Source organism: Leucoraja erinacea, chromosome 12 (genome assembly GCF_028641065.1).
Source record: "Leucoraja erinacea ecotype New England chromosome 12, Leri_hhj_1, whole genome shotgun sequence".
Classification (NCBI taxonomy): Eukaryota; Metazoa; Chordata; class Chondrichthyes; order Rajiformes; family Rajidae; genus Leucoraja; species Leucoraja erinaceus.
The window spans coordinates 12785899-12906607 of NC_073388.1; the positions used below are offsets into that span (position 1 = coordinate 12785899).

Consider the following 120709-nt stretch of genomic DNA (forward strand, 5'->3'; position numbering starts at 1 on the left):
GAACGAAACAAAACTAAACTGAACTTATTTTACCAGTGAAACAAATCAGGTGCAAACTCTCTGCTCTCATCCCTTTCCTTTCATTTCTGAACCTCCTCATTTTTAAACTTACATTTCCAGTTATTTGACCCAAACATCATTGTGAATAATTTGGCAAGATCAACTTTTTCAATCACCTTAAAATCTTGAAAGCTACCAAATGAGTGTAGTTGAAGATGTGCTCAATTAGACCAGTTGATTAAAGCCCCTGTCCCACGATGCTAGTTTACCCAAGAGCTCTCGCGAGTTAAAAAAAAATCAAACTCGTGGTATTGTACAAACTCCTACGACCTTCCACGAGTATGTTCACAAGCTCCTACGTGTAAAAAGTAACAATTTTTTCTTCACGAGTATTTTTTTACTCGTGGACATTTTTCACAGTGTTGAAGAAACTTCACGAGTAAAAAAAATACTCGTGATGAAAAAAAGTCAAGTCAAGTCAAGTTTATTCATCACATACACATACGAGATGTGCAGTGAAATGAAAAGTGGCAATGCTCGCGGACTTTGTTCAAAAAGACAAACAGACAAACAACCAAACAAACTACAAACAGAATGTAACAGAATGTAACAGAATGTAACAAAAATTGTTACTTTTTACTCGTAGGAACTCGTAGGAGCTCATGAACATACTCGTGGAAGGTCGTAGGAATTCGTAGAATACAACGAGTTTGATTTTTTTTAACTCGGGAGAGCTCTTGGGTAACCTCGCATCGTGAGACAGGGGCTTAACTCATTTTCTGTTTCAGTGTACCTAATCTAAAGTTAAGTTTAGTTTAGTTTAGTTTAATTTATTATTGTCACAGATACAGTGGAAAACTTTTTATACATCATACGGCGTGGAAACAGGCCCATCGTCCCAACTTACCACAATAACCAACATGTCTCATCTGCACTAGTCTCACCTGACTGCATTTGGCCCTCCAATCTGTCCTATCCATGTATCTGGCCAATTGTTTCCTAAACATTGCGATACTCCCTGCCTCAATTGCCTTTCTATTGCATGCCATCCAGTCAAAGAAAAGACTATAGTCAGATATAACAGAGATGGTTGAAAGCTTCAAGTTCTTAGGAGTAAATATCACCAGCAACTTGTCCCGGACAACCCATATTGAAGCATGGCTAAGGAAACACACCGACACTTTGACTTTCTTAGAAAGTTGAGGAAGTTTTGCATGTCTCCAGCAACTCACCAACCTTTATAGATGCACTATAGAAATCATTTTATTGGGATGCATCACAATCCTGATTTGTAGTGCTTTCTGTGTGATGTTTGCATGATCACCCTGGGAATGTGGGGTATCCTCCAGGTGCTCCAGTTTCCCCCCACATCCCAAAGGCGTGAGGTTTATTAGCCGCTTTATATTGTCCCCAAACATTGTTAAATGTTAATGTTAATAGAAGTTGTGTCAGGCAATATTTTTTTACATAGAGGGTGGTGAGTGCTGCCAGGGCTGACGGTGAAGGTAAATACTATAGTGGCATTTAGGAGACTCTTGGATGGGCACATGGATATGTAGGGAAAGGAGGAATATAGATTGTGTGCAGACAGGTAAGAGTTGGCCTTGGCATCTTGTTCAGCAGCGACTGTGGGCCAAAGGGCCTGTTCCTATGCTGTACTGTTCTAAGTTCTAAGAAAATATACCATTCTAATATATGACCCCTGACTTTAAGCTGTAAGCTGAAACTGTTCCGAGTTAAGCCCCTGACCCACGATGCGAGTTCCCCCAAGAACTCTCCCGAGTTAAAAAAAAAATCAAACTCGTGGTACATCATCACGAATATTTTTTTACTCCTGGAAATTTTTCACACTTCACGGGTTTCCGCGTTTCCCGAGTACCTGCCGTCGGCATTATGAGCCGCTACGAGACATCCACGAGCTCCAACGTATCCGCTGAATACATTCTACGTACTTACCACGAGTTTGATTTTTTTTTAAACTCGGGATAGCTCTTGGGTAAATTCGCATCGTGGGACAGGGCCTTTAAGAGATAAGTAGTGAAAGCCAAAAAGGCAAATGTGAAAGTGAACCAATGTCAGTAAACAAATTGCTGGATTCATCTGAGCCTGCAGCTATAAAGTATTTTCCCTTCTCCAATGCTAATGGACAGGCCCTGCATCTTAAGCATGATCTGTTATTGTTGCACTTTGTACTCGAGGAATGCTCAAGGACGAGATTTGCGCAAACGAGCAACAGTTCCCGGCTTCAGTGCGTAATCCTTTCTGACGTTGTACCATCTATGGAAGAAGTTGGGACACATAAGTACGGCATATTAAATATCACGACCGCTTGCTACTCCGGATGCTTGAAATACCAGCATCAGAGCTGACTTACGGTTCACAACTCTTTGACAGGAACCAGAGCGGTTACCTCTAACACAAAGGAAAGTTGTTGCCACACATAAAGGAGAAGGAGGGCTCTGTCTATGAATATGAAGGGAAGAGTTGCAGGGGATGTAAGTGACAAGGGTTGGGATGAGGTGGGGTGAATGTGTACAAGGTAACTTTGAGCTCAATTGCCCAGTGGGAAAGGAGTTTGTTTGTGTTCCACCCGACATGATTCCAGCTCCACCGGCCCAGCCCATTGCCACCAGCCTATAGGTTAAAATTACCTTCTATGGTTTCCCATATCACAGAGTCATTCTTGGCATCCGTAATTGAGCAGATTCCAAATGTCTGTCAAAAAAGACATAGCCAAAATATATATATATTTAACCATCCAACACATCAGTAGCAAACGGCCACAATGCATTTATTTATACGTTGTTTCAGCATTATTTTAAGGGGTGGGAGATTGCAACCTTCATGCCCTGTTTCGACGAATGCAAACAACCCGGCGTGCACAATCAAATAAGATCAAATAGAACAAGTTGTCCTGCAACTTTAGGCAGTGCACGTCATACGCCAGAAGAAGAAAAAGCATTCTTTTTTCATTCACCGACTATTCCACATGTAAATGTTTTCAGATTCAGATTCAGATTCAGATTCAATTTTAATTGTCATTGTCAGTGTACAGTACAGAGACAACAAAATGCATTTAGCATCTCCATTGAAGAGCGACATAGCAAACGATTTTGTCACAGATCATTGCCATCTCAGATAAAGATTCGGTGTAACCTGATGCTTCAGTTCAGTCGCATGTCACAAGTTACACGTCTGTTGAAATAATCCACAAAGCGCTGCAGTTTCTGACTGGTTTGATCAAATGAAGACAAATTCAAACCCACAATCCATTTTCACCACTGATAATAGACACAAAATGCCGGAGTAACTCAGCAGGTCAGGCAGCATCTCTCGAGAAAAGGAATAGGTGACGTTTCGGGTCGAGACCCTTCTTCAGATCGATCACTGATGACTTTGTTGAAGATGCTGCCAATGGATTGCACTCTTTAAATGCAAACATTGCTCACCAAGACATGATCCTTTGTAGGTACACAAAAATGCTGGAGAAACTCAGCGGGTGCAGCAGCATCTATGGAGCGAAGGAAATAGGTAACGTTTAGGGCCGAAACCCTTCTTCAGACTGATCGGGGGTGGGGGGGCGGGGAGAAGAAAGGAAAAAGGAGGAGGAGGAGCCCGAGAGCTGGGGGATGGGAGGAGACAGCCCGAGGGCTGAGGAAAGGGAGGAGACAGCAAGGGCTAACAAAATTGGGAGAATTCAATGTTCATGCCCGCAGGATGCAGACTCCCCAAGCGGAATATGAGGTGCTGTTCCTCCAATTTCCGGTGTTGCTCGCTCTGGCCTTTGTAAGTTAATTTGGAACAATGAAAGTGATCAAGTTCAATGGGCAGGCCTGATGATATTCCCATCTAAAACCCTCACCTCGGCACATTACACAAGAAAAACATCACTAAGATGCATAGACACAAGGCTTACTGTTATAACCATATAACCATATAACAATTACAGCACGGAAACAGGCCATCTCGGCCCTTCTAGTCCATGCCGAACACGTATTCTCCCCTAGTCCCATCTACCTGCACTATTAGAAACATAGAAACATAGAATTAGGTGTAGGAGTAGGCCATTCGGCCCTTCGAGCCTGCACCGCCATTCAATATGATCATGGCTGATCATCCAACTCAGTATCCCGTACCTGCCTTCTCTCCATACCCTCTGATCCCCTCAGCCACAAGGGCCACATCTAACTCCCTCTTAAATATAGCCAATGAACTGGCCTCAACTGCCCTCTGTGGCAGAGAGTTCCAGCGATTCACCACTCTGTGTGAAAAAAGTTTTTCTCATCTCGGTTTTAAAGGATTTCCCCCTTATCCTTAAGCTGTGACCCCTTGTCCTGGACTTCCCCAACATCGGGAACAATCTTCCTGCATCTAGCCTGTCCAACCCCTTAAGAATTTTGTAAGTTTCTATAAGATCCCCTCTCAATCTCCTAAATTCTAGAGAGTATAAACCAAGTCTATCCAGTCTTTCTTTATAAGACAGTCCTGACTTCCCGGGAATCAGTCTGGTAAACCTTCTCTATACTCCCTCTATGGCAATAATGTCCTTCCTCAGATTTGGAGACCAAAACTGTACGCAATACTACAGGTGTGGTCTCACCAAGACCCTGTACAACTGCAATAGAACCTCCCTGCTCCTATACTCAAATCCTTTTGCTATGAAAGCTAACATACCATTCGCTTTGTTCACTGCCTGCTGCACCTGCATGCCTACTTTCAATGACTGGTGTACCATGACACCCAGGTCTCGCTGCATCTCCCCTTTTCCTAATCTGCCACCATTTAGATAATAGTCTGCTTTCCTGTTTTTGCCACCAAAATGGATAACCTCACATTTATCCACATTATACTGCATCTGCCAAACATTTGCCCACTCACCCAGCCTATCCAAGTCACCTTGCAGTCTCCTAGCATCCTCCTCACAGCTATCACTGCCCCCCAGTTTAGTGTCATCTGCAAACTTGGAGATATTGCCTTCAATTCGCTCATCCAGATCATTAATATATATTGTAAATATTGTTCCTATTATTACTGGTGATCAAGCCTGTGACCGTACAAGTTTATGTTTTAAGGAAATAACCTACATGATGGATGATTTTAACCAGATAGGTATTACAGAAATTAAAAAGAACAATATGATTGTTCTTATATTGCAAGAAACAGTGGAACCAATTTATCTCTCTGAGCATCTTCTGTCTGCATTCGTATAAACAAAGTTTAGTGCTGGCTAAGGCACAAAATGGGGTAACTCAGCGGGAACACGGATAGGCGACATTTTGGATTGGGACACTTCCCGACTGAAACATCACCTATCCAAGTTTTTCAGGGATGCTGCCTGACTCGTTGAGTTACTCCAGCATTTTGTGCATTCCTTGGTAAACCAGCATCTGCAGTTCCTTGTTTTTCATAGTCATAGAGACATACAGCATGTAAACTGGCCCTTGGACCCAACTTGCCCATGCTGACCAACATGCCCCATCTACATTAGTCTCCCCTGCCTGTATTTGTCCCATATCCTTCACAATCCATCATTTCCATTTACCTGTCTAAATGTTTCTTAAAAGTTGCGATTGTACCTGCCTCAGCTACCCCCTCCAGCAGCTACCTACCACCCTGTGTGTATAAAAGTTACCCCTCAGGTTCCTATTAAATCTTTTCTCCTCACCTCCTCTAATTGTCTAATTCCCTTCTCTGGGCGTTTACCCAATCTATTCCTACCAATTGTTGCCAGCAATTGAGCATCAGATCAATGTTATTTCCATTAACATCAAACTATCAGTTCACAACAATGTGAATCTGTGCAATCTTTCCCCTCACTCGCCCATCCTGACTGAAATCAGCTTGTTCAACATTATACTCAGGGTTTGAGCACCCATCTTTGGGATATGAGAGGAACCAGGAGCACCCAGAGGAACTTGCATGGTCATAGAAGGAACATACGATCTCTACACGGGTGGCAATGAAGGTCAGGATTAGAAACATAGAACATAGAAAACATAGAAAAATAGATGCAGGAGTAGGCCATTCAGCCCTTCGAGCCAATATGTTCATGGCTGATCATCGAAAATCAGTACCCTATTCCTGATTTTTCCCCATATCCCTTGATTCCTTTTGCCCTAAGAGCTAAATCTAACTCTCTCTTGAAAACATCCAGTGAATTGGCCTCCACTGCCTTCTGTAGCAGAGAATTCCACAGATTCACAACTCTCTGGGTGAAGAAGCTTTTCCTCATCTCAGTCCTATATGGCCGACCCCTTATTCTTAAACTGTGTCCCCTGGTTCTGGACTCCCCCGCAACATCTGAAACATTTTTCCTGCATCTAGCCTGTCCAATCCTTTAAGAATTATGTTTCTATAAGATCCACTATCATCCTTCTAAATTCCAGTGAGTACAAGCCCAGTCGACCCATTCTTTCATCATATGTCAGTCCCGCCATCCTGGCAATTAACCTGGTGAACCTACGCTGCACTTCCTCAATAGCAATAATGTCCTTCCTCAAATGAGTTGACCAAAATTGCACAGAATACTCCAGGTGCGGTCTCACCATGGCCCTGTACAACTACAGTAGGACCTTCTTGTTCCTAAACTCAAATTATCTTGCCATGAAGGCCAACATGCCATTAGCTTTCTTCACTGCCTGCTGTATCTGCATGCTTACTTTCAGTGACTGATATACAAGCACATCCAGGTCCAGGGGCGGAAATCCCGGGGAGGCCAGGGGGGTGTCCCCCCTCTGTTTTGAGAGGTGGGGGACGATCCCCCCCATTTTTTGTAATCCGGATTTTAAAACCCGGTGAAATCTCCGCTTTCCGCAAGACACTGGGAGTGGGACTGCTGATCGAGAGCGATGATTGGACGAGAGAGACGTCTGTCAGCAAGCAATGGGGGTGGGACATGATGATTCAGCGTGATGATTGGAGGAGGGAGGTGTCAGTCAAAGGTGGAAGTAGGGGGGTGGGACTGAGGATAGAGCGCGGTGATTGGAGGAGGGAGGCGTGGCACAGACCTGCGCCTCAGCCGCAGACAGGATCGATCCCGGCCCTCCTGCGCTGTCCCGTCCCCACCCGAGTGCCCCCCTCCCCCCCCCACGCCCGGGAGTGGCCACAGACGTTGGGAGTCAGACGGGAGCTGTGCCCCAGGCCCACAGCCAGCGAAGAGAAGCAGCGCTAAACCCAGCTCAACTTTGCCTGTCCCGCCAGGTTAACCTACAGCCCTGCCTGGACTTGCGGAAATATGGCCCAGGTTTACAGCCAGCGCGGAGAAGCAGCGCTGGTGTCCCATCAGTCCAGGCAGGGCTGTAGATTAACCCAGCGAGACAGGCAGAGTTGAGCTGCATTTGGCGCTGGATTGAGCCTCCGAAGCCTCGCGTGTGCGTGTGCGTGTGTGAGTGTGCGCATGCGCGCGCGGCCACCAAGAAATTGTGTCCCCCCTGTCCCCCGGTCCCCTCCGTATTTTGATAGCGATTTCCGTGCCTGCCCAGGTCTTGTTGCACCTCCCCAGTTCATAATCTGTCACCATTCAGATAATAATCTGCCTTCCTGTTCTTGCCACCAAAGTGGATAACTTCACATTTATCCATGTTATACTGCATCTGCCATGCATCTGCCCACTCACCCAAACTATCCAAGTCACCCTGCAGCCTCATAGCATTCTCCTCGCAGCTCACATTGCCATCCCGCAAACTTGGAGATTGAAGTCAAGTACACTGGGCAGCGGGACAGCAGTTTTACAAGCTGCAACATGTATGGTCAATTATTACAATGACACACTGTATTAATTAGTTTTTAATAAAGCTTCATATGTTTTTCAAAAAAAGCTTTAGTGTTCATTAGTTGTAATAAATATGGTGCTCTACAATAATCTTCATAACGAGTAACATTCAAGGTAATTAACAGCTCAGATTAAAAATGATTGGAATAGTTCAACATTTGCTTCAGCACTAAACATTATACAATCAATATTGTTCATGTGGGAACAAAGAAACAGCAATTGTTTTCAAATAAAAAATTATAAACATCTTCTATGACATTGAGAAATGGGTACCATTTAAAAAAAATCAAATTGCAAGACACGTCAAAAGGAATGTACCAAAGTGATAGGTTTGTGAACTGTACCACCTCAGTCGCACTGGTGATTAACTGCGTAATTCATATAAAGTCGGGCAAAGAACTATAGATCTGAGGAAATAAGTAGCTAATTTAATGGCAAGACAAGTAATGGTGCCATTTTTAAACGACCGTTTCCTTTCTCCGTTGTGTTTCCAGGCCAACATGTCTGCAGTCAACATTAGATAATGCATTCAAGAGAATCATCAACCTATCTTTGCTCTTCCTTGATCCTCATGCTCACACACTGGATAACAAGCCAGTAACATTGGCTCTCCGTAGTCTCAGGAGAAGCCATTTATAATATCCAGCCACCAGGGCGGCACGGTGGCACAGCAGTAAGTTGCTGCCTTACAGTGCCAGAGTCCCAGGTTCAATCCTGACTACGAGTACTGTCCGTGTAGAGTTTGTATGTTCTCCCGGTGACCTGCGTGGGTTTTCTCCAGGTGCTCCGAATTCCTCCCACTCTCCAAAGACATGTAGGTTTTTAGGCTAGTTGGCTTGGTAAAATTGTAAATTGTCCCTGGGTGTGTAGGATAGTGTTAGTGTGCGGGGAATGCTGGTCAGTGCCGACCTGGTGGACCGAAGGGCCCATGACCGCGATGTATCTCTAAAGTCCTCTAGGGGCGCTGCACTGGCAGCAGCCTCTACCTACAGCCTGTCTGTTAGTTCTATCTTTTTATTATTTTTAGTTAGTCTAACGTCTTGTGTTGGGGGAAACTTTCACTTTTCTATGTGGGGGAGGGGGGCAGGGTAAGGGGGAAACCGTCTCCCAGTCTCTTCCTGGCGGGGACGCGACTATTTCTCTGAGTCACGTCCTCGCCCCCCACCTCGCGGCCTACCAGCTGGCCCGGAGCGGCCTTTCCTGCCGGGGACTGGGAACCGGACCAGGGCTGCTACAGCGGCAGCGCAGCGCTGGAGTCACCGCGGAGCGGGCGATGCCTACCTGGGTCGCCGTTTGGAGCTCCGGAGCATTGGGCCGTTGCTCCAACATCGTGGAGCTCTGGTGCGGAGAGCTTCCAATGCGGGCGGCGCTGAACGGCATCGTGGAGTCCTGGGGCGCCTTGCAGAGGGTCTCCAGCAGCAGTCTCCACCCGGCGCGGCCTGAGGACTTTGGAAGCCGCCGACTCCGGTAGGAGGGGGCCAACTCTGTGTCCACGCCGCTGAGGACGTCCCGCAGCCCCGACGTCGGACTTACAACACCCCAGCGAGCGGTCCTGGACATCGGGCCGCCCGTAGCGGCAATTGCGGAGGGCATGGGGAGGCCCTGACCACGGGGAACAGTGGAGGAAGAGACTGACTTTGGTGCCTTCCCACACAGTGGGAAACTTTGATTCTGCTGTGTGGGGATGTTTTATGTCAAACCCTATAGTGTGTTGTGTCCTGTTGATTTTTATTGTATGGCTGTATGGAAATTCATTTCACTGTGCAATCAGGCACATGTGACAATTAAATCTATCTTGAATCTTGAATCTTGAAGTAAACTAAAACTGAACTAGAGACGAGGTAATCCGCAACATATCAATAAATATACATGGCACATCCTAGTGGTCGTGGCGATGACTATACTTTATTAAACACAGAGCCATCAGGACCAAATGGTCAACTAAGCATTCCACAAATGAAAAGACCTGCGCATCTAGGATTTTTGTTTCCTCTTTGTTGTGCAGATGTATTCCCTCAAGGTGGATATCTATGGGGTGGCATGATGGCATGTAAAACTGCTATCTCACAGCTCAAGGCACTTGAGTTCAATCCTGACTTTTACTGCTGTCTATGTGGAGATTGCATGTTCCTGCTGTGACCATGCAAATTCCACTGGATGCTCCTGGTTCCTCTCATATCCCAAAGACGTGCAGGTTGTTGGGTTAGTTCACAAGTTATAGGAGTAGAAGTAGGTCATTCTGCCCATCGAGTCCACTCCGCCATTCAATCATGGCTGAACACTGCCTCCTAATCCCAATTTTCCTGTCTTCTCCCCGTAACCTTGACACCCTTTCAGATCAAGCATTTGTCTATCCCAGCCTTAAAAATGTCAACTGACGGCCTCCCCGGTTACCTCTGTGGCAATGAGTTCCACAGGTTAACTACCCTCTGTCTCAAGATGTTCTTCCTCACCTCTTTTTTAAAAGAGTGCCCTTTAACTCTGTGGCCATGACCTCTGGTCCTCGACTCTCCCACCAGTGCAAACATCCTTTCCACATCCACTCTATCCATGTCTTCCACTATTCCTTAAGCTTCAATCAGGTACCCCCTCAACCTTCTAAACTCCAGCGAGTAGAGGCCAGTGCTGTCAAACGCTCATCATATGCTAACCCACTCATTAATTCCTGGAATCATTCTTGTAAACCTTCTCTGGACCTTCTCCAGAGCCAACACTTCTTTCCTCAGATATGAGGCCCAAATGTGCTCATAGTACTGCAAATACAAGCACCTTATGGTGCATCAGCATTACATCTCTGTTTTTGTATTCTAGTCCGATTAGTTGGCCACTGACAATTGCCTTCATTATATAGCTGAGTGCAGAGTTTGTGGGGAGAGAATGTGAATGAGGGGAGAATACAATAGGATTTGAGTACAACTGATTGGAGTAAATGGATCTTCATGGTCAGTATACAGACTCAATGGGCCGATGAGCCTGCTTCTCAGCGACATTACTGCATGATGGCCTCAATTCTCAATATGTGCAGCATGTAAACTATGGGTCCAGTTGTTCAATCAACTGAAAACCTGCAACTTCTCAATAATCTTCCCAATCCCTGTTCAGTCAGTGCAACGCCAATTTGTAAAAGCAAGTTGAATTGATTGTAAAAAGAGAGAGTAGAAAGAGACAGTCTGAAGAAGAGACTCATCCCGAATCGTCACCTATCCATGTTCTCCAGCAGTGCTGCCTGGCCTGCTCGAAGGGCCAAATGGCCTTCTCCTGCACCTATTGTCTATTGTCTATTGTCTATTGTCTGCTGAGTTACGCCAACACATTGTATCTTGAATTGATTGGCCAATTCTGAAGTTTGGACCTGTTTGGTTGGAGTATCAGAAAAGACAATCTTGAACATTGGCTTGATAATATAGAGAACATTTGTAAAAAAACTGGATATGTTGGAGCCAGAGGAAAGCAAAGATATGAGAAACATTGGCATGATATAAATTCAGGTCGATGTTTTCAACATTAGCATGTAAAAGCTAAAAATGAGCCTCTACCCACTATTTTAAAAAGGGTTTAAACAGTCAGCTTCCCCATTAAAAAATAATTTCTGGAGGAATATCCTCCATAGACATAGGAGATTGCTAATGGTTGAAAGAATAGGTTCCAGGCCAGAGTAATAGTGTCAATGCTCAACATGCAAAAGTACCACCCAAGTCATCTTATTTGCAGGAAGTGGATATATCAGTAGCAAAGTATGAAGAGCTGACCTGGTTTATCAAAGTGTAATGAAAACATCTGTATTATGTTAAATGTTACATTTTCAGACATAAGATTCATCTGTGAAAATCATCTTTTCAAAGTCTTCTAATTGTGTACTGCTGTACCGTTTGCTGTGCCATTCTTGCCTGGTCCTAATCAGTTCGCTCTCCACTGTCGAAGTGTCTCTGAGGCAGTGTTTTGCCTCATTGTGGAGGAAATAGTCCTTGACAGTGCTTTGAACAGAGGGGGGTAACACAATATGAATGGTACGTCTTTTATTACTAGTGCTATTGCTACATTGCTGAGGTTGACTCGAGGAGTCCAATATTCCCTGGTCATTCAGTGAAGGAGAGTCTCTAGAAAGGCTTCTGTTTAAAATGTCCTCTGGCATAATTCTTTGCTTAGTTGCTTTGGACGTTTCAAAGATTTGTCTTCTTGCCACAGATTGGAGAACCAAGGGCGAATTCTGTCCATAAAATACAGATTGTGGGATGTGGACCTTGATAGTCTGCCCTGATTGTCTTGCATTCTCTGTTCTAGTAGGCAGAGCAGTGTGATGGTAAGTATTTTCTTGTCCAGCTTTAGTAACTTCAAGGTTCTGCTTCTCTTGATCGCCCTTGTGCTGTACAGAGACGATCTTTCCTGGTGCCATGTAGAAGGTTATTTTAGTGCGTTTAATATTGCTGCAAGTTAGCTCCTCGGGTAATGTGACAAATTGCGTTGCATTAGGAACAGTCAAGCTATTTCTTTCTTGGTGACTTTCTCCGTTTAACGTCTCTGTGTTAATTTGGACAAGATTCGTCTCGGCCTGATCTTGCCCAAGATTTGTCACGCTGGTAAAGCATCCAATATCATTCTCATAACTTTCAACCGCCAAAGACTTTTGACTTCTGACCTCTATTGATAGTTGGGCTGAGTTGACGCTCACGTTCTCACACTCCATGACCTTCTCCACTTCGTTGTACCAATGCAAGTCATCAATGCAACAAGCCGCTGAAAGTGGCAATTCCTCAGGCAATTGACCAGATAGCCTGTTGGACATACAAGATGAGGATGCCTGGTTTCTTCCAGAATTCCCCAAAGTACAGAGTAACGAGTCATTGCGACCAAACATCGAAGAGTCAGAATAAGAGAAGGCACTATCTATTGAACTAAGTGACGACTCTGAAGGTGATGTTGTCGGAGAAGATAGGCTAGACAAACTTGACCTTGTTGACAAGTTCAGCCTGTGGGAGTTTGGCTGTTTCGTCTTGGTGTTAATCCGAGGAGACCTCCAAAATGCGTGTTTCGTTTTATTAGAAGCGGGTGCTTTTCCATCATCTAATAGCTTCTGGCTTTCGATCTGAAGCATTTTCAACTGTTGTAAGTAGTCAATGTGGCCATGGGTCATGGTGGCATCACAGCTGGATTGGCGAGTCACTGGTTCATGGGACAAAGCAAGGTGGTGTGGCAGGCAAACACTGGGCTCCGACGAACAGCGGTCTCGGGCCGAGTCCATTCGCTCAATAGCCGCAAGGGAAGATACTGAGGAGCAAGAGTACAAGGACTCATTCTCCGATTGCTCGCAGATGTCTCCGCTATCACTTTTCTCCAGCAGTTTCTTCGATGAAACTTCTTCACTGAAGAATCTTTGCTGCCTCCAAATGCTGTTGGCATCTTCAGCAGCTAACCGCTTGGAATCCTTCAAGGTGATGAAGATGGAGTTCCTTTGCCGCTCCTTTTGCAGTTGTTTATTTAGATCGGACAGCACAGAATCAGTATCATCAGACGAATACTGGGGCTGCAGCGAGTCCACATCTGTAAAAGTAACATTGAAAGAAAGATGATAATGCTGCCCTTTGTAATCACTGAGCTTTGATAAACACTATTCACTTTAAACAAATGTAAGCTGATTGCTGCTTGGGCTTTTACAGCTCCCTGTTCTTCAGCGTTTTATGGATGCGATTTTCACCTGATATACATTGTTTTAATCTTAAGAACACGTCTAGCAACGTCCATGAAATAGTAATGAACAAAACACCACAAACCTAGAGAGTCCTCGGAATTACTATGCTGGACATCCTGTGATCCCCCAAAGAGAGAACTCAGCCCACAGCCAAAGATTTGGTGAGTGTTTTCAATCATGAACTGTACAAGAATGGCCACCTGAAAGAAAGTAGACGCACGTTGATGCATCATAAATGCAACTTACATTTATCTAATACATTTGATATAACAAGACACCCTGTTCTGTTTCACATAGGAAAGATGCAAAGAATCAAAGTGAATCAAAAAGTGGTAGCAATAATTTCTTCACAATAAGAGCACAGCGTGGAACAATCTGGGGTTTAATTTACCCCTAGGGGATATATTTCGCCGACCCAGGGGTTAAATTTGTTGATTCTGGATTTGTACATATTTTTTCTCATTGACTGGCTGTGTTTGGTTCTGGTATACCGGTATCTGTTCATCATTAGTTGTTCATAAATAAGTGAAATAACATTGTTATGTGCTATTAAAGTTGCCAGGGGTAAACGGGACGAAAAAGGCTGGGAACCCCTGGTTTAGAAGTATGCCACTTTGAGCAACGTTTTATGGAAAATATTAACATTTTGGACTGAGTTAACAAACGGTAACTCTCAAACCATATCCCGACCCGAAACATCACCCATCCTTTTTCTACACGGTTGCTGCCTGACCCGCTGAGTTACTCCAGTAATTTGTGTCTATCTCTGGTATAAACCAGCATCTGCAGTTCCTGCCTACACATTATCTATTTCATAGTTGTGATTAAGTTGCACCTTAACTAATAAAAGTATAATATAGTTTACAACCACTATGTTACTGTCTTAAGTAAATTATATTATTATAAAGCAGTAGTTTCTCTTTCTTTGAAAACCAATTGACAATAAATTAAACTCAACTAAACTAAACTCAACTAAACTTAACTAAATGATAGTTGAGTTAATCAAAGAAATACCAAAAATGGGTAAAGAAACTGAAGGACCTCGTGCTAAGAACCATGCCAATGACACAACATGTGTGAATGAGGGAAGCCTTGCATGACTTAAAAGCTTTTGTTGAAAGGAAAAATAATCAATATCCCTAACCTAGATCTCTGGCTGTCAAAATTATGAAACCCTTGTTTGTGAATCAATTAATTTTCTGGGAGATTCAAACTGAGGTCGGGCATGCAAGTACTTTCCAGATTTAGCCTTTCTCATGTATCAGTCTTGAGCCTAAGAGTAGCATGTTGTCCTATTCGGTAGAAGCAGTGAAAAAGCATGAACTTTTGTGTGTTGGTGTTAGAGAGTTAATATTCAGGAATTAATGATAGAAGGGTTATAGAAGAATGTTTTAACATTCAGAGCCAGAGGATAATTTTCTCCTGTTTAAGTGTCAGGTTACCTTACTTGGCGACATTCGCAACTCACTAGTGAGTTGAAAATGCCATCCCGTCAGACACTATGGAATGATACCTAATTCTAGCAGTGTAGAAAATCCTCCTTGGTTGCTTGTACCAAATGTGCTCAATAGCAGTGTCTGCATGTTGCATTCCACAACTCACGTCCGCACGGTGGCGCAGCAGTAGAGTTGCTGCCTTACAGTGCCAGAGACCTGGGTTCAATCCTCACTGCGGGTGCTGTCTGTAAGGAGCTTGTACGTTCTCCCTGTAACCTGTGTGGGTTTTCTCTGGGAGCTCTGATTTCCTCCCACACTCCAAAGACGTGCAGGTTTGTAGGCTAATTGACTAGGTAAATTTGTAAATTGGCCTTAGTCTGTGTAGGATAGTGTTAGTGTGCGGGGGTCGCTGGTCGGCGCGGACTCGGTGGGCCAAAGGCCCTTTTTCTTTGCGGTATCTCTAAACTAAACTGAACTAAACTGGAATTCAGTTCCAGTACACTGAAAAGAATTTCAGATGTAGAATGCTATAGGCAGCGGCTAGTGTAACACAAATAACATTGATGAACCTGAGGCACAGTTACCTGTTGTTATCTTGGCTGAGTATGAAAAGTTCACAAATATAGAATCATTAAGTAGTGAATCCATGATCCCAATACTCAAGGGTAGCATTGGCAAGAATTTATAAATCTGATCTGATTAACCACTCGTGCTCCCATCAAAATGCCTTCAGAATGGAACTGCAACACTGTGGAATCGTGCTATACACAGTCCTCTGAATATGTGTCCAATAACTTGGATTGAACATTATCAGGCACTTGGAAACAAATCCAATTTCTAAATTTGTTAGACTTTATCAAATAATAAATTGCAAATATTTCACGATTAAAATCTACAACTGCAATGGACAGGGCAAGTACAAACTAAACATTTGAGTTTCATAATAACATCAATGAGTAGTCATTTCCTTTCTACTATTTGCCAAGAATGTGATTTATAATGAGTTTAGAATTTGTCTGTCTTTCCCTTCCCTCCCTTGTCGTTTTGATTCTCTATTCAGACAAGGGGAAATCATGGCGAGATCAGTGAGATAAAGCAGCCAATTCATAATCCAACAATGTGCTACTACAGCTCATAATCTGGGCAATGGCTGAGCCTGATATCAGTGCATTGTGCAATAGCATTAGACAGACTTGATGACCCCAGTTCATTTGCCAGTTTTTTGTTGATAAACTTTATTATAGATGTCGGGAGGACCATAGGTATAAGGAATCCCAAATGAAGATTCTTCTGCAGTTGTACAGGGATCTGGTGAGACCACATCTGGAGTATTGTGTACAGTTTTGGTCTCCTAATTTGAGGAAGGGCATCCTTGTGATTGAGGCAGTGCAGCGTAGGTTCATGAGATTGATCCCTGGGATGGCGGGACTGTCATATGAGGAAAGATTGAAAAGACTAGGCTTGTATTCACTGGAGTTTAGAAGGATGAGGGGTTATCTTATAGAAACATATAAAATTATAAAAGGACTGGACAAGCTAGATGCAGGAAAAATGTTCCCAATGTTGGGCGAGTCCAGAACCAGGGGCCACAGTCTTAGAATAAATGGGGAGGTCATTTAAGACTGAGGTGAGAAAAAATCTTTTCCACCCAGAGAGTTGTGAATTTATGGAATTCCCTGCCACAGAGGGCAGTGGAGGCCAAATCACGATGGATTTAAGAGAGAGTTAGATAGAGCTCTAGGGGCTAGTGGAGTCAAGGGATATGGGGAGAAGGCAGGCACGGGTTATTGATAGGGGACGATCAGCCATGATCACGATGAATGGCGGTGCTGGCTCGAAGGGCCGAATGGCCTCCTCCTCCACCTATTTTCTATGTTTCTATGTTTCTATGAAACACCCCCCCCCAAAAAAGTCATTACCTTTTGAGAAAATGATTGTTGCCATTAGGGGCGATTTTCAATATCGGACCTCAACAACAACACCAACAATAATAATCTGTTTTAGCGCTGTGGCCATTAATGTAGCAAAATGTCCAAATTACTTCACATAAGTACAAATAAACAAAAGTTGAATAAAGAGATATTGTCGCAGAAGACAACAAGCATTGGTCAATGGGGTTGGTTTTATTCAGCATCTAACTAAAGGAAAGAAGGGTAGAGAGGCTAAACAATAGGAACAAGCTTTAAATCTATATGCCTTAGCAGCTGGAAAACAACAAGGAATGGTGGAACTTTCAAAATCAGGGGTCTGCAACAGTGGAAGAGAGTGACCATGTCAGAGGATTGCAGGGTTGTCATAAGGTCATAAGTGATAGGAGTAGAATTAGGTCATTTGGCACATCAAGTCTACTCCACCATTCAATCATGGTTGATCTATCTCTCCCTCCTAACCCCATTCTCTTGCCTTCTCCCCATAACCTCTGACATCTGTACTAATCAAGAATCCATCTATCTCTGCCTTAAAAACATCCACTGACTTGGGCCTCCACAGCCTACTGTGGCAAAGAATTCCACAGATTCACCACCCTCTGACCAAAAATTTTTTGCCTCATCTCCTTCTTAAAAGAACATCCTTTAATTCTGAGGCTATGACCTCTAGTCCTAGACTTTCCCACTAGTGGAAACATCCTCTCCACATCCACTCTATCTGGGCCTTTCACTATTCTGTATGTTTCAATGAGGTCTCCCCTCATTCTTCTAAACTCCAGCGAGTACAGGCCCAGTGCTGACAAACGCTCATCATAGGTTAACCTACTTATTCCTGGGTAGTGTGGTGGTGGAACTGGCAGTGCTGTCATACATCTCCAACAGCATGGCTCTATCCTGACCTTGGATGCTCTTAGACTTCAGACTTTAGACTTGACTTTGGACTTTAGAGATACAGCACGGAAACAGGCCCTGCAGGACCACCGAGTCCCCACTGGCCAACCATCGCTACACTAGCATTGGTTACGGAGATTCGGCACGTCGAAGATTACGGAGATTCGGAATGTTGAAGAGGATTCTCCTAAACATCTACAGGTGCATGGTAGAGAGCATTCTGACTGATTGCATTGTGGCCTGATTCGGCAACTTGAACGTCCAGGATCGAAAAGGACTACAAAAAGTCGTGACCATTGCCCAGTCCATCACCGGCTTTGACCTCCCCACCGTCGAAGGGATCCATCGTAGTCGCTGCCTCAAAAAGGCAGCCAAAAACATCAAGGGCCCACACCATCCTGGCCACGCACTCATCTCACCATTGCCATCGGGAAGAAGGTACAGGAGCCTGAAAACTGTAACGTCCAGGTTCAGGAACAGCTTCTTCCCCACAGACATCAGGCTAACACAACAATGAATACGCTCTGAGCTTTGAACTGCAAGAGACTAAATTATTATTGTACTATATTTGTTATTTATTGAACTTTTTTTTCTCTTACCCCGTTATGTACAATGTTTACATAGTCACATGTTCTGTTGTGCTGCAGCAAGTAAGAATTTCATTGTCCCATCCGGGACATAGGACAATAAAACACTCTTGACTCTTGACTTGACTTGATCCTACACACTGGGGGCAATTTAGCGATAGAGTTGCTGCCTTACAGCACTTGCAGCGCCGGAGGCCCAACCACGGGTGCTGTCTGCACGGAATTTGTATGTTCTGCCCGTGACCGCGTGGGTTTTCTCCGAGATCTTTGGTTTCCTCCCACGCTCGAAGGACGTAGGTTAATTGGCTCGATGTATGTGTAATAGTGTGTGTAGGATAGTGTTAACATGTGGGGATCGCTGGTCGGCGTGAAGGGTCTGTTTCCGCGCTGTATCTCTAAACTAAGCTAAGCTAAATTAAACCAATTAACCTATAAACCTCTATGTCTTTGGAATGTGGAAGGAAACCGGAGCGCTCGGGGAAAACCCAACGGTCACAGGGAAAATGTGCAAACTCCGTAGAGACAGCACCCGTAGTCAGGATCGAACCCGGGACCCGGTGCTGTAAGGCAGCAACTCTACCGCCATGCCACTGTGCCTCTCTATTGATGCTGTCCATGTACATATGGTTAATGAGATCCTGGAAATGACTCCTCGTGTAGCTGTGTGATCAAGGAATTGATGGGCAAATGAGAGAGATGGGGGAATGGGATTGAAGTTCAGGGAATGGTATTCTTCCTGATGGTTGATGGTGATTGCAATGTGGAGTCCCATTCGAAGGTCCTTAGATGATGTTACATTTCAAGTGTGAACAGAGAATGAGTTCCAAATGGAACTCAACGTTGCAAACCGTTTCAATAAGTAATGCAGGGAAAGTCAACTGAAGAGGTCAGATGAAAGTTGCTCACAACCCTTTCAATTTAGATTGTGCTCCCAATGGATGTGCAATGTAGAATAAAACTTTTAAACCACACAGAACATATCTCCCTGCTAACTTTACCAGCTGTTGCAAGTCCAAAGTTAATTTCTTACCTTACTTGTGCATTTGCTCTCTTCCTCTGCGCTCATGGGACTAGGAAGCCACAACATGTTTGGAGCGATGCAAAGTGCCAGGTTAAAAGCTGTCATCTGGTTCTCTTCTGAGTTTTTTTCAATGCGATGTAAAACCCCAAACAAGTGACGAAGGAGAAGAACGTTTGCTTCAGGAAGCTCCTCGATCAGACTGAAACGCATCAAAAACTCCTGTTACCTTTAGAGTTCGAACTGAAACTTTAACTCCTTGTCTCTACCCAAAGACATTTGAGGGCGACACTGTGGCGCAGCAGTAGAGTTGCTGCTTTACAGAGACCCAGGTTCCATCCCAACTACGGGTGCTGTCTGTACGGAGTTTGTACGTTCTCTCCGTGACCTGCGTGGGTTTTTTCTGAGATCTTCGGTTTCATCCCACGCTCCAAAGACGTTCAGGTTTGTAGGTTCATTGGCTTGGTATGAATGTGAAATTGTCCATGGTGTGTGTCGGATAGTGTTAATGTGTGAGGATTGCTGACGGAACGGACTCAGTGGGCCGAATGGCCTGTTTCCGTGCTGTATTACCAAACTATAGTAAACGAAGACCCGGCCTGACCTACTGTCTCTTTCCAGCATTTTCTGTTTTTATTGCAGATTTCCACCAAATGCAGTTATTTTCCAACAATGCTAGTATGTAATGACTGTGCATTGGCACAGCAGTGGTGTTACCGCCTTGCAGCGGCAGGGTTCGATCCTGACTATGGATTCTGTCTGTACAGAATTTGCACATTCTCCCTCTGACCACGTGGGTTTTCACTGGGTCCTCCGTTACATAGAAACATAGAAAATAGATGCAGGAGTTGGCCATACGGCCCTTCGAGCCTGCACCGCCATTCAATATGATCATGGCTGATCATCCAACTCAGTATCCTGTACCTGCCTTCTCTCCATACCCCCTGATCTCTTTAACCACAAGGGCCACATCTAACTCCCTCTTAAATATAGCCAATGAACTGGCCTCAACTACCCTCTGTGGCAGAGAATTCCACAGATTCACCACTCTCTGTGTGAAAAAATGTTTTTCTCATCTCAGTCCTAAAGGATTTCCCCTTTATCCTTAAACTGTGACCCCTTGTCCTGGACTTCCCCAACATCAGGAACAATCTTCCTGCATCTAGCCTGTCCAACCCCTTAAGAATTTTGTAAGTTTCTATAAGATATCCCCTCAATCTCCTAAATTCTAGCGAGTACAAGCCGAGTCTATCCAGTCTTTCTTCATATGAAAGTCCGTTTCCTCCCACACTCCAAAGGCGTACAGGTTTGTAGGTTCATTGGCTTCAGTAAAATTGTAAATTGTCACTAGTGTGTAGGATAGTGTGTAGGATCACTGGTCAGCACGGACTGAGTGGGCTAAGGGGCCTTTCACTGTACAGTATCTCTAAAGTCTCATATGGCTCCAGTAACTCACAAATCTCATTGTTATCAACTTTCATCCTATTCATTACCAAGCCCACAGCGCAAACCATCTCCTGAATGAAGGCTTTTATTTTGCAGCAACACTCCAAAATCTGTGTGCTCCATCACATAAAAAAATAAATGTATGTGCATGGGAACATCACCCACGGTTTTTCTTCCAAGTCACACACTATTCTCATAAGGAAACAGCACAATGGTGGAAACATAGAAACATAGAAAACATAGAAATTAGGTGCAGGAGTAGGCCATTCGGCCCTTCGAGCCTGCACCGCCATTCAATATGATCATGGCTGATCATCCAACTCAGTATCCTGTACGCAGGTGCCTTCTCTCCATACCCCCTGATCCCCTTAGCCACAAGGGCCACATCTATCATTTCGTGTTAATCACAGAAAGCTGTTTGGTAAAATGAGTCAAAGAGGGGTGCCTGAATACATTGTTAGAATTCTGGCCTACTGGTATGCCCACCAGACTATGCAAATAAAATGGGGCAATAGGGTCTCAGCCCCATTTGGGGTTAGCAATGGTGTTAGACAAGGGGGAATTTTGTCCCCAGTCCTTTTTAATCTATATATTGATGATCTGTCTAAACAATTGAAAGCCTGTAACACTGGGTGAGTGATTGGTAATATTTTAGTGAACCATATTATGTATGCAGATGATCTTGTGATCTTTAGTCCATCTAGCGCTGGTCTCCAGCAGCTCCTTACTATATGTTCTGTGTATGGTATGGAACATGACATTAAATATAATACTAATAAGAGTGCTGTTATGGTCTGTAGAACCAAAGAGAATAAATGCCTAAAATATCCTGATTTTAATTTCTCTGACAACAATCTTAGTGTATGTAATAAGATAAAATATCTAGGGCATATTATTACAGAACAAATGACAGATGATGAGGATATTTATAGGCAACGACGCATGCTGTATGTACAGGCGAATATCCTCTTGCGTAAATTTGGTGCGTGTGCAGATGTGGTGAAGATGTCGCTATTTAGAGCATACTGCACACCACTCTACACTGCGCACCTGTGGTCGAACTATTTAAAGACAAGTATGCAGAGACTAAAGGTGGCATATAACGATGCCATGAGAACACTGCTAAGGCAACCTAGATGGTGTAGTGCCAGTAATATGTTTGTGGCTGCAGGAGTCAGTACTTTAGAAGCTATCCTAAGACACCACATGTATAAATTCATTTGCAGGATAAATGACTCTAAAAATGTGCTTATTGTGGCCTTGACAAACATAAGGGTTAGCACTACACGCTACGAATCCCAGCTGTGGAGACACTGGTATCGTTGTCTCGTTGTAGGACATTGATCATCTTTTAATCTGGATTTTTAACTTAAGTATTGTGGGTTTTAAAAAATATATAAATTATGATGTTTTTATAAGTGATATACCATGATTTTATATATATTTATGATATTTAATATGCAATGCATCCGTAATAAAGTTTATTATTATTATTATTATTATCTCCCTCTTAAATATAGCCAATGAACTGGCCCAAACTACCTTCTGTGGCGGAGAATTCCACAGATTCACCACTCTTTGTGTGAAAAATGTTTTTCTCATCTCGGTCCTAAAAGATTTCCCCCTTATCCTTCAACTGTGACCCCTTGTTCTGGACATCACCAGTGGTTGAGGAAGATAGTGTACTACCACGTAACCAGAGCACCAAAAGGTGTCTAACGAAATCTACAACTAATACATTCCATAAATGAATTAAGGTTTGCAAAGTGGCTGAAATAGCTGAATTTATTTGCATTTGATTCACCAAAGATGATGCGCTGATATATTAATGGTGGAACATTAATGCTTTTCTCACCTCTTTACGGACAGTATCTTTCGCTCTTTATTGTCATTTTCTATTCGTTCCATCCACTTTTCGTACATTTCGGACGACAGAACACTTCCCGGGATATTACGAAGAAAATCCTACCCAAGGGAAAATGCAATCAAGTTCTTCTTAATTTTTCATCATTAACATTTTCATCGGAATATAGATCTAACACCCAGCAAAAAAAAATTGTAATCTGATTTTTGCTGATCTTAATAAAAGGTGAAAAACAGCAAAGGTGTCAAAATGAAACAGCCCTCACAAGCACAGAATGGTACGAATATTAAGGAAGAAAGTGAACAGAAATCTATAGTTTTTCTCTACAAAGCTCCCACTTCATCATTGAATCGTGATTGAAGAGGGTACAATTGTGTACATTGAAAAGTGTGCAATTAGTTGTGCACTATTATACCTGATTTAATTTTGAACATAAAACTAGGTTATGGACATAGAACAATACAGCACAGAAATTGCCCATTTGGCCTACAACGTCTGCACATACAAATTAAACTAATGTCCTCTGCCGGCACATGATCCACAGCACTTATGAGCGTATAATATATAAACCTGTGTAACTTATGATCCAATGGTATGAACATTGAATTATCCGATTTTATGTAACTAACCAACTACAACCCTTTCCCCTTCCACTTCCAGCTATATCTCTTCCTCCTCCTTCACATTTCAAGGATTTCAAAGGTTTCAAAGGTCTTTAATTGTCACATGTACCAATTAAGGTACAGTGATATGTGAATTACCATACAGCCATACGAAAAAAAAAGCAACAAGACGCACAACTACATAAAAGTTAACATAAACATCCACCACAGCAGATTCCCCACGTTCCTCACTGTGATGGAAGGCAAAAAAGTCCAATCTTCTTCCTCTTTATTCTCCTGCGGTCGGGGCAGTTGAACCATCCATCAGGCTCCTGCAGCCGGTGGTCGAAGCCCTTGCGTCGGGGTGGTCGAAGCCCTTGCGTCGGGGCGATCGAAACTCCCGCATTGGGGTGGTCGAAACTCCCGCGGCTTGGAGTTCCTGTTGCCGATCTCTGACCAGAGACCACGGGCTCCATGATGTTAAGTCCGCAGGCACGCTCAGTTGGGGCTCCGAGGTCGATCTCTGGCAAATGTTAAAGTTCCGTGGGCTCCATTGGTGGAGCTCTCAAAATCGGTCTCCAGCAAAGACCGCCTACTCCTCAATGTTACCGGCCCGTCCCACAGGTGACTTTTTAGGACTGCAGTCACCACATGGTCGTCACATGTTTGCGGGTGGTTGTCGGGGAGTCGCCTTCATGGTCGTGAGGCGTTTCCACATTCTGGGAACTAGTCGCGGCCTCCTTATGGTCGCCGCAAATTTTTCACCATTGAAAAATTAGCGGCAACTAGAATGAAGCCGCCATGAAGAGTAGCGAGAATTCCCGTGTCGTAGGTGGGTCGCCAGGAGGTCCTACTGGGATGCCAGGAGGTCGAAGGTTCTCATATGTTCGTGTAGGTTTAGCCGGTGCTGACCAGTGAATTTCATGGGCTCATTAGGGGGAAAAAAGGTGAGCAGTAGTTTTCAGAACCAAGAATAACCGACTGGTAATGTTAATGTCCACCGAGCTTCACACCTGTGTATCTCTGGCTTCTTAAAGGTTGTCTCCATTCCTTCCCATCCTTCTCCCCCCTTCTCCCTCTCCCCCCTCCCCTCCTTTAAAGGATTTACCATACACTGTGCTTTAACTGTCTTAATTACAGCGCCAAACTTCCTGTTCATCGCGGTGTGTGTCTGTATCACCTTGGCTTTGCACCGTGTGAATTTCAGACAGCGCTACCCCCGCTTGCCCTGTCCCCCACCTGTGATGTGTTTGTGTGTGTGTGTGTGTTCCACATCGACAGTCGCCATTCCAGTTGCCGGTTTTTCAGGAGACTGCCGGCAACTTGACAGTGGCCGGCAGTCGCCTGAAAAATCGCCTAAGTGGGACAGGCCCATGAGGCCGCAGTGCGGACGGAGATATAATACGGAAAAAAAATCACATCTCCGTCGAGGTAAAAGATTAGAAAACGTTTCCCCCAACTCGCCCCACCTCCAACCCCACACATAAAACAAGCTCAACAACACTAAAAACATACATTTAACACATACAATTAAAACGCAAAGAGGAAAGGACAGACAGACTGTTGGCGAGGCAGCCATTTCTGGAGCCACCCGGTGGTCATTTCTCGCCTCTTCGCTCTTTATTTCCTTATCTCAGAGCATTTTGCTTCTTTCCATCTCTGGCCTTTGTCCATCCATCTGCCAATCCAACACCCCTCACCCACCTATCACTCGACAGGCTTTGTCCCGCCCACACCTATCTTCCTGCTTTCTCCCACCTACTACTATCAGTCTGTATCCCAAGCCCATGTTCTCCAGAGATGCAGCCTGACCAGTTGAATTACTCCATCACTTTGTGCCTTTTTTCATGATCCATATCCTTCCCTTCACTGCACATCCATTTAATCTCTCAAACGCCATTATAATGTCTGTTTCCATCATCATCCCTGGAAATACGCACCATAAATCCACCATTCCCCGTGCAAACAATACAGCCTGCTCATCTGCCCCAAACTATCCTCTCCTAATTTAAAGCCATGCCCTTCAGTACTACACATCTCTCCCTGGGAAAAAGACTCTACCTACATCTCCCATAATCTTTAACATCTTCGGCAGGTTTGCCCACATATTTAGAGAAGATGTTTGATAGCATTGGCCAAAGACATAGAACATTTTAAAATCTTCCTTTCCTTAATTTTAGTTTTCATGTAAATATATTTTTATCTATATCCATATTCATATGTATTTATATCCATATTGAAGATCTAATGCAAAAAAATGTACTTTTGACTGAAAAGGTACAAAGTCTCGTACCGTGATGACAGCAGCTGCCACAAAGACCGATTCCCTGTCCATGTGCACCTCATTTCCAGAATTCAGTTTCTCTTTTAGTTCCTTGCAGGTCTTGGCATTAGCTGAGCGTCTGAAAATGCCTTTGGTGGAAGGGCCTTCATGGTACAATAGAACAAGCATATCCTGTGGAAAAAATAGCACCCGTCTATTAAAACATTAATTCACAATCAGCCAAGTTATTTTCACAGAGAGCAAATTCTTCTAGAGGCTTGAATAGATTTGTAAAGCCTGTGAACTGAACTGAATTTAGAGACTTTGGAGAGAGAGACTTTAGAGACATAAAACACGGAAACAGGTCCTTTAGCTCACCGAGTCCACGCCGATCAGCAATCTCTGTATACTGCACTCTAGGGACAATTTACAATTTCACCAAAGCCAATGAACCTACAATGAACCTACAAACCTGCATGTCTTGGAGTGTAGGAGGAAATCGGAGCACCCGGAGATAAAACACTTGGTCACAGTGAGAAGGTACAAACTCCGTACAGACAGCACCCATAGTGAGGATTGATCCCGGGTCTCTGGCGGTGAGGCAGCAATTGGGCCACTGTACCCCCAGTGAATTGCAGCATTAACTTTATTTCAAACAAGGTGATTTACTTTATTCTAATAAAGAGCAAAACTTTAAACATATATTTTAAGTAAAGCATTACCTGAGCCCAAGGAGAAGGCTAAATTTAACCTTAATATTAAGAACTCAAGAGATAGAAGAATGAGCAGGTCACTTGGCCCTTTGGCCCAGCTCCACCAATGAGTTCAGAAGAATGAGGGGGGGACGTTTCTTGAAATCTACCGATTAGTGAAAGGCCTGGATAGAGTGGATGTGGGGAGGATGTTTCCTCTCGTGGGAGAGTCTAGGGCCAGATTAAAAGGATGTTCCTTTAGAAAGGAAATGAGGAGGAATTTCATTAGTCAGAGGGTGGTGAATCTGTGGAATTCATTGCCATAGATGGCAGTGAAGCCACATCATTGGAATTCTCTGCCACAGAAGGCCAATTCACTGGATGTTTTCAAGAAAGAGTTAGATATAACTCTTAGGGCTAACAGAATCAAGGGATATGGAGAGCAAGCAGAAATGGGGTACTGATTTTGGATGATCAGCCATGATCATATTGAATGGTGGCGATGGCTCGAAGGGCCAAATGGCCTACTCCTGCACCTATTTTACAGCGGAGATTGATAGGTTCTTGATTAGTAAGGATGTCAAAGGTTATGGGGAGAAGGCAGAAGAGTGGGATTGAGAGGAATAAATAGATCAGCCATGATTGAATGGCAGAGCAGACTCGATGGGTCGGATGGCCTAATTCTGCTGCTATATTTTATGGACATGAGCCTATTTTATCCTGTACAATCCCTGTATACCTTGATTCCTATAATATACAAACATCTCTTGTTCTTAATATTAAATCTTGACTTGGATTCCTAACTCAGTTGACGGCATAAACCTAGTTTTAATGAAGCGTGGGAGGAAGTAGCAACAATAAAATAACAAAGGACAGGAGAAACATAGAAACATAGAAACATGGAAAATAGGTGTAGGAGTAGGCCATTCGGCCCTTCGAGCCTGCACCGCGATTCAATATGATCATGGCTGATCATCCAATTCAGTATCCTGTACCTGCCTTCTCTCCATACCCCCTGATCCCTTTAGCCACAAGGGCCACATCTACCTCCCTCTTAAATATAGCCAATGAACTGGCCTCAACTACATTCTGTGGCAGAGAATTCCACAGATTCACCACTCTCTGTGTGAAAAATGTTTTTCTCATCTCAGTCCTAAAAGATTTCCCCTTTATCCTTAAACTGCTGTGATCCCTTGTTCTGGACTTCCCCAACATCAGGGACAATCTTCCTGCATCAAGCCTGTCGATTAAGAATTTCACTGTGAAATGTTTGGATCAATGACCACTTAAGAATTTTGTACGTTTCTATAAGATCCCCCCTCAAATAAAAGAGAGAAGCAAACAGAACATATAACATAGAACCAAGAACACAGAACACAGAACGTAGATCGTGGAACACAGAACTCGTAAGGTAGATCATGGAACACGGAACATGGAACGTAGATCATGGAACACGGAACATGGAACACACGGAACATGGAACACGGAACATGGAACATGGAACATAGAACATGGAACATAGAACATGGAACATAGAACAGTACAGTGCAAGAACGGGCCCCTTTGGCCCACAATGTCTCCTGCTGAACATGATGCCAAGACCTGTACATAACCTACATCCTGCCATTCCCTCGACATCCATATGCCCAATCTAAAGTATTTTAAATGGCACTAATGTTTCTGCCTCATCCACCACCACTGGCAACACATTCCAGGCACTCACCACACTCTGTGTAAAACAAGAACACCAACCAAGAGTAAAACATACATATATATTCTCTGACATAGTGTCAAATCCCAGAGAATGTGCTATCAATTTTAGTAATTGATGAATGTCTTTGGGTGAGTAGCTGGAACCAGTTGCACTGCTCACCATGATTGGCTTTGGCAGGGTACCATTCTTGCAGATGGATGGCAGGGAGAGTCCAAACAGCTTTCTTGGTGTGATTGGGGACTCAGAGGTGGGACCACTGTCTGACTGGTTGCTGGAACTGCGTCGGAGAGCCCAATCTATTATTGACTTCTTTTTCCTAAGAGTTTTTGGAGTGGATTCTGGAACAAAGCAAGGAAACACAAAATGGAATGTCATTGATCCAAACATTTCACAGTGAATTTATTTAAAATGAAACAGCAATATGAAACAATAGTGTGAATTGGCACAAAGGAAGCTTAAAAAATGTTTTGTTTATTGTCACGTGTGCTGAGGTACAGTGAAAAGCTTTTTTGTTGCGTGCTAAGCGTGGAAAGACAATGCATGATTACAATCGGGCCATCCACAGTGTGCAGATACATGATAACGAGAATAACAAGATAGTGTCCAGTAAAGTCCAATTAAAGATAGTCTGACGGTCTCCAATGCGATGGATAGTAGCTCAGGACAGCTCTCTATGTTGTTTAAGAAGGAACTGCAGATGCTGGAGAATTGAAGGTACACAAAAAAGCTGGAGAAACTCAGCGGGTGCAGCAGCATCTATGGAGCGACGGAAATAGGCAACGTTTCGGGCCGAAACCCTTCTTCAGACTCTCTATGTTGTTGTGTTCAGTTTCCTGCTAACAGTTGGGTAGAAACTGTCTCTTTACTAGTTCATTATTGTCTTCTTATTCTTCTTGCCTGCACATAATGTAATGCATACTCGCTTAGATTATTTAACACAGATTAGAAGTCGAAAGAAGGATCCCGAACTGAAACATTGCCTATCCATGTCCTCCAGAGATGCTGCCTGACTCACTGAGTTACTCCAGCACTTTGTGCATTACGCAAGATTCTTGTGTCTACTTTAACACAGATACAATACGGTAGTGCAAAGGTTTAGCTGCTGATTCTTCACTTCTAGTTGCTGGGCATAAAGCCACATTGGTTACAGATACACACCAGCGCCCCTTCAAAAGTGGTTGTGCTTAAATAGTTCCACACCTCCTGCTCACTATTGATGCAGAAACTGATGTACTCCAGGTACAGGTGCATGTATGGGGCTCAGAAGGCATAGGGCTCTTATGTATAGGGCTCAGAACTTTACCACTGCACCACTGTGCAATCCTGTTCTAGAAACCACCACTAGACTACCAATGTTGATACTGGTTTATGAATTATTTGTTATTTCTGACTTAATTTGGGAAACAAGCTAGAAATGCTAAACTATGCCAACATAGGCTGCAATGCAATGGGAATGTGGGCAGCAATTGGTGGGATGCTGTGATGTTGCAAAAGTTGAACTTCTTTGCAGACAGCTACAGAGGACCCATGGGACACCAGCAGGCCACTTCAATTAAAAATGTTACAATGGCTAAACAACCTCGTCAACTACAGCAACAGGAAGAAGTTATCTCCAAACACGCATGTTCTGTTCCAGCATTAAAATAGCAATCTTATCTCAAAGGATTTTCTTAATTACATAATTGTTTGACTTAAACCTCTGTATAACAGAATGACCTCTGCTCCAAGACCAGACAGAACAGAAGGTTCCAGTTTTGATTCCCTAATCTTTGCTAACTTGGATGGGACTGTACTTGGAATGCACACAACTGATCTCCGGGGTAGGGTGGGAAAAAACAAGCAAACTCACCAAGTCTGGTACACTTACATACTTTCTAAAATAAACTACCTACAGTTTGACTCAGGCAACATTCCATGATTATGGGAAATGCTAAACTGGGCTGAGAATTCGAAAGGAGGAATTGATTTCCTTTTAATTCCTTTTCAACTTTTTTTCTCCTCCTTGGCCCCAGGGGAACAAAACCATTTGTGGTAGTTAACTGTTGCACTGCCTGAGAATGGTGACTCCGCGCTCTTGTGTTCTTCAGCAACCACTGGGTTTCTTCCCAGCTGTTATCCGGCAACTACTGCAGCAACCTCCAGATTCATGGACAGTTTCTTCCCAGCTGTTATCAGGCAACTGGTACAGGGACATCCAGATTCATGGACAGTTTCTTCCCAGCTGTTATTAGACAACTATGTAAACCATCCTCTCACCAACTAGAGAGCGGTCCTGACCTACCATCTACCTCATTGGCGACCCTCTGACTATCTTTAATCAGACTTTACTGGACTTTATCTTGCACTAAATGTTATTCCCTTTATCCTGTATCTGTACACTGCGGATGGCGTGATTGTAATCGGGTAGGGCCTTTCCGCTGACGAGATAGCACGCAACTAAAAAGCTTTGCACTGTACTTACATACACGTGACAACTAAACTAAACTAAACTAAACTAAAAATTGTCCCAAGCAATTACAGATGTTGATTCCAATCTTTAAAACTGAAACGAGAATCATCTCATCAATTGACTGTTCCTCCTCTAAGGTTTTCTGCAATGATTGACAACATGCCTTTCAAACACTTAGGCCAAATCTGACCTTGATCCATTCATAGTTAATAAATATTGTTTACTATTTAACTCCAGCCAAAAAAAAAAAGAATTGTAGCAATTAAACTGCTTGTCTGGGAGTCTAGTCTACGTTAGTTTAAAGTAGACACAGCAATGCTTCCTTTAAGATTCTGGTAAAATTGGAAGCCGACAGAAAATGGGCTTGTAACCAAAATAGTACATCTATAATGATGACAAGGAACATGCTGATGAGAACCAAAGCTGTCTTCTCCGATATTTTACCATTGCAATGAGAATTGTATCTGTGTTCAGCTTGTAGAAAGGGGCCAATGAGGGTTCCTAGCAATCTAGTACACACTAAGACAAAACATGTTATTTATTGTTCATTTAAGAAAGCAGATTTCAACAACTTTTTGTCAATTTGAAGCTTTAAACTTTAGAGAAACAGCGCGGAAACAAGCCTTACGGCCCACTGAGTCCGCGGTGACCGATGATCACCCCGTACACTAGCACTATCCTACACACCGGGGACCATTTACAGTTTTACCAAAGCCAATTCTCCTGCAAAGCTACAAGTCTTTGGAGCGTGGGAGGAAATCGGATCACCCGGAGAAAATCCACGCGAGCACAGAGAGAACGTACAAACTCCATACAGACAGCACCTGTAGTTAGGATCAAACCCGAGTCTCTAGTGCCCGCTGCACCACTGCGCTGCCCCATTTGTTGTATTTGGTTTGTTGTATTTGATTAAACCAAACCACCCATGCGACGATGATGGTGTGCCCCATTGTTTGAGCTGCATTAGCTATGAGACCACAGTAAACCCAAGTGATGTACATGGCTAGTTGTGGCATTAAAAAGGAAAGGATAGCAGAGAAATCTCCTTATGGCTGACCCCCTCGCTTCATACAACAACCAGGGACAGATTAACCGGTTATTAATTTAGTAACTATCATATGTGTCCACATAACAACGTCTGAACCCGAAGCATTTTCACAGGGATTCAATCAGGCAGACTCTAAATGTAAACCTTTCCCCTTTGCTCAATAAATGTTGCAGTTAATTTAATCCTTTACTCACCTCTGGTCATATTAATATCCGGGTGGGGTCTTGGCTTCAGAATAAACTGACATTGTTTCGCCTTTGGGAGATCTTCAAGGAGGACAACCCTGTTACTCCGCTGGGAGTAAACGTTAAGATCAGATCTCTCCACATGTGCAGTAAAGTCTCTGAGACAGTTCATGACAACACTAAATGGCTGCTCGTGACCTGAAACACAAATTGGAAAACTTTTATTTTGTTTGTAATAGCGAACAACATTAAGTGAAACAGTTGCTAATCCCATAAATTCCCAAGCAACGTCAATATGGTAGTAGAGTCCTCAGCCCATATCTGCCCAACGATGAGTAGGAAGAAACTGCAGATGCTGGTTTATACTGGAGAAAGACACAAAATGCTGGAGTAACTCAACGGGTCAAGCAGCATCTCTGGAGAAAAGGAATAGGTGGTGTTCAGGTCAGAACTCTTCTTCAGACTCAGTGGGAAGGAATCGCAGATGCTGGTTTATACTAAAGATAGACACAAAATGCTGGAGTAACTCAATGGGTCAAGCAGCTTCTCTGGAGAAAAGGAATAGGTGATGCTTTGGATCATAAGATCAGAAGTGATGGGAGCACAATTAGACCATTTGGCCCATCAAGTCTACTCCGCCATTCAATCATGGCTGATCTATCTCTCCGTCCTAAAGGGCCTGTCCCACTTACGTGACTTTGGCACGCAAATTACACGACCTCGTGGTCGTGTTGTGCCGTGACGGTCCCGCAAAGGTTGGGTGCGATTTCATGCGTACACACAGCCGTCTGGAGCGCGTGACATAATTTGAAGATGGACACAAAGCTGGAGTAACTCAGCGGGATTGGCAGCATCTCTGGAGAGAAGGAATGGGTGGTGTTTTGTGTCGAGACTCTTCTTCAGTCTGAAAAGAAGGGTCTTGACCCGAAAGATTTTGTTCGCTTCCAAAAGTTTGGAGCCCCGCACGATGTCGCGCACAACTACATACCCCTCCGCGCTTCTCAGTGGGACCGGCCCCGCGCGGCCATACGATGCCCGTGTGCCTCAACGCGACCACGAGGTCGCGTAATTTGCGTGCCAAGGACACGTAAGTGGGACAGGCCCTTAGCCCCATTCTCCTGCCTTCTCGCCATAACCTCTGACACCCATACTAATCAAGACTCTATCTATCTCTGGCTTAAATATATCCACTGACTTGGCCTCCACAGCCTTCTGTGGCAAATAATTCCACAGATTCACCACCCTCTGAGTAACGTGTCAGACCCCTTCTTCAGACTGAAATAAGAGGTGGGGTGAGGGAGGTGGGGGGAATAAACGGCAGGCAAAAAAAGGTCAGAAAAAAAATTGGGGTCAGCAACAGACGACCTCCGGATGAATGGATCTCGCAATGGCCATTGTTGACTGGGAAAGGTATGACAACAAGGATGCAAGCGGAAATGGTGGGATGTCCAAGGATATGGGTGTAATGCACTCCATGACACAATTCCAATGGATATCAGTATAGTTCTTCAGGTATTTAAATCTGAATTATCACTCCATTAACTAAATCTGAGCAATGCATTTCCTGCTTGTGGGATAAATCACCAGTGCTTAGCAACAGTAAGATATTACTACTGCTTCATTAGAAAATAACTCTTTGGATCAATTTTTCATTTCAGAAACTTATGGACAATGTTATTTAGGTCAAGACTCACCAATCAGTGGGTAGGGTGCTGCCTCCTTTCCTGAAAGCACCCAAAGCTGGTAATGTCTTGCGCTGTCCTATTTGTTTACAAAAAGAAAGTGAAGAGTTATTACAAATGAATTACTGCCAGTTCATAGGAAGAGTAGCAAACAGCAAACAGTAGCTTAAAGGGACACAAAGTGATGCAGTAACTCAGGCAGCATCTCTGGAGAACATGGATAGGTGACGTGTCGGGACGGGAAAAAGGCCAATCTGGAATGTCACCCATCCATGGTCTCCAGAGATGCTGCCTGACCAGTTGAGTCACTCCAGCATTTTGTGTCTTTTATGTATAAACCAGCAACTGCTGTTCCTCGCATCTCCGTAGGACCTTAAATTGCTTGGGAAAAGCCCACCAAAAACACACAGCCATGATCACATTGAATGGCGGTGCTGGCTCGAAGGGCCGGATGGCCTACTCCTGCATCTATTGTCCATTGTAACTCAAAGAAAGATAACTCATTCTTCTTGAGGATATAATTTGCATTGGCAGGGCTAGAGTTGGAGCAAATGCTTTCTCTGCCCAGGTGGCAGCTGAAATTTTAGAGGGTAGATTTCCATTTAGTTGCAGAGTGCAGGGTGCTTCTGAGTTGCTTGTACAAGAGGGACAGGGCAGGATGTACACCTTCAGTGAAGGTGTAGGTTAAAATATTCTACATTGCACACAATAAATTCTTAGCAGCACATTGAACAATTATCAAGCCTCGAATGGCAAGTAAATCCCCAAACAGTATATAAATAATCTTTAAATCAAAATTGGTCAGATAGTAGCAGTAGGGTGAACACGGTGGCACAGTGGTAGAGATGCTGCCTTACAGAGACCCTGGTTTGATCTTGACTGCAGGTGATGTCTGTACGGAGTTTGTAAGTTCTTCGTTCAACAGCATGGGTTTCCACCGGGTCCTGCGGTTTCCTCCCACACTCCAAGGATGTACAGGTTTTTAGGTTAATTACTGCTGTTAAAGCTGTAAATTGTCCCCAGTGTGTAGGATAGTGCTAGTGTACGGGATGATCACCGACTGGCCCAGACGGTGGGCCGAAGAGCCTGTTTCTGCACCGTACCTCTACAGTAAAGACTAACGTCTAAAGCTGAGACTATCAAATCCTACAGCTATTCAGATCCACTATGTTGGATTTTCCTCTGCTAAAAAAAAATATCATATGTCATCTAAACCTTACATTCCTTCTCCAAACAAAGCCAAAATGCCCAAATGCCACATGATATAATTGGGCAACACAAAACACACTCGTCATTCATTAAATATCACACTTGGTTACAAATGCAATGTAATCCTTCCAAAATAATGTCAACCATTGAGGTGGCTCCTTAAGTTTACATGTTTACAAAGGCCCTTTGATAGAACAGCCGTAATTTGGGCACAGTTCCAGGTTAGTCACTGAACATCACTATTTTCAATGGGACTCTGGAATTTTTAATTTTCAATGTCTGTGGAATTCTCTGCCTCAGAGGGCGGTGGAGGCAGGTTCTCTGGATGCTTTCAAGAGAGAGCTAGATAGGGCACTTAAAAATAGCGCAGGGGATATGGGGAGAAGTCAGGAACGGGGTACTGATTTGGGATGATCAGCCATGATCACATTGAATGGCGGTTCTGACTCGAAGGGCCAAATGGCCTACTCCTGCACCTATTGTCTATTGCTTATTGAGACGGGACTTAAGTAATCTCTGAATTATTCAATCTATATTATACGCTCATAACTGTACAGGCATTATACTTACTTTTGCGTTGAGTTGTTGAGCTGCCATTTTAATAACCTTTCTTGCTGTATCTGTGTTAGCCACCTTGAGTGTTAATGCCTAATAAATCAAAAAGAGTTTCATATGAAAGGTTGTTTACAAACCTTTTGCTTTTCAAAGTTAAAATAGTTCACATTAGGAAATGGAACACTTTTTACTTCAATAATTCCCAAATCACATGTAGGACTTCCAATCTGATAACAATCTTTCTATTCTACCCCAGATGGTATATTACATCCAGCTGCAAGAAAGAACCAACTGGGCATTCTTAAACTGGTCACCTCTGATGGAACTAACATCATTTAATGAAAATAGCTAACTTTTGGGCAGCACTGGCTATACTGTGGAAGCAGGGCTCACAAACACAAAATAAAGCCATTCAGGACTGAGTTTGGGGGTGATGGACACACAATGCTGGAGTAATGCAGGACAGGCAGCATTTCTGGAGAGAAGGAATGGGTGACGTTTCGGGTCGAGACTCTTCTTCACACTGATGGCAGGGGAGTGGGCGGGACAGAGATAGAATGTAGTCGGAGAATGTAAGACTGGTGGGAGAACTGGGAAGGGGGAGGGGATGGAGAGAGAGGTAAAGCAAGGGCTATTTGAAGTTAGAAAAGTCAATGTCAACCGTTCGCAAATTGGGGTGCTGGCGCTGGACCTCACACTCTGACAATGGAGGAGCGCAAATTGGGGATGGGAGATCTGGTCCTCCAATTTGCGCTGAGGTGTTCACCGAAATCACGCCGAGCCTGACAAATGTACAGAAGTTGACACCTGGAACAGAGGATACAGGACAGGAGGAGGTCAAAGTGAACCTCTGCCCCACCTGAAAAGACTGTTGGGGTCCTTGGACGGAGTCGAGGGAGGGGGGAGGTAAAGGGACAGATGTTGCATCTCCTGCGGTTGCAGGGGAAAGTACCTGGGGATGGGGTGGTTTTCAATCAATCAATCAGCACTAAAAAAAAACAATCCAGAAACAGAATAAATAGTTAAAATCAGTGATCGCCGAGCCCTGCGATTGGTCTCACTAAAAAAAAAACAATCCAGCCAATGTACAGAAGTTGACACCTGGAACAGCGGATACAGTGGATGAGATTGGAGGAGGTGCAAGTGAACCTCTGCCCCACCCTGAAAAGAGCTGTCGGGGATGCTTCGATCCTTGCCTGACGAAGTCGAGGGGGGTGGGGGGGGGGAGGGGCTCTGGGACAGTTCTTGTACCCAGGGTAGGGAGACGCCAATGATCCTCTCTGCTCCCCTCACTACCCTCTGCAGAGCCTTCCTGTCCGAGCAGTTGCAGGTGGAGTACGTATTGATGCAGTACGTGAGTACAGACTCCACCGTGCCCCTGTAGAAAGTCCTGAGGATGTTGGTGGGGAGTGAGGCCGGTTTTAGTTTCCTCAGGAAGTGCGTGATGAGGGCCCGTTTGAACCTGGGGTGTGGGTGGGCTCTCCACTCTCTCCACTGCAGTGCCACTAATGTTGAGCGGTGTATTCCAATTTGTTGGAATTGATGAGTTAACCAGGGAGTTGTGGAGGGAACAGTCTCTGGAAGATGGAAAGGAGTGGAGATGGGAAGATGTGGCCAGTGGTGGGATCCCGTTGGAGGTGGCAAACGTGTAGGGGGATTATATGCTGAGTTGAGGGATGGCGTCTTCACTCAGACAGTGAAGCTTTGGAGTTGACTTTGGTAAAAATTGTAAATTGTCCCCAGTGTGTAGGATAGTGCTGGTCATGGGTGGAAATCGCTTTTAAAACATGGGGGACACACACAAAGAGAGAGGGCATAGAGCGAAGAGAGAGGGGAGAGAGAGAGAGTGCAGAGAGGAACGGTCACACGTTATATGTGATACATTCCGACACATTCTGACAACTGCCGCCAAACACCGCCCACTGCCCCCCACCCCTCTCCTCCAATGCACCCTTCTCCACAGCGGCCCTGTGATGTCTCGGCTCTGACAATTCGAAGGGACCTACCCAGTAACAACAGTAAGAGCAGCTCTGGGCCGCCGTGCTCCCCGACTTGAATCGACTCGACGCCTAACTGACACATTCCATCCTGCGCTGATCCCCCCCACCCACCTCCTGAGATTTCCACCCTTGGCTAGTGTACATGGATCACTGGTCGCTGTAGACACCGTGTGGTGGTAATGCCTGTTGTCATGCTGTACCTCTAAACTAAACTAAGCTAAATGATCTATAACATCATTAAAGCCTTTGCTGAGCAAAAGTCAACTATTGGGAAAACAATTAAAACAATGAATCTATTTTTTATTATTTGGTTGCATTTTATAAAAAATCCACATTAAGGAAAGGCAATACATACTGAGGCTACGCTCTGTGTTGTCATCACTAATAGCTTCATAGATATTTTCTTTGGATGTTCGTCTTCTTTCATCTCTTTGATTTGCCTATACACAGATCAAACAATCATGATTGATATCTCCTCACATAAACTGTTCAGAACAAGTTGAAATCTGTGAACAATCTGTTTTGATCTAGTTGAACCTAAGAAGGACTGGAATAACAATGCATTACACAGGTACATAACACATTTTACATATTAACCAATTGTTTCTTCCAATTAGCTTACCTCTTAACTCTCATTGTGAGCAATTTTGGGCTCCATATCTGAGGTAGGAAATGCTGGCACTGTGGAGGGCCCAAAGAAGGTTTACGTGGATGATCCCAGGAATGATGAGCGTTTGAAGGCACTGGGCCTGTACTCGCTGGAGTTTAAAAGGATGAAGGGACACGTCATTGAAACTTACTGAATAGTGAAAGGCCTGGATAGAGTGGATGTGGAGAGGATGTTTTCACTAACGGAAGAGTCTAGGACCAGAGGTCATTGCCTCAGACTAAAAGGACATTCCTTTAGGAAGGAGATGAGGAGGAATTTCTATAGTCAGATGGTGGTGAATCTGTGGAATTCATTGCCACAGAAGGCTGTGGGGGCCAAGTCAATGGGGATGTTTAAGGCAGAGATAGATAGATTCTTGATTAGTATGGGTGTCAGGGGTTATGGGGAGAATGCAGGAGAATGAGGTTAAAAGGGAAAGATAGATCAGCCATGATTGATTGGCAGAGTAGACTTGATGGGCCAAATGCCTAATTTTACTCCTATCATTTATGAACATGAACTCTCAAAAGAGTATAGTTCATAGTTCTAGCTCCTTAACCAAATAACCATGCTTCATGTGTCAGTTTTGATAGTGTGTACCAGAAGGCCAGTTGACAATGTAATAAGAAAACATCCATTCTCAGATTATCATAGGTTTGCACAAGCTTTCGAGCACATGTCCTGAGGTGCCACGATAAAAGGGGACCCTGGCTATTTCCAAGTCTGATTCTACTATCACTTCACTTTCAGTTAAAGGTGATTGGGCCAAAGACCTCCTGGCCCTGGGACTGATGGTACTTTAAAGTAATATTAAATGTGAACAATGAAGAGAATCCGCCCCGACCCGACCCAACATGTTACCTATACATTCCCTCCACAGATGCTGCCTTACCCCATGAGTTATGGACCTGTCCCACTTAGGCGATTTTTTGGGCGACTACAGGCGACTGCCACAAAATTTTCAACATGTTGGAGATTTTATTGGCAACAGTGGTAACAATTTTTGTTGTCGTAGGTTGGAGCCAGGTGTCGTGGGTGAATTCCATTAAAACTTGGCCCTGGCATTCACCTAAAGAGTTGCCGAAGTGGGACAAGCCCGTTACTCAGGCACTTTATGTTTTGCTCAAGATTCCACACCTGCAGTTCCTTATATCCCCATTTTGTTATCCACAGATCACTTTTTTCTATTTTTCGATTAGATTTTTAAATTATTCCATAATTTTACACTGCAGACTTTACTGAGAGTTACTCTTGAAAGTAGCTGAGCGCAGTTTGACTTTTTACGTAAGATGGCACAGGCATTTCGTTAGATTGAGATGAGAAGTGTTTATATGCTGATAGCTAAGGGCTGAAGTCCTGGCAAACTACACACACCACCACATGAATGATACTTCAATAAGTAACTTGTGATGAGTTTTTGTGATGAGCATTGGACTGTGGAACCACACCAACATCACACAGTGTATAGATGGATTTCTTTCTTCAGTGGAGCTGACTGGCGTATTTAGGGCCACATAGTTGCAGGAATGGATGGCTGACCTGCCAGGTGCATTTCAATCAAATTAATGGGCAGATGGTATTTTTAAAATCAGTGTAGATGATTTCAGTTTTTTGAATAAAATTTTAGGAATTTGTCCAGAATCCTTCCTCATATGTTTTATCTGCAATACCTTCTCAAAGTATACCTACTTTGAAGAAGTTCTACTCCTCTCTCTGACGAGAGTTCTGCAACACCCTCTCTTGCTGCTCCCTATCTGTGATTCCTCCTGCTCCACTGCTCCTTGATCATCATAGCTGGCTTTGATTTGTGCTTTTGCATTCATTTGGCCTATGTTCCTTTTCATATCTCTCGTTTCCCTCTCCCCTGACTCTCAGTCTGAAGAAAGGTCTCGACCCAAAACGTCACCTATTATTTTTCTCTAGAGATGCTGCCTGACCAGTTGAGTTTTTTGTGTCTATGTCCAGAGTGGGGTTTGCATTCAAGTCAAGTCAAGTTTATTTGTCACATACACATACGAGATGTGCAGTGAAATGAAAGTGGCAATGCTCGCGGACTTTTGTGCAAAAGACAAACAACAAAACAACCAAACAAATTATAAACACAATCATAACACACATATTCTTTTACATAATAAATAATAGAAGGAAAAACGTTCAGTATTTCACCAGCACAGATTTTGGTGAGAGAGACCATTAACCTCAAAGGACATTGGGAACATTAAGGGTTGTACATTAGTTTGCCTCTAAAATTGTCCCTGGTGTATAGGGAGCATCAGAGAACTAGTGTGAACCAATGTTTGATGGTCAGCATGGTCTCGGTGGGGTGAAGGGCCTTTTTCCATCTATATCTCTAAACTAAATTAACAACAAGGAAAAAGGTACTCATGATTCCAGTTTGCAGGAATGGTGCTTAATCCACAAATCCATTGTTTGATTGTTTTAATCTGGCATTAAGTAGCAACAAGGAAATTTAGCAGATGGCTGTATCAGAAATATGCTATCTCTGGCAGCGAGATTGTCCCACAGTGTGAAGCCACTTCATAACATTAGCATTGAAAGACAGTGTGGCCTACAATTTGTTTAAGGACAACATCAAAGATATCATTTTCATCACAGCCAGTTTTATGCGCTCAGATGTATCAAGAAAATGTGTTTCTTAGTGCGTAGAAAAAGTTTATTACTTTGGCCACAATGGTAGGAATGATGTGAAACGATAACGTTTTTCAAAAATGCTGTATTTTCCAGAGATCCATTAGTTAGAACAGGCCTTCGACCCATATTGAACCCATTTGGCCAAGCAGGTTTCTCTACAAAATGATGCAACGGGTACTTTCTCAATTGTGCATGATATCTAACTTATTACTACAAGACCCTTGCAATAGTCTGTTCGAACTTCTAACTTCCAGCAGACGTTACAAGGCCTTCTACGCCCGCACCACCAGACTTAGGAACAGCTTCATTCCCAGAGCTATAGTGGCTCTGAACCGGTCCTGCTGAGTGCCCCCCCCCATGGACTGTCTCCCTCGGATGGTCACGTTGCACATTGACCCGGCACTTTATACTGTTTTACTGTTTTATTGTTTTTTTTACAAATCATGTTTCTCTGGGTATCAAAATTTTTAGTTGTTTAAGTTATGACATTGGATGGTAGCTGCATACCAAATCTCGTTGCATCTTTGTGCAATGACAATAAAATATATTATTTTTATTATTATTATTATTATCATTAGTATTATTATTATTATTATTATTATTATTATTATTATTATTATTATTATTATTATTATTATTAATACCACACAGCCCACACGTGCTCCCTCAGAAGCTCAAAATATATCCAGGTCCTTCCTTTTTGGGATGTTAAGGCTGCAGTCAGGCAACATATGCCCACAAACAACCCAACGAGAAACCCGTCATCAGAAACGTCCGTGGGGGTTGTGGTTGAGGGTGGGAGGTGGAGGTGGAGGTGGAGGTGGAGGTGGAGGTGGAGGTGGAGGTGGAGGTGGAGGTGGAGGTGGAGGTGGAGGTGGAGGTGGAGGGATGCAGTGTACACGATGTAACAGCGATATTAGGAGCAATTTATTCTTAATACTGATGGTGATCTTCATGTTTGCGTGGAATCTTTCAAAACGTGCGGAAATCGAGTTAGGTCAGGTCTGTGTCAGGTTATGATGCTCTCAGGCAGTAGATATCCACTGACTATACCAAGTATGAAGAATGTAGTCATGGCAAGCAGCCAACACTATTGAAACTACACCCATTTCAAGAAGGAATACTGTTTACCCACTTCAACTGAAATTAATGTTAGAAATACAGTTGTCCATTTTAAGATGTTTTTTGCCATAAATACACCGCCCTATATAAAGCATTAAATATCCTATTGACAAATAATGATGTGTAATTCCTTACCATTGCAGAGCTGAAAGCCACTTCTCTCTTACTTCTGACGAACTGCAAGGAATTTAGAAAAAGATGAGTTCAGTTTTTGTCAAGTGGCATCTTTCCCAAACATCTTAGACAGATCAAGGCAATTTGATCTTATACCTAAAGGTGATCACGCAGTTAGTTGTGGGCCATCCAATAACAAAGGAATTTTCTGGAATTGTTTTCCTCTCACACACATCATCATTGCAGAAGGCTGTCCACATCTCACACAATCTAACCTGCTTCTTCAGCTTCAGGTTTGTCGATGACCTGCACGATAGTAAAGAAACAGAAGAGAAAGTTCAGAGCTGGTTCAGTTCAGTTCAGTTCATGTATGCAAAAAGCTGGAGTAACTCAGCGGGACAGGCAGCAACTCTGGAGAAAAGGAATGGGTGACGTTTCGGGTCGAGACCCTTCTTCAGACTCTTCGGTTTAAACCAGCATCTGCAGTTCCTTCCTCAGTTCAGTTTAGTTAATTGTCACGTGTACCGAGGTACAGTGAAAAGCTTTAGTTGCGTGCTAATCAGGCAGCGGAAAGACAATACTTTATTACAATCACTCAAAGCCATTTACAGTTTATAGGTATATGGTAAGGTATAATAATCATAATACATAAATACAGTAAAACATAAACATATATCATAAGGTATAGATATACTGTATGGTAAGGGAATAATGTTGTGTCTCATGGAACGTATATGTCTGAAGGTCAGATGAGCTTTGCATTTGGCTATGAGCCTTATAGCCCTGTCCCACGGAGGGAGTTCATTCCAAGAGCTGTTCCAAGTTAAAAAAAAAAATCAAACGCGTGGTAAACACGGAGAATGAACGTAGCGGGTACGTCGGAGCTCGGGGACGTCACTTAGCGGCGCGTTACGCTAACGGCAGGTACTCGGGAAGACTCGCTAACGGCAGGTAAGCACGGGAAGACTCGTGAAGATTTTTCAACATGTTGTTAAATGTCCACGAGATCCCCGAGTACCGACGAGTGGCCATTACCGTAAATCTCCGAGTTCGAATCAGGGCAAACTCGGGACAACTCTTGGAATGATCTCGCACCGTGGGACAGGGCTATTACTCCTTTGAATAACAGATGAAAGATGGTGTGGAAACTCATACATGCAGAGTTGTGACTTGGGAATTGTAAGGAGACCTGCCAGCTTCCATGGGGTGCTTTGGGGAAGAAACAAAGAATGAATGGTGGAAACAACTTGGAGACAATCTGTTTTCCAGCCACCAGAACACAATGTATCTGTATTCTATTATTCTTGGTAGTCTTAAATTAGAGAGACCAAACACCAGTCCTCCAGCACAATTTGTACAGTAGGAGAAGTAGGCAGCCTAACCTGTAAGTGTGCTTGGGTTCAGAGCAGAACTACATTTTCTAATTCAACTCACAACAGTATATTTGGAGGGCATCACAGTGGCGCAGTAGTACAGTTGCTGCACCAGAAACCCAGGTTTGATCTTGACAACGGGTGCTGTCTGTATAGAGTTTGTACGTTCTCCCTGTGACCGTGTGGGTTTTCTCTGGGTGCACCAGTTTCCTCCAACATTCCAAAGACGTTCAGGTTTGTAATTAGCTTCTGTAAATTGCCCCCTAGAGTGTAGGACATAGAACTAGTGCACGGGTGATGGCTGGTCCACGATATATCTCTAAAACAACATTATGAGTTACAATTGTCGGGCACAACAGGGCTCCTAGTGAGAGTATTGAGAAAATAAATATTAAATTGTTTTGCTTTTGAAATAATTCAATATGCTAGAGAGAAGGAAGCACGTGAGTGGTGTTCCTTTTTTTTTCCATGGTAACCTCATTTAAACATTGCCATTTTTTTGTCTACTCAAAAAAGATATTGGTAAATAAATCAGTTGCCCAGCCAAGTAAAGCAGAAAGTTAAAATTACTGTTATTAAATAGCTTTATGATCAGTTTTTAAAATCTTTGTTAATCAAAACTCTGTCACAATTGAAGGGTTGAAAACCATTGAAATAGAGAACGACATAATAGTCACAAGGAATGGGCATTGCTTCTCTCCAGAGATGCTGCCTGACCCACTAAGTTACTCCAGCTTTTTGTGTCTGAACTGGTGATGTTGGTCTCTAGAACAAAACACCGGTTGGGTAGCATTAGCACGAGTGATGTTTTAGGTCAGGACCTTCTTCTCCCAGACATCTTCATCTGAGGAAGAGCCCTGACCTGAAACAGCATTGGAGAAACTGCAAATGGAGAGGCAATCCATTTCTCCGCAGACGCTGCCTGACCTGTTGAGTTCCTCCATCACTTTCTGTTTTGTTGACGTATTGATTGGAATTGAAAGATAGTGCATGGATACAGGCCCTTCGGCCCACCGGGTCCACGCCAACCATCGATCACCCGTACACACTGGATCTATGTTAGCCCATATTGGCATCCACACCCTGCACACTGGGAACAATTTACAGGCCAATTAACCTACCTCCCCGTGTGTCTTTGGATGTAGGAGGAAACTAGTTGAAATCCACGGGGTCCAAGGGAGAAGGTACAAAGTCCATGCAGACAGCGCCAGAGGTTATGATCGGACACGGGTCTCTGGCGCGATGTGGGCAACAGTTCTACCTGCCATTTGAGTTGAGACCAAGGGAATAGAAACATAGAAACATAGAAACAGAAAATAGGTGCAGGAGTAGGCCATTCGGCCATTCAAGCCTGCACCGCCATTCAATATGATCATGGCTGATCATCCAACTCAGTATCCTGTACCTGCCTTCTCTCCATACCTCCTGATCCCTTTAGCCACAAGGGCCACATCTAACTCCCTCTTAAATATAGCCAATGACCTGGCCTCAACTACATTCTGTGGCAGAGAATTCCACAGATTCACCACTCTCTGCGTAAAAAATGTTTTTTCTCATCTCAGTCCTAAAAGATTTCCCCTTTATCCTTAAACTGTGACCCCTTGTTCTGGACTTCCCCAACACTGGGAACAATCTTCCTGCATCTGTTCAACCCCTTAAGAGTTTTGTAATTTTCTATGATCCCTCCTCAATCTTCTAAATTCTAGCGAGTACAAGCCAAGTCTATCCAGTCTTTCTTCATATGAAAGTCCTGACATCCCAGGAATCCAGTATCCTTATCCAGTGTGAATAATATCCCAGGTATTATTTTACTTTGGTGAACTAGCTGATGAGTACTAGTTGGTGTCTTAAAGATACGCTACAGAGTCATAGTCACAGATTCTTACAGTGTGGAAACAGGCCCTTTGGCTCAACTTGCCACACCAGCCAACCCACCTGCATAGTTTTGATATTTTGGGTGTTCCCATTGTGTATTTTATCAGGTAAGTTACAATGTGATAGCATAGGTTTGGAAGGAAATAAAAATTGTTGTCACATTTTTAAACTCATCATTGTATTTTACAGCCAGGACTCAATACAAAACATGATCTTACCTTAAGATATGTAAATATGTAAATCATTAATCAAAAATATAAGGTTACATAAATTAAACAAGATACATGGTGACATTTCAACAAAAGTGTGCATAATATTCATTCCTTTGTTGTGCAAGGGAGTAGAATCTAAGGAACCATCACTTAAAAACGACGCGTATGAAATCCTTACTTTAATTTAGTAATCACCAGGACATCACTGAAGAGGAAGAGGTGGCGTTCCTGTGTCTGCAGTCCTGTCGTGAGCTGGACCTGTTCATCCATGATGAAGGCCGTGGTGGGACTGCTGAAGGCCCGAACCAGAGCCTTACTGTCAGGAGACGTGGGGGAAATCGGCCCATCTCTGCAGAGAAACAAACTGTTAAGATGGTCTGGGAGAGCATTGATATTGATTAGACAATGATTATTGATTAGTCAGGGCGTCAAAGGCTATGGGAAGACAGTGGGACAATGGGGTTGAGAGGGAAAAATAAATTAGCCATGCTCAAATGGCAAACTCAATGGGCCGAATGGCCTAATTCTACTCATACATCTTATCATCTTATCATGTCATTGTATTGATCCTAAGTAATAGATTTTTAAGATTTTTGCCTTTGTACATCGTATCTTACCATTTTATATTATAGAGTACATAATCTCACTTCATAAGGTTACATAAGCTGCCTTATCATATGGAAGGTGTGTTTGAAATGTAATTTATTACATTAGTGATTAACCCTCTAAAGTGTCCCACCTTACCCAGGATTTCACTTAAGAGGAAATCTAAAGAATGTTGCAAAACAGGGAGGATGCCTGTACGTGTGTGTTTCTTGATTTTTATCATGATTCTGTAAACAGGAACCATGTAGTCTATAAGTACTTTCCCACGAAATGGGAAGAACCGATATATCCTGTGAAACTGATCAGATTAATCTTTATTGAGTAATACCACTAATGAAATTAAGAAAGTAAGGGCAGTGTATTATTGAATGTTCTACAAAGTTAAAACCTACAATGGAAATGTTTAATGTAGCTTATTCAAATTGTCCCTGAGCCCTCTAAATAGGAGCTGATTGGTATTTGTTAAGAAGGGCATAGGGGTATTCTTTCAAGAAAAGTAAAATGGAAATTCTTCGATAGTATTTTTGTACAAGGCATTGGTGAGGCCACATTTGGAGTATTGTGTTCAGTTTTGGTCACCCTGCTACAGGAAAGATGTTGTTAAACTGGTGCAGAATGCAGAGAAGATTTACGCCAATGTTACCAGGACTTGAGGGCAACCTAGACCGAACAGTCTTTAAAGAGCCACTCTCATGTCCTTGTACTTTATAAATAGATGCAATTCTGTTTTGACGGCTGCTATTGCTACTCTCACAGTGGCGCAGCGGTAGAGCTGCTGCCTTACAGCGCCAGACCCAGGTGCAATCTTGACTAAGGGTGCTGTCTGGACAGAGTTTGCGCGTTCTCTCGGTGACCACGTGCGTTTTTTTCCAGGTCCTTTGATTTCCTCCCACATCCAAACACATGCAGTTTTGTAGGTTAATTGGATTCTGTAAATAGCCCCTAGTGTGTAGGATGCAAGACTGGGGTAACATAGAGCTGATGTATGGGGTGATCAATGGTCGGCGTGGACTCGGTGGGCAGGAGGACCTGTTTCCGCGCTCTATTTCTAAACTAAACTATCCAGCAGTGCATGTGGAATCCTTACACCCCCTTCAAGTTGCCACCATTTTGTTTGCTAATCATCATCATAAAATAGCCCTCTCCATTCATGTACCCTTCCGCCATTAGAAACAGTAACAGCTTCAGCTACTTGCTCAGTCGTACTTGGGTAATTTAGCAGAGTACTGGAAAATTACATGAACTTCACAGGAGTTAACAACATCACCAAAAGTGGGAACAGCAAGAACAGCACAAAACCGAAGAAAGAACTAATGAGGCACACTAAAACCTGACTTCAATTTACAAGGTACACTGTCAATTATATAAAGATCATCTCTACAGTTTTAGCCGCATAGTTTGTGAGCGCAGAGTTTGAGTCAGTTTTGGTTTTCAAATTGAAGGCATTTGGACATTGTGCCAGAACTTGTAAAAGTTTGTGATTACCAATAATGGTTCTCGCACTTTTACCGTGCGTCAGCGCAGCTTCGAGTGGCTGACAGGGAGAGGATGAACCTGCTTTTAGGTTGCATAAATTCTAGCTTCTGTAAACAGATCAGAAGCATGAAAATTCCATCGATGCTCATGCAGTCTGGGCCAAACTGACAACAGTTAATTAGAGAGCAATATATCAAAGCAGCTGTTTAGATTTTTCCATCGTTGGTTCTCAGGATGGAGAGATTGTTTGTGCAGCCATTTGCCAAATAAAGTCAAGAATTTCTGAGAGAAGAGTGCGGACTGAAATCCCACACTGCGCCTGGCTACTGGGAACAATGCAGTGGACTGAGCAAGTGCAGTACATTCCATGGGATGCAATGATCATGAGCTGCACTTCAGTGGAGAGCAGATGGTTTAATGCAAACTCCAGCATCAGTGAGTGCTACGTACGCACAGAGTACTATGGATAGGTGTACTTTGGAGACAGTCCATGACAATATAAAGAGACAATGAACAACCAAAAAGAAACATTTCGTTATTAATGGAGAAAAAAAAATCACAAAGGGGAAAGGAGACAATATGAGCCGAAGGCAGTTTAGTTGAGTTTAGTTGAGAGATTCAGCGCGAAAACGGGCCCTTCGGCCCACCGAGTCCACGCCGACCATCGATCCCCACACACTGACACTATCCTACACACACTAGAAACAATTTCCAATGACACCAAGCCAATTAACCTATAAACCTGTACGTCTTTGGAGTGTGGGAGGAAACTGGGAATCACGGAGAAACCCCACATAGGTCGCGGAGAGAACGTACAAGCTCCATACAGGCAGCACCTGTAGTCAGGATCAAATCCAGGTCTCTAAGCCATAGTGGCGCAGTGGTAGAGCTACTGCCTCACAGCGCCAGAGACCCCGGTTCAATCCTGACTACGGGTGCGTGGTTTCTCCGGGATCTTCGGTTTCCTCCCACACTCCAAAGACGCACAGGTTTGTAGGTTAATTGGCTTGGTATAAATGTAAATGGCCCCTGGGGTGTGTAGGATAGTGTTAGTATGTGGGGATCATTAGTCGGTGCTGACTCGGCAGGCCACAGGGCCAGTTTCCACGCCGTATCTCTAAGCTAAACTAAACACGAAATGAAAATATTACTGGTAGGTGGAAATCACTGACTACATAAATGGATCAATAAAAATAATGCCAAAACATGCCCATAATTGGAGAGGAGTAGAATAGAGAAACTGGAAACCCTCCTCAACATTCCAACGACTGGAAACACTCGAAACAAATTGGAAAAGTTTACAAATTGGTTGGACTGTTCCCCCATAGTTTTTGGGAAGATGTATCAAGTATTCATAATAATTTAAACTTTAAAGCAGAGAACGGTCTAATGTTAGACACAGCACAGCGCACGTTTTTCCCAGCCAGTTCATAACAAAGTTAAATACCTGCTGACAAATGTATTGAACATATGACAGATATGTCAGTGGATATTCAGCCCACTCATTCCCGGAAAGGTGGGAGAGGACACAGAGTGAGGCAGGAGGAGTAAAAAGTCAGAGAGATGAGGCCAAAAAACGGGGGGAGTTAACGAAATGTGGGCAAGAAGGTAACGGACCAGAATGGGCCAAATATCCCCCTCGATCCAAACCTTCCAAAAATCAGTGGCAGCTTTGAGGCCACAGTTAAAGGGATCTGTGAACTGCCCTTATCTGTTCACACTAGCATCAATCTGTAACCAGCAAAGATGTTTTAATATAAATAAAAACTACAGGAATAACTTTTAACACATTAAAAATAATACCCCAGAGAGCATTTTAAATCATGCCAGTCCTACTATTTTTTATGTAACGCGCCCCTTGTACAACTATGAACTTAACATGAAAAAGAGAAAACAAAATTTAATTTCACAGTCCTTTTGATCCAAACTGTCTCGGTCAGTAATGAAGGGCTGCGGAGCAAATTGGTGATAACATCACAGCATGAAATAAGAAGGGGAAATGATAACAATTTTCATCATAGGCAAAGCCCACTTCAATTTCCCAAATGGCATAATTGCATACATTATGCATGCAAACATTCCAAAACATGCCCATAATTGTTGCTTTTACATTCATTTTGTTTACAGAAAGTGAAAATCATTTAAAAAAAAACTGCAGATGTTGGAAATTGGAAATAAAACTGGAAAGAGACTAGGCAGGTCACCCTTCATCTATGGAAAGAGAATCAGTTAACAGTTCAGACTTTAGAGATATTGTGTGGAAACAGGCCCTTCGACCCACTGAGTTTGCGCTGATCAGCAATCAACCCGTACACTGGCACTATCCTACAGACTAGGGACAATTTACAATTTTACCGAAGCTAATTAAACTACAAACCTGTGCATCTTAGGAGTGTGGGAGGAATCCGGAGCACCCGGAGTAATCCCACGTGGTCACAGGGACAACGTCCAAAGTTTCCTCGCTCTCCCTGTGACCTTGTGGCTTTCCTCTGCTTTTCTCTCACATCCCAAGGACGTGTTGATTTATAGGTTAATTAGCCTCTGTAAAATTGTCCTAGTGTTTAGGATGTGTGAATGAGAAAGTGGGATAACATAGCACAAGTGTGAAAAGGTGATCAACGGTCGGTGTGAGCTTGGTGGGCCGAAGAGCCTGTTTCCATGCTGCATCTCTAAACTACGTCTTCACTAAACTAAACTAAACTCTGAGAATTCCATACTGAATCCTGGATGTTGCTTGGAACTACAACACGGGCAATAATAGTTGGTGACAGGGATCTGCTTCTTGGGTTCTCAGGAAGCCAATGCCGTGGCAAAAGCTAGCTTCTCCCAGCTTCGACCGATAGCAAAAATAAAACCTTTCCTCCGATTTGACGACCTCGAAAAGATCATCCACTCATTTATCTCCTCCCGTCTTGATTACTGCAACTCCCTTTACACTGGCATCAGCCAATCATCCGTGTCCCACCGGCAATTGGTCCAATACGCCGCAGCGAGACACCTGACGGGCACCCGAAAAAAGGGACCACATCACCCCGATTCTGGCCTCTCTCCACTGGCTCCCAGTACGGTTTTGTATCAATTTCAAGCTCCTTCTTTTTGTTTACAAAGGCCTTAACGGGCTCGCCCATCAAAGGTCCGCTAACCTACCATACCATCTCCAGGTCCCGCAGATCGGCCGACTTGGGGTTACTGACCATCCCGCGGTCTAGGCATAAGCTCGGGGGCGACCGTGCTTTTGCGGTTGCAGCACCTAGACTATGGAACAGCATCCCTCAGAACTGCCCCCTCCATCAACTCTTTTAAGTCTAGACTTAAGACTTATTTCCACTCTCAAGCCTTTCTTGAGGTCCTCTGAGGGAGCGCTGTATGTATTTATGTATGTATTGTCGATCTATGTACCACTGTTTGTAGCATGTTAGTGCCTGCACTAATGTAAAACACTTTGGTCAACGAGAGTTGTTTTTAAATGTGCTATAGAAATAAAATTGACTTGACTTGAATTAATGCATGCAGATTTGGTTGATGCTAACTTTCAAGTCAGCAACCTGTCTACAAAACTAAATGCATTCAATGGACACAGCAGTTAGTTACCAACTGAGAGAGAAAACCCACCTTCTCTTTCTGGTTTAGTTTAGTTTAGTTTAGAGATGGAGCACGGAAACAGGCCCTTCGGCCCACCGAGTCTGGGCTGACCAGCGATCCTCGCACGCTAGGGACAATTGACAATTTTACCAAAGCCAATTAGCCTTCAAACCTACAAACCTGTACGTCTTTGGAGTGTGGGAGAAAACAGGAGGACTCGGAAAAAACCCTTGCAGGTCACAGGGGGAACGTACAAACTCCGTACAGACAGCACCCGTGGTCAGGATTGAACCCGGGTCTATGGCGCCGTAAGGCAACAACTCTACCGCTGTGCCACTGTGGTTCTGTAGGAGTCCCATGTTTTCCTTTTGTATCTTTATCAATTGATCATTTCTGAAATCTGAGACACTTCTTTTCAACGTTGTTAAATTTGCTGCGCGTTTTATCTGGTGTTCTGCATCCCCGTCTAAATTACGCCTAAATTACGTCTTTCAAATCACCAAGATTTTTACCAGAGTTGTATAATTCAGAACATTTGAACTCCTACCTGGAAGGTAACCTGGATTTGTTGAGTGCTTTACTGAAGACCATGGTCGGTGCTGAGCGTTTCCTCTCCATCGCAGGCTTCATTTTCTGTGTGATAAAAGGGAAACCAAAAATTCAATTTCCTCAACGTTGCTTTTTAACATCAAGCTGATCTGACATTTTTAGCCCATGGAATCAAAAGGCTACAACATATTTCTGCTCTCTATCATTTCAATCATATCATAAATTCAATACTAGAATTGCAACTGCTACAAAATATGTGTAAACAGGAAGTATAGAAATGTTTTAAGGTTGAATTGGTGCAGTACCTTCCCTTTCAACATATCATTATTTGACCTGAAGCATTAAATCTTATTCAGTCGCAACAAAGTGCTCCCTGAACGTTTGTCACTTTCCAACACCTCTGTGTTATTTCAGATTTCCAGCATTCATGATATTTTGCATCACTATATTTTACTTTAGATAAACCTGACATTTTTTTCTGCTAATCTTTTATGCTCTTAAAGGTTATCAGATGTAATGACCACAGTGTGCCCTCTTCCATGGGGATGAAGAGAGAAAAGTTCAAAGAATGTGCAGGAAGGAACTGCATCCTATATGCTGGTTGAAACCAAGATAGATACAAAACGCTGGAGTAACTCAGCGGGACAGGCAGTGTCTCTGGAGAGAAGGAATGGGTGACGTTTTGGGTCGGACCCTTCTTCAGTCTGACCCGAAATGTCACCCATTCCTTCTCTCCAGATATGCTGCCTATCACACTGAGTTACTCCAGCATTTTGTGTCTATCCAAAGTTCAAAGAATGTTGAATTAAATGGCTTTAAAGTGAATAAGGAAAGGGAGCTGTGTGGCAACTTTTTCCACGTAGATGATGGAGCATGTCTGGAATGAGCTGGCAGAGGAAGTGGTAGAGGTGGGTACAGTTTAGTCCTTTAGACTTTAAAGATACAACGCAGAAACAGGCCCTTTGGCCCACCAAGTCCGTGCCGTTCAGTGATCACCATGTACAGCAACCTACACACACTAGGGATAATTTTACAATTTACTGAAGCCAATTAGTCTACAAACCTCTACGTTTTTGGAGTGTGAAGGGAAACCGGAGCACCCGGAGAAAACCCACACAGGTCATCGGGTGAATGTACAAACTCCATACAGACAGCAGCCGTAGAAATCATAGAATATGCAACCGAAGCAGCCTTTTTCGGCCAAGCAAACTATAATAGTACTATTTTAAACAAATTATTATAGTGCTCTACCTCCAGGTTCTTGGTACTTTGCCATGAAGGCCATAACTCTTTAAATACTTATGCAAGTATCTTCAAAATGTAATGATTTCTTCTTCCACTGTCCTGTCAGGCAGTAAACTGCAGACCTCTGTCGCTCAGTCATTAAACTAACTTTTCTCAGTCGCCCCCCCCCCCCTTAATCCTTCCACCAAATAACAGAAATTGAGCTTTTTACATTGACTTCTCTCACTTCAAATAACCCTTGCATCCCCTCTCTCCCTGTTTCTCCCCCACATTAGTCATCCAACTAGTTTCACTGTCGTCCTCTTTAGTTTCACTGTTTGTATCATTCATTATCATCTTCTCCACAGCCAACAATGGACCATTGTGGGCTCCACCTTTCCTTGTTCAGCATTGCTGGCTTTGATTTGTCCGTTTGCATAGCTTTCATTCAATTGTTATCTGTACCTTTAATATCTCTGGTTTCCCTCTCCCCTGACTCACAGTCTGAAGAAGGGTCTTGACCCGAAACGCCACCTATTCCTTTTCTTCAGATTTGCTGCCTGACTCGCTGAGTTACTCCAGCTTTTTGTGTCTATCTTTGGTGTAAACCAGCATCTGCGGTTCCTTTCTACACATGAATCGATGCTCCCTAGTTTTTGTCCTTAGGATCCTCTCTGTTCACTAGGCCTAGGCCTCTCAGTTTTGCATTCCCTAATTGAATTTCCCCTCGACCCCCGTTCCAAATAAAATAACCCCATTTTAGTCTGTTTGTGCTCACAGTTGTAATTCGTGAGCTTTGGCAATATCCTTATAAATATCCCTTATTTATGAAGGGCCATGGGGCCAATCCATGTCACAACTGGCCAATGGGCCTTACATCAGTGGCAGGGAAATGTGTAGAGGAAATCCAAAGGGATAGGATTTGTGTACACGTGGAAAAGCAGGGATTAATAACGGGTCGTCAACATGGCTTTGTACGAGGGATATCCTGCCTCACTAATTTGATTGACATTTTTGAGGAGGTAACCAGCAAGATTGAAGGCAAGGCAGTATAGATCACCTATATGGATTTTAGTTAAGGCTTTTGACAATGCCCTGCATGGTAGACTGATCCAGAAGGTTAAAGCACATGATATCCAAGGTGAGCTCAACAATTACGATCCAAAATTGGTTTGGTGATAAGAGGCAAAGCATGGGAGTGGAAGGATGCTTTTCCGATTGGAAGTCTGTGACCAGAGGTAACCCGCAAGAATTGATGCTGGGACACTTGATGTTTGTGTCATATTTTAACAATCTGGATACAAATATGAGAAGCATGAGATTAGTAAGTTTATCAATGACACAACATTTGCTGGTGTTATGGATAGTGAGGGAGGTTGTCTGCAGCAAGATATAGATCAGATTGGTAGTTGGGTCAAGCTTTGACTGGTGGACTTCAATTCTGCTGTGAGATGATGCTTTTAGCAAAGTCAAAAAGTGAGAGGCCAAATGCAGTAAATAGCAGGGTGCTGAGAAAAGTTAATGAACAGAGAAATCTTGGGGTTCAAATCTATGGTTCCCTAAAGGCGACAAACAGGTAGATAGGGTGGTTTCGAAAGCAACGACAAACATGCCATCATAGTGTCATATAGTGTGGCCCAACTTGTCCAAGCCTCATCTGCCCTTGTCCCACCTGCCCTTATTCCTTTAAACCAATGTACCTGTCCAAATGTTTTTTTTTAATGCTGTGATAATTCAATTATTGATTAAAATGTGTACAACAATAACCCTAATCACCCCATTCCAACCACTCATTACTCATGACTGAACCAAAATTATTTCTGAAATATTGGCCATAAATTTGGTGCAGAAATGCTCCAAAATAAGGCTCAGAATGCATCAGAGAGCATCTAAAACCCCAGAGCTTCCAGGGCCGCAAGGGTCTTTGAGCTTCGCACTTGTGAAATGTGCTGCGTGCACTTATTTCACATAAAACTTTTGTAATCCTGCCATGCCACCCCCCTTTTTGAAAAACTTCCTACAGGCCTGGTGTATATTTTTGACACTGTCATAGGTCTTTCTTACATATGCTGTCACAATGCACTGTAGCCTCTAAATAACACCAGTAATTTTCCTTGCCCTCCATTTCAGAATAATAGTGTTTTAAGCCGATAACTCGACACTAGCACTGGCAATAAATAAAAAGCGCAGCTTTCCAGCCCTTATCTCATTGGCTGCACATCCACGCTCGGCTGCACATCGGTGTCAATCTGGTGGACTCTTCCATCTTCCTCTCGTCATGGGGGGTGGGGGATTGGGAGGGGCCTCACAAGTGGAATAGCCTAGGGCTTCTCTTCATCTAAATCCAGCCCTGGTTATACCAAACTTCAGACTAGTCTGTACTGTTCCAGTTGCCACACAACAGGAAGGACATGTTTGCACTAGAGAGTGCAGATGAGATTCATCAGGAAGTTGCCTGGATTTGAAGAATTTAGTCATGGAGAGAGATCAGATAGACTGCATTTGATTTCCCTGGTGCAAACCAGGCAGGTAAGGGAGGGAGTAGGCGGTGATATAGGTATATATATTTATGAGACATAGATAGGGTAGGTAACATGAATATTCTTCCCATCATAGCAGTATCAAAAACAAGAGGGTTTAAGAAGGAACTGCAGATGCTGGAAAATCAAAGGTAGACAAAATGCTGGCGAAACTCAATAGGTTTAAAGTGATAAAGAGTTACGTAGGGGGGTTAGAGGGTAGAGTTTTTCCACAGAGAGTGGCTAATTTTTGAAACTTGCTAGCAGAGGAGGCGATGAAGTCAGATATAATCACAACATTTAAGATACATTTAGACAGGCATTTAAGGCACTAAGAATCGGACCTAATGCAGACAAATGGGATTTGTGTGGATGAGCAAAAAGGTTGGGATGGATACAGCTGTTTGAAAGTCCCGTTTCTGTGCTTTACAGTTCAACAACTCGTTGACTCCATCCTCTGCACCCTCTCTAATGTTATCATATAATTTTTATGGTAAGGTATCCAAAACTGTACTCAACACTCTGACTGCAGCCTGATTTGTGTTTTATACAGTCTAACCAAGGTTAAATGATCATTTGCTTTTAGATGCTCGGATACATTTTATTTGGATCTGAAAACTATCCACTCTTAAAATGCTTGACTCCTTAATAGGTTCTCTCCCTCTGTGTTTTATCATTTCACATTCTTCCTCATTAATGCCAAAGGCTACATCATTCCCCTCTTCTGTGGAGACAACTGAAAATTATTCATTTCAAGCACTACATTCAGCCAAGTTTTGTTGTCTGATATACCTCATCTATGTTTTTTTAATCATTCTTTCTCTACCCTCGTGTTACTTCCCAATACTTTTTCAAGATTTTCTCTTGCATGTCTGCCTAGAATTGGAAGTTCGTGCACTTTTTTGTATTGTTTTAAACCCTCGCTATCTCCTTCTTGAGAGCTTTCCAACTAGTTGTTTCCTGTCCACTTCTGTAAAATCTCATGCGGTTGGAAATCTATTCAGATCAATTCAAAATAATTGCTCTGTGCTGTTGAAAATTATCTCAGTGCAGCAGTTTCGTGTAAATTCTTTGGGAATTTATGAGATTCTCTTTCTTCCCAGCACTGTTTTATCCTTATCTGTATAAAACTCTAAGCATGAATACAGGCCCATGAGTCCAACTATGAGTCCATGCCAGCCATTGCCTACTAGAGCTAGTCCCACTTGTCTATGCCTGTCCCATTCTTTTGCTATCGATGTACCTCTCCAATTGTCTTTAAAATGTCATACTTGTACCTGCCTCCATCACTTTACCCAGCAGCTCATTCCATATATGCATATATGCATCACTCTCTGTGTGAAAAAGTATTTTTCTTCTCACCTTAAACCTTTGCTCATCATGGTTTTATAATCCTCCATGAGATCACTTTCTAAGATCAGATTCCATAAAATCAGATTTCCTAATCTGAGGAAGGACATTCCTGCCGTAGAGGGAGTACAGAGAAGGTTCACCAGACTGATTCCTGGGATGTCAGGACTTTCATATGAAGAAAGACTGGATAGACTCGGCTTGTACTCGCTAGAATTTAGAAGATTGAGGGGGAATCTTATAGAAACTTACAAAATTCTTAAGGGGTTGGACAGGCTAGATGCAGGAAGATTGTTCCCGATGTTGGGGAAGTCCAGAACAAGGGGTCACAGTTTAAGGATAAGAGGGAAATCTTTTAGGACTGAGATGAGAAAAACATTTTTCACACAGAGAGTGGTGAATCTATGGAATTCTCTGCCACAGAATGTAGTTGAGGCCAGTTCATTGGCTATATTTAAGAGGGAGGTAGATGTGGCCCTTGTGGCTAAAGGGATCAGGGGGTATGGAGAGAAGGCAGGTACAGGATACTGAGTTGGATGATCAGCCATGATCATATTGAATGTCGGTGCAGGCTCGAAGGGCCGAATGGCCTACTCCTGCACCTATTTTCTATGTTTCTATGTTTCTATGTATCCTCCCACATTTCGAAAAAAAGTCCCAGCCTATCCAACCTCTCTTTATAATTCAACTCTCCAGAAATGGTAGCAACTTCATGAGTCTTTTTTACACACTTTCCAAATTGTAACACCTTCCTATAGCAGGGCGACTAGAACTGGTCGCAGTACTCCAAAGGTAGCCTTATCAATGACTTGGCCATCTGTAACATAGCCTCCCAACTCCTGTACCCAATATCTTAACCAATTAATTACTTTGTCAAATGCCTTCTTCACCAGCCTGTCTACTGGTACCGCCACATTCATGGAACTATGCACCTGAACCTTACAACATTCCTAGGGCCCTACCATTTACTGTGCCGGTCCTGCCATGGTTTATCTTATCGAAATGCAACTCCTCGCATTTGTCTGAATGAAACAGCATGTACCTTTCCAAGAGTCATTAATACCTAGTCGCACTTAAAGCAACTTGGACTTTGAAAATGGGGCCAAAACCTGGAGTCGCTTGTATATTGTCCCAGTGGACAATGTCTATACATGTTGTACTTAATCTATGCTTATGTACAGTAATACTTTGCTGCAACAATGAATTTCACTGCACCTGGGTACATAACAATATATAACCATAGTTCAGCACAAACAATGTGGGATGAAGGGCACGTTCCTTCGCTGTACTGTTCTATGTTCTATGTTCTACCTCATTTCAATTTAGACTTTAACCTTTAAACTTTAGAGATACAACATGGAAACAGGCCCTTTGGCCCACCGAGTCCACACTGACCAGCAATCATGCTGTACACGAGTACTACCTGCACACAATACGAACAATTTAATTTTTTTTTCACATAAGCCAATTGACCTACAAACCCGCACTTCTTTCAAGTGTGGGTGGAAACCGGGGCACGTGGTGTAAACCCTCGCGGTCACAGGGAGAACTTACAAACTCCCTACAGACATCACCAGTAGTCAGGATTGAACCCGTGTCTCTGGTGGTACATCACTGTGTTGCCCTCACATGCTATTTCATGAGCCTAAAGGGCTTGTCCCACTGTACGAGGTCATTCAAGAGTCCCCGAGTTCTCCCCTGATTTGAGCTCGTGTAATGTACGTAGCGGGTACCTAGGGGCTGGTACGAGTAAAACATTTTTCATCACGAGTATTTTTTTACTCGTGGACATTTTTCACAGTGTTGAAAAAAAATGTCACAAATTTACCGGTTTTCCCGAGTACCTACCGTTACTCGTACGAGCCGCTACGTGACATCCACACGCTCCTACGTACCCGCTACGTACATTACACGAGCTCGAATCAGGGGAGAAGTTGGGAGAACTCTTGAATTACCTCGTACAGTGGGACAGGCCCTTAATGAATTCTTCATCCTCCCTGAGATGTGAGGCCTCCAACCACCTCAAGTATAGCCTCCTCTGTCTGTCTGTCTTTCCTCAATCTATGTCACAGTCATTCTCAGCTTCCCCGGCTTAGGATCATTCTGGGCTCTGCTGCTAATCTCTGTCACACCTCTTTGATGTGTTTGGAAGAACAGTACACCATAAGCCATTCCTCTACTTTGCTTCAGCATATAGGAGCAAACAACAGGAGAAACAGGTATTCACTTCTATGTTGATTTATACCAAAGGTAGACACAAAGCACTGGAGTAACTCAGTGGGTAATGCCCCTGTCCCACTTAGGAAACCTGAACGGAAACCTCTGGAGACTTTGCGCCCCACCCAAGGTTTCCGTGAGGTTCCCGGAGGTTTCTGTCAGTCTCCCTAATGGTCGAAAGTGGTTTCCGCTTCTTCTATGTTCCGGCGATTATTTCAAAAAATTCAAAACCGGCCGCGACTAAAAATAGGTTGCGGTTTTAAAAATCAGTAATTCTTTTAGTCGAGCCGGTCGCGAGCCAGTTGCGATGCTAGTTGAAGGTGGTTGCCGGAGGTTGCGGGACCTGCAACCTCCGGCAACCACCTGCAACCTCCGGCAACCACCTGCAACCTCCGGCAACCACCTGCAACCTCCAGCAACCACCTGCAACTAGCATCGCAACTGGCAACCTATTTTTAGTTGCGGCCGGTTTTGAATTTTTTTTAATAATCGCCGGAACATAGAAGAAGCGGAAACTACTTTTGACCATTAGGGAGACTGACAAAAACCTCCGGGAACCTCCGGGAACTGCACGGAAACCTTGGGTGGGGCGCAAAGTCTCCAGAGGTTCCCGTTCAGGTTTCCTAAGTGGGACAGGGGCATAAGGCGGCATCTCTGGAGAAAAGGGGATAGGGACCCTTCTTCAGACTATCATAATATTACCATGGGAACTTGACACAAATACGTCAGGAGCTGTGAGTTTTTTGGTCCTTCGAACAACTTCACGTGACCAACATGAGGATGATACACAATGTTGCTCTAATTGCCAGTTGCCAGGCCTTCCTCTTAGCCAAGGAACATCCATCTTCTCTCAGTCTGCAGTTTCTCCCTCTGAGTTTATCTGTGGCCTAGTTCACATCTCTGTTCTGCTGCCTCCTACAGTCAACATTTCCACTTGGCCGAGTTTATTCCGCAAAATTATCCAATCCCTCTCTTGGTTCACATATTATGTGGACATTGTCAGTACATTTACAGTTTCAGAATCCCGCTCCTTTTGTGCTCTTTAATCTGTTTTTGGCCAAAATATTTAACTCAGCTAAAGCAAACACAAACGATCCAGTTGGTAGATTTGTCGACAGTTGTGAGATTTGGCTGTGTACTAATTGTCTCCTATGGAAAAGTGGCCACATTTCAAGACTCATTTATTTATTTATCTATCTATCTATCGATGTATTTATTTATTTATATATTTATCTATCTATTATCGATTTATTTATTTGTTTGCTTGTTTGTTTATTTATTTATTTATTTCAGACAGAATAAAAGAATGAAAAGCAAATGTGAAACAGCATACAAAAAACAAAACAAAAATATTTATAAAGTGTCATAAATAATATCTATAAATAAATGAAATCGTATGTGTCCGAAAAGGAGCAGGAAGAAACCAAAGCTTATTAATTCCCACCCCTTATTCAACTGCTTGTAATTATCTCATACAAATTTAGCAGCTATATGTACACCATATGTACACCAGCCACTATATGTACACCAAATTATTTACATTTGAACACTAATCAAATATTTACAAAGCCATACAAAAAAGAAAAAAAGAAAAAGAAAAGAAAAAAATCCGCAAATACTATACAGTATCTTAGTCATATATACAACCCATCACTCTATAATCACCCTTCCCAATACAATCAGTATAACAAATATCACAATCACCTATCCTCATCCTAATATCCTTTTAAACAAGTGTTTTTGTACATCTTTTTAAACTGAATTATGCTTGTGCTAAGTTTTATCTCCTGTTCCAGACCATTCCACAAATTCACACCACAGATTGCTATGCACATACTTTTAAGAATTGTTCTGACATTGAGTTTTTTTTAATTATACTCCCCTCTCAAATTATACCCACCCTGTCTTTCCATAAACAGTTTTTGTATATTTCTTGGAAGTAAATTATTTCTTGCTTTGTACGTGATTTGTGCAGTCTTAAATTTAACCAGACCAGTGAACTTCAGTGTATGTGACTTTAAGAATAATAAATTGGTATGTTCAAGATATCCAACGTTATTGATCATTCTTATTGCTCTTCGTGAATGTCAATGCATCTGTTTTATTCTGTTTGTATTATAAACAAAATACAAGTGGAGAATCATTATGTACAAAATTCATCTAATGGGCTACTTATGTGTATCCTTCATGTACATTTTGGTGAAGTGAAGGGGACTTTATTGCAAAATCATATGTCTCACTACTTAAAAACTGTGAACTCTTATACAAACTGGTGAATGATATACAATGTCTGAACAATATTTATTAACCAAGATGCACAAACTCAGAATCTCAATGACCTCTCCTGCAACCAGAAAGAAAGCAGGGAAAGCTGCCAACATAATCAAGGACCTTTCCCACCTCCAGTCATTCCTTCTTCTCCTCACTCCTGCTGGACAGAAGATACAGAAGTTTGACAGCGCATACCACCAGACTCAGGAACAGCTTCTACCCCTCTGTTACCATACTTCTGAATGGTCCTCCCATAAGCTAGGATATAGTCCTGATTTCCCAAACTACCTCATTGTGGACTTTTCCTCTGGAACTGTTACACTATAATGCTGAGAAACCATATTCTGCACTCTGGTATTTTTTTTTTTGCTCTACCTTATGTACTACTGCTGTTCAGCTTAATTGTATTCATGAATTATAGGCAGATCCATTCCCATAGCCGACTTCCACGGCCAACGTTGTGGGCCAGTATCTTGCCACCCCCCCCCCCCCCCCCCCCCCCCCCCCCCCCCCCCCCCCCCCCCCCCCACAGCCATGACCTCTGTAGGTCCGTAAAAACTGATAATACGGCAAGCTTTGAAACCAAGAGTGCCAGAAAATTGGTGGTGGACCTGTATCTGATTTGATTGGATTCCACTGAACCTCGATATCCGTGACAATATTAAATCTAATCCAAGATCTAAGAGACTGGAATGGAAAATTATGATATAATCACTGAGGTTCAAGGTCTCCTAGAAATCTGGGCTCAAACATTTTGACATTCACTTGCACTCTCTCCCTTAGAATGTAAGATACACTTTTATGGAACTTTGCCATGCACAAATTGGCTGTTGTGAAGGATGAATAGTAAGTTATCTCTAAGTAATCCTGATGTCCTTTGTCCGCTGGTTCAGTATGTGAGGGGCCATTGTAATACACAGTCACGCTCTAGTAGGTTGTGTTAATTTGTTCAACTTGTTCCATTACAAGAAAACAAAGAACATTGACATTATCCTGGCAGAGGAGGATACTCCACAGAAAGTCCAGAACGTAAAGAGCGGTGCATTCTGTGAGTATTGTAAGCAAGTGCGGGCTGTCGTCAGGAGGACTCTGACACTCTGACCAGGAGGCCGCATGTGCACAGAGCAACATATGTAATATGGCACGCTGGTGTCATTGTAAAGCCAGGTGAGTTTGACAAACCATGAGAAAGCTTCAGTGCTCACTACTTCCATGCCTGCAGCATCGTAGAGGAAATGACAGCAATAACAAAGACATTTGAGACCAAGAGAGTTATCCTTTAGACTTTAGAGATACTGCGTGGAAACAGGACCCTCAGCCCACCGAGTCCACGCTGACCAGTCATCACCCTACACACCAGCACTATCCTACGCACTAGGGACAATTTCCAATTTTACCAAAACCAATTAACCTACAAACTTGTATGTCTTTGGAGTGTGGGAGGAAACCGGATCACACTTGGCGAAAGCCCACATGTAGCTCCAACAACTTAAGAAGCTTGACCTACAGGGCATAGCAGTCTGCTGGACACCAGCCCCATTCACAACCATTCACTCTCTCCACCAGAGGACAGTAGCAGCAGTTTGTACCAGCTACAGCATGGATTACAGACATTCGCCAGGACTCCATAGACACCACCTTCTAAACCCACCGTCCCTACCAGCTAGAAGAATAAGGGCAGCAAAAGCACAGAAACATCACCAGCTTGATGTTATACCCAAAGCTACATTGATGAACATTCACCACCATTGGGTCAAAATCCTGGAACCCCATCCCTAACATAGGAACTAGCTAGTAATTGGATGTACCCACATCTCAAGAACTTGCAGTAGTCCAAGAAGGCAGCCTATACGTAGCTACCTTCTAAGGGGCAATAGCTACCTTCTAAGAGGCAATTCAATGTGTAGGAAGGAACTGCAGATGCTGGTTTACACCGAGGAAAGACACAAAATGCTGGAACAACTTGTGGGTAATTAAATGCTGGTTCAACCTGTGAAGCCCACATTTCTTGAATGACTAGTAAAAAGACTGCAATGACGGTACGTTTATAAGTTCATAGGTTATAGGAGCAGAATTAGGCCATTCGTCCCATCCAGTCTACTCCGCCATTCAATCACGGCTGATCTATCGTTACACAGAAAAGCTGGAGAAACTCAGCGGGTGCAGCAGCATCTATGGAGCGAAGGAAATAGGCAACGTTTCGGGCCGAAACCCTTCTTCAGACTGATCGGGGGTGGGGGTGGGTGGGGACAAGAAAGGGAAAAGGAGGAGTAGCCAGCTATCTATCCTCTGCCTCTAAACTCCATTCTCCTGCCATGGCTCCCCATAGCCCCTGTACCCTTGCTAGTCAAGAATCTATCTATCTCTGCCTGACAAATATCCTCCGACATGGCCTCCACAGTCGTATGCGGCATCACACTCACTTGACAGAGTACTAGACTGGCACATTGCAGTCCTCAGTCTGTTCCTTGTGCCTTTGCAATGCAGTAGGATGAAGAGGAAATGCACGCACTATCAGCACCTAGTAAAAGGCTGGTGCGGGAAGCAATATCTCAGGCCATTGGACAGATGCCGATAGTTGTGCTACATTGCTATCTGTCGGAAACCTGAACTTGGGAAAGAAGTTTGGGGGACTGAAAAAGCAACGAGTAATTTTTGTCACTGAAAAGGAACTTCCAGTTATTGGCATTTAGCTATGTAGACTTTGAAACTGAGGAACCAGCTAAAGGGGGAACCAGAGTTCAAAGGAGCAAAATGCTGAGACAGTCCGCGACACATGACGAGGCAAGCAATAAGGGAAGCGGTCCAGGTAACAGAAGATAAAAAGTTTGCAGAACGTTACTGAACAAGCAAATGTGGGATAGTCTCAAAAAAATGTTTGAAAACGATATTAGCATCAGAATTTCACTCACATGTTTGTTGAGCAATGCAAGGCATTGTGTATATTGAATTTGAAATAAAGAGGCAGCAGAATCAGCATTGAAATGGAAATAGATCACAGAGGTGCTGGAGTATTGGAGTATGACTCAAAGTAGTAGAGTAAAACACAAAGTGCATCGGACCACAGGTTGGGGGGTTAGTATATCATTGATGATTTCACTGAGTAAGTTCAATTCAAAATGGGTTCAAGGTGACACAAGTCCAATACTTACGTGTTAAATAAACAGGTACATCCTGTTGCAAAATTGATTCTTTGAAATATTTTTTGAAAGATAACTATGGAGCAAAAATAGAAAAAGTAAGTTCACAAAGATGCAGAGTTGGTCATTATTCATTGTCAATCTGTTGAAGAAGCCAAAGTGATTCAGTTGCATTTTAGTGAGGTCCAAATTGACAGGAGAATCGTGAGGGAGGATTCCTTCAATCAAGGCCACTGGTGGCAATAGTTTAGTTTAGTTTTAGTTTAGAGATACATGGCGGAGACAGGCTCTTTGGCCCACCGTGTCCATGCCGACCAGCAAAACCTGTACACTAGCACTATCCTACACATTAGGGACAATTTGCAATCTGTTTACTAAAGCCAATGACCCTACAAACCTGTATATCATTGGAGTGTGGGAGGAAACTGGAGTACCCGAGGAGCACCCACGTGGTCACGGGGAGAACGTACAAACTACGTACAGACAGCGCCCATAGTCAGAATTGAAACCTGGTCTCCGGCGCTGTAAGGCAGCAACTCTACCATTGCGCCACCGTGCCACCCTGGCAATAGGTCCTTTCTCATTGTCAAGTCTACCGTTACTTTTTGTCATCCATAAGCTTATGTTCACATCAAATCAAATAAATAACAAAAAAACAGCAGATTCAACACCGATCCCTGTGGCACAACACTTGTTAAATTCCTCCAATCTGAAAAGCAACTCTCTACCACCCTTTACCACCATCTTCTATGTCCTGTCTTTAAGCTAATTTTGTATCCAATTGACTAACTTACTTTGAATCCCATGTGATACATCATTCCAGAACAGCCTGCCATGCATTCTTAGGCATTACTAGTTAATGCACGTGAAGAATGAGCATTTTGATGAGGTACTTTGATGAAACGAAGAACAGAACCATAACAAGGATGGAGATAAAGTGAGGTCCATTATTTTCTGTAATATTTCTGCATTATATATTTCCCATACATCCCCTTGCCTTGCAACATAGATCTAATGAGGTAGCACAGGGAGAAAAAGCTCTTACAAAATTTAAGGTTTAAAAGTAACCTGAATTCTAGTGAAAGTAAGAACAAGAAATCTTTATTTTATTTATCATGATAAATGATACCATGATACCAAGCCACAAGTGGAGAACATGCCTCAGTCTGTTTCAATAGTGAATTTGTCACTATTGACACTAGCAATTTGTCCTGGCTCAACCACGTTGATGCATTAGTGAAGAAAGCACACCATGAAATTCAACATGATTCCAATGACTCTTACCAATTTCTAGCAATGCACCGCAGAAAGCGTCATATCCGGATGTGCCACAGCATGTTTTGGCAACTGCTCTGCCCAAGATTGTAAGACGTTTCATCGAATTGTGAGTCCAGCCCGTTCCATCACACAATCACAATCACAATCAAAATAATACTTTATTAGCCAAGTTTGTATTGCAACATACGAGGAATTTCATTTGCCAAGTCAGTCTTACAAATAAAAAGAAACGGAACACACAAAATCCATGTTAACATAAACATCCACCACAGTGACTCCTCCACATTCTTCACTGTGATGGAAGGCGAAAAAAAAATTCAAATCTCTTCCCTCCTTTGCTCTCCCCCGGTCGGGGGCCTCAAGCCCTCCGTTGACGGGACGATCTTGACCCACTCAGCCGGCGGCGTTTTGGCCCTCCGCGTCGAGGCAATCAGCTCCAGCACTGGGGGTATGTTAGCACCCTAGCACCGGGCGATCGGACCCTGTGTCAGGGCTGGTCGAGCCGCCTGCGTCGTTGGAACTCCCAACTAGCATCTCCCGAGACTGCGAGCTCTCGATGTAAAGTCAACAGGCCATGGTTGGAGCGATCCCAGGCAGGGGATTGGCTCCGATTTTAAGTCTACGCCCCACAGTCAGCCCGAGGAGGCCTCCAGCTCCATCGCTGGTAGGCCGCAGAGTGACCAGAGATGCGAACCGGAAAACAATCGCAATTCCAGCAAGGTAAGAAACTGAAAAAAATGTTTCCCCGTGACCCCCCTCCCCCTCCCCCCACATAAATCAAACCGGAGAACATTTACACAGACTTTTAAAACCCACTAAAAAAAATGTTTTTAAATACGAAACAGACAGACTGTTGTCGGGGCTGCCAATCGTGGGGCGCCCCTGGTCCCCAAAAGTTTCTGAAGCTATCACAGCTGGAAGAGCGAAATAAGAATCATGGAAGAAGGTTTGAGGGGAATTTAGTGAGACTTTGGTTTAAGTCTGTTGAGGTGCAATCCATATTGATTGGCGGTGCCAGGACATTAATCCTCATGAAATGTCAGTGACTTCTCCTGGAGGATGGCAAAGAAATATTCTTGTCAGGAAGTAATGGCCAGACCAACAATTGTCTTTTGAACAGGCGTGTGAGGTTACTCGACAACATCATACACCAAACATACTTATCTGGGTTGCCTAACTCATAGTGTTGACTGCCCAACTATCACAACTCCCCATACCAAAGCCCCTACATCATTTCACTGCTCTGTTCATACTTGTAAGAGTTGAAAGTCTATAGAGGAAGATGAATGCAAGACTCTTTGAAAACCTCCCCCATTTCCTGAATGCAAGATGAATCCCCCGAGCAAAGTCTGCAGGAAAACGTGATTCTTGCCATGACGGTGACATTAGCCTTCTTCCACTGCTGCTTATATTGGCCCAGTACCTTTCAGTGTTATTATCATCGACATCTTGAAAACGTTAACACCGTACTGGGAAAAGTAAGAATTGAAGAAACTGGTTGTGATTTCGTTCAACTAAATAGCCATTATCTGCCAACTCCCTCCCTTAAAGAGGCCTTGTGGCCAGTTTCCGAACATCAGCAATGACTTCACAATTAAACCTACTTCCCACAAACCGAACACTTCAATGCAATTGTGCCAAGAACTGAAAAAGCTGAAAAATTGAATCTCATGTGCCAATGCTCAGATTAAATAAGGCACCTGAATTACCTCATCATTTTTCCTTTCCCGTTTAACAATCTATTTCCATAATTCTTGCCAGGATCATAGCACGTGTAGTTCATGGGATAAACTAGAAGGCTATCTTCCAGATGACACCGCTGTAGTGGGCCAGATCTCAAACAATGAAGAGATGGAGTACAGGAAGGAGCTGGAGAGCTTAGTAGCTTAGTTATGACAACAAGCTGAACGTCATCAATACGAAGGAGCAGGTCATCGAGTGCAGGCCGTGGGACTAGCACTAGTCTGTAACAATGGTACTGCAGTGGTGAGGATCCAGAGCATCAAATTCCTAGGTGTAAATATCACCAACAATGCTCCCTGATGCAATCATAGTTATGCTATGGCCAAGAAAATATACCAACGCCACTACTTCCTGAAGAAAACGTACTTACTCTACTTACTGAAACGTCACCCATTCCATCTCTCCTGTGCCGCTGAGTTACTCCAGCATTTTGTGTCGGTCCTCTGCTTCCTCGGAGAGTTAAGGAAATTTGTCATGTCTTCAGTGAGTTACTAATTTCTTCTTTTGAACGCATCCTATCCAGATGCATCACAGCTTGGTATTGCAACTGGTCTGCCCAAGACTGCAGAGAGTTGTGAACGCAGCCCATTCCATCCTGCAAACCAGCCTCCCTGCCATTGACTCCATCGACAGAGGGTGGCATGATGGCACAGTGGTAAAGTTGCTGCCTTCTGCTGCACCAGAGCCCCAGGTCCCAGGTTCGATCCTGACCACGGGTGCTTGTCTATACGGAGTTTGTACGTTCTCCCCGTGATCTGCGTGGGTTTTCTCTGAGATCTTTGGTTTCCTCCCACAGTCCAAAGATGTACAGGTTTGTTGGTTATTTGGCTTGGTATAAATGTAAACGCCCTTAGTGTTTATAGACAGCTAATGTGCGGGGATCGTTGGTCGGTGCGGACTCAGTGGGCCAAAGGGTCTGTTTCCGCACTGTATCTCTAAACTAAACTAAACCGCGCTTCACTTTGCCTCAGGGAGAATAGACAGCGCAAACAAGGACCACTTACGCTACAGTCGTTCTCTCTTCTCCCCTCTCCCTTCGCAGAAGACACTAAAACTTGGAAGCATGCACCACCAGATTCAAGAACAGTTTAGACGCTGTTGTTATCAGTTCCTTAAACAGAACACTCATGTGCTAAGGATGAATTCCCAGTCTTCTGATCTACCTTGTTGCAGTCCTTGCACTAACATTGTATCTGCACTTTCTCTGTAGCTGTAACATTATATTCAGTACTCTGTTTATTCTCTCTTTGGCACTACTCGATGTACTCATGTATGGTATTATTTGACTGGTCAGCATGGAAAACAGTTTCTCGATTCATGGACCATAAAAAGGGCTTCCATGGTATCACGGTATGAAGGTTGGTTTAGTTCCAACATGAAGTCAGAACATTTAGTCAGAGGGTGGTGAATCTGTGGAATTCTTTGCCACAGAAGGCTGTCGAGGCAAAGTCAGTGGATATATTTAAGGCAGAGGTAGATAGATTCTTGATTAGTACTGGTATCAGAGGTTATGGGGAGAAGGCAGGAGACTGGGGTTAGGAGAGATAGATCAACCACGATTGAATGGCGGAGTAGACTTGATGGGCCGAATGGCCTAATCCTACTCCTATCACTTATGATCTTATGCAGACTAATGGTTAGGAATTCCTGTCATGGGTTGTATTGGCCATAGCAGTTTGGGCGTTAGCGAGTGTGAAGCAAATTGGTGCCAAGGTCGTAACAATTATATAATCAGAAAAAACGATGGCACACAGGAAGATTGTTTCCCTGCCAACCCAAAGGGGCCGTTCAATCTAATCCCACATTCCAAGCCTTGTAAGTTGTGGACTTTGGAGGAAGTCAACAAAGTAAGCTCAGTGTGACATGCAATGCTGTTACATTGAGTCCTTGTTCACCAGCTAAAGCCCTATTATAACCCTAAACATTGATCATACGTTGAGCAGCGTAAATCACCCCTTCCCAGTGTTTTTTTAAAGGGATCGTAAACTACTTAATGATTAATTATTGATTGGTTTCTACTTGATGATATTAAAATTCTACAAGTGTTTTCATGCCCATCCATGTTTTCTGAAATTCTTTCTAGTTGTTAGAATTTTAGGATTGTGATGTAAAAATATATAAGTGTTTTCCTTGGCTTAATGCTTCCATGCAAGATATGGAGGGGTATGGATCACATGCATAGGCAGAGGAGATTAGTTTAATTTGGTATCATGGACATTGTGGGGCAGAGGGTCTGTTCCTGTGCGATTCCGCTCCATGTAGATCTTCAGGCATTGACTCCTCAAATGACTCCCACCACTTTGTGAAGATGAGTCCATCCCCACCAAAGTTCTCCCCCATAGACCATGAATGTTTGGCAGCTTATCATCCCTGACATCTGCCTCTTGCTTGTGCCACAACAGCGCACCTCCTCAACAGCCTAACTTTATGATACGTGTCTTATTTTAACTGGCAGCCGGGACTTGCAAAATTGGGGGCCTCCCCCCCCCCCGTTGAGGAATGAAGACAATCAACGCCCAAGCTGACTGGACGATGAAGTCACGACAGCATGAATTGTCTCCCTGCAACCTGTCAGGGAGTTTGGGATGAGTGTTTGTTGCATTCCTGCAATATTTGGGGAACTATCCAATCTAACCCCCTTGAACTCCCCATGTAATTTCTCTCCAACTTCTCTGATTGGAGCTGCAAAGTGAAGAAAGGAGTTTCAGTTAATAGATACTGCCACTGGCACAGTGCGCTGGTGACTTCAGAACTCAACCTCACTCCATCTGGTCTACATTACCCAAAGCTATTACTTACTTGTGTCTCATAAGCAACGGATCAGTGTTATAATTCTTCAGGCTTGTTAAACAAAAAACCTTCAGCTTGTTGGAAACAACTGATTTATCTGCTACAATCTGCAGTGTTTCCATTTCAGTGGCAGATAGTTATTGTGTCAGAACATGGCCAAATGAGTTGGCTGAGATTGTTTTTCATTCCTTGCTCCCTGGCAGTTTTGTGCATTTACGTTTAAACATCTGTAATATTAGAGTGGAGAAATATCCAAGTCGAGAGCAACTGCACAAGTAACGTGGGTGAAATTAGAAACTTGAAGGTGCACTGAGGCTTGGAGGTTGAGGAGGGGACGAGCTGAGAGTGTATTTGGTAAAATTGGGAATAGGACAATGAACTGAAGAGTCTGGAGAAGGGTCTCGACCTGAAACGTCACCCATTCCTTCTCTCCAGAGATGCTGCCTGTCCCGCTGAGTCACTCCAGTTTTTTGTGTCTATGAACAGTCTGACAAGGCCATTACTGCTTGGAATAAGACACAAAGTGCTGGAGTGACTCGGGAGGACAGGAGCATCTCTGGAGAACATAGATAGGTGATGTTTTGGCTTGGGATCTTTCTTCAGACTCCCCCAATAATGGTTTTGATTTCACTAATGATTTATAAAATTAACCTAAACTTGTGTTCTCAGAGTAACTTGATAGGCCAAGTGAAGTACTTTATACTTTGCAGCAGAATATTCATCTGACCATCACAACAAACAAGTGCATTTGTCTTATAGTTCAACAAAGGTAATCTCTTTCTACTAACTGTACAATAACCCACGAGCCTAAAAATACAATGGGATCAAATTAACAAGACACAATTTACCTTAATGTCTTTATTTGGTTAGGTAAACCATATATTCTATGTCAATACTGAGTACCAACTAACATCGTGTTCACCTTTGTTTCGTTTTTTTTAGTCTAGTTTAGAGATACAGTGCGGAAACAGGCCCCTCGGCCCACCGAGTCCACTCCGACCAGCGATCCCCGCACATTAACACCATCCTACACACACCAGGGAGAACTTTACACTTATACCAAGCCAATTTACCCACATACCTGTACGTCTTTGGAGTGTGGGAGGAAACTGAAGATCTCGGGGAAAACCCACGTGGTCACGGGGAGAGCGTACAAACTCCGCACAGTCAGCACCTGTAGTCGGGATCGAACCCGGGTCTCCGGTGCTGCAAACGCTGTAAGGCAACAACTCTATCGCTGCGCCACTGTGCCGCCCGACATCAGGATAAATGGTTCAAGAAGGAACTGCAGATGCTGGAAGATCGAAGGTACACAAAATTGCTGGAGAAACTCAGCGGGTGCAGTAGCATCTATGGAGCGAAGGAAATAGGCGACGTTTCGGGCCGAAACCCTTCTTCAGACTGAGGTGTCAGACTAAATGGTGTCAGGTTACACATAAAACGGGTGCATTTGTCATCACAAGTACATCCATCTATATTCTACACATAGAACAAAAAATGATGGAACTAATAGAGGAGAAGAGATTTAGAAAAAAAATAACACACAAAGTGCTGGAGTAACTCAGCGGGTCAGACAACATCTCTGGAAAACATAGATAGGTGATGTGTCGGGTCTGGACTCCAGACTGGATTTAGCAGAGAACAATTTCTTGAGGGTTTAACTCAGAACTAGGATTGGGCTGCATAACTCGTTCTTGTCTTTCAGACTCCAGAGAAGCAACAAGCTGGAAGCTGTAGAGGAATGAAGACGACCTGGGAATTGGATCAATTCAAGAGTGCATGTTGAACTAGAAACAAGGGTTAACCTATCACATTTTAAAGCTGATACCAGTGTACAACCTTGTCCGATATTTTGGACAAGGCAGAACATTGAATATTTGGCAAAGATTCACAAATATGTCTTGGGTCTATATCACATGGGGTGGAGGTCCACTTTAAGTTGCTGACAGTGAGGATTCTATCTGAAATTAAAATGAAAAGTTTCAATCCAAGTCCCAAATAGTGGCAGTCTGCCCTAAAACAGACATTGGCTTGGGACGAGCTGTTGCCTTTGGAATGGAGGAGACTGACAGGAGATTTAATTGCAATGTTTAAAATGATGAGGGGCCTCAGCACAGTGCATGCAGGGACCCTTCTGATTTGGCAGAGAAATCCATTTCTGGGGGTTTAACTAAGAACTAGGTTTAGGCTGCATAACCCTTTCTTGTCGTGCATGGACTGGAGCAAATAGTCGACTTTTGTGCTGTAGATTGCCGCGGTTCAGGGATTCAGCTGGTGGAGGGCATTTCATTCTGGCCAAGGCTTTGTTAGAGACCATATAACCATATAACAATTACAGCACAGAAACAGGCCATCTCGACCCTTCTAGTCCATGCCGAACACGTATTCTCCCCTAGTCCCATACACCTGCGTTCAGACCATAACCCTCCATACCTTTCCCGTCCATACGACTATCCAATTTATTTTTAAATGATAAAAACGAACCTGCCTCCACCACCTTCACTGGAAGCTCATTCTACACAGCCACCACTCTCTGAGTAAAGATGTTCCCCCTCATGTTACCCCTAAACTTCAGTCCCTTAATTCTCAAGTCATGTCCCGTTGTTTGAATCTTCCCTACTCTCAGTGGGAAAACCTTATCCACGTCAACTCTGTCTATCCCTCTCATTATTTTAAAAACCTCTATCAAGTCCCCCCTTAACCTTCTGTGCTCCAAAGAATAAAGCCCTAACTTGTTCAACCTTTCTCTGTAACTTAGTTGCTGAAACCCAGGCAACATTCTAGTAAATCTCCTCTGTACTCTCTCTATTTTGTTGACATCCTTCCTATAATTAGGCGACCAAAATTGTACACCATACTCCAAAATTGGCCTCACCAATGCCTTGTACAATTTTAACATTACATCCCAACTTCTATACTCAGGTTTAGAATCCTCAGATAGAATCCTCAGACCTAGAGGTTTAATCGAAGAGGAGTATTAAAGATGAAGAATAGAGGGCTTGACTTTTCATCCAATTCCAGGATACTGGCCCAGGGTTTTTCATTATAGAGTCATACAGTTCGGAAACAGGCCCTTCAGCCCAACATTCCCACACCGACCAACATGTCTCATCTACACTAGTTCCACCTGCCAGTACTTGGCCCGGAACTCGCTAAACCTATCCCATCCATATATCTTTCAAAATGTCTCTTGAATGTTATGATGGTACCAGCCACAACTATTCTCTTTTCCATATACCCACCACCCGCTGTGTAAAAAAAGTTACCCCTCAGATTTCTAGTGAATCTCTCCCCCCTCAACTTAAACCTATGTCCTCTGGTTCTCATTTCCCCAACTCTGGAGGAAAGACTCTATACATCTACCCGATCTATTCCTCTCATGATTTTGTACACCTCTATAAGATAACCTCTCATGTTCCTACGCTACAAGGAAATTGACCATTCTCCAAATGGAAATCTATCACATACTCATTTGATTAGCACAAAATCTAATAAACAGATTTTGGAAATAAATTAGCACTGCCAACTAGATCACTGACTGAGAATAGATCTTTTTGGATGGGGTGCAGATTTTTTTTTCAATACTTCCTAATAATATGAAAATAACACTGCAAAACACAGCTGCAGTGCCCTGATGTAACAGAGGTTAGTGTTTGTTTGTCCAAATTTTCTCTTAAAGATCTAAAGAAACGTGATATTCCTGATATTGAATAAGAAACTGGAGACGGGGAACACTGTTGGGTTCAAAAGGTTGTAAAAGAGCTAAGAGATGTTGAGGAAGAAAGAACAGATGTTTCAATCCTGATTATAACAAACCACAGTCTTTGTCAACGACATAAAAACAAAGAAAATGAAGGATTGAAACATGGAATAAGTTTGGACACATTGCAATCCATTAACTTCTCATGGATATGTGCTACACTATTAAACAATCTGGTTAAATGGTAAGTAACAAGAGATATTTGCTCTACTCCCCAAAAAAAATGTATGCCATGCAAGTAAGTGCCAAAAAAAAAACAACAATAAACACATATTAACATCCACCACAGGTAATTGTCACTGCTACTTTGAGCCATCCCTCCTCTTCTCCCTCTGCGCAACCTCAGTCCGCAGCCTGGGGTGGTCGTAGCTGTCGCCCAAGTGATGTGGCCGGCGGCCGAAGTTTCCCAGCAAGTACACTCATGGAAACAAACCCCCTCGGGCGCCCTCCCCGAGCTCACCCCAGCTGATCTCGGGCTGGCCGCTCCTCTCCTGTGCCGGACACAGAGAACTACATTTGATCACTGCCTACCTCGAGGTCGCTAGTTTTAGGCCTCAGCGCCGACGGAGGCTTACACGCGCATGGGGCAAACCCCGTACCATTTACAGAAACAAAAACAGTTAAACAACACAAACCAAAACAAACAGGACTCCGAAGCCGCTGCAGGAGCCGCGCCGCCACTTTAACAATTGTTTAGGCTGGAAACAAACCTTCCTTACAACCTACATTTGATCACTCGTTAGTTCTATTGTCCTACACGCTGGGGGTACTTTCAAAGGTTCACAATTGTTTAGTTTGGTTTTCTTAGAGGTTTAGAGACAGCGTTGAAACACGCCCTTCGGCCCACCGAGCCCTCTCCGACCAATGATCACCCTTACAACTGTTCCATCCTACACACTAGGGACAATTTACAGAAGGCAATTAACCTATAAACCTGAAATAGACACAAAATGCTGGAGTAACCCAGCGGGACAGGCAGCATCTCAGGAGAGAAGGAATGGGTGATGTTTCGGGTCGAGACCCTTCTTCAGACTGATTTCTCCTCTCCTCTGCCTGTCCCTTTGAGTTACTCCAGCATTTTGTGTCTATCTTCGGTTTAAACCAGCATCTGACGGGTTTTTTCCTGCACATAACCTATAAACCTGTATGTCTTTGGAATGTGGGAGGAAACCAGAGCACCAGGGGGAAACCCACTCGGTCACAGGGAAAACGTACAAACTCTGCACAGACAGCACCCGAGGTCATGTTCGAACCTGGTTCCCTGGCACTGTGAGGCAACAGCTCTACTGGTGTGCCACTTGGCCACCCATAGGTTAGAAGCCTTTTTTTGTTTTTTCAAAAAATGTATTCAATTATTAAAAAATAATATTTACACTACAATAAATCAAGCTAGAACCCACCACCATAATACAATACAAACATGTATCCATACTACTATACAACTATGATACAATCCTTATTGAGGATACATTCAACACCCTGCGGAGCCCAGCGGTCCCGGAACTCCTTCAGGGTGCCCGTAGACAGGACGTATTCCCTTTCTAACCCCACCCGGGCACGGACGTAACCCCAGAGAAGGGGCAGGCAGCCGGCTCGGGTAGAGCCCTCCACCGTCTGGCGCCGTGACTCGCGGATGGCCAGCTTGGCCAGGCCCAGGAGCAACCCAACCAGGACATCTTCAGCCCTACCCTCTCCCCTACACACAGGGTGTCCAAAGATGAGGATGGTGGGTGAAAAATGCAGCCAGAAGGCACGGAACAGCCCCTTTAGATATTCAAACAGGGGCTGCAGCCTCACGCACTCCATGTACACGTGGTACACACACTCTTCCAGCCCGCAACTGTGGCAGGCGGCTGGCGAGTCTGTGAACCACGAGAGAAACAGGTTGCACGGAACACCCCGGTGCAATACCCTCCACCCCAGGTCCCCAATATAGAGGGGGAGAATCCCTGCGTAGAGGGACCCCCACCGGGGGCCCCCTCGCGACCGGAAGGCAACACCGACCTCCACTTGGTGTCCGGACGGTGGACCAGGGAGAGGAAATGCAGGGTGTGGAGGAGGGGCCTGTACAGGACACGCCTCCCTGCGTCTTGGAGGGAGACGAAGGGTGTCGAGGAAAGGCGGCTCAAATAGTGTGGGACCGGCTCCCGGGATGGATTACGACGCCTGGGTCCGATCAGTACTTCCGGCTGAGCGGGGGCTTGCTCAACCACAAGTACTCCACACGTTTGAGCCCCCCCGACACCCGGTGGGGCGGGACAAGGACCAGCTGCTCTCACGCCTGGGCCGTCACCCTCCACCGGCGGAGGAGGGGCCCGGTCAACGGCAACCAGGTTCCAGACTAGGTTAGAAGCCTTGGCAGGGTGAAAGAAAACAACCAGCTGGTGAATCCAACTACAAAGAGATAGATTATGAATATTAAGCCTGGCCTGGGCTGGACCCAGTTATATGTGGCTCGAGCACGTACTCGCAAATTTGGATTAACTCATAAAGAATATAAAAGTTCCTGAGGGTTATTGGCAATGGTATAACTAACCCAGGGAAATATCAGCACTTAAATTCAAGGACAAGAAAGGTTATTGAGTCTATTAAAACTTATAATTCCAGTACCCAAAATCTCCCAAGCAGCATCCAACTGTATTGCTGTATTGGCACGACTGCAATGTCAAGCAGATTATTCCAAACATTTATCACTCTATAAATAACAATCTTCTTCCTAAACTGAAATTCACATCCTCCCGCTCTAGATTCCAGGCTTAACATATCATATAAGTTTCGATCTACTTATCTGCTTGAGTTTATTTTTAATGCATGGTTGAGATTTATTTATTTTTAAACAGAGATTGAACTTTCAAATACCTTTCTCATAACTTCCCTTTCCACCTGGGATAAATCTCGAGCAAAAAGAAAAGTGCTGGATTAACTCAACGGGTCGGGCAGCATCTGTGGATGAAATGGAAAAGCAACTGTTTGGGTTGGAACTCTTCATCAGGCTGATTGTAGTAGGGGAGAGAAAGCTGGATAAGGGAGGTGGAGGCAGGACCAAGCAGGACCAAGCAGGACCAAGCAGGACCAAGCAGGACCAAGCAGGACCAAGGGAGAGGGGCAGGATAATGGAAGAAAAAGGTTTGCACTGGAGTTGGGGAGGGGTGGAGGATTGGGAGTACAGGAAAGAGAGGGGAGGAATGTGAAGTTTTACTGCTATCATTCTTGTTGCTCTTTACAGCCTTTCCAATGCATACTTTGCTTTCTGTGTGACAAGCAGAAATAAATGCTACGAACAACTAAAAATATCGGATTTTATAAGATCTTAGAATAAGTTCTGTAGAGCTCAGGTGTTCTGGCACCATATTTTATAATAGTTTCCTCATATTATATTGACATTAGTAGTAACATATACAAATGGGAATTATGCAGAGACACTGCTGACACTAATATTCAGTGATCTAAATTTGACCCCAACCTCGGGTGCTGTTGATATTGAGTCTGTATTTTCTCCCCGGGACCATGTGAGTTGGCCCTGTAAATTGCCTCCAAGTGGGATTAATGCAGGGTGGTTGATGGTCAGCATGGACTCATTGGGCTGAAGAGCCTGTTTCCACGTTGCATCTCTCTGCAATTCTATTACTCTATATTAATCTGTCTGAAGAAGGGTCTCGACCCGAAACGTCACCCATTCCCTCTCTCCAGAGATGCTGCCTGTCCCACAGAGTTCTTCCAGCTCTTTGTGTCTGTCTTCGGTTTTAATCGGCATCTGCAGTTCCTTTCTGCACATATTATATTACTCCATATTTTTAGGATGGTGGAAGTTACACAGACAGATGCATAGAATAAGTGTGAACGGGTGATCACTGGTCAGCACGGACTCGGTGGGCTGAAGGGCCTGTTTCCTCACTGTATCGCTAAACTAAACTAAACTAAACCATACCCAAGGTTTGCAGGGAATAATGCCTGAACCTGTGAGATTTATTTATTTTTAAACAGAGATTGAACTTTCAAATACCTTTCTCATAACTTCTCCACTATAGCCACTATAACACCCATCCTGTTCACTCTTCTGGTGTGCTAGAATTTCTCAGTCTTGATCTGAACAATGGGCCTCACTGCATACATTACTCATGTGTGGCAAAAGCACAAATATTTAGTGAATTTTGGAGAACCAATTCCATTTGTACTTTGGCTTCTAAAGATATGAATTTTGCCCCACTTTGATGCATTAATTTTCTGTAAATCAGCGTTATCTGCTACTTAGATTCTGTGTGAAGTTATTTAGTGCATTTTGAACACTGCACGTTCAGTTTAGTTATGTTTAGTTTAGAGATACAGCATGGAAACAGGCCCTTCACCACATCAAATGGGGCTGGAAACTGGAAGTATCCTGAGCTAATTCTGCTACCACCATCATCTATAGCGACAAGTGATGGCTTCCACTGATTGTCACCGGAAGCGTGCGTCCTTTTCAGGACGGACGATGACAGGCAAGGCCAACATTTGTAACAAGATGGACACGAAAAGAAGAAGAAGAAGACCCCCATCAAGTCCACTCTGACCAACGATCGCCCGTTCATTGTAGTTGGCGTTTTCCAACTTTCACAACCACTCCCTACACACCTACAGATACCAATTAACCGTGAAACCCGCACATCCTTGTGCGAGGAAACTGATGCAGCCGGAGAAAATCTATGCAGTCACAAATCGTGCAAACTCCACCCTGAAGTCAGAATCAAACCCATGTGTCTGGCGTTATGAGGCAGCAGCTCTATGGCTATGCCACTGTACCACCCTGCATATTGTACACATTTGGCACAATTGAGTTACCCTGCATGGAAACAGGCCCGACACAAATTATTTTGTAATTTTACATTCTTATTCACATCTTGCGTCATTAAATGTTATCCAAGCTCTTATCTGCTTTGATAGAGAGCAAAAAAAAATCTGTTTGCTACAGGCCTTCCCATGGGTGATTATTTTCACAGGAAAGATTCTAATATGAACCACTTGCTCTTTTTGGCTTCATCTCTGCAGTAAACAACCTTCGGCAACTTTTCATTTCTGACTTTGAAACGTAGGCAAGAAATGTAAAAGTAAATAATGGGCCAAATGTTTTCTGGAAAGGAAAGCAAAACACTTTAGTCACTACATTCTCATGGTGTTGAGGAAGTAACTGATTAGGAACTAGAATCGACAGGAAGCAGCATTCGGAGTTGGAAAGGAAGCACAGGTTTTTTTTGGGAAGAAGGAATCCACATCTGTAGTTCTTTCCAAAGGCAAACAATATTGAAGCAAAATGCTTCAATCTGATGAAAAATAAAGACCAAACTGAAGGTAAAATTATTGAAATAAATATTGGTGATAAACTAAAAAGAGGATTTTTTTTCAGTGAAAATAAATAAAGTCTGATAATGTGGGGGTTGCTGTGTGTGCGTGTTTCAATATATGTAATGGACTTACACATATGGTATTTGTAGTAGTCTAATTAGTTTAGTTTAGTTTAGTTTAGTTTAGAGATACAGCGCATTAACAGGCTCTTTGGCCCACAGAGTCTGCACCAACCAGCGATCCCCGCAAATTAACAATATCCTACACACACTAGGGACAATTTTACATTTATACCAAGCCAATTACCCGACAAACTTTGGATGAGGTAGTCATGTTTAAGACATGTTCTACAATAATGGCAATCACTGAAACAGGAAGTCTAAAGAAGAACTTATAGAAATAATATGTATGTCGTTTAAATGGTGAAATTTGCTTTTTTTAAAATCATTATTCTGAAATCGTTAGGGTCATGGCTCCCAGCCGAAACATCACCTATCCACGTTTTCCTGAGACGCTTGCTGACCCACTGAGTTACTCCAGCACTTTGGATCTTCTTTTGTAAACTGGCAGCTGCAATTCCTTGTGTCCAATCATTATTCTTTGATACTGGTTGTATCTTCTTGCACGTGTAAATATCATATGCAGAAGACGTTACAATAGCCATATCTCAAATGAAGTAAGAATACAAAGCTAATGTGAAAGATAAAATTAAAGATAACAATGAAATGGCCTATGTGGCAGCATGCCCTCAGTACTAAAAAAAAGCATAACAGAGACAAAACTTATATTGATATTTTTTCATTATTTTGCATTTCCATTATGACACAGGAAGTAGATAGCAGAAGTTCCCACTTTAAATTTATTTATGGAAATGGTGTCAGCTTGGTTCTTTTGACATTGCCATTGGCCCCAGGCCAGAGTATTGTGGCTTCAAATCCTCTCAATACTGAATCCGCTTTTCAGGCCAAAACTCCAGTGTAGTGCAATCTTATTAGAGTCAATTCCCTTTCAATTTTCTGTTAAGCTGAGGTCTTATCCAACTACAGCTCTTTGCTGTTCTTTTAATTCAGAACCCAGAAGTTACTGAACATAGCTTAAGGAATTAAATCCATTTTTCATGGCTCAGTGATTGACTTGCAGAACCGTATAAAGTAAACTCTGTAAAGTTCTTTCTCTTCCCAAGATGAGAAACAGATTGAACAGTATAAATATAGAAACATAGAAACATAGAAAGTAGGTGCGAGAGCAGACCACCAGGTCCATCGAGCCCGCACCGCCATTCGCTCATGGCTGAACACTAAACAGACACACTTACCCACAAACAGTAGACACAAGACACAGAACACAAGACACTACCCTCCCCTTTATACCGCTATCACCCCTCTCCACCCCAAGAACCTCGTGATCTCCTGGGGGAGGCAAAAAACCGGATAAAAACCCAGGTCCAATTCGGGAAAAAAAATCCGGGAAATTCCTCTCCGACCCCAATCTAGGCGATCGACACTTGTCCAGGAGATCACTCAGGTCTTACTATACTAACCATACCTAGGTCCATATCCCTGCCCTCTCCCCGTAGCCCCTTATCCCCTTGGCAGCTAAAAAAACATCTATTTTAGTCTTAAATATATTTAACGTTTCTGCTTCCACTGCTCCCTGGGGCAGTGAATTCCATAAATTAACCACCCTCTGGGTGAAGAAGTTCTTCCTCATCTCAGTTTTAAAAGAGCCCCCCCTTATTCTGCAACTATGTCCCCTAGTTCTAGTTTCCCCGATCATTGGGAACATCCTCGGTGCATCCACCCGATCAAGGCCCCTCACGATCTTATATGTTTCAATGAGATCGCCTCTCATTCTTCTAAACTCCAAAGAGTAGAGTTCCAGCCTACTTAACCTTTCCTCATATGTCAATCCCCTCATTGCAGGAATTAATCTTGTAAACCTTCGCTGCACTGCCTCCAGGGCTAGTACATCCTTTCTTAAGTATGGACCCCAGAACTGTACACAGTATTCCAAATGTGGTCTCACTAATACTGTGTACAGCTGCAGCAAGACCTCCGTGTTTTTTTTTTTTTTTTTTTTTGGAAGCTGAACAATAGATGCCAAACCCTTGGAAATCAAATGACAATAAACGTAGCTGGGGAGATTTGCTGGGGATCTGTCCAACATATTTCCTCACAGTGAACTTTCAGAAACAAATGTACATTGGCTTTCGATTGTATTGGTGCTGATGAGGTTTAGTGTTTTTTTACCTCCTTTAACTATAGCACTGTTCAGGATACACTATCATTGAACATCATATACAATATGAGGCATTTTGTATATGTTTGATGTTGGGCACACACATAAAACCTGTTTATGTTTAACCCCATGGTTACTGACAAATCAACGGATGGAAAATTAATAAAATAATAATAATAAATACTTTATTAATCACCTTATTCAGGGGAAATTCAGATGTCCTTGCAGCACACTAATAAAAATACAACATAGCATTAAAGGAGAAGTTTAACATTAAAACATAAAAACATCCCCCCACAATGGTTCCCACTGTGGGGGAAGGCACAAAGTCCAGTCCCCATCCCCATGTCCCCCCATAGTCGGGCCTATTGAGGCCTCCACAGTCGCCGCTACGGAGGCCCGATGTTCCAGGCCGTTCTCGCCGGGTGATGGTGCTCCGGCGTCGGGAGAACCCTCTCAGCGGCTTGGGAACCCTGGAACGGCCGCCTCCTTACCGGAGACCGCGGCTTCCAAGCCAACAGGTCGTGCTGGATGGAGCTCCACCACTGGCGATCTCGGCGAGAGATCCCAGGCTCATGTTAGTATTGTTAGGGTTACAAACTATGAAGCTAAAGAAAGCCTAAATATATATAGCACATGTCCAAATACCCTCTATAAATGATCCACAGTCACAATTCTGTTGATGCTGTATCCAGCAGTGTGATGAGAATCTGACCTGCCCTAGGTTTCTGGGGTCAGCCTATTTTGGGACATGCCTCTTCAGTCAGAAGCAGAGGGAGGGAAGGGAGAATCAAACAAAATTATCTGCCTACGTGCCAGCAGGATTAGTCAGGAGGGACAAGGAAATGCAGATGCTGAAATCTCAAGTAGAGCTCAAAGTGCTGGAGTAGCTCAGTGGTAGATACAAATGCTGGAGAAACTCAGTGGGTGAGGCAGCATCTATGGAGTGAAGGAATGGATGACATTTTGGGTCGAGACCCTTCTTCAGACTGATGTGGGGGTGGGGGGGGCCGGGAAGAAGAAAGGAAGAGGCGGAGACAGTGGGCTGAGGGAGAGCTGGGAAGGGGAGGGGGAGGAGGGAGAAAGCAAGGACTACCTGAAATTGGAGAAGTCTATGTTCATACCATTGGGGTGTAAGCTACTCAAGCAAAATATGAGGTGCTGCTCCTCCAATTTGCGGTGGGACTCACTCTGGCCATGGAGGAGGCCCAGGACAGAAAGGTCGGATACGGAATGGGAGGGGGAGTTGAAGTGCTGAGCCACTGGGAGATTGGGTTGGTTAATGCGTACTGTGCGGAGGTGTTGGGCGAAGCGATCGCCAAGCCTGCGCTTGGTCTCACCGATGTAGATCAGCTGACACCTAGAGCAGCGGATGCAATAGATGAGGTTGGAGGAGGTGCAGGTGAACCTCTGCCTCACCTGAAAAGACTGCTTGGGTCCTTGGATGGAGTCGAGGGGGGAGGTAAAGCGACAAGTGTGGCATTTCCTGCGATTGCAAGGGAAAGTACCAGGGGAGGGGGTGTTTTGGGTGGGAAGGGACGAATTGACCAGGGAGTTATGGAGGGAGCGGTCTGTGCGGAAAGCCGAAAAGGGAGGAGATGGGAAGATGTGGCCAGTGGTGGGATCCCGTTGGAGGTGACAAAAATGTCGGAGGATTATCTGTTGTATGTGAAAGTGAGGACAAGGGGGACTCAGTCCTTGTTACGAGTGCGGGGTGGGGAGTGAGAGCGGAGCCACAGGATGTAGAAGGGACCCTGGTGAGAGCCTCATCTATAGTCAAAGAGGGGAACCTCCATTCCATAAAGAATGAGGACATCTCCGATGCCTTAGTTTGGAACACCTCATCCTGGGTGCAAATGTGGCATAGATGGAGGAATTGGGATAGTCCTTACAGGAAGCAGGTTGGGAAGAAGTGTTGTCCAGATAGCCAAGGGAGTCCGTGGGTTTGTAGTAGTTTGTTGTAATTTGTAGTAACTCAGTGGGTCAGGCAGTATCTCTGGAGGACATGGACAGGTGATGTTTCAGGTCAGAACCCTTCTCCAGATTTGTCAAGGAGTTCACTTCATATCAGGCAAAGGTGATTAAGCGTGATGGGACCCTAATTACATTGCCTACCAACACAATACACTGGATTTCCAACTGTTGTATGTTCATCTCTATTTCACATATGATGTGTTACATAGAGTGTCACCAGCTCCATGAACCTAGCAACAGTAAAAAAAAACTTTAGATGAGGGGAGCTAAATGGAAAGAACAATAATTAGAGTCTGCACGGTTTAGACAGGGTTTCACATCAAGCTTATGCTTCCAAGATGATGCCCAATCCTGGCGACTGTTTGTGTGCTCGTCATAGAAGCAAATCTACAAACTCATATTACAATCGCTCATATTATAATCACTCCACACTCTTAAATCACTATGCATACACTGTAAATGGATCAATTGTAATCATGTTTAAGAAGGAACTGCAGATGGAAAATCGAAGGTAGACAAAAATGCTGGAGAAACTCAGCGGGTGAGGCAGCATCGATGGAGCGAAGGAAATAGGCAACGTTTCGGCTCGAAACCCTTCTTCAGACTTGTCTTTATGCTGACTGGCTACAAAGCCTTTTCATTGTACTCCGGCACACATATAACCATATAACCATATAACAATTACAGCACGGAAACAGGCCATCTCAGCCCTACAAGTCCGTGACAATAAACTAAACTGAAATCAGAATTGCATTAATGTAGTTGATTAAAATTGTACTTTTTCCGCTGCCAAGAACCTGTCTCGTGTCTACGTTCAGTTCGGTCATGTTCCAGTGATTCTAATACTTTTGATTTTGCTGCCTTTCACATCATTACCTCTGTGGTCACAGAAGAAAACAACCTCTCTGACATTTAGGTACACATATTTAATTTGAACTGCAGACCTGAAGACTAACAGCAGCCAATCAGTTATCTGTTATACAATTTGCCTGCTTCACCTTTTTATTATAAATTTGGCATTGGTAGTAAAGGTTGAAACCTGCCCGATAAGGTTTCATTTTGATAACTGTGCCTTATTTTTCTCTTTCTGTCTTTCTTCATTTCTCCATCCCATCGATTCTTTCTTTCCTGCTCTCCTTCCTCCCCATTATTCCCAGTTCCAGCAACGTTCCACTGCTGGGCAGTCGCCAGGAACCAACAAATAAGGAGCCAATAGATGTGGTGGCGGCCACAGGAAAAGGAAAAGTGGCCTTAAACCAGCACTTTGGCCACAAGGTAATTGTTAGGATATCTAGAGAATAAATTATTTTCTTTATAGCCCAATTTCACTATTTGTAATACAGCATTCCTGAATACGGTTGTAATAGTACAGATCACTCTGTAGTCATTTAGTCCTCCTTCTTTCAACCGTTTGGATAGAATTTTCACAATCAGAAACACTCTCGATGCTCAACACAGGCCATGAGTTGAGTTTAGTTTATTGTCACGTGTACAGAGGTACAGCTTTTTTTTTTAAAACGAAATCATTATCTTCACATAAAATAAATCCAACTTTAAAAGTTTGAGCTTTTAGAAAGACCTTGATAAAAATTAAAAGAACAGAATGGGGATTTGTAACTTGCAAAACCAAAACATGGTCCATTTTTTTTCCAGTCTCCTCTTTGATGCCAAAATTGTAAATTGTCTTGCATATTCCTTCAGCATGAAGGACCCTTGACCCTTTAAGAAAATATTGTGGCAGAGAAAATGTGCCCTTCCCAGCTACGGGGTGAATGAAGCAAATCTGTTAGCACTTCCTGGCAGAAGAGTTAAAGAATGAAGCCGTTTCCCAGTGACATTTAAAGGGACACATGCTCAAATAGAGTAAGAGCAAGCAAGGTAAACTAATGTCTTCATTTTAATAGTAAGACAGAAATGTGGCCGGGTTAAAATAGTTCTTAATTCTCATAGCAGCTTTATCCGAGCATCCTTTTCCTTTACTTTCTCTCCTCTGAAGGGATTGATTTCCATAATGAGTGGTACTTCTCCCAAGTGGATATACTTCATGTTCTAACATTGATAAACAACGTTCTAACAAGTGTCTATGTACATGGGGTGCTTCAAGAATGCTTTATTTTATCCTGAACTGATGCCCATCCATGCATACTTTCAAGCAGAATATGAAGGGAGAGAATCGTGTCAGATTGTTTACAAAATGTGATACCTAGCCCATTTGTATCAATTGAATTGTTAACCGAGAACAGAACAAGATCAATAATGTTTCATATGGTTCAGCAGTTTATAACTTTAAAATTTAGAGAGAAACAGCATGGAAACAGGCCCTTCGGCCCTCTGAGTCCATACCGATCATTGATCATCCATTCACGTTCTAATTTATACCACTTTCTCATCCACTCCCTACACACTAGGGTCAATTTACAGAAGCCAATTAACTAACAAACCACAGGCCTTTCAGATGTGGGTGGAAACCAGAGAACCCAGATGAAACACATGCGGTCACAGGGGGAAACGTGCGAACTTCACACAAACAGCACCCGAGGTGCATGTGACAAACAAATTTGTCACTTGAATTTGAGGTCAGGATTGAACCCGGATCTCTGGTGCTGTGTGGCAGCAACGCTACAGCTATGTCACTGTGACTACTTTAAATGTGTACTGATGAATAAAGAAATGCTCCACATTTTGTATATTAACGTTTCACCTTTCCTTGAGCACCCCATTCCTCAATTCCTCTTTGCTCACCGATTCAATTTTCCCCAACCCTTATAAATTAGTCTGTTATAGAAATCTCAGTCTGAACACTGGGTGCAGTGTACTTGTGACAAACTAGAACAATTTTCTAACATGTCCTTTTGATGACTCTTTTCCTCATGTCCGAATGCCTTAGCAAAGGTATACAATTCACCATGTGATCAATTACAAAAGGTTTATCCTTCTATTTCATGTAACAGTGGTAATGCATCAAAGCACGTTAATGTCAAACAAGTATAACATACAAGTATAACAAACAAGTAGAGCATACACTTCAGTCAAATAAACCAGTCATGAGGAACTTGAGAACCCAGTGATCCTGACCACGGGTACTGTCTGTATGGAGTTTGTACGTTCTCCCTGTGACCCCATAGGTTTTTGCCAGGTGCTCTGGTTTCCTCCCACATTCCAAAGATGAGCAGGTTTGTAAATTAATTGGCTTCCGTAAATTATCCCTAGTGTGTAGGGTCGAACTAGTGCACGGGGTGATCATTGGTTGGAATGGACTCAGTGGGCCTAAGGGCCTGCTTCAACACTGTATCTCTAAAATAAACTAAACTAAAGAAAGGTTAACTATTTGTTTTAGGAAGCCCTACAATTGTTAAGCTTTTGATCAATGACAGATTTAAATTATTTTGTTTTTACAAAATGGGATTTGACGAGCTAGGATCAATGTCACAGAAGATACCGCTGATGTCACAGATGATAACATTCTATAGGAACAAATATATCCAAATAAATATTTTGACACATTTCAACCTCAGTTGCGTGGTGGTGACTTGGCAGCATTGTTGAAGTACAGTCAAGGGTGGTAGCTGTATAGCAATCTACTGACACCTTTCACAAAAGAGTCAAGGCTCAAGACCCTTCTTCAGTCCACATTGTGGGCTCCACCTTTCCTTGATCATCGTTACGTTTTGCATACCGTTCATTAATTTGTTCTATATCTCTCCATATTACCATCGGTATCACATTTCCCTTTCCCCTTGCTCTCAGTCTGAAGAAGGGTCTCGACCCGAAACGTCATCTGTTCCTATTGTCCGGAGATGCTGCCTAACCTGCTGAGTTACTCATGCTTTTTGTATCTATCTGGAGAGCAGACTGTGTACCTTTGAAGCATCAATGACCTGGACTGTTATAGGTTCTGAGAGTTTCTGTCGAAGGCAAGAGAATGTTTAGGACATGTCCCACTGCCAAAGTGCAACAAAATCTAGGTTTGCGCAAGAGTGTCCATTACTCCGAGTCCCAACCACAACTCAGTAAGACGTTAACTGTGTTTTGACCCAGTGTACCATCCAGTACTCCCAGAGAAAGAAAGGCATGTTTAAATAAAATGATTCATCCAGCTGGGCCCCACAGCTCACCCTAGAATTCAGTGTTATTACAATGAGACCATTTGTCCCTCCCTTGGCAAACAACTGAGAAAACAATGATTTGATGAGATTTAATTTACAGCAACAGTAATTTTTACCAAACATTTTCCAGACACAAAAATCAAATCCAACACATTAATAAAAAGATGATGTTGATATATTTCCAGTGATGAGCATTGTTAACTCATTCACTCTGCACAGCTGGAATTTGGTACATCAACTCGAATAGCAGAGCCAGTTGGTACACACTCAGTTCTTCTCAAATAGCATAAATATGGTGGTGGAGCAGAGAAATAAATATCTGGATTTGTAACATGGTCCCTGGTTCAACCATCCAGGGATATTGGTCCAAGTTCCAGCACTGTTGATGTGTAATTTAATTTAAACTCTGGAATCACTAAACTAAGCCTCCCTCACCTTCACCTCTAGACTTTAGACTTTAGGAAAACAGGCCATTTGGCCCACCGAGTCCGCACCGACCAGCGATCACCGCATACACTAACATAATCCTGCACACTAGGGACAATTTATTATTTTACCGAAGCCAATGAATCTACAAACCTGCAAGTCTTCGGAGTGCGGGAGGAAACCGGAGCACCCGGAGATAACCCACGCAGTCAAAGAGCGAACCTACAAACGCCGTACAGACAGCGTCCGAAGCCAAGATTGAAGCCAGGTTTCTGTAGCCAGTAAAACAGCAACTCTACCGCTGCACCACAGTGCTGCCCTCTACTATTACAACTGACCTAATCCACTACACTACTAGGTTGTTGTAAAGCCTATCTGGCCCACATTTGCCCTTCAAAGGTAGAGGACTTCCATTTTCCCTGAGTCTAGATGAAGCTCCAGGCCATTGTGACCGACTCTGAAATTATCCCGCAAGACATCGCATACTGCTCCATTTAAAAAAAAACGATGAAACTGGATGATTTATCTGGCATTGAATTTGGACAGGACATAGTTACTCCCAGTCCAATTGACCTTGCAAAATCCTCCTCACTAACAGCTGGGGACTGGTGTGTAAGTTGGAAAACTATCCAAGTAATAATCTGACATATTCATAGAGAAAATATGCTGGACTCCATCATCACAATCTCTGAGTGTACCCTGTTCCAATGGCAGAGGTGGTGATCTGATGATGTACTGGAGAATGTGGCTCTGGGAATACTCAACTTCAAATCCCATAAGGTTTTACTGTGTAAGATGTGCGATGGGGAATGGTGGCTCACTACCACTATCTCAAGTGCAAATACGGATGTGCAATAAATAAGGTCATGTGCATTGAAAATCTCCCCCTGATTGAGACTTTCCTTTTTCAGTTGATGAATCAGTGTTCCTCCATGTTGAACATCATGGGAAGAGATACTCCAATGGAGTTCAACATAGAATATAGAATAGAATAGAATATAGAATAGTTTCTTTATTGTCATTGTAACATGAGCCATGTACAACAAAATTTAAAAATGTCAGCCAGTCAGTGCACCATTCAAACATTTCTAAAAGCTAACGATACATACAAGGTAAAATATTAAAAGATAAACAACTAAATAAATATCACGAAAATAGCACGCATAAACACCCAACCCTCCATCCTTCTGTCGATTTCACAGTGTACCACAGTCCCTTAGTTTGTCTCGCCCCTGCGTTCCTTGGCGGCTACATTTAGTGCTTTTATAGCAGTGGGGTAAAAACTGTTTTTTAGTCTGTTCGTCCTTGTCCTTGTAGATCTGTACCGTCTGCCTGACGGCAACAGTTCAAACAGGGAGTGTCCGGGGTGGGAAATGTCCTTTATGATGCTCTGGGATTTTTTGGTGCAGCGGGAACTGTGTAATTGCTTAGAAGGTACTCAGATTGGGGTCTTCAATGTCCATTACCAAGAATGGTTCAGTGGTATCATCACTGACTGGGGTGGCACAGTGGAGCAGTGGTAGAATTACTGCCTTACAGCACCAGAGACCCCAGTTCGATCCTGACTACGGGTGTAGGTTCCCTCTGTAGCTGCATGGGTTTTCTCCAGGTCCTCCGATTTTCTCCCACACTCCAAAGACATACAGGATTATAGGTTAATTTGCTTTGGTAAAATTGTAAAATGTCTCTGGTGTGTAGGATAGTGTTAGTGTACGGGGTGATCGCTGGTCAGCGTGAACTCTGTGGGCCGAAGGGACTATCTCTACGCTATATCTCTAAAGTCTAAAGACTGATCGACCAAAGAGCTGAATTCCAGAGATGAACTGAAAGTGACTGTTGTTGCGTTCAAGGGCATCCTGGGAAAACTGAAGTCCATGGATATCAAAGGAAAATCATTCTGATGGTTGGATTAAGAACACGCACGCAGGAAAGTTGTTGTACTTGTTGGATATCAATAACTCGAGTGCCCAGGACAACATTGATTTAGTTCATCTGGGCAATATCCCACGGCTAATCTCTGATTCTTCATCAATGACCATCCCAGCAGCACTTGGTCAGAAGTGGAGATGTTTGCTAATGGCTGCGCCTCATTCAACTCCGTATACAACAGCTCATAAAATGAACCCTGCATGAAGCTGGATCTGGATATGATTCAGACATTGGATGGAAAGAGGCATGGAACACTCACATCAATAGAGCAAAAGGGAATCTGAACACCCGTCCTTTATATTCAACAGTATTTGCAGGCCAAGTACCTCATCATCAATGTCAGGTGGATCAATATTGACAGGAAGATCAATTGGACACGCCGCAAACATATCATAACGAGAGAAGGTCTGAGGTTGGGTTTCCCCATGGTGAGTGACTCAACTAGTAAGACTTCCCACCATCTACAAGGCATCATGTCAGGAGTGTGGCGGAAAACTCCACTCTTGCCTGGACAACATCCTCAAGAAGACCAACAACGTTGAGGACAAAATGTGTAGGAAAAATGTTGAGGCCAAAGCATGCCTCCCGATTGGAAAAAACATTAACTGCACATGTTGTAATCTTCAGCAAAAGACAAAGCTGGAGGAACCATGTACAAGAGAAAGCGTCTGGGTAGGTAATGGATAGACAATGATTTTGGCCAATACCTTTCCTCAATCTGAAGAAGGATCCCAGCCCGAAACATCATCTGTCTATTCCCCCCACAGATGCTGCCTGACCCGCTGTGTTTCTCCTGTACTTGTGTATCACTCAACCTTGTTTAACTCCCTACCCACACACTAAACATTAATTTGTTTAGTTTTTAGAGATAACAGCAGCAGCGGGAGCTACAATTATATCTTACCAGCTTTGTTACTTTTATTCGATTGGTACAATTTTGTATCCCTGGATCAGAAGAATTGAATCAATTCTTCAATCCTGGATTAAAATCTATAAACCTTCAATTTCTTCAGCACTGCTCTATGAAGTAGTGTGCCGGAGTAAACTCAACTAAACCAATTTCAATAGTCTGTGCCTTGGATATATTATGTGAATGTATATTTGGAAACTTTTAAAAGAATTCAAAAGATTTTCAACCATTGAGTGAAGAAATACTTTCCTCATCTCAAACCTAAATGGTCAGCACCTTATTTTGAGACTTGATGTGGTCTCTCAGCATGCCATTCCCATTCTTGTGTCTCTTATCTATTGTTCTGGATAAATTATTCTTGCCTATCAAATATTCTGGATTTCTTGTATCTTAAGCCAAGGATCTGAAATATATATATATTTTACATGTCTGTTGCTGCAAGGAGAAAATCAAACATATCATTATTGACGCACTTGTTATCTAACTAACCAGTTTAAAATCGGAACCCCTGGCAGAGTCCAAGGAATACGGTTTCAAACATGGTTATCTAAACACAGCTAAAATCACTGACACTTTAACTGCAGATGTGTCTTAACTGTAAGATAAATATTGGACTTGCTGCAATTGTATATATTAGATCTGCCCATATATTACATTTCCCAACAACAACTGAAAATCAATTTTAGCAATGTTGACCTTTTTTTAATTGATTTTTCCATCACTCCAAATGCTGAAAATGTTAACCTTTTATGAGCAAAATTGAAATAGGCTGATCAACTCATGATAGTTCCTTTATGTTAACCGTGTACTCAGTAAGTTAACAAATCAGTTCTACTGTGTAGGAAGGGACTGCACACGCTGGTTTACACCGAAGATTAGGCTATTAAACCTGGATCTGACAAAACTCTGAACATTAATAACCCATTATCTGTTATTTGCACTTTATCAGTATTTATTCATGTGTTTATATTTATATAATGGTATATGGACACACTGATCTGTTTCGTAGTAAATGCCTACTATGTTCTGTGTGCTGAAGCAAAGCAAGAATTTCATTGTCCTATCTGGGACACATGACAATAAACTCACTTGAACTTGAACTTGAACACTTGTACTTGAGATAAGACACAAAATGTTGGAGTAACTTAGCGGGACAGGCAGCATCTCTGGAGAAAAGCAATAGGTGACGTTTCAGATCGAGACCGTTCTTCAAACTCTATGTACACCAAAGATAGACGCAAAAAGCTGGAGTAACTCAGCGGGGCAGGCAGAATCTCTGGAGAGAAGGAATGGGGGACATTTCAGGTGGAGACCCTTCATCAGACTGATTAGGGACAAGTGAAACGAGAGACTACATTTTAGTTGATATTGATGAATGTGAAGTGTAAATGTGATGTTACAGAGGTTATTTATCAAAACATGTAAGCGCTTAATAAACATGATTTTTTTTTTCCTTAGCAAGGTGAAAGATTTTACAAGCGGGAAATAGAATACTTTTTCCTGTTTAATGAAAGTGACTTCACTAATTGTACGGAGTGTTGTGTGATGTTTTGGCATTGTAACACAGTGAGATCAGAGCACAGTTTTCTTTGCTTTGTACTTTCCATATTTGGCACTAGTATTAAACAATCTCTCTAAACATTGCCGAGGTTTGTGGTGGACTGATAGTTCTTCTGCTTGTGTCTTTGCCACCGCTTCAAAGGAATGTCTCCTCTGTAATGCTTTTCCATTCTCTCAGGAGCCAGTTTGTGACAGCTCTTTGAGGTTACTGGATGTTTCTCTTAACTGGTGTACTATATCCACAGGGAAATTAATTGACTTTGTTCATACTGAATTCATTCAAGATATCAACAGCAATGTGATGGAAAAGAAAGGCCGTTTATTTCATCCTTTAATCTAGATTTCAATTTGTCCCCCGAAGATAATAGCCATTGTTATAGAAACATAGAAACATAGAAAATTGGTGCAGGAATAGGCCATTCGGCCCTTCGAACCTGCACCACCATCCAATATGATCATGGCTGATCATCCAATTCAGTATCCTGTACCTGCCTTCTCGCCATACCCTCCGATCCCTTTAGCCACAAGGGCCACATCTAACTCCCTCTTAAATATAGCCAATGAACTTGCCTCAACTACCTTCTGTGGCAGAGAATTCCAGAGATTACCATCTGTTTCATTTAAACTTATGCCTCAAATTGGCTAATGTTCCTTATCTTTGCAAATATTTGTCATCGAACAATCTCATAAGTACATGTAATGCATTTTCACACTGTTTAAAAGACCGTTTTCTTAGATATCTGTGACTGACATTCTCAAATTTGCATTATTCTATTCATCAGTAGTTGGTAAGTTTCATTAGACTGACATCATCGCCTTACATGAAGAAAGTTTTTCATCCTGAGAAAGATGTCCAATTTAAAAGGTGTGGGTCTACCAACAGTGAAAAGATTCCTTTGCAGTAGTCGGAAAACAGTGAATTCTTTCAGTTTCTTAAACATGTCCACACAATGTATTAGTAGCATATAGTAGGGGAAAACCTATCCTTAAAGTATTCAGCTTAACTCTGATAATATAACTATATGTTTTTATAATAGTCTGCAGAATTGACCTTTCGATATAAATATTAAATCTAGGCTCTAACTGCCAGCAGAAGTTGTTATGAAACTGCAGGGCAATTTTTTAGATGAATTCAAAATGTGTCCTATCCGACATCTGACTCTAAATCAGTACTTCAAGAACAGATTATATGGGAACCTATTCCCAACTCGCTAGGTGCACTTTATGCTACATCAATGACTAAACTTCAACCATAATTGATACTGATTGAAGAAGTTTATGAAATCCTGAAGGCATGGAATTTATCCAACAATGCAAGCTTTGCAAAATGCTAAATCACATGCCTCAACTGAATGTGACTTTTCTTCATGTCACGTTTTTGCCTCCATCACGGCCTAACAGCATGATTGGTGCGGCCTCTCCCCGGCCTCTCCCAGAGCTTCAGCAGTGGGCGCAGCACGGACTTTCCATCGCGGAGCCGGGCGATCCCTTGTTGGAGAACGCTGGAGAAGAGCCTGCGGACTACAACATCCTGAACGTCTGCAGAGCTTCTAGCTGCGGGTGCAGCGTGGACTTTCCAACGCGGAGCCTGGGATCCCTTGCCGGGGACCGCAGGAGAAGAGCTCTGACTGCCAGCCTGCGACCTATAACATTGTGAAGCTCCTGTCTTCGGTAGGAAGCGGCCGATTCGGGACTTCCAAGCCGTGGAGTGTCCGTCTGTCCCGAACTCGGAGTTTCAAGCATCCCGACGAGAGGGCCTGTACATCGTGCCGTCCATAGCGGTGACTGTGGAGGGTCCATGGCCCCGATCATGGATGAACAAAGAGGGAGAACTGACTGAACGCTATTGCCTTCCACCACAGTGAAGAATGTCGATTCCACTGTGGTGGATGTTCATGTTGTATTCTATTGTGTACTGTGCTCTTTTTGATTTTATGGCTGCATGGCAAATCAAATTCCACTGTACCTTAATTGGTGCATGTGGCAATAAATGTGAACTTGAACTTGAACTTGAACATATCGCTCTAAACCTTTTCGATACATGTACCTGTTAAATGCTGTTATAGTATCTGCCTCAACTACTTCCTCTGGCAGCTCATTCCATATATCCATCCATATATCATGTGTAAATTCAGGTAGTTACAGAGCTATTCAAGCACAGAGTCGATTAATATCGAGCTTGATTCTATCTTTAAAATTCCCAGAACTGGATAACAATCATGAATGAAATCCTCCGTTCCCTAATAAGTGAAATTGAGAATCAGTAAATTATGGAAATCAGAAATAAAACTGATAATGCTGGAATCACTTATATCAGCTGGATAAGAAACAGGCAAGGATGAGTCCCACCCAGTCACTCCCCCTTCTCCTTTCACCCCATCAGTCTAGATTGAGGGTTTTAAAAGATTAGATTCAGGGATTCAGGAACAGATTCAGGGTCTGTTTCTTCCTGGTTTCTATCAGGCAACTGACTTAGCCTATCAACAACTAGAGTGGTCCTGAGCTGCTGTCCACCTCACTGGAGACCCTTGGACTATCTTTGAATGGATATGACTTTAATTGGATATGAGAAAGATACAGCAGGCAGTGAAGAAAGCTAGTGGCATGTTGGCCTTCATTACGAGAGAATTTGAGTTGAGGAGCAAGGAGGTCCTACTGCAGTTGTACAGGGCCCTGGTGAGATCACACCTGGAGTATTGTGTGCAGTTTTGGTCTCCTAATTTGAGGAAGGCCATTCTTACTATTGAGGGAGTGCTGCGTAGGTTCACTAGGTTAATTCCCGGGATGGCTGGACAGACATATGATGGAAGAATGGGTCGACTGGGCTTGTATTCACTGGAATTTAGAAGGATGCGAGGGGATCTTATGGAAACATATAAAATTCTTAAGGGATTGGACAGGCTAGATGCAGGAAAAATGTTCCCCGTGTTGGGGGAGTCCAGAACCAGGGGTCACAGTTTAAGAATAGGGGTAGGGCATTTAGGACTGAGATGATGAAAAACTTTTTCACCCAGTGGAATTCTCTGCCACATAAGGCAATGGAGTCCAATTCACTGGATGTTTCAGGAGAGAGTTAGATTTAGCTCTTAGGGCTAAGGGAATCAAGGGATATGGGTAAAAAGTAGGAATGAGTACTGGTTTTGGATGATCAACTGTGATCATATTGAATGGTGGTGCTGGCTCGAAGGGCCAAATGGCCTACTCCTGCATCTATTTGCTATGTTTCTATGTTTATCTTGCACTAATCTTTATTCCCTTGATCATGTATCTGTACACTGAGGATGGCTTGCTTGTAATCATGTATTGTCTTTCCGCTGACCGATTAGGACACAACAAAAGCTTTTCACTGTACACGTGACAATAAACATTTTCTATTCTCACGGATACAGCCTGATCTGCTCAGTAGTTGCAGCATTTTCTGACTTCCTCTCCCTAACCAAGGTTAATAATACCTCAGATGTCAGAAACGATTCCGACCTGAAATATTACCTAGATACAAAATGATGGGACAGGCAGCATTTCTGGAGAGAAGGAATGGGATCGTACCTGGATCTCTGTTCTAACTCCCTCTTAAATATAGCCAATGAACTGGCCTCAACTACCTTCTGTAGCAGAGAATTCCACACATTCACCACTTTGTGTGTGAAAAAAAAAATCTCATCTCGGTCCTAAATTACTTCCCCCTTATCCCCGCTTAACATGATTACAATCAAGCCATCCACAGTGTACAGATACAAGAAGGGAATAACATTTAGTGCAAGGTAAAGCAAGAAACGCTGCTGTTGAAATAAAGATTTGAAAGAGTGGAGTGATAGTAACATATGAAAGCATATCCGCTTCTGGGAGCTGCACGCAAAGAATCGCCTGGCGTTAGTGCCATCTTTGAATCAAGTGTTATTGTAATTGAATCAAGTGTTATTGTAATAGTATTAACAATATTGCAACCTGTGTTCAATAGTACATCTCTGTCCTCTTTTGGCCAGGCTTTGCACAACCATACCAGAGCACTAGAAATATTCCCCCCCCCCCCCCCCCCCCCCCTCTCCCCCCACATTCAAATAAAGTATCACAAGAATACATAAATCCTGCACGGACAGTAAAACACGCGGATCAGCTGACATCAGTGGGAACTCCTTGAGTCTGAAGAAGGGTCCCGAACTGAGACATCTTCTATCCATTCCTACAGATGCTGCCTGACCCCACTGAATTACTCCAGCATTTTGTGTTTTCCTCAAGATTCGAGCATCTGTTCCTTATGTCTTCACCTTGCACTGACAAATGGCTCCAAGTTGTGATTTGTTTACATTTCACAAGGGCTTTGGAAGATTTTTATTTCGCTGTTACTTCATGGTTGGCTGGCTATATCCTGGAGTGAAATATGAACAAGTACTTTGAGAGCAACTGCATTCTGGATAGATAGATAGTAAGTTGCTATTTCCATGATCAGAATCACCTTTGAACCATTCAATCTGCTTAATCCAAGCACACGATGACAAAAGTAAAGACTGATGAATGATATCGTTCCTTCGCTGCTCATGAGACACTGAAGCATTGATATCAAAGTAATTGGCTTTTTTAAGTTGTTATTACACAAAAGCAATATCCAATGCATGCACAATGCCACTCCACACACATCAGTGGGATTAGTGTTCTATTGATGTTGGGTAAAGCCTAGATAAATCTTTGTATAGAATCATGGTTCTCCCTGGTAGAGCAGCCAAACCCTTGGATTAGCATCTCATATAAAACATAATTTATACAGATGTGTAACACTACAGTATTTCCTCAATAATGTGCTGGATTGTGCGGTTACAGCCCACAAAACAATCAACTATTGAGTCACATCTAACACTCAATGCACGACGATATAGAACTAAAAGTTAATAAATAGCCTCTTCATATAATGATAAAGGAACTAAAATCTCTACTAATTTCCCCTGTAGCCGCAGGTGGTGCAACATTTGTTCAAACACCTTCTCTCTCAACACCATCCTGGGACCTATGCAGCCCTTCCAGATGAAGGGGAGATTTGCATGTATCGTGTCCACTGCAGTCTGCACTCACTACGTGGCCTCCTCTACAACGTGGAAGCCAAGAGCAGACTAGGCAACCAGTTTGCAGAGCACCTGCACTCTGTCCATAATGGCCATCTAGAGCTCTCACTTGCATGTCCTTTCAACTCTCTTTCCCATTCCCACAGCAACCAATCCATCCTCGGTCTTCTCCGCTGCCAAAGTGAGACCCACTGCAAACAAGAAGAAGAACGCACTTCATATTCCACTTGGGTATTCTACAATAGTCTTCACCTCCATGACAGTGCCAACAATAGTAGACAGAGTGGTAAAGAAGGCATATGGTATGCTTCCTTTCATTGGTTGGGGCATTGAGTATACGTGTCAGAAAGTCATGATGCACCTCATTAAGACTTTGGTTAGGCCATATTTGGAGTATTGTGTGCACGGAAATCACTATCAAAATATGGAGGGGACCGGGAGACAGGGGGGACACAATTTTTTTGCCGGCCGCGCGTGCAAGCGCACACTCACACACACACGCGCGCGAGGCTTCGGAGGCTCAATGCACCGCTAAATGCAGCTCAACTCTGCCTGTCTCGCCGGGTTAGCCTAGAGCCCAGCCGGGACTCACGGGACACCAGCGCTGCTTCTCCGCGCTGGCTGTACACCTGGGCAATATTTCCCGCAAGTCCAGGCAGGGCTGTAGGTTAACCTGGCGGGCCAGGCAGAGTTGAGCTGTGTTTAGCGCTGCTTCTCTGCGCTGGCTGTGGGCCTGGGGGCACAGCTCCCGTCTGACTCCCGACCTCTCTAGCCACCCCCAGGCGTGGGGGGGGGTGGGGCACTCCGGTGGGGGAACGGGACAGCGCCGGAGCGCCGGGATCGATACTGGCTGCGGATGAGGTGCAGGTCAGTGCCGAGAGTGTTTTGGCTCGTCTCCCTCCTCCAATCATTGCGCTCTATCCTCAGTCCCACCCCACCCCCTACTTCCGCCTCTGACCGACACTTCCCTCCTCCAATGATCGTGCTGAATCATCATCATGTCCCGCCTCCATTGCCTGCTGACCAACATCTCTCTCGTGCAATCGACGCCCTCGATCATCAGTCCCACCCCCACTGCCTCGTGGAAAGAGGAGATTTCACCAGGTTTTAAAATCCGGATTACAAAAACTTGGGGGGAACGACCCCCACCTCAGAGGGGGACGTGTGTCCCCTGACCCCCCCGGGATTTCCACCCCCGAGTTCTGCTCTCCATATTACAGAAAGGATGTTGTAGATACGCAGGCAAGAAGATTTTTATTATGTTGGTCTTCATCAGTCAGCGAAGTGAGTATAGAAACTGGGACTTTATGTTACAGTTGACCAAGATGTTGGTGAGACCACACTTGGAGTATCGGGTTCAGATTTAGTCACCCTGCTATAGGAAAGATACCATTAAGATAAGAAGATTTGTGAGGAAGTTGCCAGGACTCACGGGCTTGAGCTATAAGGAGAGATTAGGCACACTTGGAACGCAGTAGGGAAAGGGGTGATCTTATAGGGATGGGTGGAATCATGGAGGGGAATAGGTATGGTCAATGCTCAGAGTTATTTCCCAAGGTAGGGGAATCAAGGCAGGAGGGCAGAGTTTTAAGTTGAACGGGGAAGAGTTAATAGGAACCTGAGAGGCATCTTGTTCACACAGAAGGTTGTGGGCATCTGGAATGAGCTGCCAGAGGACAGTAGTTGAGTACAATAGCATTTAAAAGATATTCTGACGGGTACATAGTTTAGAGCGATATGGGCCAAATGCAGGCAACTGAGCCTGGCTAAGAGGAGACTTCTTGGCCAGCGTAAGTGAGCTGGACCAAAGGCCCTGTTTCCATGCTGTATGATTCTTGGACTCCATCAATGTAAAGCCTGCAGATAGCAAGGCCAACACTTGAGAATGTCGGTCTTCACATAGTTTGTGTGGTCTACTATTGTTTTAAAAGATCGAGCAATTCATAGTCCGTGGTTGGACTTCTTTAAGAACTTATCCAGCTTTTCCTCATCCCCCCCACCATACCATAGTTACACCTCCCTCAATCCTATCCTCAATATCGGAGGATCTCACAACCCTCAATCTGTAATACTCACCTATAACCACACCCACACTCACAGCCCAGTTCCAATCTTTACCATCCTGCCTGTTTGGCCTAACCTCAATGCCAACCTCCCTGGGTGAACTTTCTATAAACACTCCCAGACTGATCAGACCCCTGATCAGACACCTGATCAGACACCTGATGAGACACCTGGGGTGGCATTGTGGCACAGTGGCACAGTGGTAGAGTTGCTGCCTTACAGTGCCAGTGACTCAGGTTCGATCCTGTCTATAGGTGCTGTCTGTACGGAGTTTGTACGTTCTGCCTATGACCACATGGGTTTTCTCCAGGTGCTCCTGTTTCCTCCCACACTCCAAAGGCGTACGAGTTTGTAGGTTAATTGGCTTTGGTAAAATTGAAAATGTCCCTAGTGTGTAGGATTGTGCTAGTGTACGGGGTGATTGTTGGTTGGCAGGGACTCGTTGGGCTGAAGGGCCTGATTCCACAATGTATCTCTAAACACTAAAGTCTAATAATCTCCTAGTTTTGACTGGCCTATTGAGTCAGTTCCCAGCCAGATCCCCATCAATCTCCCTGCACAATCCCATAACAGCCACTTGACCTGACCTCTCTATCAACTACCTGAGCCCTCTACTAACCACTGAACTTGACCTCCATCAACCTCACTTTCCAAACCCTCAAACAATCTTCCACCCTGATCCTTCTACCAACTTGGACTTCTTGGTCCAACATGACCTCCATACATGTCTCCTTCCAATCGCTTGCTCCCCAATGATCCCCAGCCTGAACAACATTCGACATAGACATAAACATACAAAATAGGTACAGGAGGAGGCCATTCAGCCCTTTAAGCCAGCATCGCCATTCATTGTGATCATGGCAGAACGTCCCCAATCAATAATCCGTACCTGCCTTCTCCCTTCCCCCTTTCTCATTCCCTTTACTGATTCCCATGGGGCTCTTTCTCTCATGACAGCCCCCAATAAACACATCCAAACTTCAATTATTTGATTTCCTTTCTGTTTTTCATTAGTCTGAAGATTTGACCTTTTCCCTTTTGAGCAGTGAACGATATCTGTGCCCTGATGACACTCAATTTTGCAACAACATATGTCCAAACAAGTATCTGTTAATTCTCCATACACCAAGAGTCTACAGCAACCAAACAAGCCCCATTCAATTTGTAAGTAACAACTTCAACCTGATGCAGGACTGTAGCGTGGAAGTCTTGAGACATGTGCTGGATGCTTAAGAAATCACAAAGTGCTGGAGTAACTCAGTATCTATGGAGGAAATGAGCAGGCAACGTTCTTCAGTCGGAAGATGGGTCCTGACCCGAAACGTCCGTGACCCTTAGATGATTCCACATTCTCCGCATAAGGATCCCGAAGATATTCCGAGAACGAATCCTGACAATAACTGCGGTCGACAAAATGTGTAGGAAGGAACTGCAGATGTTGGTTTACACCAAAGATAGACACAAAAAGCTGGAGTAACTCAGTGGGTCAGGCAGTATCTCTGGAGAAAAGGAATAGGTGATGTTTCGGGTCAATACCCATCTTCAGAGAGTCTGAAGAAGGGTCTCGACCTGAAACGTTACCTATTACTTTTCCCTAGAGATGCTGTTTGACCCACTGAGTTACTCCAGTTTTTTTGGGTGTATATTCGATAACTGAGGTCCCTTTTCCACACCAGCTGTTCATTGGGTATATACTGAAAATTAGGTAGTGGACAATATATTGCAGCAGTGAATGCAGCAATCCCCTCTGTGCAGAATGGAATAATACTGAAGATGGATGCAAATGCAGTTTAAAAATGAATACCATAAGTTACTGATGGGTCAGCCACACTAACAAGAGAGTCATAGAGTCATAGTGTCATACGGTGTGAAAATAGTCCCATTGGCCCAATTTGCCCATGCCGACCAACATGTCCCATCTACACCATTCCCACTTGCCTGCGTTTGGCTCATATCCCTCTAAACCTGTCCTATCAATGTACCTGTCTAATTGTTTCCTAATGCCCCTGTCCCACTTAGGAAACCTGAACGGAAACCTCAGGAGACTTTGCCCCCTACCCAAGGTTTCCGTGCGGTTCCCGGAGGTTCCCGGAGGTTTTTGGCAGTCTCCCTACCTGCTTCCACTACCTGCAACCTCCAGCAACCACCTGCAACCTGCAACCACCTCTTCCGGCAGCTCATTCCACACATCCACCTCCCTTTGTGTGAAAAATGTTACCCCTCTAATTCCTATAAAACCTTTCCCCCTTCACCTTAAAAGTAATGTCATCAGTCATCAATGGGTTAACCACACTAACGGGCAAGTCCACGATGGTTTGCAGTCCACTGAATTTGTCCGTAAATTATCAATGAGTTTGACATTTAAAAAGTTTAAAATACCATCATTACACTAGAAATAGGTAATAAAACTTTCATTTTTACCATTAGTTTTCCCTGAAACCTTGTTAAAACATTGTATCTGATTGAGTTAATTAAAGCAACATTTCAAAATATTGAAACAGATTTTTTTCTGCATCTCAATTAGCTGTGGTCATCTCTGATGGATAGAGAACTGCTGTGGTGCAGGCAACCTCCAACTGATTTACTAATATTACAAAGAATTGTTCATGGGGAAATCTAAATATACAACAGGAAAAAACTTAATGGTACATCAAACCCTGGCTTAATTCCTCATGTAAAACTCCCACCTTAATGCGTAATCTTCTTAAAAATTTACCTCCATAGCTGGGAATTATCTTTTCAAACCAACCTTTTCTGCCTCTGATTTTCCAAACATTTCACTTCCACTTTCTGCTTTTTGTTTCCTCTGGTCTCCGTTATTCTGCTGTGGAGTCATGATGCTGACTCGATCCTTAGCTGCACATGTTTCTTGCTTCCCATGTCCAGCGGGAGGAATGATTTGTGCACTGTGTTTGCTGTTGCAATCTGCATAAATCCCCCTGATAATGATCTGACTGGACCCGCTGTTTGATCTCTGGTGAGAGTTGCACAGTTTTTCTTTCCACTGAGCTGGGACAGCGTCCTATTCTGATCCATGGGCCGTTCCTCCTCACTGACTAAATAAGGGCATCCTCATCTAGCTGAGCCTCAATGACTGTAACCCTTTAGTGCTGAAGGCATACAAGTCCTGAATTACCAGCACATATATCCTACTTTTAAACGGGGTCGTTTTGTAGAATGTTTTATTTTTTCAGCAGCCCTTATTTTACCAGCCCAGCCCTTTTTACTTCTACTATTGAAACTAATTAATAAAATTAAATTAAATTAAGAAATTTCCGATCACAATCTAAGAATCCAAAAATGTTAATTTACGAATAGAAATTAACTTTTGCTTCAATAGCTCTCAGTTCCATACTCAGCGAGTAGATTGCAAAGCGTAGAAACATAAAAAATAGGTGCAGGAGGAGGCCATTCGGCCCTTCAAGCCAGCACCACCATTCATTGCGATCATGGCTGATCGTCCCCTATCAATAACCCGTGCCTGCCTTCTTCCCCACTTGACTCCACTAGCCCCTAGAGCTCTATATAACTCTCTCTTAAATCCAAAAGGCAGAACAGAAGGATTTCACAGTGAACAATTGAACTATTCCACTAGATATCGATAGTGATGACAGAATGAAGGTATTAGGTGAGATCAGGATAAGGTTTGCGTGCTTAGCCCTCCGTGAATGAACAGCCTATTGACACTTCAGGGTCAGTATTACCCCGTGTCCCCCCCGGCCACGAGTCTGGGAGGTTAATATCAGTCAGCTGGTTTATCCGCTGTTACCAATGCCAAGTCTTCCTTCTGGAATTTTAAACTGCTCCCCTGAGCAGGCATGGGCAGTAACGACAGCCAGCTAAAGAGAGCAGGAAGAGAATTAATAGTGTTTTGAACATAGCTTCTGGTGCTTCAGCTCAAAATCTTGATGGTAATCTCCCATCAAAGTAAACACTCGCCGGGTCAAAAGAAGACGGATTGCGTTGATCTTTAAACTGCTGAGTTAGATGAATATATGACCATCCGGTATTCTTGTGGAAGTTGTTACATGTTCTGGGTTGTATACAAGGTTGTATACACTGCCTCACAGTGCCAGAGACCCAGCTTTGATCCTGACCTCAGGTCGCTGTCTGTGTGGAGTTTGCCTGTTCGCGCTACGACGACGAGGGTTTCCTCCAAGTCCACCAGTTTCCTCCCACCTCCCAAAGACGTGCGTGTCTGCAGGTTAATCAGTCTCTGTAAATTGCCCCTAGTGTGTACAGAGTGGTGGAGAAAATGGGATAATATAGAACTAGTGTGAATGAGTGATCAATGGTGATCGATGGTCACATTTGATTGGGTGGGCTGAAAGGCCTGTTATCATAAGTTCATGTACATAAGTTATAGGAGCAGAATTAGGCCATTTGGCCCATCACGTTTACTCCACTATTCAATCATGGCTGATCTATCTATCTTTCTCTCTCAACTCCATTCTCCTGCCTTCTCCCCATAACCCCCTGGCACCTAGCAAAAATCTGTCAGTCTTTAGCTTAAAATATCCATTGGGCCCCCACAGCCTTCTGTGGCAATGATATCCACAGATTCACCACACTCTGACTAAAGAAGTATTAATGCTGTACCTTTCAATCAATTCAATCGATCAATTCTATCAATCAATTCTATAAAAAAGACTATTTAAATAGTGCCTCGATGAAGTCATAGTGTAATGCATGAATTATAATTTCCACTCTGCATATAGCATGTCCCCTGAAACAGCAATCCGATAAAGGCTAGCTTTGGTTTGTCAGGTGCTGTTTGGGGGGTAAATCTTAGGTCGAGTCTTCTCGAATCAACCAGGTGCTCGGAATGCCTGAAAGCACAGACTTCATATTCAGGATACTCAGGGTGCAACCAGCTAACCTTCAATACTCATGAGGCACCCTGCAGGCCATAGTGAGGTCCAAACAGGAAGTCACTGTATAGAAACATAGAAGTTAGGTGCAGGAGTAGGCCATTCGGCCCTTCGAGCCTGCACCGCCATTCAATATGATCATGGCTGATCATCCAACTCAGTATCCCGTACTTGCCTTCTCTCCATACCCTCTGATCCCCTTAGCCACAAGGGCCACATCTAACTCCCTCTTAAATATAGCCAATGAACTGGCCTCAACTACCCTCTGTGGCAGAGAGTTCCAGAGATTCACCACTCTCTGTGTGAAAAAAGGTTTTCTCATCTCGATTTTAAAGGATTTCCCCCTTATCCTTAAGCTGTGATCCCTTGTCCTGGACTTCCCCAACATCGGGAACAATCTTCCTGCATCTAGCCTGTCCAACCCCTTAAGACTTTTGTAAGTTTCTATACGATCCCCTCTCAATCTCCTAAATTCTAGAGAGTACTAGACCAAGTGCAGACCCGTTGGGTCTGTCCCCCCAACGTGCGGTTGTGGGGGGGGGGGGGGGGGGGGGGGAGGGGGGGGGGGGGAGGCGGCATGCAGCATCAGACACTAATTACCCCCCCCCCCCCCTCTCACGCTAATACAGGAGAGGGGGGGGACGAGAGGGGGGAAGGAGGAGAGGGGGGGAGGAGTAGAGGGGGAGAGGAGGAGAGGGGGAGGAGAGGGGGGGAGGAGAGGGGGGAGGAGGAGAGGGGGGGAGGAGGAGGGGGGAGGAGGAGGGGGGGGAGAGGAGGGGGGAGAGGAGGGGGGGGAGGGAGGGGGGGGAGAGGAGAGGAGGAGGAGAGGAGAGGAGGAGAAGGGGGAGAGGAGGAGAGGGGGGAGAGGAGAGGGAGGGGGGAGAGGAGAGGGGGGGGAGGAGAGGGGGGAGAGGAGAGGGGGAGAGGAGGGGGGAGAGGAGGGGGGAGGAGGAGAGGGGGGAGAGGAGAGGGGGGGAAGGGGGGAGGAGAGGGGGGGAAGAGGGGGGAGAGGAGAGGGGGGGAGGAGAGTGGGGGGAGGAGAGGGGGGAAGGAGAGGGGGGAGAGGAGGAGGAGGGGGGGGAGGAGAGGGAGGGGGAGAGAGGAGAGGGGGAGCGGGGGAGAGGAGAGGGAGGGGGGTGGTGAGAGGGAGTGGGGAGGAGGGGGTGGGGAGAGGAGAGGGAGGGAGGGGAGAGAGAGAGTGCCTTTTTACTTCAACCCAAACCCAAACAACCATTTGCAGGCAGTGCTTTTTTACCTCTAACCATATTTTCATTTTCAAACCAAATTAAGGGTTGTAGACATTTGTCAGTGTCATTCAAAGCTCTGATTGAGGCACACCACTTGCAGAGACTGATTGAGGCACACCACTTCCTGGTTTTATAGTCCCTTTCCCTGCCTCCAGCGGGGGCAGCAGAGAGAATGGGGAATTTAGTAAAAACATTAATATATCTGTCATATTTCATCGACGGGAAAAATCCTCGGCACACATACGGCGGAGGGGGCCTCTGAGCGAGGTGGCCAAAAATGACGGCCGTAGGTGGCGGCGTTCTCTCGGAAATTGCAGCACAGATCGCCAAAACCGGTCAAGAACAGAGTTTTAGTAATAGAGATAGATAAACCAAGTCTATCCAGTCTTTCTTCATTAGACAGTCCTGACATCCCAGGAATCAGTCTGGTAAACCTTCTCTACACTCCCTCTATGGCAATAATGTCCTTCCTCAGATTTGGAGACCAAAACTGTACGCAATACTCCAGGTGTGGTCTCACCAAGACCCTGTACAACTGCAGTAGAACCTCCCTGCTCCTATACTCAAATCCTTTTGCTATGAAAGCTAACATACCATTCACTTTCTTCACTGCCTGCTGCACCTGCATGCCTATTTTCAATGACTGGTGTACCATGACACCCAGGTCTCGCTGCATCTCCCTTTTTCCTAGTCGGCCACCATTTAGATAATAGTCTGCTTTCCTGTTTTTGCCACCAAAATGGATAACCTCACATTTATCCACATTATACTGCATCTGCCAAACATTTGCCCACTCACCCAGCCTATCCAAGTCACCTTGCAGTCTCCTAGCATCCTCCTCACAGCTAACACTGCCCCCCAGCTTAGTGTCATCCGCAAACTTGGAGATATTGCCTTCAATTCCCTCATCCAGATCATTAATATATATTGTAAATAGCTGGGGTCCCAGTACTGAGCCTTGGGGTACCCCACTAGTCGCTGCCCGCCATTGTGAAAAGGACCTGTTTACTCCTACTCGTTGCTTCCTGTTTGCCAGCCAGTTCTCTATCCACATCAATACTGAACCCCCAATGCCATGTGCTTTAAGTTTGTATACTAATCTCTTATGTGGGACCTTGTCGAAAGCCTTCTGGAAGTCTAGATATCTCCCCCTATCCCCGCTACTAGTTACATCCTCGAAAAATTCTACAAGATTCGTCAGACATGATTTACCTTTCGTAAATCCATGTTGACTTTGTCCAATGATTTCACCACTTTCCAAATGTGCTGCTATCCCATCTTTAATAACTGACTCTAGCAGTTTCCCCACTACCGATGTTAGACTAACTGGTCTGTAATTCCCCGTTTTCTCTCTCCCTCCCTTCTTAAAAAGTGGGGTTACGTTTGCTACCCGCCAATCCTCAGGAACTACTCTAGAATCTAAAGAGTTTTGAAAGATTATTACTAATGCATCCACTATTTCTGGAGCTACTTCCTTAAGTACTCTGGGATGCAGCCTATCTGGCCCTGGGGATTTATCGGCCTTTAATCCATTCAATTTACCCAACACCACTTCCCTACTAACCTGGATTTCACTCAATTCCTCCAACTCCTTTGACCCATGGTCCCCTGCTATTTCCGGCAGATTATTTATGTCTACCTTAGTGAAGACGGAACCAAAGTAGTTATTCAATTGGTCCGCCATATCCTTGTTCCCCATGATCAACTCACCTGTTTCTGACTGCAAGGGACCTACATTTGTTTTAACTAATCTCTTTCTTTTCACATATCTATAAAAACTTTTGCAGTCAGTTTTTATGTTCCCTGCCAGTTTTCTTTCATAATCTATTATTCCTTTCCTAATTAAGCCCTTTGTCCTCCTCTGCTGGTCTCTGAATTTCTCCCATTCCTCTGTTATGCTGCTTTTTCTGGCTAATTTATACGCATCATCCTTCGCTTTGATACTATCCCTGATTTCCCTTGTTATCCACGGATGTACTACCTTCCCTGATTTATTCTTTTGCCAAACTGGGATGAACAATTTTTGTAGTTCATCCATGCAGTCTTTAAATGTCTTCCATTGCATATCCACCATCAACCCTTTTAGAATTAATTGCCAGTCAATCTTGGCCAATTCATGTCTCATACCCTCAAAGTTACCTTTCTTTAAGTTCAGAACCATTGTTTCTGAATTAACAATGTCACTCTCCATTCCTAATGAAGAACTCAACCATATTATGGTCACTCTTGCCCAAGGGGGCACGTACAACAAGACTGCTAACTAACCCTTCCTCATTACTCAATACCCAGTCTAAAATAGCCTGCTCTCTCGTTGGTTCCTCTACATGTTGATTTAGATAACTATCCCGCATACATTCCAAGAAATCCTCTTCCTCACCCCTGCCAATTTGATTCACCCAATCTATATGTAGATTGAAGTCACCCATTATAACTGTGTTGTCTTTGTCACACGCATTTCTAATTTCCTGTTTGATACCATCTCCAACTTCACTACTACTGTTAGGTGGCCTGTACACAACACCCACCAGCGTTTTCTGCCCCTTAGTGTTTCGCAGCTCTACCCATACCGATTCCACATCCTCCAAACTAATGTCCTTCCTTTCCATTGTGTTAATCTCCTCTCTAACCAGCAATGCTACCCCACCTCCTTTTCCTTTCTCTCTATCCCTCCTGAATATTGAATATCCCTGGATGTTCAGCTTCCAGCCTTGGTCACCCAGGAGCCATGTCTCCGTGATCCCAACTATATCATAATCATTAATGGCTATCTGCACGTTCAACTCATCCACCTTATTACGAATACTCCTTGCATTGAGACACAAAGCCTTCAGGCTTGTTTTTACAACGCTCTTACCCCTTATACAATTATGTTGAAAAGTGGCCCTTTTTGATTTTTGCCCTGGTTTTGTCTGCCTGCCACTTTTACTTTTCACCTTGCTACCTATTGCTTCTACCCTCATTTTACACCCCCCTGCCTCTCTGCTCTTGTATGTCATGTTGTCACTTGCGGGTGGAGCACCGAGGCAAATTCCTTGTATGTGAATACATGGCCAATAAACTTATTCATTCATTCAATCATTCATTCATACAAACAGGAAGGAGGATCCACAGCTCCCCCACCCACAAAGGAGTTTTGAACATTTAGTTATTTAGTTTGGTTTATTGTCACGTGAACCGAGGTACAGTGAAAAGCTTTTATGTTGCGTTATATCTGGAAAGACTACACATGATTACAATCAAGCCAATCAAATCTTTATTAAAGTCTCCAATAGTCAGAGATATTTAAAAACTGTTCGAGTACATTTAAATAGTCAAGAAAATAAATGTAATACAAATTAAAATGATTGCAAATAATTTAAAAAATGTTAAAATAAAGTAAGATAACTCAAGTGAAACCACTTTACACAGGATAGCCAACCATGCATCCCCTCACCCTACTGTTATGGCCAGTAGAGTTCCTCCAGCCCCTTCCTCCGTCACATCAGTGCTCTGCAATTGGCTCAACGGTGAAGGAGGAGATCAGATACACTGGTATCTGAACCCCTACACTGGAGGTGAAGGCAGATACACTGGTATCTGAACCCCAGCACCTAGCTGAGCAGAATGAAGAGATAGATCAGCCATGATTGAATGGAGTAGACTCGATGGGCCGAATGGCCTAATTCTACTCCTATCACTTATGACCATATGAGGTCACATGCACCAATATCTGAATCCCAGCACAGGAGATGAAGATGAGATGCACCTGATTTTGAACCCCAGCACGAGAGGAGGTCAGATGCAATAGTATCTGAATCCCACAGCTGAACACATCCCGAGATCAGAGTAACTATTGGTTCAACCCATTGGATGCAACACTGGAGTATAAAAGCTACCTCTGTTCTCTGTTGAGGCGTGTTCTCTGTTGCCTCAATAGCACCCACTCTACGCTTGGTGAGCTGTGTGTCAGAAAGATTCCACCATGAACAATTGAACTATTCCTCTTCATATCGAGTCAATGATGACAGAATGAAGATACTTGGTATGGTCAGGATAAACCTCCATTGCTCTGTTCTCCATGGGTCAACAGCCTATTGACACTTGAAGGTTAGCATCACCTAATCCCACGGCCAATTGTCTGAAAGTCAGTTTGCTGGTTTATTCACTCATCAATTTTTCTTCCTGGAATTTTAAGCTGCTGTGCCATGCTGACAGTAAGCAGCAAGACAGCCAGCAAAAGAGAGCTTCATTGCAGTAGAAGCACTGTAATATTTACACACTACCTGAGAGCAGACATAGTCTATAACATTGCGGCACTTCCTCAGGTCGGGATTGAGGAAGCGTCGAGCCAGAGTTTTAGTATTCATGTGTGCGGAGCGGGAAATGAACACACAACCTCTAGCTGAATGTTGAGAGTGCCATCGACTTAATCACCACTGGCACAAGTGTTAATGAACAGTGCCATTTTATTTTTATACGACACAGGGATATTCATCATCCGAGAGAATTGAAGGGTTCCCCAAATATCTAGTTTATAAAAAGAAACTGTTACCCATACACAGGAAGTTCAAGAATGTGAAGGCTGACCTTTGAGCCTCAGTGTGAACAGGAAAGCTGAACTGGATGACTGGTGTGTTTGGATTTGGCTGTGACTTTTATACCAGAGTATTTGATTACATCGTTCTGAGGCAGTGTAGAAAACGGTGTCCAATTTCACTTCAAGCTGTTTTGCTTGATTCATATTTCTTTGCAAAGTTCAAAATCCCAATTGTTGCATCTACTTCAAGTAACAGCTTACAATTTTGATGAACATGACGAGCTGTATGAATTATGCTATCTACTTTTCTAATTTATTAGTTTAGAGATAGAGCGTGGAAACAGGCCCTTCGGCCCAACGACTTCCCGCGGACCAGCACGATCCTCGCACACTAGCACTATCCTACACACGCTAGAGACAATTTACAATTTGACCAAGTCAATTAACCGCTACATCTAAACCTATACATCTTTGGAGTGTGGTAGGAAACCGAAGCTGCCGAGAAAACCCATGCAGGTCAAAGGGAGAACGGACAAACTCCGTACAGACCGGAGGAGGCGCTGTCGTGAACGGCTGCCAGTCCTGCAGCTGTCCATTTTTTTCCCCTTCTTTTTTGTTATTTTTAGTTCGTTTAGTGTACAGTCAGGGGGTCTAATCTTTTTATGTGTGGGGGGTGGTGGGGGGGGGGGGGGGAAACTGCTTTTCCAAGTCCCTACCTGGTCGGAGGGGTTGCCTTCCTCCGAGCAGCGTCTTCGACCCGTCCTCGCGGCCTAACAGCAGGTCCTGGAGCGACGTTTTCCTGAGGGGCCTGCCCAGAACATCGGCTTTGGCGGCGGCGCGGCGCTGGAGCGCTGTCGTGGAGCGGGCGATGCCTTTCCTGGGTCGCCGCGCTGGGACTCCAGTATGCTGGGACTGCCGAAAACATCATCGGTGAGCCGCGATTCTGCGGAGCGGCCAGCTGCGACGCTGAACTTTACATCCCGGAGCCTGGGATCTCTCGCAGAGATCGCCAGTGTGTGGAGCTCCGTCCGGCGCGGTCAGGTTGGCTTGGAAGCCGCGGGCTCCGTTGGGAAGGCGGCCGTTCCTGGCACCTCAAGCCACTGGGGATTCTCCCGACGCCGGAGTACCATCACCCGGCGAGAACATCGGGCGCCGTGGCGGCGACTGTGGAGGCCTCAATAGGCCCGACTTTGGGTGGACAAGAGGATGGGGACTGAACTTTGTGCCTTCTGATGGGGACTGAACTGTGTGTTTTATGTTTGGTGTTGAATTTCTTCATGAATACTTTGTTGTATTTTTTTATTAGTGTGCTGCAAGGACATCAGAATTTCCCCTTGGGGATTAATAAAGTTTATTCAATTCAATTCAATTCAATTCAGACAGCACCCGTAGTCAGGATCTCTGGCGCCGTAAGGCAGCAACTTTACCTCTACACCTTAATAATAAGGAGTAAGGAGTAAGCCATATAGAAGGGAGACGAGGAAACACTTTTTCACACAGAGAGTTGTGAGTCTGTGGAATTATCTGCCTCAGAGGGTGGTGGAGGCAGGTTCTCTGGATGCTTTCAAGAGAGAGCTAGATAGGGCTCTTAAAAATACAGAGTCAGGGTTTATAGGGAGAAGGCAGGAACGGGGTACTGATGGGGGATGATCAGCCATGATCACATTGAATGGTGGTGCTGGCTCGAAGGGCCGAATGGCCTGCTCCTGCACCTATTGTCTATTGTCTACTGCTGCGCCACCATGCCGCCCTATTTGTTGATACCATTTCACAAATATAGATAGCAATATTGATTCAGCCAGGTTTGCGAGTTTTATTTCTTTAATCTAATTCCGAATCAAAGGTTCATGGTGCATGGCAACATATGGCGCAAAGAATATACTTAGCTGATGCCAAGATTATCTTTCAAAGCATTATACATTGTCCGAAGAAGGGATGGTTTCAGCAAAGTTAAGGATTGTCCCAATAAATTTGGTCATCAGTTACCTTAATGCTCATTGCCATCATCATAGTTATGTTCAGTGAGAATATTGAACTTGTCCAAGCAATTAGCCTTGGATCTGTATCTGTCTCGGTTGTCTCATGAATTTAATCCATTAGCATTGAATTTTATGTCTGATGAAGAGTCTCAACCCGAAACATCAACTGTCCCTGTCTTCCGGTGATGCAGCCTGACCTGCTGAGTTACTCCAGCACTTTGTAAACCAGCATCTGCAGTTCCTTAGTGTATCAGTTATTTGATTGCTGAATTTACATTCCCAGTGTATCCAGAAACAAAACAGCACAAGAATTGCTTTTACACTGATTCTGTGTTGAAGAGCAAGCATACCCATGCAATATGTTACCAACTTCAGTATTTCTAATTTTTATTCTAGTTTGTTTTTTAAATTTATTTCTAGTTCTATTTTTTTAAAATAAGACATATTTAATTAGCATGGGTGTCTGGAGTTATGGGGAGAAGACATGAGAATGGGGTTGAGAGGAGGAGGAATTTCTTTAGTCAGACGGTGGTGAAACTGAGGAATTCATTGCCACAGACGGCTATGGAGGCCATCAATGGATATTTTAAAGGCAGAGATAGATAGATTCTTGATTATTACAGGTGTCAGGGGTTATGCGGAGAGGGCAGAAGAATGCAGTTTGAGAGGGAAGAATTGATCAGCCTTGATCGATTGACAGACTTGATGGGCCGAATGGCCTAATTCTGCTATAACTTATGAACATAACATATTTAGGATTAACTTTATGTTTGAATATTAGTGATATCATTTTTCATTGGGTCTGCTGTGCAATTTTAAGGCCATTGATGTTGTCTCTCATGCAGAGATCCTGAAAATTACACTCTTTCCTTCCAGAATTTTGAAGGTTGCAGTGTTATGCCAGACTGTTGAATCACTATGTTACTTCCTGCCTCAACAGTCCATTGTTTACAAGTGAACAATACGGGGAAACTGCTGTGTTCACATCATGCCCCCTCCCCAGTCTCCCTCAAAATGCATATGTGTGAGCACACACACACACATATGCAGACGAGAGCACGCACACACACAATACACACATACACACACACAATACATATATGCACACACAATACACACAATATACACATACACACACACACATACACACACACACACACACACACACACACAATACACACACAATACATATACACACACACACACACGCACACACAATACACACAATACAAACATACATGCACACACACACACACACACACATACACATATACACACACACACATACATACAACACACACACACACACAATACACACACACACACACACATACATATACACACACACAATACAAACACGCGCACAATACATATACACGCACACAATACAAACACACACAGACACAGTTAATCTTTTCCTGTGACACAGCTGTAAGGTTTTGGAATTTCTGTGTCAGGTGTATGAATGACATGGCCTGTCCACAGAGCTGACTAAGAACAGATTGATATTGTATTGTTTAATAGAAACAGGATGGATGATATCTCAGTACATTGAGATGCATGCAGTAGTTGGTCCAAGTCTCAGAAGCACTTAGGAGGGGAAGGATCACTTCTGTTCTCATGTTCATAAGTTCTGGGAGCATAGTTAGGCCATTCACACCTACTAATCAAGAATCTGTCAATCTGCATCTTATAAATATCCATTGACTTGGCCTCCATAGCTGTCTGCATGTAATGAATTCCACAGATTCGCCACCTTCTGACTAAAGAAATTCCTCCTTATCCCCTTTAGAAAGGTATGTCCTTTTATTCAGTGCCTATGGCCTCTGGTCCTAGACTCTCCCACTTTGAGTTTCGTGAGTTTGGTGCTGGGTTTGAGGTCTTGAGGCCCACCAGTGTGTTGCATCACTGAGATATGACTCCTGAGATTTGAGAAGTGGTTCACATTTTGCAGTATCTTGCGGTGGGCCTCATTGACAAATGAACCATAGCACCTCTCTTTGCAATTGGATCTTTGACTTCCTCACTGCAAACCTCAATCAGTGAGGATCGGCAAAAACATCCCCTACTCACTGACTGACAACACAGGTGCACCTTTAAGGCTGCATGCTTAGCCCCTGCCCCACCCTTTCTACGTCCGGGATTGTGTGGCTAAATGCAGCTCCAATGTCATCTACCAGTTCTCGGTCAACCCGTGGGTGGTGATGAGTTAGCTTGCAGGAGTGAGATGCAACACCTGGTTGAGAGGTGCTGCAACAACAACCTCTCGCTTAACGTCAACCAAACCAAGGAACTAATCGTCGACTTGAGAAGTTGAGAGGCCAGGTGTCAGTTTCCATTGGTGGTCGGCACTGGAGAGAGTTAACAGCGTCAAACAGCCTAGGCATTAACATCTCAGATGACATCTCTGGAACTCTCTGCCACAGAGGGTAGTTGAGGCCAGTTCATTGGCTATATTTAAGAGGGAGTTAGATGTGGCCCTTGTGGCTAAGGGGATCAGGGGGTATGGAGAGAAGGCAGGTACGGGATACTGAGTTGGATGATCAGCCATGATCATATTGAATGGCGGTGCAGGCTCGAAGGGCCGAATGGCCTACTCCCTGCACCTAATTTCTATGTTTCTATGTTTCTATGACCTGTTCGGGATCCAGAACATAGTAATCACAAAGAAGGTTCACCAAGGTAACACAGATGCATCTCAAGAAAGCAACACAACAGTACAATTGCTGCCTTACAGCACCAGAAACCCAGGTTTGATCCTGACTCCAGGTGCTGTCTGTTTGGAGTTTGTATGTTCTCCCTGTGACTGTGTGGGTTTTCTCCAGGTGCTTAGGTTTCCTCCCACATTGTAAAGACGTACAGGTTTGTAGGTTAATTGGCATTGGTAAGTTGTAAAATTGTCCCTGTAATGTGGAGGTTAGAATATGGGATGATCGCTGGTTGGCGTGAAATCGGTGGACTGAGGGGCCTGTTTCTATGCTGTATCCCTAGTCTAAAGTCTAAAATTCAGTATGTCGCCGAAAACCCTAACAAACCTATGCAGATGTACTGTGAAAAGTGTCGCAGCCTGGCACAGCAATTCCAATGCACGAGAACACAAGAAACTGCAGAGAACAGTGGTCTCAGCCTGGTTCATCACAGGCACAGCTCAGTATCTACATGAGGTGCTATCTCAGGAAGGCTGTATCTACCATCAAGAATCCCCACCATCCAGGCCATGCTTTCTTCTCGCTACGAGCATCGGGCAGGAGGTACACAAGCCGGAGTTTGCACAGATTCAGACCAATTATTTTCCAACAATTAGTCATAAGATCATGTGATAGGAGTAAAATTAGGCCATTCGGCCCATCAAGTCTATTCCACCATTCAATCATGGCTGATCTACCTCTCCCTCCAAACCCCATTCTCCTTGCCTTCTCCCCATAACCTCTGACGCCCGTACTAATCAAGAATCTATCTATCTCAGCATAAATATATTCACTGACCTTGCCTCCACAGCCTTCTGTGACAAACAATTCCACAGATTCACCACCCTTCATACATCTCCATTGTCCATAGCACAACAGGACATGACTTGAGAATTAAGGGACAGAAGTTTAGGGTTAACATGAGGGGGAACCTCTTTACTCAGAGAGTGGTAGCTGTGTGGAATGAGCTTCCAGTGGAAGTGGTGGAGGCAGGTTCGACTTTATCATTTAAAAATAAATTGGATAGGCATATGGATGGGAAAGGAATGGAGCGTTATAGTCTGAGTGCAGGTAGATGGGACTAGGGGAGAATAACTGTTCAGCACGGACTTGAAGGGCCGAGATGGCCTGTTTTCCGTGCTGTAATTGTTATATGGTTATACTCTCAGTCCATACACAGTCCAATCAGTGGAAAGATGATGTCTTTTATTAGCATATTGCCCAATCAGGAATGTAGCTTTGAAAGTTAAGTTACAGTAAGTTAAGTTTGACAGTACATTGGCTTATGCTTATGATATTATCTTTTGCTAGGTCACAAAAGGGTAGCATCTATAATGGCCATTATCTCTCGGGAGTCAAGAGTCAACAGTGTTTTATTGTCATAGGTCCTGAAACAGAACAATGAAATTCTTACTTACAGGAGCACAACAGACATGTAAACATTTTACTCTGTAAAACCCATAATAAACAACAGAAAAACTTCTGTATATCATATACCTATTAAAAATCTAGGGGTGCTGCACTGGCAGCAGCCTCTACCTACAGCCTGTCTGTTATTTCAATCTTTTTTTAAAGTTTTAAAGTTTTGTGTTGGGGGAAACTTTTACTTTTCTATGTGGGGGAGGGGGGCAGGGTAAGGGGGAAACCGTCTCCCAGTCTCTTCCTGGCGGGGACGCGACTATTTCTCCGAGTCGCGTCCTCGCCCCCCACCTCGCGGCCTACCAGCTGGATCGGAGCGGCCTTTCCTGCCGGGGACCGGGAACCGGACCAGGGCTGCTACAGCGGCGGCGCGGCGCTGGAGTCACCGCGGAGCGGGCGATGCCCACCTGGGTCGCCGTTTGGAGCTCCGGAGCGTTGAGCCGTTGCTCTAACATCGTGGAGCTCTGGTGCGGAGAGCTTCCAACGCGGGCGGCGCTGACCATCATCGTGGAGTCCTGGGGCGCCTTGCAGAGGGTCTACAGCAGCAGTCTCTACCCGGCGCGGCCTGCGGACATTGGAAGCCGCCGACTGCGGTAGGAGGGGGCCGACTCTGGTGTCCACGCCGCTGAGGACGTCCCGCAGCCCCGACGTCGGACTTGTATCATCCCGGCGAGCGGTCCTGGACATCGGGCCGCCCGTAGCGGCAATTGCAGAGGGCACGGGGAGGCCCTGACCATGAGGAACAGTGGAGGAAGAGACTGACTTTGGTGCCTTCCCACACAGTGGGAAACTTTGATTCTGCTGTGTGGGGATGTTTTATGTCAAACCCTATAGTGTGTTATGTACTTTATTTTTATTGTATGGCTGTATGGGAATTTCATTTCACTGTGCCATCTGGCACATGTGACAATTAAATGTATCTTGCAGTTTTCAGGCTTTCAAACCTTCTTCCCAATGGCAGGAGTGAAGTGAGAGCGTGGCCAGGGTGAAGTGGGTCTCTGATGATGTTGGCTGCTTCTTTGAGGCAGCGACTCATGTAGATCGCTTCAATGGTGGATTAGATTGTGTAGACAAAATTGCTAGAGTAACTCAGGGGGAAAGGCAGCATCTCTGGAGAGAAGGAATGGATGACGTTTCGGGTCGAGACCCTTCTTCAGACTAGTTAGGGAAAAGGGAAACGAGAGAGAGATATAGATGACGATGTAGCGAGATAAAGAACAATGAATGAAAGATATTTGAAAAAGTAACAATGATAAAGGAAACGGGCCATTGTTAGCTTGGTTGCTGGATGAAAACGAGAAGCTGGTGCGTCTTGGGTTGGGGAGGGATGGAGAGAGAAGGAATGCCGGGGTTACTTGAAGTTAGATAAATCAATATTCATACCACTGGTCTGTAAGTCGCCCAAGCAAAATATGAGATGCTGTTCCTTCAATTTATGTTTAGCCTCATTGGTTGGATAACTTGCCTTGGTTGGAGCTGGTACTAAAATACTCACTTGGTGTATTGGACCACACCTCTGTCAGAGACATGGTATGGCTTGCGGGGTTGACGATTCTGTGGTGTGGGTGTAGGATGCGGTGGGCTCGGATCTGCAGGCTGCTTAAATATGTGGTAACAAGATGGACTTGTCACCTACTATTATCCATCATCATTACATCTTTGAATTATAATCATAGGCAAAGACACTTGAATCAGTTTTTAATCGGTCAGGACTTGCCACAAATTGAGCATTTGCGAATCATTCAGAGTAAACAACATTTTAAGAAAGTATGCAATAAAATTAACATCAACATTCACTTCACAGGCAATCCGCCTGTTCTGGGCACAGTCTTGCTTTCCAGAGGATAATATGTATAACAGGAAAGGGATTTGGATTCCTGTCAGCAGTATTCACAGTAATTATAAGAATTATTCATAAATAGGCTATTGAATGTGTAGAGGTCAGATTGATGTGTCAATCCAGAGAAATGTTTGGAAATCGCAATCAAAAGCGTCAAAGCCAAGTCCAGTACTTGCTAACTGAAACCGTGGTTTTATTGAAATCTTTACTTTAGACTTTAAAGATAGCATGGAAACAGGCCATTCAGCCCACTAGGTCCACGGCGACCAACAATCACCCCGTACACTAGCATTATCCTAGACACTAGAGGTCATTTCTAATTTTACCGAAGCTAATTAACCTACAAACCTGCCCATCTATGGGGTGTGACAGGAAACCATAACGCCCGAGCTAAAAACCCGCGCGGTCACGGGGAGAACGTACAAACTCCGTACAGACAGCACCCGTTGTCAGGATCGAACCTGGGTCTCTGGGACTGTAAGGCAGCTTCTCTGTAAGACAGTGACAATTGCAGGCCATCAAAACAGTATCATATTGAAATCTGATCTCTTCCATTTGGGGAAGATACCTACACCTCTGAAGTTGACCAATTTTGTGCAATGTAGTTGAGCAGCCTGTGCAATTGTTGTGCTTTACTTTAGACTTTAGCGGAAACAGGCCCTTCGGCCCACCGTGTCCATGCCGACCAGCGTTCAACCCGCACACTTGCACTATCCTACACACTGGGAACAATTTTACAACTTACTGAAGTATTGAAACAGGCCCTTTGGCCTGCCGAGTCTGCTCTGACCAATGATCATCCGTACACCAGTTCTATCCCACGCACTAGGGACAATTTACAGAAGCCAATTAACCTACAAACCTGCACGTCTTTAGAAACTGGAGAACCCAGAGAAAACCCACGTAGGTCACGGGGAGAACGTACAAACTCCGTACAGACAGCACCCGTAGTCCGGATCGAACCCGGGTGGGTCTCTGGCGTGGTAAGGCAGCGACTATACCGCTGCGCCACCGTGCCCATTTCCAGTGAACTTTCTTTCAGCCCCTTCAGCCAGGAAAACCTCAGGCCAATTGTAGATTAGATGAGATTGGTTTAGACCAGGAGCAGACAAGGTGCCCCAACTCAGCAATGCCTTTACTTTTGGTTGAAAAATACAGCAGGGAAACGGGTCGTTCGACCCACCGGCCATCAATTCACACCATTCACACCAGTTCCATATTATCCACTTTCGCAATACAACCAATAATTTGGAGAAGCCACGTCATCAATAACCACATGCATCTTCGGATGTTGGAGGAAATCGGAGCACCCAAAGGAAACCCATGTTGTCACAGGGGGAACATGGAACTGCACACAGACAGCGCCTGTGGTCAGAGTTGAAGTGTGTCTCTGGCGTTATGAGGCAGCAGCTGTGCCATCTTGTGCCTTTGAAGATAATTCATTTGAAAAACAACCAGTTTGCCCAGAGCACAACTTCACCACCATTAGAAGATCCCCATTACAATTCTTCAAAATGCCCATTATTCATTTCCGATTCGTAGCAACATTGGAATTATATGACTACCAAATCCAGTCTTGCCGTTGTCCAGTAAATCCATGCAAACTGTACTGCAAGTTTCAGAAGCACTACTTACCTTTCCTCAACAATTTTAGTTCTTTGTCAGAGAAAAAATCTTGATGCCTTCCTCTGCTTCCGCTAGCACAAATTCAGATTTTGTCGTACATCACTTCCAACTCAAAACTATTTACCAACAACTTATAAATGCGCAAGAATAGTGTTTATTGTGGGAGAGGGTCTATTTTAGTCTTTTGACTATTTTACTGTTGTAATGTTCTTTTTACAAACCATGTTCTCGGGGTATCTAAATCTAAATTTTATTAGTTATTTAAGTTATGACATTGGATGAAAGCTGCATACCAAATCTCGTTGCGCTTATGGGCAATGACAATAAAATATATTATTATTATTATTATTATTATTATTATTATTATTAAAAGAGGCAATGACAATAAAATATATTATTATTATTATTAAAAAAAGAGGCAAATGTTAAGAAATAAATGAAACTTCCTTCATCTGAAGAAGAGTCCTGACCCAAAATGGTGCTTTTCCATTCTGAAGAAGGTGAAAGTGTCGGAAGGAACTGCAGATGCTGGGTTACACTGAAGATAGACATTAAAATAAAGCTGGAGTAACTCAGCGGGCCAGGCAACATCTCTGGTGAAAAGGAACAGGTGACGTTTCACCTATTCTTTTTCTCCAGAGATGCTGCCTGATCCGCTGAGATACTCCAGCAGTTTGTGTTTTGCACCTGCAGTTCCTTCTGTCTCCATTTTGTGGCTCAGTTTCTTGCTCGATATCAAATATTGTGCTGACAACAAAATAAAATATGTCGTGCACAGGATGTCGCACCTGGGACATAACGTACTCGGAAGGGCCAGAGGCCTGACGGAATTCCAGCAGCCAAAGGGCATGTACTAAGTGTTTTTCCAATCTGTGTTTTGACTAGGTCTTCACTCACGCCCAACATGAATGGATCCCACAGTGTGAGCTGGTGGACAAACAAGGAAAGCAACAACATCCAATGAAAACCTTTTCAAACAGGAAAAGTAACACCATGAGGGTTGGTACTCTGAAGTGGCTCATTAATCATTTTCAACAATTACTTTTCTTCTGAGCTCTAATCACTAGTTCCTCATGCTGATCAGGCCAAACATGTTTGTGGAGCCAGGGTACAATGGGTTGACCAAAAGTTGTTCTGACCCATCTGTGACTCAACAAGCACTGGGATACTTTTTAGAAGATCATAAGTGATAGGAGTAGAATTAGGCCATTCATAGAAAACAGGTGCAGGAGTAGGCCATTCGGCCCTTCGAGCCTGCACCGCAATTCCATATGATTATGGCTGATCATCCAAATCAATATCCCACACCTGCCTTCTCTCCATACCCCCTGATCCCTTTAGCCACAAGGGCCACATCTAACTCCCTCTTAAATATAGCCAATGAACTGGCCTCAACTACCTTCTGCGGCAGAGAAT

The 120709-nt window shown here is 43.7% G+C and overlaps 1 protein-coding gene across 2 annotated transcripts; it reads right to left on the reverse strand.

Annotated features, from left to right (window-relative positions):
- Positions 1-7768: 7768 nt before the first annotated feature.
- Positions 7769-102887, reverse strand: arhgap20b (Rho GTPase activating protein 20b). Of its 2 annotated transcripts, none has more exons than XM_055643597.1 (15): positions 101858-102887; positions 51235-51320; positions 45202-45372; positions 41720-41869; positions 41585-41626; positions 37382-37466; positions 35042-35119; positions 33275-33341; positions 31590-31778; positions 28058-28236; positions 25523-25684; positions 22619-22728; positions 19330-19519; positions 13540-13657; positions 7769-13309 (listed from the first exon to the last, which is right to left on the reverse strand). In XM_055643597.1, the coding sequence occupies exons 1-15, from the start codon at positions 101942-101944 to the stop codon at positions 11574-11576; spliced, it is 3450 nt and encodes a 1149-aa protein (XP_055499572.1). In that variant the 5' UTR covers positions 101945-102887; the 3' UTR covers positions 7769-11573. The 2 variants fall into 2 exon arrangements, with proteins under 2 accessions (XP_055499572.1, XP_055499573.1); XM_055643598.1 differs by having other exon boundaries at positions 101825-101954.
- Positions 102888-120709: the final 17822 nt, after the last annotated feature.

Coding starts and splice junctions, on each gene's coding strand:
- arhgap20b (XM_055643597.1), bottom strand. CDS start 101,944: ATGACTCCACAGCAGAATAACGGAGACCAGAGGAAACAAAAAGCAGAA. Junction 37,467..41,584: donor TGGCTTTCAGCTCTGCAATG/GTAAGGAATTAC, acceptor ATCTGTGTATAG/GCAAATCAAAGAGATGAAAG. Junction 22,729..25,522: donor TGGCAGCTGCTGTCATCACG/GTACGAGACTTT, acceptor TCCCTTGGGTAG/GATTTTCTTCGTAATATCCC.